The 144179-nt window shown below is 49.7% G+C and overlaps 1 protein-coding gene and 1 pseudogene across 4 annotated transcripts; both read left to right on the top strand.

Moving 5' to 3' along the window:
- The first annotated feature begins 31106 nt into the window (after nucleotides 1–31106).
- LOC141260643 (U7 small nuclear RNA) lies at nucleotides 31107–31168 on the top strand (annotated as a pseudogene).
- A 7810-nt stretch (nucleotides 31169–38978) lies between these two features.
- On the top strand, nucleotides 38979–139407 carry LOC141258263 (ferroportin-like). Of its 4 annotated transcripts, none has more exons than XM_073673283.1 (8): nucleotides 39014–39579; nucleotides 60754–60821; nucleotides 81584–81743; nucleotides 84078–84193; nucleotides 132655–132781; nucleotides 136321–136563; nucleotides 138072–138719; nucleotides 139031–139407. In XM_073673283.1, exons 1-8 carry the CDS (start codon nucleotides 39495–39497, stop codon nucleotides 139345–139347), a joined length of 1764 nt encoding a protein of 587 aa, XP_073529384.1. In that variant the 5' UTR covers nucleotides 39014–39494; the 3' UTR covers nucleotides 139348–139407. The 4 variants fall into 4 exon arrangements, with proteins under 4 accessions (XP_073529387.1, XP_073529384.1, XP_073529385.1 ...); XM_073673284.1 differs by lacking the exon at nucleotides 39014–39579 and adding an exon at nucleotides 57751–58142; XM_073673286.1 differs by lacking the exon at nucleotides 136321–136563 and having other exon boundaries at nucleotides 38979–39579.
- Nucleotides 139408–144179: the final 4772 nt, after the last annotated feature.

The following is a 144179-nucleotide window of genomic DNA, read 5'->3' as shown; positions in this document are numbered from 1 at the left end:
TTTGGCAATTGCTGAAAAACCCAAATATTTGTGAAAAATAGAAATGAAAATAAAACTGTTGTTTAAACAGATAATAGAAGAATTGTCTCTGAGATCTGCAGTTATTGAGGAATCTTTAAAATTTAATTTAAGATCTGCTATTAGAAGACCTTAGATGAGGAAGACAAAGGTTGAAGAGCTTTCTTGATGATCAAAGGTCCACAACCAACATCCACTGCAGGTTATACCAAAAAAATCTGAATTTGCAAAGCTCCACCCCCTTTTCATACCTAGGATGTAGGTGAGCAGCTCACTGCTGTATAGAAACCATTAAACTGGAGAGAACTGACTGGTATGTTAAGAGTTAACCTCTCTCCTGTGGTGTAATTACTGTACACTCCAGGGTCTGGAGGCCGAGCTCCATGGAAACGAGCTGAACACTATAACAGATAAAAGCTCTCATTGCTGGAGAATGACAGCAGATAGAAAAAGCAAGTCAATTGCTAACTTGCTTATTTTCTTCCTGTCTAACTAGTTAAAGCAATTTAAGAACTTGATAACAGGCCTTAAAATGTAAAATGTTTAGTCCGCCCCTCACTGTTTATGTAAATACATGCATCACTGTCGTCTCTATGATATTGATGGTGATCGGGGAGGGGAGGTCGGATGAAACGCTCCATGTGATTGGTGTTTATAGCTTTTTTTTTTTTTTTTTTTTTTTATATATATACTAATTGTTCTACAGCTTTTTGGCAAATGCTGAAAAGCCCCAATATTGGCAAAAATTCAAAAGTAAAATATAAATTTAATTTAAGGTTATGTTCTCAGATCTTGAGAGAAAAAAAACCAAGAGCAATAAAAACGTGACTGGATACTTTGGGGAATTTGCCAAGAAACCCCTATAGAGAAAAGTTTGCATAGCTCCACCCCCTTCTGGAAAAACAGATGCAAGAGTCTTCTCACTATACGTAAAAGGAAAATGTCAGAAGGGACCATGGTCCTGGCCTTAAAATCCACCCACTAGACCCTGCAGGAGGATACAGTGCGGTGGAGCTGGGTCATTCAGATCGCTTCTCGGTCTTTTGGCTAAGATCAAGAGTAGTATGTTTCAAAAAAGTTGATTTTGGCCGTCGGCCCCCCTGGTAGATTGATATATTACGCACACTGTGGTTTGGGCGCTTGTTAGTCGGCCAGGTGGTTAATATAGTCATCTGGTGGAAAGCATGGCCCCCCCCCAGGATCGACGCCATTGGGCTGGGTAAGATCGAAAGCCTGAAGTGTGAAGTGACCCTGGGGTGCCTTTACTCACTGGGATTGGGAACCTCACTTGAGTTTCTGGCACATTTACACTAGCACTTCAATATTTCTTTCTTCGCACACACCCTTATTCCCGGCCTTCTGGCCTTAGGATGGGGAATTTTTCAATTCTCGGTCGAAGGTCCGGGCAGTATTATACTGTGAAACCTTCACTATTTATTAATTCTTTTTGTCACTGTGTCTCCACGTCCTACTAGGATTTTGTCGGGATGCGGTTCCTCTCTTGGCAGGTCTAGGGGGGAGTGTGTGGCCATCAGATTCCGCTCCCCCTGGAACCCCTCTGGCTCTCCTCTTTCGGGAGGAGAGCGTTGTTGGCTTCCCTCTTCCGGGAGGGGAGCACAGTCTTTGGCTCTCAGTGCCTTGCTCGGGTGAGAACTCGGGCAGGTGCTGGGGTAAGATTGGGTCGCCTCTGGCTTCGGCTGGAGGTGATTATTTGTCCCTTTTCCTCGCTGTGGCCTTCTGGCTCGGAGGGACGGGGAATGGTTTGGGGGACCCTTCTCCTGTTGGAGAGGGTTTCATGTTGACCAGCATCCTAGTGCACTTTTTTTGTGGCACTTGTCACTTTTTTGAGTGCACTCGGGTTTAGTACACGAATTCGGGATTTCGAAAAAAAAAAAAAGGGCCACTCAGATTCATTCTGATTATTCTTTAATATGAGAATATTTAGCCCCGCCCCTTCCTGTACATGTATCCATGTTGTATCTTCCTGTGTAAATCTGATCACTGTGTCGTCTCCATGATATTGATGGTGATCGGGGAGGGGAGGTCGGATGAAACGCTCCATGTGGTCGTTGTTTGTAGCTTTAGGGTGATTGGAGAGGGGTGCTGGTAAGTAAGTACACCCTCTGGACCTACAGCAGATAAGAGAACTATGAATATTGTATTATTTGCAGTGGTCTTAGTGGGGCTCAGGTGACGGCTGATTAATTGGAGGAAATTGCGTATTTCAACCAATTACCCTTTATTAAAATAGATAGAAAACAAAACCATAAAGCATAGACTCTTGGAGTCAGGGTGACCTTAAATCCTCTACTTTTGGGTGGTGATGCTGTTTTTGCTTGAGTTGATGTAAGGGTCAGTCCAGAGGTGGAAGGTTCCTGGGGAGAGAAGGACAGTGATTAGGGCTACCAGTTTAAGTATATGGGTGACTACTTCCCCCAGTACCGGGTAGGTGACAGGTCCCTGAGGTAGTCCGTAGTCGCCGTGGGTAGATGACACATCCAGAGGTTGTGACAGGTTGAGATCTCGGCTGAGCGTGTAGGCCTAAGATCCTGTGGACTAGAAACAGAGGATTATGCAATTATAAGGGACATAGTATATACACATAAGGTGTGTAGGAGGTGGAGTTACCTAGGGTTGTAGCGCCTGGTCCTGACTGGTATATGTACCTCATGTGGTTGGTTGTTGCAGCAAGCTGCCCTCTGTAGTGCAGTTTAGGATGTAGGGCTTAGATGGACCTACGGGATACCCTCCTAGGGGTGAGCCTATAAGGGGTAAGCCGTCTTAGAGACTGTCCTTGTTGGTATGCCCATAGAGAGATCAATGAGAGTTTGGAATACCAGCTCCTTGCGGTAGAGAGTAACTCAGAGGCTCGTTGCCCGGAAGTTAATGCAGTTTGTGGCTGGAAGCGTACCTGGTAGCAGGTGGCGGCAGTTGCCATTTGTGTCTGCGGGGTAGTTGAAGGTGGGTGTAACTCACCGGAGGGTACTGGAGAAGCTGTCTGCTGGTTCCGGTGTCGTGGAGGTTTGGCGTCTTGCAGAGTCCCGGCCGGATGCTCCGACAGTGGCAGGCACTGTAACCGTTGGCGCACTTAAGGTAGAAGCAGGAGAGGACCTGCGAGGCGTCAGGACACGTGGTCTCCTGAGGTTGAAGGTTGGACGGAGAGCACACAGGACCTTTTTCTTACGCGTTTCGGATATCAACGGATTCCTTCATCAGGGATGGTCCTGCAGTGTTAGGTGTTTCCTTATTTATGTAAGCTCAAGTCCAGTCCTCATTTAACTAATTGATTAAATTAATTAAAGGCAAAGAGTTCTATCTCACTGTTACGACCTCTGGGAATCATTGAGTCCATTTTGAAAATCCAGCCGCTTTCTGCCCGTGACATCTGTTTGATGAAATCCCCCTGCGGCCAATGTTTATGGATTATCTGGATGCCGCCCCTTCCTGTTTATGTAAATACATGTATAAGTCTTGTATCCTCCTGTTCTGTGTCGTCTCCATGATATTGATGGTGATCGGGGAGGGGAGGTCGGATGAAACGCTCCATGTGATTTGTGTGTAGCTCTTTTGCTAATTCTTCAACAGCTTTTTGGCAAATGCTGAAAAGCCCAAATTTTTGTGAAAAATAGATAGAAAAACATAACTATAATTTAAATTTATGATTTCAGGTCTTACGATTCTGTTTTACATGTGAGTCTTGGCTGCTTCTTGATCTTTTAATTAAATTCAGCTCTTCTGATTGATCTTTAATTTTCTCTTACTTTTTGCTCAACAGCTTTTTGGTAAATGTTGAAAACCCCAAACATTTATGCAAAATAGAAAGAAGAAGAAGAACTTTAGCATCAACTAATATTACAGAAAGATGTTGTGAAATCTATCATCAATGTCTAAGAAGATTTCAATGAATATCTGATATCAAAAGATCTTCATTGAGGAAGACAAAGGATGAAGATCTTCACTGATGGATAAAGGTCCACAGAACCCTCCACAGAGATAGTTGCCAAGAAGGTAATGATTTGCATCGCTCCATCCCCCTTTTGGAAAACATCTGCCGAAGAAAGGAAATGTAATAAGAGGCCACAACCCCAACCTTACACCCAACCAAGACCCATAAGAAGACTGAACCAGCAGTTGAAGGTCAATAGAAGGTTGAGCCAGGCAGCCCCAGCCATGAAAAATTAAAGACAAACTATGTTTTTGAAACCTAAAGAGGTGGACGGAAGGGCGCTGTACCAGGATGTTATAAAAAATTTGTGCCATAGAAATTATTAGCAGCTGAAGCCCCACCACAGTGGACATTCTCTCTCATTCCCTCTTTTAGTTGCAGTGCAAGAAAAAAGCTGACACTGTTCGGATTGTACAACAAACAAAGAGATGTAAACCATCTTAGTTAAAATGCATGAAGTCCTTTTGGTGCCCAGATGAATAAAAGAAGATGTCTTTTGTGAGAAAGACAAAGAGATTTAAAATAGACAGGAGAAGTCTTTTCAAAGATTTGGACAACAAAAGGGTACATGTGTTTATACATAAACAGGACAGTGGAAGTTAAGTTTAAGTTTGGAAAGGATTAAAGCAGATACCTCACACCTGTTAGAAAGAGCTATTGTCACCCAGTATACACATTGCTTTCATCAGAACAGATATATGTCTCCAAAATGAAACATGAAATATTGGAATTTGTATAAATATGATATTAATGAGCCATACATTTTCAGCATCGGTGTTAACAGGGAAACAAGACACATAATTTTTCATAATGGTAATCCTTGCCAATGAGCCACAAATCCACAGTGACCAGATAACTTACAACAGTTATGCCATGTTTACTAACTAAGCAAAGATAAAAATCCCACTGGAAAATATGGCTGCAATCTTGAACTTCTGCAATCATCCAGTGAAGTGTTATCTCATAAATTGGGATTTCATAAAATCCTGAAGGGCTGAGAACAGCCCACAACTCTGCCCACGTGAGGTAATCATGGGGTGGGTGTGTGAGTGGGACTCAAGGACTGATAAAAGATCAAGCTGAATTATGATCTGGGTTCCTATAGAGAGATACATTTTGGTGTATGTGACGCGCCCCCTGGGCCGTGGGGTACTCGGTAGCCGGGCCGGTCGATGCTGGGGGATGTCACGATGGCAATGACCCTGTCCGTGACCCAGGGCGGTCAATAAAAAGGGGTAAAGTAAAAGGGTAATAAAGTTTTTATAGTTAATGTTCGTGACGCCACCTGTGGTATGCGGCTATATGGAGCCGCCGCTGCGGTGCAGATCCTCTGGAGCTGATGGTGACGCAGCAGAGTTGGTTCAGCTCTCCACAGGCAGAGCTTAGCTCCAGGGCAGGAACTAGTGATACTATAGGGTAGATGTTGCTGGTGCAGTGTAGTGTGGGGCTGATGATGGCACAGTAATAATTCTAGGACACAGTGGGGTGCAGTCTTCAAGGTTTTACTCACAGTTATCACGCTGCTCCAGGTTACAACTGTCTGATTATAACCGCCCAGGTCGTCCTACATTCACCAAGGAAGGGGTTCAGCAGCTCTCAAGTATTTCAGGAGTACTTAAACGGGACCCCATGCTATGTTCCTTCCTCGGTCGTCTTTCTGCGCTGGCTCTCACCCTCCTGCCCTGTGCCTCACAATCAGTGTTTCAAGCCAGTAGCCTCGGGTCTTGTCGGGCGACCTGCAGTCCCCTGGACCCTATGCAGCCACCTTTTCAGCGATATAATTGTGGTTTTGGGCAGTTGCACCTTGAAAGTACAGTAGCCTGCGGTTTTCTAGCTGAGCCTTGTAGTTCTCCACTAGTAAGGGGCTGGTCCCCTCTGCGGCCTGATCCGCCACGTCCGTGTAGATTCGGGCGCACGGGTGGCTTCCTGCACTTCCCGTGCCCCTGGGATCCCCTCTGTTCCTCTTGGAGCTTTCCCTCTGCTCCCATCCTCTCTCAATCTGTCCTCCTGGTCCTCTCAGACTAGGCCCTGCTCCTTTCTTCACTCCTCTGAGCAGAGATCCTCCAAAGCTCCTGCTCCCAACTCTCTCTCCTCTGATTGATCTGATTCAAGATGGTTCCCTCTTTCTTATACTCCTCCTGAAGGTGCTCCCCTGATCTACTTCCTCCACCCACACCCACTACATGGTTCCCCCTCTCTCGGTTCCCCCCCTTCCAACCAGGGACAGGGCTCAGCACTGTACGCATGCATCTTGCCCCTCCTGCTGGTCTGGAATGGTGTAGTGTTGGATGCAGGTGGGTGGGTCCCGGGCAGTACTCCCTCCTTACCTGAGAGTGGGGCACCACACCTCTGGGTGAGGTGCAGTACCTCTGTGGCGACTGAACCCTCAGAGGCGCCACATACCCCCCTGGTAAAACACAGCACGTCCGCGTGCTGGAACAGAGCAAAAACACAGATGTTTTAGACATACAAAATTTTTAGAATGCATTCACTTAGAAGAACAATCATAACTTTTTCTTTCCGTTATAGGAGGCTCTTTTCTTAAACGTTACATGTTTCTTATTAGCTTACAAAACATTATAAAACCTTCTTCAATAACATTTTCTTCACATACAGTGTATAAAACATTTGTCATATAAAACATTTTTCTTAAAGCTACAGTGAGATCCATAACCAGGTGTCCATCTCACTGATGAAGGTGCAGCAAGAGCAACATGAGTGACCCGTCCGAAAAACCCTCAATGTAGGCCCTGGGCGTGGCTGCAGGGCATAGGTGATCCAGCTGTTGGACCACGTCTTCGGCCTCGCCAAACGGGTTTTTGTTCAATGGTCTTTTTATATAAAACCAATAAGAAGCACTTTAATAAGTGCAAACTATTTACAACGGAAAGTTTTATCTGCTCACCGTCACAGACTGTGTCCTTTTAACTTTTCCGGCTATACTAACACATGAATAAACTTTTAAAACACACACTTGAACTGATTATTTCAATACCCTTCCGGGTAACTATTTACACATTTCTCAGACTAACAGTTCAATAGTGGTGCTCCCTCCTGGGAAGCACCTGTCCACTATAGGCTGGCCAGCTGGGTCGTCAGCCTCCGATGGCAGGGGTGCGGTCTCCTCTACTTCCCCCCTCCTGACATGTAGGGTGTACCATCCCCTGTTCTCCATGGTGACGGGTGTAGGTGACTCTGTCTCTGGGGTACTTAACTGCAGCCGGAGCAGAAGCTGCTGGTGGACGGCCAGGGTCAGCGACACCAAAAGTCAGGGGCATGTCCTCCGCGCTTGCCTTCTGCACATCAAGCGCGTACCACCCCCTCTCTCCTGAGTGTTGTGGTAACCAGGCAGCTCCTGGGATGTATGGCATAGACAGTGGCATTGTGAGGGCTGCGGCAGCCCCTGCTGTTGGAGCTTCACCTAAGTTGGGCATCTTTCTTCCCCCTTAGTTCACCCTTGCCGGGGTAGGACTCACGGCTCTGGATGCTTATGTCGTCGCTCCTTGCACAGCTGGTCACCGAGACTGCTCTGCTGGACACTGTACAGCTGCACTCTTGCTGCACAGGTTCTCACACTTGTGTTGTATTTACAGAGCTGCAGCTGCTGGATGGATGGGATCACACAGCACAGGGCTGCAGCAGATGGATGGATGGGATCACACAGCACAGGGCTGCAGCAGCTGGATAGATGGGATCACACAGCACAGAGCTGCAGCAGCTGGATGGATGGGATCACACAGCACAGAGGTGCAGGAGCTGGATGGATGGGATCACACAGCACAGGGCTGCAGCAGCTGGATGGATGGATGGGATCACACAGCACAGAGCTGCAGCAGCTGGATGAATGGGATTACACAGCACAGGGCTGCAGCAGCTGGGATGGATGAATGGATGGGATCACACAGCACAGAGCTGCAGGAGCTGGGATGGATGGATGGGATCACACAGTCCTCTGCAGGGGGAGGCGACAATCTCCCCCCTCAGTCTGATGCAAAGGGGAAGGCTGGCACCTTTCAGCCTGAGTGATAGACAACTCTGATACAGTCTATGCAAGTGGGAGGAGCCTATTTTGGCGCAGTTTATGAGGCTCCGCCTACGATGAGACACCCCGCATATCATTACCTCCGTATGTGCTACAGTAATGGCTGAGGTTTATACAGTTATACACAGTCTTTGTGGCACACAGGACCCGTTTATACTGGGCTTCGAATCCTGTTCGTGATGCCAAGTTTGATGCGCTCCCTGGGCCGTGGGGTACTCGGTAGCCGGGCTGGTCGATGCTGGGGGATGTCACGGTGGCAGTGACCCAGGGCAGTCTATAAAAGGGGGTAAAGTAAAAGGGGAATAAAGTTTCTATATATAATGTTCGTGACGCCACCTGTGGTATGCGGCTATGTGGAGCCGCCGCTGCGGGCAGATCCTCTGGAGCTGATGGTGATGCAGCAGAGTTGGTACAGCTCTCCACAGGCAGAGCTTAGCTCCAGGGCGGTAGATGGTAATTTTATGAGGTAGATGTTGCTGGTGCTGTGTAGTGCAGGGCTGGTGATGGCGCAGTAATAATTCTAGGACACAGTGGGGTGCAGTCTTCAAGGTTTACTCACACTTATCACGCTGCTCCAGGTTACCAGCGCCAGTGTATAACCTCCCACGTCGTCCTGCGTTCACCAAAGAAGGGGTTTAGCAATCTCTCAAGTATCTCAGGAGTACTTAAATGGGACCCCGTTCTATGTGCCTTCCTCGGTCATCTTCCTGTGCTGGCTCTCACCCTCCTGCCCTGCGCCTCACAATCAGTGTCCCAAGCCAGTAGCCCCGGGTCTTGTCGGGCGACCTGCAGTCCCCTGGACCCTATGCGGCCACCTTTTCGGCGATATAATTGTGGTTTTGGGCAGCTGCACCTTGAAAGTACAGTAGCCTATGGTTTTCTAGCTGAGCCTTGTAGTTCTCCACTAGTTAGAGGCCGGTCCCCTCTGTAGCCTGATCCCTCCACGTCTGTGTAGATTCGGGCGTACGGGTAGCTTCCTGTACTTCCCGTGCCCCTGGGATCCCCTCTGTTCCTCTTGGAGCTTTCCCTCTGTTCCTGTCCTGTCTCAGTCTGTCCTCCTGGGCCTCTCAGACTAGGCCCTGCTCCTTTCTTCACTCCTCTGAGCAGAGCTCCTCCAGAGCTCCTGCTCCCAACTCTCTCTCCTCTGACTGATCTGATTCAAGATGGTTCCCCTCTTTCTTATACTCCTCCTGAAGGTGCTCCCCTGATCTAGTTCCTCCACCCACACCCACTACATGGTTCCCCCTCTCTCGGTTCCCCCCCTTCCAACCAGGGACAGGGCTCAGCACTGTACGCATGCATCTTGCCCCTCCTGCTGGTCTGGAATGGTGTAGTGTTGGATGCAGGTGGGTGGGTCTCGGGCAGTACTCCCTCCTTACCTGAGAGTGGGGTACCACACCTCTGGGTGAGGTGCAGTACCTCTGTGGCGACTGAACCCGCAGGGGCGCCACATATGCATGATTCCCATCCTCGGGACATTCTTCAAACAAAGCGCTCTCCTTCGCTAGGCCAAATAATATCTGTTATCGGTGTAGTAAGTTTCTTTTGTTTTATCCCTTTTATTTTATGTAACTGTAGATGCTGTATTGTTTTTTCCCCTTTGTAAAATCTTTTGTATATTTTTCATAAACACTGACTCCCTTTGTATTAAACATAAAATGTAATAGTTCTGTTCCTTTTGTTCTGTAACCGCTCCTCGGAGCCATACGCTACCTATCAGGCATGCAGTCAGACTGTATTTTGTATAAAAAAAATTACTGGTGATGTCAGCGAATAGTTTGGGATTATCGTGGAGTTATTGGTGATCGTACGGGGGCTATATTCGCATATTCCATGTGTTGGAATCCGGAAGGGTATATACCATACACTCACCGTTAGTTTCCCGATAACTGGCCTATTGGTGCAAACAGCCTGCGGCCTCCTCCGTTAACCGTCAGCAAATTGTGTAATTGTTTGGAAGATAGGGGGCAGCAGAGAGCTGTTTGCTCCAAAGATCATGGTGTGGGTGGTTCAGTGACGACTCCCTTGACTGCGATCTTTGACACAGGATTTCTCTAAGTTTGAAATATGTAAGCATCCGAGCCTTTTGTATGTTCACTTCAATGCTATTGGGAGCCAAATAAGTCACTGAATCCAGATTCTCTTTTCTTCTGCTTTTGTGGGAAACTATAATTTTCAGAGGGAAGAAAGAAGATTCACTCCATGAGGATCCCCCCCAACCTCGACAAAGACCTTGTGGTGTCATGAAAGAGGTTCTGAACAGTGAAGCGGGACCCCAAACACCTACAGCCGCCCCTACCTGCTAATCTACAGTCTGCAGGATAAGACCCTCCACTTTTGGAAAATCCTTGAAGGGTTCTTCTCATGTTGTCTCTTGAGCAGATCAGAGCTCTGCAGTCTCCTTACAGTCTCCTCACTTCCTGGCCTCCAGCAGGGCGGCTCTCCTCCTGAGTGACAGATCTGGTGAGTAGCAGAGCCATAGTATCAGTAGAACTATAAAGCCCAGCACAAGATCTACTATAACACATTCAGCCATCAGTGGATTGTTCTGAGTCTACGCTGTTATCTCTGTATTTACACATAGAGATATGTGTGATGCTCGAAAGCCCTACCCTGGAAGATGGGAGACTCTGAGTCAGGTCCTATGTTGTCGATGGGGGTGCAGCCATGGCCCGGACCCGCTCCGTGCCCAGGGCCGTCACATTAAAAAGGATGGTACGGGCTTATCCGGGTTGAGTGGCTGATCTCGACTACGCCACCTGTGGCACCTGGTGAAGGCCACCAGTGCTGCTGCAGTCCGCCGAGGCCGGGTGTTATGGCAGTCGTCGTTGGTACTACTCCCCACAGGCGGAGCAGGGCCTCAGGGTAGAGAGAGACAGGATGGAGGGGGGTAGTAGTTTAGGAGGTCTGGTGCTGCTTAGTGCAGTGCAATGCAGAATAAAGAGTCTGGAGGCCATAGGGGTTAACTTCCAGGGTTTTTACTCATGGTGGAGATTGCAGTTGAAAGGCGTCTCCCTGCTCCTCGCGGAGTTCTGCGGTCACCAGAGACGGGGGGGGGGGGGGTCTGACAACCTCCGAGTAAGTCCAGTGTTCAATCAGGACCCTGCACCAGAGTGTTCCTAGACTTCAGACCGGGTCCTTTCCTGTCTGTGTGTGTGTAGATAGGCCGGGTCTCCCTCTGAACTTCACTCAGAAAAAGGGTACGAGTGGCAGCTCCGCTCCTTCCGTTACCCGGTGGGATCCTCAGGGCCTACCGGACTTCCCTGACCAGGACATAGAGTAGCAAGGTCAGGTGTCGGGGGCCGGTACCCCTCTTGCAGCCGGAATCCCTCTGAATAGATCAGCTTGGCGAGGACAGGTGGCGTATACCGCTCCGTTTGTATCCCTCTGGGATCCATTTGCGGTGGAGCTACACTCCTAAGCTCCGGGCCTTCTTGGTCATGGTCCTTGACCGGGCTGAGACATACATTATCTGCAACCTGCCCCTCGACCCAAGGCCAGGATACGAGTGACGTGTTTCCATCCTCTGCAGGTCCACACAGGATCCACGCTCCGGGAGGGAGATCACGATCAAAGAACCCAGAACCAAAATGGCTGTGTATTAAATATGAAATTTAAAGTGTCACTAAAATGTGAATCCTCCACCCTCACCCACTAATTGGTTCCCCTATCTCTTGGTTCCCCAGTCTCCCAACTTCCAGTAGGGGCAGCACCTGGTGCCTACTAGCCCCCTCTGGTGGGAGAAATGTGGTGTTGGATGTGGAGGGAGGGTCCTGACCATCACACTGTTCTTACCTCAAAGGAGGAACACTACACCCCATTAAAGAGGTGCAGCATCCCTGTGGTGGTTGAACCCTCAGTGGCGCCACAGATAACAAAGCCGATGAACAAGCAGAAAGGACCAAGAGAGCAGAGGACAACGAGGGGAACTATAACAACTCAGTGTAGAGAAGTTCTTGGTGGAGCAGAACCTGAGGACCATACACTGCTCCCCCAAGACTGAACTTATGACAAGAACACACAATGATCAGATATAATGGGAAGAAGATTATTCAGTATAAAACTGTCAGACTTTCTGGAGAAAAATATAGAAATTCCGCAACATAGTCCTTAAGTCCAGAAAAAAAGAATAAGTTCTCAAAAGCATAAAACTCATACTCATAGTGTCTAGGATCCACAATCATTGAGGAATTTCTGAGAAGATTTCAAAGAAGATCTGCGGATTAGGAACCGTTGTTAAGAAAGACAAAGGATGAAGATCTTTACTGATGATCCAAGGTCCACAAAAACATCCACTGTGGATTTTGCCAAGAAAATGAAGATTTGCCTATGTCCACCCCCTTTTTGAATCTAAGATGGACAGGAGGGAGGTGAGCAGCTGACTGCTGTATAAAAATCAGTGGACTGGAGAGAGCTGACTAGGATGTTAAGAGTTAACCCCTCTCTTGGGGTGTAATTGCTGCACACTCCAGGGTCTGGAGGCCGAGCTCCATGGAAATGAGCTGTACACTATAAAAGATAAAAGCTCTCAGGACAATGACAGCAGATAGAAAAAAGCAAGTCAATTGCTATTTTGCTTAATTTCATGCTGTCAAACTAAATAAAGCAATTTAAGAACACCCTTATAAGTGTTAAATTTTTAGCCCTGCCCTGTTTTTTAATTTACCCACTTATACAGCACCATTAATTCAACATTGCTTTTACATGCATTATCAACACTGTCCCCGTTGGGGCTCACAATCTAGATTCCATATCATTCTTTGGAGTGTGGGAGGAAACCGGAGAATCCGGAGGAAATCCACACAAACACGGGGAGAACATACAAACTTCTTGCAGATGTCCTAACTAGGGTTGAGCGAGTATGTTCTGTCCGAGTATGCTCGGGCCGAGCTCCGAGTATTTACAGCTGCTCGGTGATATGGTTGAATCGCTCCCGTGTGCATGATTTGCGACTGTTTGACAGCTTTATTACATGTGAGGAATGTGTAAGAAATAGACAAGAAATAGACATTCCTCACATGTAATAAAGCTGTCAAACAGTCGCAAATCATGCACACGGGAGCGATTCAACCATATCACCGAGCAGCTGTAAATACTCGGAGCTCGGCCCGAGCATACTCGCCGAAAGGGTTAATAGAACATACTCGCTCAACACTAGTCCTAACCTAACTCAGGACCCCAGCGTTGCAAGGCAACACTGTTAATCACTGAGCCACCGTGCTGCCTGTTGTAAATGCTTGTATCAATATTGTATCCTCCTGGCTATTACTTGCTATACGCCATGTTCCTGAAGAGGTTCTGTACAGCTGTTCCGGAGCCATCCACATCCTGAACAGCTACTGATTCTGGACTGGCAAATGGCTGATCATAATCCCAGGACCAAGTTTCAGAAGATGCAGCACCGGCCCCAGTCAGTCTCTTTGGAGAATTAATATGGACCTGACTGTAGGAGATGTGGTAAGAAATGGAATGAGATGAAGGACTGTAAGGAGGAGGCCTGTAAGGTTTGTCTGATTACAGGTCATGGACCAACAACTGTCCCGAAGAAGACCACCTGCATGTCTCCAAGGTCTGCCCAAAGAAAGAAAACCCGGACAGCAGCTTGCTTTGTCAATGGTTCCAGAGCCGGAGCTGCTTTGTTCATCTTCTTGGAACTTATCATCATTTTGAGGAAAGAAATTGCTGACCCTATTTCCCAGGAAGGAGCCGAACTATGGAAATCTCCTGCTTTAATTTTGCTCATCAAGTTCTTCAGAAGATTCTTCCTCGAACTCCAGTCGTAGTCATCGTATTTCTTCAGAGGTGGAGTTCCCTGAAGATCTTCATTGATTGGAGTTCTTCGTTGACATCTTCAGTTTCATTCACAATCACTGGACTTAACCCTGAAAACCTGTTGCAACAAGAACACAGTGATCAGATATAATATGAAGATTATTCAGCACAAAATTCAGCAGATTTTCTACAAGGAAAAGTAAAAAATTCCAACCTAGTCCTATAGGGAGAATGAAGATTTGTGCTCAAAAGTGTGAAATTCAAATCAGGACTAAGATTAGATATTAGGCTTCATCTTAGTCAAGAGACTGAATATCAGCAAATTATTTCTTTCTATTTCTCATTACTATTTGTAGATTAGCAGGAAGGAGAAGGAGGGACGAGTTTTTGATTATTGGCAAAATTGTATTGTCTAAAGACGTTCTGAGTAAGTGTCCGTGCACTTATTATATTTGCAACAGATTATTTTGAGGTTCTGTACAGTAATGCAGGAGCCCAAACCCTCCACAGCCACCCCTTCCTGCTAGTCTACATACAGTAGTAGGACTATCCCCGCCCCTTCCTGCTAATCTACATACAGTAGTAGGACTATCCCCGCCCCTTCCTGCTAATCTACATACAGTAGTAGGACTATCCCCGCCCCTTCCTGCTAGTCTACATACAGTAGTAGAATCGGCCCTGCCCCTTCCTGCTAATCTACATACAGTAGTAGGACTATCCCCGCCCCTTCCTGCTAGTCTACATACAGTAGTAGAATCGGCCCTGCCCCTTCCTGCTAATCTACATACAGTAGTAGGACTATCCCCGCCCCTTCCTGCTAATCTACATACAGTAGTAGGACTATCCCTGCCCCTTCCTGCTAGTCTACATACAGTAGTAGAATCGACCCTGCCCCTTCCTGCTAATCTACATACAGTAGTAGGACTATCCCCGCCCCTTCCTGTTAATCTACATACAGTAGTAGGACTATCCCTGCCCCTTCCTGCTAGTCTACATACAGTAGTAGGACTATCCCCGCCCCTTCCTGCTAGTCTACATACAGTAGTAGGACTATCACCGCCCCTTCCTGCTAGTCTACATACAGTAGTAGGACTATCACCGCCCCTTCCTGCTAGTCTACATACAGTAGTAGGACTATCCCTGCCCCTTCCTGCTAGTCTACATACAGTAGTAGAATCGACCCTGCCCCTTCCTGCTAATCTACATACAGTAGTAGGACTATCCCCGCCCCTTCCTGTTAATCTACATACAGTAGTAGAATCGACCCTGCCCCTTCCTGCTAATCTACATACAGTAGTAGGACTATCCCTGCCCCTTCCTGCTAGTCTACATACAGTAGTAGGACTATCCCCGCCCCTTCCTGCTAGTCTACATACAGTAGTAGGACTATCACCGCCCCTTCCTGCTAGTCTACATACAGTAGTAGGACTATCCCTGCCCCTTCCTGCTAGTCTACATACAGTAGTAGGACTATCCCCGCCCCTTCCTGCTAGTCTACATACAGTAGTAGGACTATCCCTGCCCCTTCCTGCTAGTCTACATACAGTAGTAGGACTATCCCCGCCCCTTACTGCTAGTCTACATACAGTAGTAGGACTATCCCCGCCCCTTCCTGCTAGTCTACATACAGTAGTAGGACTATCACCGCCCCTTCCTGCTAGTCTACATACAGTAGTAGGACTATCCCTGCCCCTTCCTGCTAGTCTACATACAGTAGTAGAATCGACCCTGCCCCTTCCTGCTAATCTACATACAGTAGTAGGACTATCCCTGCCCCTTCCTGTTAATCTACATACAGTAGTAGAATCGACCCTGCCCCTTCCTGCTAATCTACATACAGTAGTAGGACTATCCCCGCCCCTTCCTGCTAGTCTACATACAGTAGTAGAATCGACCCTGCCCCTTCCTGCTAATCTACATACAGTAGTAGGACTATCCCCGCCCCTTCCTGTTAATCTACATACAGTAGTAGAATCGACCCTGCCCCTTCCTGCTAATCTACATACAGTAGTGGGACTATCCCTGCCCCTTCCTGCTAGTCTACATACAGTAGTAGAATCGACCCTGCCCCTTCCTGCTAATCTACATACAGTAGTAGGACTATCCCCGCCCCTTCCTGCTAATCTACATACAGTAGTAGGACTATCCCCGCCCCTTCCTGTTAATCTACATACAGTAGTAGGATAAGCCCCACCCCTTCCTGCTAATCTACATACAGTAGTAGGATAAGCCCCACCCCTTCCTGCTAATCTACACACAGTAGTAGGATAAGCCCCGCCCCTTCCTGCTAATCTACATACAGTAGTAGAATCGACATGTTTTGGGTGAGTTTAGGTATTCTGATGATCAGGAAACGCTTTGGGTTTGACTCTGGGTATTTATTCTGCGTCAAGATGTTATAACACAGTGAATGGTATTTCTAGAAATCCCAAGTCCACTATGCGTGCATCTGAGGTTGCAGATAATCCTCAGATACTGACATGCGGCGTGTCTTTCAGGACCGCAGCATGTCAAATCCACTTGCGGAGTCGCTAGTCTCTGCAACAGAAATTTGACCACTAGTATGTATTTAAAGCGGTAAATCCACATAGTTTAGTGAACACATGCAAATTTACCTGCATATGGTAGAACGCAGCGTTTGGACGCAGCAAAAATATGCTGCATTCTAAGCGCTGCTACATCTGGCTCCTGGGTACATAGCATAGATTAGAAAAAAATTACGTGGGCTCCCATGTCATTTTCATAACCAGCAGAGGGAAAGCCAATGCCAACCACTGGGGGCTGATATTACGCCAGGGAAGGGGCCATGAACCAAAAATGTTCTCTGGCTATTAATGACAGCCCACCGCTGTTTGCTTAGCCTTTACTGGCTAGATTACAGGGGGACAGCAGAAATAAATTGAGATAGGGTCCCCCTATAAAATCTAACCATCAAAGGCTAGGCAGACAGCTGCGGGCTGATAGTAATAGCCAGAGAAGGTGCCATGGATCCTGTCCCCCTCCGAGGCTAATAATATCAGCTCTCAGCCGCCCCAGAACTGGCGCATCCATAAGAAGCGCCAAATCTGGCGATTAGCTTCCGCTCTTTTCACTTGCCCTGGTGCGGTGGCAAGTTCAGTAAAAGGGTTGGGGTTCATGCCAGCCTTGTATTGGCAGCTGACATAAAGCTCAGGTTAGTAATGGAGAGGCGTCTATAAGACGCCATCATTAGTAACCACATAGTAAATGTTTTGCAATAAAGACACAGCCAGAATAAAGTATTTTATTTTAAATAAAATTCCACACAGTTTTAATCATTTATTTAGGTATAAAAAACACTGTATACTCACCTAAAGCCTAATCCGTTAAGCCCTCGTCTCCTGTAAAAAAAAAACGAAAAAACAACAATATCCCTCACCTGTCCGCCGTGCCATATCATAATCCATAGTGTCCCATGTAGATCTGGGTCACTTCTACAGCTATCACTGATATGACTGCTCTACAGGACAGCACTGTATACACTGACAAGAGTATAATCACTCCTGTCAGTCTATAGCTGTGCTGCAGGACTGAGGTCACTTGAGTTCATCAGTTGAAAATCAGCTGAGAGCTCCGGTGACCTCACTTACTGCATCAGTGTTCCGTGGGAAAATTGATCTTCAGCTGATGAACTCCAGTGACTTTAGTCCCAGCAGCGCAGCGCTATACACTGCCAGGAGCAATTGCACTCCTGTCAGTTTATCACCAATTGCCGGGTGATTGTATCACTGTGGGACACTTGGGGAATATAAAGTGTTTTTTTATTTTAATATCAATTTATTGTAACTTTTTTTTTTTTACACTGAGCACAGACGCCGTCTGAGGAGACTACTTCTTCCGTCAGCCGCACCTGCACCCGCTATTGTCAGTGGGAGCGGCCGTCGGATGATGGGAGGAGTAGTCTCCCGTGGTCAACTCTTTGTGCATTTTGATGCGTTTTTGACTCATTAACTTGAATTGAGTCAATCAAATACGCTGCGTTTTTGCTGCGGATTTGACTCAATTCAAGTCAATGGGTGAAAAACGCTGCATACACGCACAAGTAATTGACATGTACAGATTTAAATGCAATGACAATCCTGACAGGAAAATTCATGATCATGTGCACAGCAAAAAACACAGCAAAAATGCACCGTGTGCACATAGCCTAAAAAGTTCTTCTCATGTTGCCTCTTGAGCAGATCAGAGCTCTGCAGTCTCCTTACAGTCTCCTCACTTCCTGGCCTCCAGCAGGGCGGCTCTCCTCCTGAGTGACAGATCTGGTGAGTAGCAGATCTATAGTATCAGTAGAACCATAAAGCCCAGCACAAGATCCGCTATAAGACATTCAGCCATCAGTGGATTGTTCTGAGTCTACCCTGTTATCTCTGTATGTACACAAAGAGGTAACTAACACATGAACAAGCACAAAGGTCCAAGAGGACGGTGTGAAGACCCGGGGTCTTCCGTGGGCGTAACACTACTCAGACAACACAGGGTGAGGGTAAAACAGTGTGGCAATGCTTTATTAAACCACAAAGCGGACACTAAACACACGGAACAGTCCCAGCAAATACCCAGGAGGTGCAACATTACACCGTCTCACCCTTCCGCTCCGCCGCCTGGGATAGAGCAGCTGTGACTTTGGAAACTTCCAGGGCCGACTACCTCAACCAGTGGCCCCTCACTTCTGGCGGGCCCCTACAGAGAGAAGGTTGCGGCAAGAATAGGAAGCTAGCAGTCCATTGAGATACAAGGTCAGGAGACCCGAGCGTCCCATCCTGGCCTCTCCGAGAGTTTCTATGGGGCCAGACGACCGGTGGGTCCCAATCTGGCTTCTCCAACTGTCTCCATGGGTTTCAGGCAACTGGTGGGTCCCTCCTGGCAACTCCAAACAACATATCCATGGGGCCAGGTGACTTCATCGTCCCAACCTGATCTCCCCAAATGTTTCCATGGGCTCGCTGATGGTTAATGGAGTATATCTGAATCTTTCCAGTCAAGAGAATGCCAAGAGTGTGCAAAGCAGTCATCAAAGCAAAAGGTGGCTACTGTGAAGAACCAAGAATATAAGACATATTTTCAGTTGTTTCACACTTTTTTGTTAAGTATATAATTCCACATGTGGTAATTCATAGTTTTGATGCCTTCAGTGTGAATGTACAATTTTCATAGTCATGAAAATACAGGAAAATCTTTAAATGAGAAGGTGTGTCCAAACTTTTGGTCTGTACTGTATATATATATATATATATATATATATATATATATATATATATAGCCACACACATTATATATATATATATATATATATATATATATATATATATACACAGTACAGACCAAAAGTTTGGACACACCTTCTCATTTAAAGATTTTTCTGTATTTTCTTGACTATGAAAATTGTACATTCACACTGAAGGCATCAAAACTATGAATTACCACATGTGGAATTATATACTTAACAAAAAAGTGTGAAACAACTGAAAATATGTCTTATATTCTAGGTTCTTCAGGGTATGTGCACACGATGCAGAAATGAAGCAGAAAATTTCTGCATCATTTCTGTATCTCTCTGGCAGAAAAAACGCATGCGGATTGACAAGCGCTTTCCAGGCCATTTTAACATCACTTGGAAAGTGCTTGACAACTAGGTCACACTATATAAATCAGCAAACAGCATGGATTTATATACTGTGACCGTATAAGAATGTTTAAAATTAAAAAAATAAAGCTATACTCACCCTCCGATGGCCCGGCGTGAGCTGCCGCATTCGTTCCTGGCTTGTTCCTGGCTGCCGGGATATCGCGAGACACAGCGCTGAAGGGCCTGCGGTCACATGACTGTGACGCCACCGAAGGTCCTTCAGTCTTGCATGCGAGCAGAGGGAAGGAGACCGGGAGCCGTCAGAAGGTGAATATATCTTTATTTTTTATTTTATTCTTGTTTTACAGCTTTTTAAATGGTACCTGGGTGTGGAGGAGACTCTCCTCTCCTCCACACCCGGGTACCATCCGCACATTTGAACGCGCCAATAACGCAAGTACAAATGCAGTCTTGCGGAATTGGCGCGTTCTAATGCAAGTCAATGGCGGCGAAAACGCAGCGTTTACGCAAAATTAATTGACATGTTGCGGATTTTTGAGCGCAGCGTTTACGCTGCTGAAAAATCCGCATCATGGGCACAGCACATGCGGATTTCAATTAGGGAACATTGCTGCCCTTCTACCATGTGTTTTTAATGCTTTTCCGCGGTGTTTACGCAGCTGCAAAAACGCCACGGAAATGCATTAAAAACGCATCGTGTGAACTCAGCCTCAAAGTAGCCACCTTTTGCTCTGATGACTGCTTTGCACACTCTTGGCATTCTCTTGATGAGCTTCAAGAGGCAGTTACGGGAAATGGTCTTCACTTCACAGGTGTGCCCTGTCAGGTTTATTAAGTGGGATTTCTTGCCTTATAAATGGGGTTGGGACCAGGTGGATACACAGCTGATAGTCCTACTAAATAGACTGTTAGAATTTGTATTATGGCAAGAAAAAAGCAGCTAAGTAAAGAAAAACGAGTGGCCATCATTACTTTAAGAAATGAAGGTCAGTCAGTCTGAAAAATTGGGAAAACGTTGAAAGTGTCCCCAAGTGCAGTTGCAAAAACCATCAAGCGCTACAAATAAACTGTCTCACATGAGGACCGCCCCAGGAAAGGAAGACCAAGAGTCACCTCTGCTTCTGAGGATAAGTTTATCCGAGTCACCAGCCTCAGAAATCGCAGGTTAACAGCAGCTCAGATTAGAGACCAGGTCAATGCCACACAGAGTTCTAGCAGCAGACACATCTCTACAACAACTGTTAAGAGGAGACTTTGTGCAGCAGGCCTTCATGGTAAAATAGCTGCTAGGAAACCACTGCTAAGGACAGGCAACAAGCAGAAGAGACTTGTTTGGGCTAAAGAACACAAGGAATGGACATTAGACCAGTGGAAATCTGTGCTTTGGTCTGATGAGTCCAAATTTGAGATCTTTGGTTCCAACCACCGTGTCTTTGTGCGACGCAGAAAAGGTGAACGGATGGACTCTACATGCCTGGTTCCCACCGTGAAGCATGGAGGAGGAGGTGTGATGGTGTGGGGGGCTTTGCTGGTGACACTGTTGGGGATTTATTCAAAATTGAAGGCATACTGAACCAGCATGGCTACCACAGCATCTTGCAGCGGCATGCTATTCCATCCGGTTTGCGTTTAGTTGGACCATCATTTATTTTTCAACAGGACAATGACCCCAAACACACCTCCAGGCTGTGTAAGGGCTATTTGACCAAGAGGGAGAGTGATGGGGGGCTACGCCAGATGACCTGACCTCCACAGTCACCAGACCTGAACCCAATCGAGATGGTTTGGGGTGAGCTGGACCGCAGAGTGAAGGCAAAAGGGCCAACAAGTGCTAAGCATCTCTGGGAACTCCTTCAAGATTGTTGGAAGACCATTTCCGGTGACTACCTCTGGAAGCTCATCAAGAGAATGCCAAGAGTGTGCAAAGCAGTCATCAAAGCAAAAGGTGGCTACTGTGAAGACCCTAGAATATAAGACATATTTTCAGGTGTTTCACACTTTTTTGTTAAGTATATAATTCCACATGTGGTAATTCATAGTTTTGATGCCTTCAGTGTGAATGTACAATTTTTAGTCATGAAAATACAGAAAAATCTTTAAAAAGAGAAGGTGTGTCCAAACTTTTGGTCTGTACTGTATGTATATATCTTACATAGCCTCCTTTATTATGTATATTTCCGTCTCTTACTACACAGTGCCCTCTCTTGTTATGTACAGCACCGTCCCTTATATATCGGATTATATAGCCCCCTGTCTTTATTACATACCGTCCTCTCTTGTTAGATATATAATGCAATGACGGCTTATAGAGCATGGGAAAGCTTCTTTTCTGATGGAGGAGCTGACGGACTGGTCTTCTGGTCACCGGCTGCTCCATCAGCCGTAATTTTATATCTAACAAGAGAGGACTATGTAATAAAAGAGGGCGCTGTGACTGACAAAAATAACAAGAATACGCTATGTAAGGGACAGCACTGTACATAACAGCAGAGGAAGCTATATAATAAGAGACGGCACCATATATAACTAGAGAGTTACGTAATAAGGGAGGGTGTTATACATAATAAAAGAGGAAACTATATAACTAAGGATGGTGCTATATATAATAAGTGAGTACACTATATACTAAGGGACTGTGCTATACATAATAAGTGAGCACACTATATACTAAGGGACTGTGCTATACATAATAAGTGAGTACACTATATACTAAGGGACTGTGCTATACATAATAAGTGAGCACACTATATACTAAGGGACTGTGCTGTACATAATACGGCTACATTCTTGCATGTGTGTGCAGTGTCGGTGTGCTGCCCTGTTTTACTGATGCATTGAGCATGTCCTATTCTAATCCTCAAAATCGGATCAGAACAGGACAGTCTCTGACCCTCTTAGATCTCATTCTCAGATCCGTGATTTTCATGGATGTGTGAATGGATCTATAAAACTCTACGAGTCCGTGGACCATCTGATAAAAAGATCTGGCAGCACACGGACATTTCACACAAATGTGAGAATGTGGCCTAAGGGATTTTACAGATAACATTATCGCTGCAAGTCACACAGTGCAGATACAGAATAATATCTACATCCAGGCACTTACCGCTGACGTCTCATCTGATCAGAGCCGGTGTCTGCTGCTTCTTCTCCATCTGGTCAGACCTTCATGACGACATCTCCCAGCCACGACTCGTCTTGTCACGATGATCGCCAGCCTAGAAAATAACAAGGTCACATATTGTATATATACATGTGTCTCCCCCACACTGCGCCCCTGAATACAGATATGTAACCCCCCCCATTAATATACTATTAGCCACTTAGTAATCAAAATATAAAGTGATCAGCAGCACTGTGTCCCCCATTAACTATAATCTCCACCGGCCAATAATATAAATTATTCAGTCTCTGTGACTCTCCCCAATTAACTGTAAGGCTATGTGCACACGGAAAACATACAAGGCTTCACAGTACAAGCAAAGTGAAACCCCCATCATTGCTCTCCTCCCATCTTTGTACTCCCACACCATCCCCTTCATTGCTGTCGCACACCACCCCCATCATTGTTGTCCCCATCACTCCCATATCTTTGTCCTCCCCCCATCATCGCTCTCCCCACTGATCTCCCCCCATCACCTTCATAATTGCTGTTGCCCCATCATCCTCATCATTGCTCTATTAGGTGTTAGGAGGTTGCTGGATTTGAAATGGGTTCAGAGACATCAGGGGATTCTGTGGTCTTCCATTCTGGTCCAGCCAGGGATGATGCTGCTCAGCATTTTCATCAGTCCCAACACCTAGCTGGTGCACAAGATGGAAGAGTTATTTCCCGTGGCTTTATCCCTAGCAACATGAAACGTAGGTTGCGGAGGGAAACAGGGCTGCTGCAGCCTAAGTCCAGGATTCTCTGCACTGAGCATGCCCGTGACATGGCGGACCGTGATTGGTGGTTTGGGAGTCAGCTGATCCGGTGACCTGGCACCGCCTGATTGATCGCGGGTGACGTCACCAATGATGCAACTGTGGGCAGGGCTTAGTCTTTAAAAAGCCCGCCCACAAACATGGCGGCGCGCTCTGATCTTTGAGCAGTGATGCTGTTGTGTGGACGCTTGGTCGTTTGAGCTCCACGTGTGCTATAGTTGAAATAGGCAGGTAGCTTGGCCGTACAGCCTGGCTCTTAGAAGGGGGTCAACATACACCCCGAGCAGTCTGCAGACAACGTATTCCCGGTACCACCTGTGAGCCACGTGGAGCGGTTCTCCTCAGTCCGGTAGCACGCCGGCTGAGAGCACGTATACCCGGCGTGTATCACACACGCATCCTAGCGCCTACAGCGTAGTCCCTGTGTAGTTAACAAGGCTACAGCTACTTCCCCGGTCGCACATCTCCCGTGCAGTTAACGGAGATTGAGCGAACCGCTATACCCATTCCGGTGTGCAGTAACATGGAAGGGTTTATCATTTAAGTTGGTTGTTTTCCTTCTCACCCGGAAGGTGTTCGGCAGCAGTCCACCAGGCTGCATTGCGCAGACCCCGCGGTCAGTTGCGTTCCATTATAATAAAGTTGTTTGCAACCGTCCCCCTAACAGTATCAGGGTCTTGCCGAACATGGCCGACAACCAGCAACTGCAGCGCTATATACAGCAACTTGAGGCCAGACTTAGAACTTTAGAACAAGCTGCCCCGGTCGCTGATATCACTGCAGTAGCTGCCCAGGAGGCTTCTCTAGCAGCCAATCTGGTTAACTCGGCTGCGGTGAATACTGCAACCACTGCAACTGCCCCATTACCCCGGTTTGCTCTCCCGGAGAAATTTTCTGGGGACAGTAAATCCTGCAGGGGTTTTATTAATTTACTAGATGGTGGCCCGATTCTAACGCATCGGGTATTCTAGAATATGTATGCGGCCGACCGGGCGCAATTAGCAGAGCGGTGTTTAAATTTGGCGGCAAAATCGCTGATTGGTCGCGTTCGGCAACCGCGACCAATCAGCAAAGCGGTGTTTAAATTTGGTGGGAATATCGGAGATTGGTCGCGGGCGGCGGCCGCGACCAATCAGCTAACCGTGCTAGTGAGAACTGGAGAGCGTGTTTAAATTTGGCACCAAAATCGCTGATTAGTCGCAACCAATCAGCAGAGCGGTGTTTAAAATTGGGGCCAATACTGCTGATTGGTCGCGACCGCCGACCGCGACCAATCAGCAGAGCGATGCAGAGCGGGGTTTAAATTTGGCGCCAAAAACGCTGATTGGTCGCCGGCCGCGACCAATCAGCAGAGCGATGCAGAGCGTTATTTACATTTGGCGCCAAAATCGCTATTGGTCACGGATGGCGGCCGCGACCAATCAGCAGAGCGGTGTTTAAATTTGGCACCAATCTCGCTGATTGGTCGCGGCTGCCGGCCGCAACCAATCAGAAAAGCGGTGTTTAAATTTTGCGCCAAAATCGCTGATTGGTCGCGGGCGGCGGCAGCGACCGCGACCAATCAGCAGAGTGTTGTTTAAATTTGGCACAAAAAACGAAGATTGGTCGTGGCCGGTGGTTGCGACCAATCAGCAGAGTGAGGTTTAAATTTGGCGCCAATACTGCAGACTGGTCACGGCCGACAACCGCGACCAATCAGCAGAGCGGTGTTTAAATTTTGCGCCAATACTGCTGATTGATCTCGGCCAGCGACTGCGATCAATCAGCAGAGCGTTGCTTAAATTTGGCGCCAATCTCATTGATTGGTCGCGGCTGGAGTCCGCAACCAATCAGCAGAGCGTTGTTTAAATTTGGCGCCAATCTCGCTGATTGGACGCGTCCGGCATCCGCGACCAATCAGCAGAGCGTTGTTTAAATTTGGCGCCAAGCTCGCTGATTGGTTGGGGCTGGCATCCGCGACCAATTAGCACAGCAGTGTTTAAATGTGGCGCCCAAATCGGTGATTGGTCGCGGGCAGCGGCCACGACCAATCAGCAGAGCGGTGTTTAACTTTAGCGCCAAGATCACTGATTGGTCGCGCTCTCCGCACGCGACCAATCAGCGAATCGTATTGGTGAGGAGCGGGGAGTGGAATCGTATTAGTGAGGACCGGGGAGCGCCGCTGCCTGTGCGGGTACTTCCGCTGCGAGAACCCGGGACATGAGCCGGCGCTCGGAGCAAAAGTATCCCGACCCGCAGCCCGCTCCCCGGTCCTCCTTTCACGCCCTAGCCGCTGATGTCCCCACAGTATCCGCATGGTGTTACAAAGGTCCGGACATTTGTGTTAAAAATCGCTGATTGGTCGCTGGCGCTGCCCGTGACCAATCACCGATTTGGGCGCCAAATTTAAATATCGTCCGCGGCCAATCACCAATCTTGGCTCCACATTTAAACACCGCTGTGCTGATTGGTCGCGGCCGATATTTAAATTTGGCGCCCAAATTGGTGATTGGTCGCGGGCAGCGCCAGCGACCAATCAGCGATTTTTAACAAAAATGTCTGGACCTTAGTAACACCATGCGGATACTGTGGGGACATCAGCGGCTAGGGTGTGAAGGGAGGACCGGGGAGCGGCGCTGACATCCAATTGGTCGCGGCCGCTATTTAAATCTGCTGCACAAATCGGTGATTGGTCGCAGTCTTGGCCCGCAACCAATCACTGATTTTGGCGCCAAAGTTAAGCATTATTGTGCTGATTGGTCACGGACGCTGCCCGCGACCAATCTCCGATTTGGGCGCCAAATTTAAATATCGGCCGCGACCAATCACCGATCTTGACTCCACATTTAAACACCGCTGTGCTGATTGGTCGCGGCCGATATTTAAATGTGGCGCCCAAATCGGTGATTGGTCGCGGGCGGCGTCGCTGACCAATCAGCACAGCTGTGTTTAAGTTTTGCGCTAAGATCAGTGATTGGTCGGGTCTGAAGACCGCGACCAATCATCGAATCGTCTTGGTGAGGACCGGGGAGAGGCGCTGCCTGTGCGGGTACTTACGCTGCGAGAACCCGGGACATAGCGGGCGCTCGCAGCAGAAGTATCCCGACCCGCCGAGCCGCTCCCCGGTCCTCCCTTCCGCATGGAGGTCAGCGGCGCCGGCGGTCCTTCCGCTGCTACCGGCCGGGAGATGAGCGCCTTGCGGCGCTCATCTCCCGGCTGCTTCTCCGTCCCACAGATGGGTCCGGCGGTCGGGTTCCTTCTGCTGTTGCCGGCCAGGAGATGAGCGCCTCGCGGCGCTCATCTTCCGGCTGCATCGCCGCTGAGCTCCGTCCCGCAGTTGAGCCGCTAACGGCCGCCATCTTTTTTCAGAAATCCAGCGGCGCTGATTGGCCTCTGCCGGACCAATGAGCGACGCGGGATTTCCTGGACAGACAGACACACAGACAGACAGACAGACGGGATAAGACGATTATATATATAGATGCTCCATTCAGTTGGAGATGATGGAGGTACGGTTCCCCTCCGAAAGAGCCAAAGTGGGTTATGTCATCTCGTTACTCTCCCACAGGGCTCTGGAGTGGGCTACTCATCTGTGGGAGCGGAATGATCCGGTTGTGGCTAATGCGGGTCTTTTCCTTAAGGCCCTAAAGAGTGTATTCCTAGGTCCTCAGGTCACGCATGATACGGCTCTTAAGCTTCTTGCGTTGGTCCAGGGTTCGGTCACCGCCAGCCACTATGCCATCCAGTTCAGAATCTTAGCGGCTGAATTGGATTGGTCTGAGCGGTCTTTAATCCCGGTGTTCTGGAAGGGTCTGGCTGGGCATATTAAAAATGCTCTATCTACCAGAGAGATTCCAACCTCCCTGGAGGAGTTAATATCTCTCGCTAACCGAATAGATTTGCGTCATGCAGAACACAAGTTAGAGCTGGAGGTCGCCAGACCTCAGTATCAGATGGCACCATCCTTCTCTAGACCCATTTCCAAACCCGTGACTCCCGACCCGGAGCCTGAGGCTATGGATATATCCCGAACTGAGCCTAGCTCTTCTCGTTCCCGACCTGCACATCTCTTGGAGTCCCCGTTAATAAGGGTTCCAAGCAGTCGGGAAAACGAGTGTGTCTAACCACCGTTGGAGGAGGTGTGTTAGATTCTGGGGCTTCTTCCTCCAAATTATTGTATAAGGTGACATTGTCCGTCGGAACATCCGCGGTTACTGCCAAGGCGTGGGTGGATTCTGGCGCCGATGGCAATTTTTTGTCATCTACGTTTGCCCAGAGGCATTCCATCCCTATAGAGTTACTGCCAAGACCAATGAACATTAGGGTAGTCAACGGTTCACTCCTGGACACGCCAATCACCCACCAGTCGATTCCCCTCACCATGTCATTTCCTCAGGGTCACCGGGAGGTTACCTCCTTTCTTATTATTCCCGGTGGTTTAGATGAGGTGTTATTGGGTCTTCCATGGTTACGTTGTCACACTCCACACATTGACTGGAATACGGGGAGAATTTCTTCCTGGAGTGAGAATTGTGTGTCTCAGTGTATGGTGACAGTCACCCGGAGGGTAGTCTCTGACCCTTCTACCGATGTGGCTCCTGGCACAGACCCTCTGTCTGACCCCAAGACCCAGGTCTTGTCAGAGTATGTCAAAAGAAACCCTCGGGTAGACCTCTTGTCCCGGCCCATGGATACGGCTGGGGGCAATGAGGAGCCCAGGCTCATTGCTCCTCCTGGGAGGATGTTCGTTCCTCCTAGTCTACAAAATGAGGTGCTCTTCTGGGCACATGCCCCTAAGTCCGGAGGTCATTTTGGGGTCAAATGTACCGCTAAGCTCCCTCAACGATCGTATTGGTGGCCCCGGTGGCGAAAGGATGTTAAGGAATATGTTCTAGCATGTGTCTCCTGTGCGAGAGATAAATCAACCCGTCAAAGTCCGGCTGGTCTTCTCCATCCGTTACCCGTGGCGGATTCCAAGAATCGAATGAGTGAGTCGGCTGACACTCTTCGTCGTCCTGCTCCCGTATTCTATCCAGGCGACAGAGTGTGGCTCACGGCAACACTAAAGTACTCTGGGAATCTGCTAAGTTTGCCCCCCAATTTATTGGTCCTTTCAAAATTTTGGCCCAAGTAAACCCAGTAATGTACCGTTTACAATTACCACGACACCTGAGGAGTCACGACACTTTTCATGTGTCGCTCATCAAGCCCGTTCGCCTGACAAAACTCGCTGAACCCCAACCTGCTACACTCATCAGGGGTGATAATCTCGAGGTGCAGGCTATTATGGGGTCTAAAATGGTTCGTGGAAAAAAAGGTTACTTGGTACACTGGAGGGGCCATGGTCCTGAGGATCATTCCTGGGAACCGGTGGACCACATCCATGCTCCCCTGCGGAATATGAGCATCAAGTGGAGGGGGATGTTAGAAGGGGGGATAATGTTAGGCGTCGGGCGGTTGCTGGATTTGAAATGGGTTCAGAGCCATCAGGGGATTCTGTGGTCTTCCATTCTGGTCCAGCCAGGGCTGATGCTGCTCAGCATTTTCATCAGTCCCAACACCTAGCTGGTGCACAAGATGGAAGAGTTATTTCCCAGGGTTTTATCCCTAGCAACATGAAGCGTAGGTTGCGGAGGGAAACAGGGCTGCTATAGCCTAAGTCCAGGATTCTCTGCACTGAGCATGCCCGTGACATGGCGGACCGTGATTGGTGGTTTGGGAGTCAGCTGATCCGGTGACCTGACACCGCCTGATTGGTCGTGGGTGACGTCACCAATGGTGCGACGGTGGGCAGGGCTTAGTGTTTAAAAAGCCCGCAAACAAACATGGCGGTGCGCTCTGATCATTGAGCAGTGATGCTGTTGTGTGGACGCTTGGTCGTTTGAGCTCCACGTGTGCTATAGTTGAAATAGGCAGGTAGTTTGGTCTGGCAGACTGGCTCTTACAAGGGGGTCAACATACACCCCAAGCAGTCTGCAGACGCCGTATTCATGGTACCACCTGTGAGCCATGTGGAGCGGTTCTCCTCAGTCCGGTAGCACGCCGGCTGAGAGCACGTATACCCGGCGTGTATCACACACGCATCCTAGCGCCTACAGCGTAGTCCCTGTGTAGTTAACAAGGCTACAGCTACTTCCCCGGTCGCACATCTCCCGTGCAGTTAACGGAGATTGAGCGAACCGCTATACCCATTCCCGTGTGCAGTAACATGGAAGGGTTTATCATTTAAGTTGGTTGTCTTCCTTCTCACCCGGAAGGTGTTCAGCAGCAGTCCACCAGGCTGCATTGCGGACCCCGAGGTCGGTTGCGTTCCATTATAATAAAGTTGTTTGCAACCGTCCCCCTAACAGCTCTCCTCCATCATGTCTCTCCCCCATCATCCTCATCATGGCTCTCCCACATCACCCTCATCATTGCTCTCCCCCATCACCCTCATCATTGCTCTCCTCCCCATCATCCTCATCATTGCTGTCCCCCATCACCCTCATCATTGCTCTCCCCCATCATTGCTCTTCCCCATCATCCTCATCATTGCTCTCCCCCAATCACCCTCATCATTGCTCTCCCCCAATCACCCTCATCATTGCTCTCCCCCAATCACCCTCATCATTGCTCTCCCCCATCATCCTCATCATTGCTCTCCCCCCACCATCCTCATCATTGTTCTCCCCTCATCATTGCTCTCACCCCATTATCCTCATCATTGCTCTCCCCCACAACACCTCAGTGTCCTCAGTCTCCCCAGTTTGCTGGATAAAAAAAAATAAAAAAACCCACTTACCTCTCAGCCCGCTCTCCTCCAGCATCGTCCTCACCGGCAACTTTCTCTCTGATACAGGAGCGCGCTGTATGATGACGTCATCAAGCTGCACGCGTCTGTGTTAGACAGAAAGCGCAGGGCGGGCAGGAAGCAGAGGACAGATCACTGAAACTCCGCTGCCATTTTCTCATATAGGCAGCGGAGCAGCAGAGATCACTCCCTGCCCGCCATGTATAATGAGGGCAATCTGGCCATGGGCCCCCCGGAGCCTGGGGGTCTGAGAAACTATCCAGATTTCCCTCCATATTAGCCACCGTGCAAGAGCCCCCCTGCACCGCTGGGCCCCGGTGGAGTTGCACCGGCAGTATGTCCGCCCCTGAGTATGTGGTCTGGCACCATCGGCTGGCATACATGTGTAAGTCATCAGGTTTATATTTATCTTGGATAGGTTTGGCTTTGGATGTTTTCAACATGTAGTAGATTTATGTTAGCACTGTGCACTTTAGTATTTATCGATGCTTTATCTATATGAGCCTTTGTAGCTCTTGAGAGTGTGTTTAGCAATCACTCCCTCCAACTGACCAATGTCCCACTATATATGCTTTCTTGATGAGGTGTGTGCCACTCTGTGGTGCCTGTTATGGTTTCACTAACTGATCAATTTGTTGCCATTTGAGATTCTATGTGTGAACTGTTTTTAACTTATTAATATCAATAAAGTGTATTTTTATTCATCATTGTTCTTTATACGTCTTTTTTTCAATTTTTTAATTATCTTCTATATGACGTTGAACTGTCTGCATTGTCCTGATCCACAGATGTATGTGTAGATGCGACCTCGGGATCTTTCCAGTGGTCAACCTCTGTTTGATACAGTAGTAGGACAAGCCACGCCCCTTCCTGCTAATCTACATACAGTAGTAGGTCAAGCCCCACCCCTTCCTGTTTATGTAAATACGTGTATTAGTCTTGTTTCCTCCTGGCTAAACCTGTTCTGTGTCGTCTTCGTGATATTGATGGTGATCGGGGAGGGGAGGTTGGATGAAACGCTCCATGTGATCAATGTTTATAGCTCTTTTACTATTTGTTTAACAGCTCTTTGGCAAATGCTGAAAAGCCCAAATATTTGTGAAAAATAGGAAGGATAACATAGCAATAATTTAAGTTTATGATTTGAGACCATAGTTCCAACCTTAAAATCTGCCAACCAGACCCTGCAGGAGGATTGATGTCTTCAGAGGGGAACACAGCAGCTGGTCCATCTCCTCACATTCCTCTCTTCTTTAATGATGGTCATCCAAAAAACCTGCAAGACACCAATGGAAAAAAACCAAACAACAAAAAAACAATTATTTGCTTCTCCAGAAGGCAGATGTTTTCGTTCCTGTTTCTTCGGGTCAGCAGGACCCTGGTCTCACTAGATTGGGACCCTGAAACCAAGTGTCCATATTCATATTTAACAGAAGCCCACAGGCCAACACAGCCGGGCCCCTACCTGTCTAAGGGCACAGTTCTCAAGGTTCCTGACCTGGCTGGAACATCAGGTCATCCTTCCTAAACATTGGTCTTCACGACCAGGAAAAAGTCCATGAAGGGTACAGTCCCTTTTTCCCCATCAGTCCATAGGATAGGGACACAGTCCTTTTCTTCAACCTGGCACAGCTCATCGGGAAATCCTTCCCCCCTAACCCCAACAACAGTCCATAGGACTTGGGCATAGTCCCGTTTGGGCAGAGTCCTTGTAGTAGAGTCCTTTAAAGGAGGTAAAGTACTTACTTTAACACAGTTCCTACTAACAGGCCTCTTCCGGCCACAAGGGTGTCTCCAACAGTCCCACTTTTCCTTTAAGAGAGTAAACAAAGACAGGCATTACAGCTAAAAGGGAACCAGACTGAATTAATGAACAACAGAGGTGGGACGCATCAAACTTGAATCCTTAAGACCGGACTGGTCGGTATCCCCCAAAACTTGCAGTACTCACAAACAATAAGTGCGGTCTGCGTGGCCTCTCCATGGCTTTGTCTCACCACCTTTCGGGCCTTCATCGCCACCGCGATGCCAGGTGTTTCGGTCCAGATCAAGTCCTCCTGCTCCGTCTCTTTGCATAGGACCGCTGACCCCTTCACATCACCACTGGCCTCGACTTGGTTAACATCCTCTTAAGCCGTATCAGCCATCTTTGCCAGAGCTCCTCTCATGAGCTCCTTTCTCCACATGTGCTTCTGAGAAAATGGTGCCGGTCTCTCACTTACTACATGCTTTGTGTGGGTTTGTCTCCGCCTTTAACTGGGCCGGAGTTCTGACCCAACTGCTGCATCATGCTTCACTGACGGTGACTCCGCCTTCGGCCACGCATCCTGCATCTTCCACCCAATGGACCGCGCCTTGCACTGTGCCACGCCCTTCTTAGGTACGCACCTCCCACACAGAGATGGATCCTACCTGCAGGGCACGGGGGCGGAGCCAATCCTACTACCGTATGTAGAGTAACAGGAATGAGCGGGGCTTATCCTACTACTGTATGTAGAGTAACAGGAAGGGGCGGGGCTTATCCTACCACTGTATGTAGAGTAACAGGAAGGGGCGGGGCTTATCCTACCACTGTATGTAGAGTAACAGGAAGGGGCGGGGATTATCCTACTACTGTATGTAGAGTAACAGGAATGAAAGCGGCTTATCCTACTACTGTATGTAGAGTAACAGGAATGAGCGGGGCTTATCCTACTACTGTATGTAAAGTAACAGGAAGGGGCGGGGCTTATCCTACTACTGTATGTAGAGTAACAGGAAGGGGCGGGGCTTATCCTACCACTGTATGCAGATTAGCAGGAAGGGGACGGAAGGATGAATTTTTGAATATTGGCCAAATTGTATTGTCTAAAGACATTCCCACTTACTATATTTGCAAGAATTTTTTCTGAGTAGCCTCCACAACCTCAGCAAAGACATCGCCATGTTCTTGAGGTGGTTCTGTACAGTAAGGAAGGAGCCCAAACACCCACAGCCGCCCCTTCCTGCTAATCTACATACAGTAGTAGGACTATCCCCGCCCCTTCATGCTAGTCTACATACAGTAGAAGGATCGGCCCCTCTCCTTCCAGCTAATCTACATACAGGAATAGGATAAGCCCCGCCCCTTCCTGTTTATGTAAATCCATGTATCAGTCTTGCTCCTCTTGGATAAACCTGTTCTGTGTCGTCTCCATGATATTGATGGTGATCGGGGAGGGGAGGTCGGATGAAACGCTCCAGGTGATTGGTTGGTGGTTTTAGCTTTTTTTTTTTTTAAAAGTTTGTGCGCAGATTTTTTTTTAAATATTTGTCATTAAAGGAAAGAAAAGTTATTTTGTAGTTTTTGTTGATGTTCTGAATCCTTGGCTGATTATCTGATATTGAATCTTATCTGTGATATATCAAAGCAGATTTTTGATGAAAAGAAGCAAATTGCAGAAGATCTTCAGGAAGGTCCGCGGCCTCTGGAGAACGTTGGTGACTGTGACTGCAGCTTGAGAAAGGCTTCAACCTAAATAATAATTGAAGCAAGACCAGCGCAGGAAATTTGCATAGCCCCGCCTCCTTCTGGGATAAGTGCCAGTAACCACTACCCCAAAAACTTTAGAGGTACAGGAAGAAGCAATGGCATCAACTAAGCCCAGCAAGAATGACCCACATAGGGCCACACAGGAGTCCGCAGATAGCAACTGCTCCGTCCTCCCAGGTTCTTCTACCTCTCACCTCACCCTCCTCCTTCCAGCTTCATCGGCATCAGGACACTGTCACTTTATAGCCAGTGGGAGCCGTTCAGAGACTACAAGCAGCTTTCACCGGGGTCCGGCTTACATTGCTTATGGAATGGAGTCAACTCTTTGTGCCAGATCGGTCACAAAGGACAAATCACCAATGAAAGCAGCGAGACCCTAATCCTTCATCACCATTGTAGGAAGCTGCACTATCGAGAGAGAGAAAAGAAGAGTGACCGTCTCCATGTGAATCCTCACACTCCCGGCAAATACATCGCCATGTTCTGAAGAGGTTCTGTACAGCTGTGCCAGAGCCATCCACATCCTGAACATCTATTGACTCTGGACTGGCAAGTAGTCGATCACAATCCCAGGACCAAGTTTCAGAAGATGCAGCACCGGCCCCAGTCAATCTCTTTGGAGAATTAATATGGACCTGACTGTAGGAGATGCGGTAAGAAATGGCACGAGAAGAAGGACTGTAAGGAGGAGGCCTGTAAGGTTTGTCTGGTTACAGGTCATGGAGCCCATAGACCACCTGCATGTCTACAAGGTCTGCCCAAAGAAAGAAAACCCGGACAGCAGCTTGCTTTGTCAATGGTTCCAGAGCCGGAGCTGCTTTGTTCATCTTCTTGGAACTTATCACCATTTTGAGGAAAGAATTTGCTGACCCTATTTCCCAGGAAGGAGCCGAACTATGGAAATCTCCTGCTCCGGTTGTAGTCATCGTATTTCTTCAGAGGTGAAGCTCCCTGAAGATCTTCGTTGGTTGGAGTTCTTTGTCAACATCTTCAGTTTCATTCATATCACGGGGGTCTACAAAAAAAAAATTTTTCCAGTGCCAAAGTTTTTAGAATAGATTTAGGGTATTTTGCTCAATTTAAATATCCTATTACTTTTGCTGAATTGGTTCTAGTTTTTGAGATAATGGACATCAATGAAAATAATGCATTCCCCCAATGTGACTTGTGTGTAATAGCTTTTGGTCTTTTGATTCTTTAAAGCGTCTTAGGTAATAAAATATCCCATAAAATTATTTTGTTTTTCACTTTGTAGGCTTACAATGCTATAAAAGCGAGACTTTTCGTAGCCAAATTACTGAGCACCCATACAAGTTATCAAAAAAAAACACACCCACTGTTAACCAGATTATAAACGCTCTACAGACACCAATCACATGGAGCGTCTCATCCGACCTCCCCTCTCCGATCACCATCAATATCATGGAGACGACACAGAACAGGTTTATCATCACAGAGTAGATGTTTCCCCCCAGATAGCAGATCAGACGTATAATAATCAGCAGATCTCTCCATATATAATGATCCAGAAGAGAGGACAAGTCAGGAGGATGCGGCCGGGAGACATGTATTTATATAAACCGGAAGGGGCGGGGATAGTCCTGCTACTGTATGTAGACTAGCAGGAAGGGGCGGGGATAGTCCTACTACTGTATGTAGACTAGCAGGAAGGGGCGGGGATAATCCTACTACTGTATGTAGACTAGCAGGAAGGGGCATGGATGGTCCTACTGCTGTGTGTAGACTAGCAGGAAGGGGCGGTGATAGTCCTACTACTGTATGTAGACTAGCAGGAAGGGGCAGGGATGGTCCTACTGCTGTGTGTAGACTAGCAGGAAGGGGCGGTGATAGTCCTACTACTGTGTGTAGACTAGCAGGAAGGGGCGGTGATAGTCCTACTACTGTGTGTAGACTAGCAGGAAGGGGCGGTGATAGTCCTACTACTGTATGTAGATTAGGAGGAAGGGGCGGGGATAGTCCTTCTACTGTATGTAGACTAGCAGGAAGGGGCGGGGATAGTCCTACTACTGCATGTAGACTAGCAGGAAGGGGCGGGGATAGTCCTACTACTGTATGTAGACTAGCAGGAAGGGGCGGGGATAGTCCTACTACTGCATGTAGACTAGCAGGAAGGGGCGGGGATAGTCCTACTACTGTATGTAGACTAGCAGGAAGGGGCGGGGATAGTCCTGCTGTATGTAGACTAGCAGGAAGGGGCGGGGATAGTCCTGCTACTGTATGTAGACTAGCAGGAAGGGGCGGGGATAGTCCTACTACTGTATGTAGACTAGCAGGAAGGGGCGGGGATAGTCCTGCTACTGTATGTAGACTAGCAGGAAGGGGCAGGGATATTCCTACTACTGTATGTAGACTAGCAGGAAGGGGCGGGGATAGTCCTGCTACTGTATGTAGACTAGCAGGAAGGGGCAGGGATAGTCCTGCTACTGTATGTAGACTAGCAGGAAGGGGCGGGGATAGTCCTGCTACTGTATGTAGACTAGCAGGAAGGGGCGGGGATAGTCCTACTACTGTATGTAGACTAGCAGGAAGGGGCGGGGATAGTCCTGCTACTGTATGTAGACTAGCAGGAAGGGGCAGGGATATTCCTACTACTGTATGTAGACTAGCAGGAAGGGGCGGGTATAGTCCTACTGCTGTGTGTAGACTAGCAGGAAGGGGCGGGGATAATCCTACTACTGTATGTAGACCAGCAGGAAGGGGCAGGGATGGTCCTACTGCTGTGTGTAGACTAGCAGGAAGGGGCGGTGATAGTCCTACTACTGTGTGTAGACTAGCAGGAAGGGGCGGTGATAGTCCTACTACTGTGTGTAGACTAGCAGGAAGGGGCGGTGATAGTCCTACTACTGTGTGTAGACTAGCAGGAAGGGGCGGTGATAGTCCTACTACTGTATGTAGATTAGGAGGAAGGGGCGGGGATAGTCCTTCTACTGTATGTAGACTAGCAGGAAGGGGCGGGGATAGTCCTACTACTGCATGTAGACTAGCAGGAAGGGGCGGGGATAGTCCTACTACTGTATGTAGACTAGCAGGAAGGGGCGGGGATAGTCCTACTACTGCATGTAGACTAGCAGGAAGGGGCGGGGATAGTCCTACTACTGTATGTAGACTAGCAGGAAGGGGCGGGGATAGTCCTACTGCTGTATGTAGACTAGCAGGAAGGGGCAGGGATAGTCCTACTACTGTATGTAGACTAGCAGGAAGGGGCGGGGATAGTCCTACTACTGTATGTAGACTAGCAGGAAGGGGCGGGGATAGTCATACTACTGTATGTAGACTAACAGGAAGGGAAGGGGATAGTCCTACTACTGTATGCAGATTATCAAGAAGGGGCGAGGATAGTCCTACTACTGTATGTAGACTAACAGGAAGGGGCGGGGATCGTCCTACTACTGTAAGTAGATTAGCAGGAAGAGGAGGGGATAGTCCTACTACTGTATGTAGATTAGCAGGAAGAGGAGGGGATAGTCCTACTACTGTATGTAGATTAGCAGGAAGAGGAGGGGATAATCCTACTACTGTATGTAGACTAACAGGAAGGGGCGGGGATAGTCCTACTACTGTATGTAGATTAGCAGGAAGAGGAGGAGATAGTCCTACTACTGTATGTAGATTAGCAGGAAGAGGAGGGGATAGTCCTACTACTGTATGTAGACTAACAGGAAGGGGCAGGGATAGTCCTACTACTGTATGTAGATTAGCAGGAAGAGGCGGGGATAGTCCTACTACTGTATGTAGATTAGCAGGAAGAGGAGGGGATAGTCCTACTACTGTATGTAGATTAGCAGGAAGAGGAGGGGATAGTCCTACTACTGTATGTAGACTAACAGGAAGGGGCGGGGATAGTCCTACTACTGTATGTAGATTAGCAGGAAGAGGAGGAGATAGTCCTACTACTGTATGTAGATTAGCAGGAAGAGGAGGGGATAGTCCTACTACTGTATGTAGACTAACAGGAAGGGGCGGGGATAGTCCTACTACTGTATGTAGATTAGCAGGAAGAGGAGGGGATAGTCCTACTACTGTATGTAGATTAGCAGGAAGAGGAGGGGATAGTCCTACTACTGTATGTAGACTAACAGGAAGGGGCGGGGATAGTCCTACTACTGTATGTAGATTAGCAGGAAGGGGCGGGGATAGTCCTACTACTGTATGTAGACTAGCAGGAAGGGGCGGGGATAGTCCTACTACTGTATGTAGACTAGCAGGAAGGGGCGGGGATAGTCCTACTACTGTATGTAGACTAGCAGGAAGGGGCGGGGATAGTCCTACTACTGTATGTAGACTAGCAGGAAGGGGCGGGGATAGTCCTACTACTGTATGTAGACTAGCAGGAAGGGGCAGGGATAGTCCTACTACTGTATGTAGACTTGCAGGAAGGGACGGGGACAGTCCTACTACTGTATGTAGATTAGCAGGAAGGGGCGGGGATAGTCCTACTACTGTATGTAGACTAGCAGGAAGGGGCGGGAATAGTCCTACTACTGTATTTAGAGTAGCAGGAAGGGGTGGGGCTAGTCCTACTACTGTATGTAGACTATCAGGAAGGGGCGGGAATAGTCCTACTACTGTATTTAGATTAGCAGGAAGAGGAGGGGATAGTCCTACTACTGTATGTAGACTAGCAGGAAGGGGTGGGGCTAATCCTACTACTGTATGTAGACTAGCAGGAAGGGGCGGGGATAGTCCTACTACTGTATGTAGACTAGCAGGAAGGGGCGGGGATAGTCCTACTACTGTATGTAGCATAGCAGGAAGGGGCGGGGATAGTCCTACTACTGTATGTAGATTAGCAGGAAGGGGCGGGGATAGTCCTACTACTGTGTGTAGATTAGGAGAAAGGGGCGGGGATAGTCCTACTACTGTATGTAGAGTAGCAGGAAGGGGTGGGGCTAATCCTACTACTGTATGTAGACTAGCAGGAATGGGTGGGGCTAATCCTACTACTGTATGTAGACTAACAGGAAGGGGTGGGGCTAATCCTACTACTGTATGTAGACTAGCAGGAAGGGGTGGGGCTAATCCTACTACTGTATGTAGACTAGCAGGAAGGGGCGGGGCTAATCCTACTACTATATGTATATTAGCAGGAAGGGGCGGGGATAGTCCTACTACTATATGTATATTAGTAGAAAGGGGCCGGGATCTCTCATTGTATACTAGTAATAGGTTGTGGGTTTATTATTTTTACGTTCCATGGATTAGCAGCGAGATGACTGGACTGCCTTTCTACTTGCAGGACTGAGAGTAGTTTTTCATAAGTAGCTGATGAGTTGTGTTTTTTCCCTAGAATAAAAAAAGTGCAGCGTTCATCATTTCTCTGCCTTTTCCCCGAGATCAGCAGTTTCTGACGTCGCTGCAGAGGAAGTGAACACAAAGTCAAGAGTTGGAAGAAGTTTTACTTTGTGTTTTGTTTGTTCATTTTTGTGTTTTTTTTTGTTAGTTTTATTAACGATGAATCTGTTTCTGAAATGATGAGAGTCATCCTGTGATTGAGGGTTATTCCTGCAGGAGTTATTGCTTTTCTGACTATTCTGATGAAACCCTGTCTGTTCTTCTCTGGATCCGCTGTTCTCTGTCTTTGGATATCGCTGATTCAGTTCGGTTTCAGTCCATGGGAACAGCTCAGAGGTCGTGTGCAGACAAAGGTTCACTTCTACATTTTGATTCTCAAAAGCTCAATATCATCTTCAGGAAGAACTTCCTTAACCAGTGATCATCGAGAAAGACTTTGAGCTGAAGCCTGTGAAGATGTCCTCCTCTACTGAGGAGCTTCTCGGAGGACTGACAGTCGATGAAGACCTCCTCTGAGGACCTTCACCAAGAATGGCTGGGGGAGAGTTACATAGAGTCTCTCCATCAGGAAGATAGGATGTGACTGTAGAGGCCATGGTCCCGATCAGCAAGATCATCGGATGTGACTGTAGAGGCCATGGTCCCGATCAGCAAGATAATCAGGAACCTCAGCGGAAAGGTCAGTGGTTCCGTTCGGTGAGGACTTCTCTATTGTGCTCAGCTAATGGCATGAGGGCTGGATGTACAATCTAATAGTAGTCCTATCTTTGGAGCAAGCAATTTGGTGAGAGCCGGACATGTTTTGCACAATAATGTTTGTTGGTCAAGGTTTCTCCAAAGCTGAGGTCCTGATTGTCAAAGCATTCATGGCTGAATCTTCTATGTGACTTTTCTACCAAGTACAGTGTGCAGAATATGGTGGGAGGCTGTGAAAGTGGCGAGTCCTGAGATCTTTCTCTCACTTACTGGGCAGTTGACCAATTCAGTGTGAGGAGAGTTATTATTATTTATTGTTATAGCGCCATTTATTCCATGGCGCTTTACATGTGAAAAAGGGGTATAATACAAGAACAATTACAATAATCTTGAACACAATGTGACAGTGACTGGTACAGGAGGAGCGAGGACCCTGCCCGCGAGGGCTCACAATCTACAAGGGATGGGTGAGGATACAGTAGGTGAGGGTAGAGCTGGTCGTGCAGCGGTATGGTGGAGCGAGGACCCTGCCTGCGAGGGCTCACAGTCTACAGGGGATGGGTGAGGATACAGTAGGTGAGGGTAGAGCTGGTCGTGCAGCGGTATGGTGGAGCGAGGACCCTGCCTGCGAGGGCTCACAGTCTACGAGGGATGGGTGAGGATGCAGTAGGTGAGGGTAGAGCTGTTCGTGCAGCGGTATGGTGGAACGAGGACCCTGCCCGCGAGGGCTCACAGTCTACAGGGGATGAGTGAGGATACAGTAGGTGAGTGTAGAGCTGGTCGTGCAGCGGTATGGTGGAGCGAGGACCCTGCCCGCGAGGGCTCACAGTCTACAAGGGATGGGTGAGGATACAGGAGGTGAGGGTAGAGCTGGTCGTGCAGCGGTATGGTGGAGCTGTGGTTACTGCAGGTTGTAGGCTTGTCGGAAGAGGTGGGTGTTCAGGTTCCTTCTTTTTCCATGGTCGATGAGAGTCTGATGTGTTGGGGTAGAGAGTTTCAGAGTAGGGGGGAAGCACGGGAGAAATCTTGTATGCGATTGTGGGAAGAGGAGATAAAAGGGGAGTAGAGAAGGAGATCTTGTGAGGATCGGAGGTTGCGTGCAGGTAAGTACCGGGAGACTAGGTCACAGATGTATGGAGGAGACAGGTTGTGGATGGCTTTGTATGCCATGGTTGGGGTTTTGAACTGGATTCTCTGGGCAATGGGGAGCCAGTGAAGGGATTGACAGAGAGGAGAGGCCGGGGAATAGTGGGGGGACAGGTGGATTAGTCGGGAAGCAGAGTTTAGGATGGATTGGAGGGGTGCGAGAGTGTTGGAAGGGAGGCCACAGAGCAGGAGGTTGCAGTAGTCGAGGCGGGAGGTGATGAGGGCATGCACTAGGGTTTTTGCAGATTCATGGTTGAGGAATGTGCGGATCCGGGAGATATTTTTAAGTTGGAGTTGGCAGGAAGTGGAAAGGGCTTGGATATGTGGTGTGACGGAGAGATCAGAGTCCAGGGTTACCCGAAGGCAGCAAGCTTGAGGAACTGGGGAGAATGAACAGCCATTGACGTTGATGGATAGGTCAGATGGGGGAATTGAGTGAGAGGGTGGAAAGATGATGAATTCTGTTTTATCCACGTTAAGTTTTAGAAATCTATCAGAGAAGTAGGATGAGATGGCGGACAGACATTGTGGGATTCTGGTTAGTAAGGAGGTGATATCGGGTCCAGAGAGGTAGATCTGTGTGTCATCAGCATAGAGGTGATACTGAAAGCCGTGAGACTCTATGAGCTGTCCCAGGCCAAAGGTGTAGATGGAGAAGAGCAGGGGTCCTAGAACTGAACCTTGGGGGACACCGACAGATAGGGGGTGAGATGAGGATGTGGTGTGTGAGTGGGAGACGCTGAATGTCCGGTCTGTTAGGTATGAGGAGATCCAGGATAGGGCCAAGTCCGTGATGCCGAGAGATGAGAGAGTCTGGAGTAAGAGGGAATGGTCCACTGTGTCGAAGGCAGATGACAGGTCCAGGAGGAGGAGGATGGAGTAGTGTCGCTTAGATTTGGCGGTTAGTAGGTCGTTGGTGACTTTGGTCAGTGCAGTTTCAGTATTGTGGTGCAGTCGGAAACCAGATTGCAGGCGGTCAAAGAGGAGGAGGAGGTGGGAGGACAGTTCAAGAGGCGTAGGGGAGGAGTGATATGGGGCGATAGCTATTCAGAGAGGATGGGTCAAGGGAGGGCTTTTTGAGGATGGGTGTGATTGAGGCATGTTTGAAACATGAGGGGAAGACACCAGTTGTTAGTGACAGGTTGAAGAGGTGGGTTAGGTTTGGGATGAAGAATGCAGTAAGGTTAGGGATGAGATGAGACGGGATTGGGTCAAGTTCAAAGGTGGTGAGGTGTGATTTGGAGAGTAAAGAGGAAGAAAGCCTTTGCAGGTGTTTTTTGTTAATTATTCTAATTTACTGAGATAATGACTTTTGTGTTCTCGTTGGCTATAAGCCATAATCATCAACATTAACAGAAATAAACACGTGAAATAGATCCCTCTGTGTGTAATGACTCTATATAATAGATCCCTCTATGTGTAATGACTCTATATAATAGATCCCTTTGTGTGTAATGACTCTATATAATAGATCCCTCTGCGTGTAATGACTCTATATAATAGATCCCTCTGTGTGTAATGACTCTATATAATAGATCCCTCTGCGTGTAATGACTCTATATAATAGATCCCTCTGCGTGTAATGACTCTATATAATAGATCCCTCTGTGTGTAATGACTATATAATAGATCCCTCTGTGTGTAATGACTCTATATAATAGATCCCTCTGTGTGTAATGACTCTATATAATAGATCCCTCTGTGTGTAATGACTATATAATAGATCCCTCTGCGTATAATGACTCTATATAATAGATCCCTCTGTGTGTAATGACTCTATATAATAGATCCCTCTGTGTGTAATGACTCTATATAATAGATCCCTCTGTGTGTAATGACTCTATATAATAGATCCCTCTGTGTGTAATGACTATATAATAGATCCCTCTGCGTATAATGACTCTATATAATAGATTCCTGTGTGTAATGACTCTATATAATAGATCCCTCTGTGTGTAATGACTCTATATAATAGATCCCTCTGTGTGTAATGACTCTATGATTACTACGCGTTTCGTGGACGTCCACGAAACGCGTAGTAATCGTAGCTTTTAACAATAAACTACAAGATTGTTTAATTATACAATCTCTCGTCATATTTCTTCACTACGGAGGAGCGCGGATTTTTTACCAGCACCTACTTCATCCTACTACAGACTACCTACAAGATCCCTAGGGATTCTGTGCTGTCTGCAGCCCTTCGTCACTAATTCTTACATGAGTTGTGCATTTCACAACTCATAAAGGTGAGCACATTTTCTTTTTACCCACTTGGTTGTTGTTGGATAACAGCGCTATTGCGCCCCTATCTTTCTACTTATTTTGTAATGACTCTATATAATAGATCCCTCTGTGTGTAATGACTCTATATAATAGATCCCTCTGTGTGTAATGACTTTATATAGTAGATCCCTCTGTGTGTAATGACTCTATATAATAGATCCCTCTGTGTGTAATGACTCTATATAATAGATCCCTCTGTGTGTAATGACTCTATATAGTAGATCCCTCTGTGTGTAATGACTCTATATAATAGATCCCTCTGTGTGTAATGACTCTATATAATAGATCCCTCTGTGTGTAATGACTCTATATAGTAGATCCCTCTGTGTGTAATGACTCTATATAATAGATCCCTCTGTGTGTAATGACTCTATATAATAGATCCCTCTGTGTGTAATGACTCTATATAATAGATCCCTCTGTGTGTAATTGTAGCACCCTGAGGATTCGGCTGCTACAGGGGTATTGCACCTCACGCCAGAGGTGTGGTATTCCACTCCCGGGTAAGGATGGAGTGTGGAACTGAGCTAGTAGGCTGCATGCACTACATACATCCCATTTCCGGGGGACAGATCAACGGTACTCCCACCAGTATATGTGCAGGTACGACAGCGTCTGTCCCTGGCTGGAGTGGGAGGGGGGTGGAACATCCCAGTAGTGTAGGGGCAGATAGGGGGAGTAGTCTGGGTAAAGATAGGAGCTCATTGGGTGCTAGTCACCTGAGCTCACACATAGAGGGAGTATATAAGGTGGGCACCATCTTAGAACAGGGTCAGTGAGTCAGAGTCTTTTTAGCCTGAGGAGCAGAGCAGAGGAGCTCAGCCAGGAGGGCTGACAGGGAGCTGTGGCTCCGGCTGGGCCCAGCTCCAGAGCAGAGCCTACAGAGGGAGAGAGGAGAAAAGAAGGACCCAGAGAGGAGACAAGAAGAGAACCCCAAGATCCCAGAATAAAGACAAAAGGGTGAAGGGTTGGCGGACAAGGGTACCGGATCCCAAGCTGGCAGAGGCCAAAACCAACCTTAGCCAGGAACCGGAGGTCGTGGTCAGGATCTGCCACGACCCTCACCAAATCCACTAGAAAGGCACACCGAGCATAGGGTCAGGGAGCCCAGAGGAGGCTTGACCACCAAGAGACCTGAGGGAGCCGGCCAAAAGTGGATCCCTGGTGGGAACGGCCAGAGGAAGGGAGAGTCAGAAAGGAGCTCAGGACCACGCTCCGGAATTGCCTGGGGGTTGGCCGAGTCCAGGACCTGGTGGACGCAGCACGGCTCGGGTGGTCACTCAAGGCCAGAGTGACCAAGAGAACACCAGTAAGTAAAAACCCTGAACTGCATCTCCTGACTCTGAATCTTCTTTCTGCATCATCACAACCCCCATCATCTACACCTGCTGCCCTGAGGCCATACCCCTCCCGTTGGGGGTTATACCATCACTGCTGCACATATACCACCGGCCTCAGTGGACTGCTCTGCAGCGGCGGCTTCAAAGCCGCACTCAACGGGTGGCGTAGTCGACAATCAAGTTAACATCTACTGCCATAGACTGCCACTTAGTTTGACACCCTGGGCACGGACCGGGTCACCGCCACAAGGACTACTACCCCTATCCAGATCCGGCTCCGGGTATCCCTACAGCACTGGCCCAGGGGGCGCGTCAACTTTGGCGTAGTCGGCAGGATAACGTGCCCGCAACCACCGGGTACTGCGTGCCTGAAGAAAAGTTCGCATTTACCTCAAAAAGAAGTCTCCCGCCGGTTCCGGAGGGTCCCCGCCATCGGACGCCATCTCGGATCGGTTCCCGCCATTTGCCCGTCATCTGCAATCTTTTCCCGCCATCTGCAGTGTTTCCCGCCACTGGGAGGCGATTCCCGCCATTTCAGAAGATTTCCCGCCCTGGCAGAGCGGACGCCATTATGGGCGTGCCGGAGGGTGGCAAGAGGCCACCTCCCATCGTGGGCCAGGTCAAGGAATGGCGCCAAAAGCGGAAACCGCCCCCACCAGCAGAGACTGTGATGTTAGAGATGTCCATCAGCGTGAGGGGTCTACCCCTGGAACTGACAATCACCAAGTTACCCCAGGACCGCCCTCAGTATGGGCGTAGACAGAACAAAAGAGAGAAGATGGGAGCAGCTTGGAGGAGTCTGGAGGAGCCGTACCCGGAGATGGAGGGAGAGGCAGGCAGCACCGACCCAGTGGTCAGGAGCCTGTTGCAAGCGACAACCCCAGAAGGCCTGGTGGAGATCCTGGCGCAGCTCCCCAGAGATCGGGAGCATGCACGGACCGCACTGGAGGGCTTGGCTCAGAGGATGGCCCGAGTGCAGCGGGACGTACTGGCCGCATGGAGCAGAGAGATGGCCCAGCAGGCTGGAACCCGCCAGCGAAGCACGCCACCCACAACAAGGAGCATGTCCGCCTCTGAGGACGGTGCAGGAGGGACGACGGCCGGAGACGACGCCGCGGAGGGAGTTGAAGAAAAGGGAGCAGGTAATGGGGACGACAATATCCCGTGCCCGATGGTCGCAAGCCTGCCCCAACTCCCCGTCGCAGAGCCCGAGACCCCATTCACCACTCACGTTGCTGCATCGTCACCGCTCCAAGCTAGGCCTCAAGCGGCAGGAGCCGCGACCACGCCGCCTGTGACGTCACGCGCCTCAACCCTGAGCGCGGCCAAGCAGGAGACGCCACCGGCGTGGTCGCAAGGCCGAGTACCCCCGGGCGCCGCAGTACCAACATCGCCCTCTACCTCCACTGAGCCACCGGCCTGGTCGCTGGGCCAAGTAACCCCGGGCGCCGCCGTCTTCACGGTGCCCTTTACATTCAGGGTGCCCCAAGCCTGGTCGCAAGGCCTGGTGAACCCGGGCGCCGCCACCAAAACAGCGCCCGCAACGTCCACAGCGCCACACCTGGGTGAAGACCTATTTGACCAGCACACATGCCCGGATGGGCAGCCCTTTGTGTGGCCACCGGAGTTCCACCATCCCCGACTCCGGAAAGAAAGACCTCTGGATGAGCCCCTGATCCCGGCTCCGGCGCCCGTCAAGATGACCCCGCTCTCGTTAGAGGAGGCGCAGTTTGAGTGGGACCCCGCAGGAGGAGACCTCATCGGGTTCACTCAAGAAACCCGGGCGGCTGCAGCGGAGCGTGCAGAGTGCTGCCGCCAGCAGTTGGAAGCCTTTGACCGAGAAAGAAGAGAGAGGCGGGTCCGCGAGCAGCGGCTGCAAATAAAAAGTGCAGAACAGAAGAGCCGGACCAGGAGGAACCCCCGTGCAGCCCACGGTCCCCGTGCCACCGGGACTGTAATTAAATTCCAGTTGCAGCACGGTTGGGGCTTCATTCGAGATCATCACACCCCCGGCGACGTCTTTGTGACCAGAAGAGATGTCGAGTCCCACCTACCGGAGGGACACAGAGGTCGTGACCTTTACCTGGGTGATGAGGTCACCTTTACCCGGCACCAGTGTGCCAAAGGACCCTATGCACTTAATGTACATCGCCTGACGGAAGAGGAGTTGCGGTGTGAGGAAGGTCAAGAGGACCCGGACGGGTCTGAAGCCTACCCTCAGGAAGGAGCAGGAGGGCATCGTCACCATTAAGAGGTGAACTGAAACTGTAAAATAGTTACCCGTAAGGGTATCTGCCATGCTGCTAATTTAAATATGTTCCCCGTTGGGACAAGTGTGAACTGTTCCAGTGTGTCCCATCTCCCCACAGGCTGAGGACTGTGAGCAGCCATCCCTTTTCCCCACTGGCCGAGGACTGAGAGCGGCCATACCTCCCCTTGTATATAGTTGCGCTTTCTAAGGCGCCCCTACTGGTTTTATAGGAAAGCTGTGTTTTTCTACCAGAGACTGTGGCACTTACCTGGTCACAATTTGCACAAGTGGCCAGAGGTCAAAAATGTTTTATAGGAAAAGTTTTATTATGCTGAAAGAGTTAATATTATTATATGATGTGTCCGTAACATTTGATGCTGGTAACATTATAAGTAAGAAGTACCTCCCATAAAGGGATGATTGAAGGATAATGTTTATAATGTTTTATATGTTTATGATGTTTTTTTAAAAAAAAAAAATTGTATGTTTTGGATGTTTAATCTTTTACAGCCCGAGGACGTGCTGTGATTTACCAGGGGGGAATGTAGCACCCTGAGGATTCGGCTGCTACAGGGGTATTGCACCTCACGCCAGAGGTGTGGTATTCCACTCCCGGGTAAGGATGGAGTGTGGAACTGAGCTAGTAGGCTGCATGCACTACATACATCCCATTTCCGGGGGACAGATCAACGGTACTCCCACCAGTATATGTGCAGGTACGACAGCGTCTGTCCCTGGCTGGAGTGGGAGGGGGGTGGAACATCCCAGTAGTGTAGGGGCAGATAGGGGGAGTAGTCTGGGTAAAGATAGGAGCTCATTGGGTGCTAGTCACCTGAGCTCACACATAGAGGGAGTATATAAGGTGGGCACCATCTTAGAACAGGGTCAGTGAGTCAGAGTCTTTTTAGCCTGAGGAGCAGAGCAGAGGAGCTCAGCCAGGAGGGCTGACAGGGAGCTGTGGCTCAGGCTGGGCCCAGCTCCAGAGCAGAGCCTACAGAGGGAGAGAGGAGAAAAGAAGGACCCAGAGAGGAGACAAGAAGGGAACCCCAAGATCCCAGAATAAAGACAAAAGGGTGAAGGGTTGGTGGACAAGGGTACCGGATCCCAAGCTGGCAGAGGCCAAAACCAACCTTAGCCAGGAACCGGAGGTCGTGGTCAGGATCTGCCACGACCCTCACCAAATCCACTAGAAAGGCACACCGAGCATAGGGTCAGGGAGCCCAGAGGAGGCTTGACCACCAAGAGACCCGAGGGAGCCGGCCAAAAGTGGATCCCTGGTGGGAACGGCCAGAGGAAGGGAGAGTCAGAAAGGAGCTCAGGACCACGCTCCGGAATTGCCTGGGGATTGGCCGAGTCCAGGACCTGGTGGACGCAGCACGGCTCGGGTGGTCACTCAAGGCCAGAGTGACCAAGAGAACACCAGTAAGTAAAAACCCTGAACTGCATCTCCTGACTCTGAATCTTCTTTCTGCATCATCACAACCCCCATCATCTACACCTGCTGCCCTGAGGCCATACCCCTCCCGTTGGGGGTTATACCATCACTGCTGCACATATACCACCGGCCTCAGTGGACTGCTCTGCAGCGGCGGCTTCAAAGCCGCACTCAACGGGTGGCGTAGTTGACAATCAAGTTAACATCTACTGCCATAGACTGCCACTTAGTTTGACACCCTGGGCACGGACCGGGTCACCGCCACAAGGACTACTACCCCTATCCAGATCCGGCTCCGGGTATCCCTACAGCACTGGCCCAGGGGGCGCGTCATAATGACTCTATATAATAGATCCCTCTGTTTGTAATGACTCTATATAATAGATCGCTCTGCGTGTAATGACTCTATATAATAGATCCCTCTGTGTGTAATGACTCTATATAATAGATTCCTCTGTGTGTAATGACTCTATATAATAGATCCCTCTGTGTGTAATGACTCTATATAATAGATCCCTCTGTGTGTAATGACTCTATATAATAGATCCCTCTGTGTGTAATGACTCTATATAATAGATCCCTCTGTGTGTAATGACTCTATATAATAGATCCCTCTGTGTATAATGACTCTTTATAATAGATCCCTCTGTGTGTAATGACTCTATAATAGATTCCTGTGTGTAATCACTCTATATAATAGATCCCTCTGCGTGTAATGACTCTATATAATAGATCCCTCTGTGTGTAATGACTATATATAATAGATCCCTCTGTGTATAATGACTCTATATAATACATTCCTCTGTGTGTAATGACTCTATATAATAGATCCCTCTGCGTGTAATGACTCTATATGATAGATCCCTCTGTGTGTAATGACTCTATATAATAGATCCCTCTGTGTGTAATGACTCTATATAATAGATCCCTCTGTGTGTAATGACTATATAATAGATCCCTCTGCGTGTAATGACTATATAATAGATCCCTCTGTGTGTAGTGACTCTATATAATAGATCTCTCTGTGTGTAATGACTCTATATAATAGATCACTCTGTGTGTAATGACTCTATATAATAGATCCCTCTGTGTGTAATGACTCTATATAATATATCCCTCTGTGTGTAATGACTCTATATAATAGATCCCTCTGTGTGTAATGACTCTATATAATAGATCCCTCTGCTTGTAATGACTCTATATAATAGATCCTTCTGTGTGTAATGACTCTATATAATAGATCCCTCTGTGTGTAATGACTCTATATAATAGATCCCTCTGTGTGCAATGACTCTATATAATAGATCCCTCTGTGTGTAACGACTCTATATAATAGATCCCTCTGTGTGTAATGACTCTATATAATAGATCAATCTGTGTGTAATGACTCTATATAATAGATCCCTCTGTATGTAATGACTCTATATAATAGATCCCTCTGTGTGTAATGACTCTATATAATAGATCCCTCTGTGTATAATGACTCTATATAATAGATCCCTCTGTGTGTAATGACTCTATAATAGATTCCTCTGTGTGTAATGACTCTATATAATAGATCCCTCTGCATGTAATGACTCTATATAATAGATCCCTCTGTGTGTAATGACTCTATATAATAGATCCCTCTGTGTATAATGACTCTATATAATAGATTCCTCTGTGTGTAATGACTCTATATAATATAATAGATCCCTCTGCGTGTAATGACTCTATATAATAGATCCCTCTGTGTGTAATGACTCTATATAATAGATCCCTCTGTGTGTAATGACTCTATATAATAGATCACTCTGTGTGTAATGACTATATAATAGATCCCTCTGCGTGTAATGACTATATAATAGATCCCTCTGTGGTAGTGACTCTATATAATAGATCTCTCTGTGTGTAATGACTCTATATAATAGATCACTCTGTGTGTAATGACTCTATATAATAGATCCCTCTGTGTATAATGACTATATAATAGATCCCTCTGTGTGTAATGACTCTATATAATAGATCCCTCTGTGTGTAATGACTCTATATAATAGATCCCTCTGTGTGTAATGACTCCATATAATAGATCCCTGTGTGTAATGACTCTAGATAATAGATCCCTCTGCGTGTAATGACTCTATATGATAGATCGCTCTGCGTGTAATGACTCTATATAATAGATCCCTCTGCGTGTAATGACTCTATATAATAGATCCCTCTGTGTGTGATGACTCTATAATAGATTCCTCTGTGTGTAATGACTCTATATAATAGATCCCTCTGCGTGTAATGACTCTATATAATAGATCCCTCTGTGTAATGACTCTATATAATAGATCCCTCTGTGTATAATGACTCTATATAATAGATCCCTCTGTGTGTAATGACTCTATATAATAGATCCCTGTGTGTAATGACTCTATATAATAGATCCCTCTGTGTGTAATGACTCTATATAATAGATCCCTCTGTGTGTAATGACTATATATAATAGATCCCTCTGTGTATAATGACTCTATATAATAGATCCCTCTGTGTGTAATGACTCTATATAATAGATCCCTCTGTGTGTAATGACTCTATATAATAGATCCCTCTGTGTGTAATGACTATATAATAGATCCCTCTGTGTGTAATGACTCTATATAATAGATCCCTCTGTGTGTAATGACTCTATATAATAGATCCCTCTGTGTGTAATGACTCTATATAATAGATCCCTCTGTGTGTAATGACTCTATATAATAGATCCCTCTGTGTGTAATGACTCTATATAATAGAGCCCTCTGTGTATAATAACTCTATATAATAGATCCCTCTGTGTGTAATGACTCTATAATAGATTCCTCGGTGTGTAATGACTCTGTATAATAGATCCCTCTGCGTGTAATGACTCTATATAATAGATCCCTCTGTGTGTAATGACTCTATATAATAGATCCCTCTGTGTGTAATGACTCTATAATAGATTCCTCGGTGTGTAATGACTCTATATAATAGATCCCTCTGTGTGTAATGACTCTATATAATAGATCCCTCTGTGTATAATGACTCTATATAATAGATCCCTCTGTGTGTAATGACTCTATATAATAGATCCCTCTGTGTATAATGACTCTATATAACAGATCCCTCTGTGTGTAATGACTCTATATAATAGATCCCTCTGTGTGTAATGACTCTATATAATAGATCCCTCTGTGTGTAATGACTCTATGTAATAGATCCCTCTGTGTGTAATGACTCTATATAATAGATCCCTCTGCGTGTACTGACTCTATATAATAGATCCCTGTACGTGTAATGACTCTATATAATAGATCCCTCTGCGTGTAATGACTCTATATAATAGACCCCTCTGCGTGTAATGACTCTATATAATAGATCCCTCTGCGTGTAATGACTCTATATAATAGATCCCTCTGCGTGTAATGACTCTATATAATAGATCCTTCTGCGTGTAATGACTCTATATAATAGATCCCACTGCGTGTAATGACTCTATATAATAGATCACTCTGTGTGTAATGACTCTATATAATAGATCCCTCTGTGTGTAATGACTCTATATAATAGATCCCTCTGTTTGTAATGACTCTATATAATAGATCTCTCTGTGTGTAATGGCTCTATATAATAGACCCCTCTGCGTGTATTGACTCTATATAATAGATCCCTCTGCGTGTAATGACTCTATATAATAGATCCCTCTGCGTGTAATGACTCTATGTAGTAGATCCCTCTGTGTGTAATGACTCTATATAATAGATCCCTCTGTGTGTAATGACTCTATATAATAGATCCCTCTGCTTGTAATGACTCTATATAATAGATCCCTCTGTGTGTAATGAGTTTATATAATAGATCCCTCTGTGTGTAATGACTCTATATAATAGATCCCTCTGTGTGTAATGACTCTATATAATAGATCCCTCTGTGTGTAATGACTCTATATAATAGATCACTCTGTGTGTAATGACTATATAATAGATCCCTCTGCGTGTAATGACTATATAATAGATCCCTCTGTGGTAGTGACTCTATATAATAGATCTCTCTGTGTGTAATGACTCTATATAATAGATCACTCTGTGTGTAATGACTCTATATAATAGATCCCTCTGTGTATAATGACTATATAATAGATCCCTCTGTGTGTAATGACTCTATATAATAGATCCCTCTGTGTGTAATGACTCTATATAATAGATCCCTCTGTGTGTAATGACTCCATATAATAGATCCCTCTGTGTGTAATGACTCTAGATAATAGATCCCTCTGCGTGTAATGACTCTATATGATAGATCGCTCTGCGTGTAATGACTCTATATAATAGATCCCTCTGCGTGTAATGACTCTATATAATAGATCCCTCTGTGTGTGATGACTCTATAATAGATTCCTCTGTGTGTAATGACTCTATATAATAGATCCCTCTGCGTGTAATGACTCTATATAATAGATCCCTCTGTGTAATGACTCTATATAATAGATCCCTCTGTGTATAATGACTCTATATAATAGATCCCTCTGTGTGTAATGACTCTATATAATAGATCCCTGTGTGTAATGACTCTATATAATAGATCCCTCTGTGTGTAATGACTCTATATAATAGATCCCTCTGTGTGTAATGACTATATATAATAGATCCCTCTGTGTATAATGACTCTATATAATAGATCCCTCTGTGTGTAATGACTCTATATAATAGATCCCTCTGTGTGTAATGACTCTATATAATAGATCCCTCTGTGTGTAATGACTATATAATAGATCCCTCTGTGTGTAATGACTCTATATAATAGATCCCTCTGTGTGTAATGACTCTATATAATAGATCCCTCTGTGTGTAATGACTCTATATAATAGATCCCTCTGTGTGTAATGACTCTATATAATAGATCCCTCTGTGTGTAATGACTCTATATAATAGAGCCCTCTGTGTATAATAACTCTATATAATAGATCCCTCTGTGTGTAATGACTCTATAATAGATTCCTCGGTGTGTAATGACTCTGTATAATAGATCCCTCTGCGTGTAATGACTCTATATAATAGATCCCTCTGTGTGTAATGACTCTATATAATAGATCCCTCTGTGTGTAATGACTCTATAATAGATTCCTCGGTGTGTAATGACTCTATATAATAGATCCCTCTGTGTGTAATGACTCTATATAATAGATCCCTCTGTGTATAATGACTCTATATAATAGATCCCTCTGTGTGTAATGACTCTATATAATAGATCCCTCTGTGTATAATGACTCTATATAATAGATCCCTCTGTGTGTAATGACTCTATATAATAGATCCCTCTGTGTGTAATGACTCTATATAATAGATCCCTCTGTGTGTAATGACTCTATGTAATAGATCCCTCTGTGTGTAATGACTCTATATAATAGATCCCTCTGCGTGTACTGACTCTATATAATAGATCCCTGTACGTGTAATGACTCTATATAATAGATCCCTCTGCGTGTAATGACTCTATATAATAGACCCCTCTGCGTGTAATGACTCTATATAATAGATCCCTCTGCGTGTAATGACTCTATATAATAGATCCCTCTGCGTGTAATGACTCTATATAATAGATCCTTCTGCGTGTAATGACTCTATATAATAGATCCCACTGCGTGTAATGACTCTATATAATAGATCACTCTGTGTGTAATGACTCTATATAATAGATCCCTCTGTGTGTAATGACTCTATATAATAGATCCCTCTGTTTGTAATGACTCTATATAATAGATCTCTCTGTGTGTAATGGCTCTATATAATAGACCCCTCTGCGTGTATTGACTCTATATAATAGATCCCTCTGCGTGTAATGACTCTATATAATAGATCCCTCTGCGTGTAATGACTCTATGTAGTAGATCCCTCTGTGTGTAATGACTCTATATAATAGATCCCTCTGTGTGTAATGACTCTATATAATAGATCCCTCTGCTTGTAATGACTCTATATAATAGATCCCTCTGTGTGTAATGAGTTTATATAATAGATCCCTCTGTGTGTAATGACTCTATATAATAGATCCCTCTGTGTGTAATGACTCTATATAATAGATCCCTCTGTGTGTAATGACTATATAATAGATCCCTCTGCTTGTAATGACTCTATATAATAGATCCCTCTGTGTGTAATGACTCTATATAATAGATCCCTCTGTGTGTAATGACTCTATATAATAGATCCCTCTGCGTGTAATGACTCTATATAATAGATCCCTCTGCGTGTAATGACTCTATGTAGTAGATCCCTCTGTGTGTAATGACTCTATATAATAGATCCCTCTGTGTGTAATGACTCTATATAATAGATCCCTCTGCTTGTAATGACTCTATATAATAGATCCCTCTGTGTGTAATGAGTTTATATAATAGATCCCTCTGTGTGTAATGACTCTATATAATAGATCCCTCTGTGTGTAATGACTCTATATAATAGATCCCTCTGTGTGTAATGACTATATAATAGATCCCTCTGCTTGTAATGACTCTATATAATAGATCCCTCTGTGTGTAATGACTATATAATAGATCGCTCTGTGTGTAATGACTCTATATAATAGATCCCTCTGCGTGTAATGACTCTATATAATAGATCCCTCTGCATGTAATGACTCTATATAGTAGATCCCTCTGTGTGTAATGACTCTATATAATAGACCCCTCTGTGTGTAATGACTCTATATAATAGATCACTCTGTGTGTAATGACTATATAATAGATCCCTCTGTGTGTAATGAGTCTATATAATAGATCCCTCTGTGTGTAATGACTCTATATAATAGATCCCTCTGTGTGTAATGACTCTATATAATAGATCCCTCTGTGTGTAATGACTCTATATAATAGATCACTCTGCTTGTATTTACTCTATATAATAGATCCCTCTGTGTGTAATGACTCTATATAATAGATCCCTCTGTGTGTAATGACTCTATATAATAGATCCCTCTGTGTGTAATGACTCTATATAATAGATCCCTCTGTGTGTAATGACTCTATATAATAGATCCCTCTGTGTGTAATGACTCTATATAATAGATCACTCTGTGTGTAATGTCTCTATATAGTAGATCCCTCTGTGTGTAATGAGCACTTGTATATCATGGGCTCACCTGCGGAGTTGCTCTATGCCTGGCAGGTGCCGGCTGTTTTACACAGTAGACCCCCGCCGGTCACTGCTGGGATGGTAGGTAGCTTTGATCACAGCACTGTAACCCCTTAAATGCCACGGTAAACATTGACCATGCCATCTAATGGGTGTGGGCTTGGGGTAGGGCGGAGGCAGAGTGCCAGATTTGGAGCTTTGCTTTGAAGCCCCGGGATTTCTATGTTCACTCCTTCCTCGTGATCTGTGGAGTCCTCCTCCTCTGCTGTGTTCTCTCATCCCTCCATCTCCACGTCAGTCTGCTGTCCTGGCTGTGGGTTGGGCGCCATTGTAGAAGTCATCCCCAGTCCACCATCAGAGAGTTTAGTGTGCGCTCTCCTCCGTGTCGTCAGCGAAGTTTCAGGCCGGTGGAGCAGTGATGTTATTAGTACAAGACAAACGCTGCAGACGGTCATTGTCTACCGGAGTGTCAGATGATGGCCTACCGGAAGGACTGCCATTCGCCACCCGCCATGACTTTTCTTTATGCTTTATTGCTGGGTGATGGCAGCTTCAGTAGGTGACTAAACAGCGGCCGGTGGCCAGAAGCTTCAGCACTCGGTATCTAAAGGAAGATAACAGAACCGGACACAGCAGAGATCCATCTTTGTACCATCTCAGCCAGAAGAGAGAAAAATATTAAGATGTGCGACATCGCGAGTCCTCAGTGGTCGATACCTTGTAATGGATTCATGAGAAGATGTTGCAAGTGACCGCTGCGGAGACTCCTCTGGCCGCTGCGGAGACTCCTCCGGCCGCTGCGGAGACTCCTCTGGCCGCTGCGGAGACTCCTCTGGCCGCTGCGGAGACTCCTCTGGCCGCTGCGGAGACTCCTCTGGCCGCTGCGGAGATTCCTCTGGCCGCTGCGGAGACTCCTCTGGCCGCTGCGGAGACTTCTCTGGCCGCTGCGGAGACTTCTCTGGCCGCTGCGGAGACTCCTCTGGCCGCTGCGGAGACTCCTCTGGTCGCTGTGGAGATTCCTCTGGCCGCTGCGGAGACTCCTCTGGCCGCTGCGGAGATTCCTCTGGCCGCTGCGGAGACTCCTCTGGCCGCTGCGGAGACTCCTCCGGCCGCTGCGGAGACTCCTCTGGCCGCTGCGGAGACTCCTCTGGCCGCTGCGGAGACTCCTCTGGCCGCTGCGGAGATTCCTCTGGCCGCTGCGGAGACTCCTCTGGCCGCTGCGGAGACTCCTCCGGCCGCTGCGGAGACTCCTCCGGTCGCTGCGGAGACTCCTCCGGCCGCTGCGGAGACTCCTCTGGCCGCTGCGGAGACTCCTCTGGCTGCTGCGGAGACTCCTCTGGCCGCTGCGGAGACTCCTCCGGCCGCTGCGGAGACTCCTCTGGCCTCTGCGGAGACTCCTCCGGCCGCTGCGGAGACTCCTCCGGTCGCTGCGGAGACTCCTCTGGCCGCTGCGGAGACTCCTCTGGCCGCTGCGAAGACTCCTCTGGCCGCTGCGGAGATTCCTCTGGCCGCTGGGGAGACTCCTCTGGCCTCTGGGGAGACTCCTCCGGTCGCTGCGGAGACTCCTCTGGCCGCTGGGGAGACTTCTCCGGCCGCTGCGAAGACTCCTCCGGTCGCTGCGGAGACTCCTCTGGCCGCTGCGGAGACTCCTCCGGCCGCTGCGGAGACTCCTCCGGTCGCTGCGGAGACTCCTCTGGCCGCTGCGAAGACTCCTCTGGCCGCTGGGGAGACTCCTCCGGCCGCTGCGAAGACTCCTCCGGTCGCTGCGGAGACTCCTCTGGCTGTTGCAGAGACTCCTCCGGTCGCTGCTATTTGTCACCATCTTTTCAGTTCACCATTAAAAAGCATCAACCACTGAGGACTGTACACGGGATTCTAGAGGATCCCATGCAGTGGATCCCATGCAGTGGATCCCAGGGGTGCGGCCGTCCAGGTGCTCAGACAACAGCTGGTCTCATGGCTGCTGCAGTGTCAGCGTGACTCAGCGTCCGACACCCAGAGCGGGAAACCAGAACATGAACCCGGGCACCGAGCTGCAGGCGGACACATCGCCCGGCCGGCCGGGTAAGAGGCTTACCAGAGCCGCCATTGTCCACCCTCTTACAGGATCTGCCAGTGACATTGGGGGTCGCACATGAAGAAACCGAAAATAGACAGCACGGCCATGACACGTCAGAGAAGTTTCCTGGGTTAATAACGACATCATCCGATATACGGAACACGATGGTGCTGCCCTTGTCCTCACTCGGTCCATGTGAAGAGAGCGTCACCTGCCCTTGAGTCTCATGGGTCAGTGCGCGGCCGGACCTTTATAGTCGGACAGGACACGTCCATATAATACACTCGTCTGAACGAGCCGTAAGTGGGTGAAAAAGTCCAGACGGACGACCTGCTTCACTGACAAAGGAAGCAACAAGGATGGAACGAGGATGACACCTGAGAAAATAATAGCTGCGTGCCTCTGGGATGGAAACAGGCAGATGTGTGAATGAAGCCTAAGTCAGTGGTAACAGATCCCCACTGTGTGATGACATCGCAGGTGACGGCGCGTCCTTCACACCTGTGCAGTAACCTGGCGGATCAGTGCTTTGCACACCGCCCAGTCGTGCTCAGCAGTGGTGTGAACACGGCCGCCCTATGCTGATCTGTAGGAGCCCCGGGCTACAGCTCTCACCGTGTGCACGCGGCTCTACGCCCCACCGATCCTATAGGAGACAGGTGGACTGGAAAGAGTGACGGAGCAGGGCTGCAGAGGGAGAGGCCGGGACGGGATGGGGGGCCAGGACGGGATGGGGGGGCCACGTTATCTGCTCCCCTTCTTCTCAGTCTTTCTATGAGGCCGGGAACTTTTCATTTTTAGCAGCAATGAGCTGAGGAAAAAAAAGAACATTTGATTCATTTCGTAGCTCGAAACCAGAATGAAAGAAATCAGCATGAGAAAACCAGAAGATACAAAGTGTCCGGGAGGTTGCGGTGAGTGCAGGAGGTTGCGGCGAGTGCGGGAGGTTGTGGCGAGTGCGGTTGGTTGCGGTGAGTGCGGGAGGTTGCGGTGAGTGCGGGAGGTTGTGGTGAGTGCGGGAGGTTGCGGTGAGTGCGGGAGGTTGTGGCGAGTGCGGTTGGTTGCGGTGAGTGCGGGAGGTTGCGGTGAGTGCGGGAGGTTGTGGCGAGTGCGGTTGGTTGCGGTGAGTGCGGGAGGTTGCGGTGAGTGCGGGAGGTTGTGGTGAGTGCGGGAGGTTGCGGTGAGTGCGGGAGGTTGCGGTGAGTGCGGGAGGTTGTGGCGAGTGCGGTTGGTTGCGGTGAGTGCGGGAGGTTGCGGTGAGTGCGGGAGGTTGTGGCGAGTGCGGTTGGTTGCGGTGAGTGCGGGAGGTTGCGGTGAGTGCGGGAGGTTGTGGTGAGTGCGGGAGGTTGCGGTGAGTGCGGGAGGTTGCGGTGAGTGCGGGAGGTTGCGGTGAGTGCGGGAGGTTGCGGTGAGTGCGGGAGGTTGTGGCGAGTGCGGGAGGTTGCGGTGAGTGCGGGAGGTTGCGGTGAGTGCGGGAGGTTGTGGTGAGTGCGGGAGGTTGCGGTGAGTGCGGGAGGTTGCGGTGAGTGCGGGAGGTTGTGGCGAGTGCGGTTGGTTGCGGTGAGTGCGGGAGGTTGCGGTGAGTGCGGGAGGTTGTGGCGAGTGCGGTTGGTTGCGGTGAGTGCGGGAGGTTGCGGTGAGTGCGGGAGGTTGTGGTGAGTGCGGGAGGTTGCGGTGAGTGCGGGAGGTTGCGGTGAGTGCGGGAGGTTGTGGCGAGTGCGGTTGGTTGCGGTGAGTGCGGGAGGTTGCGGTGAGTGCGGGAGGTTGTGGCGAGTGCGGTTGGTTGCGGTGAGTGCGGGAGGTTGCGGTGAGTGCGGGAGGTTGTGGTGAGTGCGGGAGGTTGTGGTGAGTGCGGGAGGTTGCGGTGAGTGCGGGAGGTTGTGGCGAGTGCGGGAGGTTGCGGTGAGTGCGGGAGGTTGTGGTGAGTGCGGGAGGTTGCGGTGAGTGCGGGAGGTTGTGGCGAGTGCGGGAGGTTGTGGTGAGTGCGGGAGGTTGTGGCGAGTGCGGGAGGTTGCGGTGAGTGCAGGAGGTTGCGGCGAGTGCGGGAGGTTGCGGTGAGTGCGGGAGGTTGCGGTGAGTGCGGGAGGTTGTGGTGAGTGCGGGAGGTTGCGGTGAGTGCGGGAGGTTGTGGCGAGTGCGGGAGGTTGCGGTGAGTGCGGGAGGTTGTGGCGAGTGCGGGAGGTTGCGGTGAGTGCGGGAGGTTGTGGTGAGTGCGGGAGGTTGTGGCGAGTGCGGGAGGTTGCGGTGAGTGCGGGAGGTTGTGGCGAGTGCGGGAGGTTGCGGTGAGTGCGGGAGGTTGCGGTGAGTGCGGGAGGTTGTGGCGAGTGCGGGAGGTTGTGGTGAGTGCGGGAGGTTGCGGTGAGTGAGGGAGGTTGTGGTGAGTGCGGGAGGTTGCGGTGAGTGCGGGAGGTTGTGGCGAGTGCGGGAGGTTGCGGTGAGTGCGGGAGGTTGTGGTGAGTGCGGGAGGTTGCGGTGAGTGCGGGAGGTTGTGGCGAGTGCGGGAGGTTGCGGTGAGTGCGGGAGGTTGCGGTGAGTGCGGGAGGTTGTGGCGAGTGCGGGAGGTTGCGGTGAGTGCGGGAGGTTGTGGTGAGTGCGGGAGGTTGTGGTGTGTCCGGGAGGTTGTGGTGAGTGCGGGAGGTTGCGGTGAGTGTGGGAGGTTGTGGTGAGTGCGGGAGGTTGTGGCGAGTGCGAGAGGCTGTGGCGAGTGCGGGAGGTTGCGGTGAGTGCGGGAGGTTGTGGTGAGTGCGGGAGGTTGTGGTGAGTGCGGGAGGTTGTGGCGAGTGCGGGAGGTTGCGGTGAGTGCGGGAGGTTGTGGTGAGTGCGGGAGGTTGTGGTGAGTGCGGGAGGGTGTGGTGAGTGCGGGAGGTTGCGGTGAGTGCGGGAGGTTGCGGTGAGTGCGGCCGCTCAGAGCAGCAGTGACGTGAGTGATACGTCTGTCATTGTTATCTATGGTCAGGACAGGCTTATTATTATCAATATTATGACTTCATTTACTATTGTTATACTTTTCAGTTCTAGTGTATTCACTATTATTTTATCATTTTTTTTACTATTATATATTCAGTTTAGGATCATCATCATCATGATTATGTTTTCATATATTTTCAATTATAGTTTATTCATTATTATTCTTATTTTATTGATTATTTGACTATTATTATCTGGTTGAGTTTTGTTTTTTATTATTTTATACTTTATGTTACTATTATGTATTTTTTGTTGAGGTTTGTTTACTGTTACTGTTATTATTTTAATTATTATATTATTTATATATATTTACTATTATATATTTTTTATATTTAGGTTTATTTATTATTATTATTATTATTTATATTGAGTTGAGGTTTATCCATTATTATTGTTTTATAGATTTTTTGCTATTCTCTGTTTTTAGTCCAGGTTTTTTCATGGTTATTTTTATGGATTTTTTCCCATTGTTCTGTGTTTTCGGTTGGGGTTTATTCGGGGATGGGGTACTTGTTTGTTGCTGCGGTTGATCTTTAGCGGCGGATCCGTCTCTTGTAGGGTCGTGTCTCAGCCATTGCACCTCTGCAGAGTTCCTCTTGTACCTGTGTCACTCGCTCTCCAGTTGGGTGAGTACATTCTGCTCAGTCCGGGGTGTCGGTGACGCATTGACTCTCTCGCTGCATCTGCTGCTCCTGCAATACTTCAATCCTTCTCCTATTTAAGAAAAGCACCTGAAGGGTTAATGCCGAGCAGTTATAAGGTATCAAGTCTCCTGCAGTCACTTCTGCCTCATGACTCTGAGATCTGCAGTGTCACCGGCCTCAGGTGACAATGGTTCCTCCAGTAACTAGAAACCAAAGTCCTCCAACAACAGAAGAGGCCTGTGCTGGAGGGAGCTCACTGACTGCTGCCTATTAGCCTCGCTGCACAGCAGTACTATGTGTACTGTACTGTGCTCTACCTGTACTATGTGTACTGTACTGTGCTCTACCTGTACTATATGTACTGTACTGTGCTCTACCTATACTATATGTACTGTACTGTGCTCTACCTGTACTATATGTACAGTACTGTGCTCTGCCTGTACTATGTGTACTGTACTGTGCTCTACCTGTACTATATGTACAGTACTGTGCTCTACCTGTACTATATGAACTGTACTGTGCTCTACCTGTACTATATGTACAGTACTGTGCTCTGCCTGTACTATGTGTACTGTACTGTGCTCTACCTGTACTATATGTACTGCACTGTGCTCTACCTGTACTATATGTACAGTACTGTGCTCTGCCTGTACTATGTGTACTGTACTGTGCTCTACCTGTACTATGTGTACGGTACTGTGCTCTACCTGTACTATGTGTACTGTACTGTGCTCTACCTGTATTATGTGTACTGTACTGTGCTCTACCTGTACTATGTGTAATGTACTGGGATCTACCTGTACTAGGTGTACTCTACTGGGCTCTACCTGTACTATTTGTACTGTACTGTGCTCTACCTGTACTATGTGTACTGTACTGTGCTCTACCTGTGCTATGTGTACTCTACTGTGCTCTACCTGTACTATGTGTACTGTACTGTGCTCTGCCTGTACTATGTGTACTGTACTGTGCTCTACCTGTACTATATGTACAGTACTGTGCTCTGCCTGTACTATGTGTACTGTACTGTGCTCTACCTGTACTATGTGTACGGTACTGTGCTCTACCTGTACTATGTGTACTGTACTGTGCTCTACCTGTACTATGTGTACGGTAATGTGCTCTACCTGTACTATGTGTACTGTACTGTGCTCTACCTGTACTATATGTACGGTACTGTGCTCTACCTGTACTATGTGTACTGTACTGTGCTCTACCTGTACTATGCGTATTGTACTGTGCTCTACCTGTACTATGTGCACTGTACTGTGCTCTACCTGTACTATATGTACTGTTCTCTACCTGTACTATGTGTACTGTACTCTACCTGTACTGTGTGTACTGTACTGTGCTCTACCTGTATCATGTGTACTGTACTGTGCTCTACCTGTACTATATGTACTGTACTCTACCTGTACTATATGTACTGTACTGTGCTCTACCTGTACTATGTGTACGGTACTGTGCTCTACCTGTACTATGTGTACTGTACTGTGCTCTGCCTGTACTATGTGTACTGTTCTCTACCTGTACTATGTGTACTGTACTCTACCTGTACTGTGTGTACTGTACTGTGCTCTACCTGTACTATATGTACTGTTCTCTACCTGTACTATGTGTACTGTACTCTACCTGTACTGTGTGTACTGTACTGTGCTCTACCTGTATCATGTGTACTGTACTGTGCTCTACCTGTACTATATGTACTGTACTCTACCTGTACTATATGTACTGTACTGTGCTCTACCTGTACTATGTGTACGGTACTGTGCTCTACCTGTACTATGTGTACTGTACTGTGCTCTACCTGTACTATGTGTTCTGTACTCTACCTGTACTATATGTACTGTACTGTGCTCTACCTGTACTATGTGTACGGTACTGTGCTCTACCTGTACTATGTGTACTGTACTGTGCTCTACCTGTACTATATGTACTGTGCTTTACCTGTACTATGTGTACTGTACTGGGCTCTACCTGTACTATGTGTACTGTAATGTGCTCTACCTGTACTATATGTACTGTACTGTGCTCTACCTGTACTATGTGTACTGCACTGTGCTCTACCTGTACTAGGTGTACTCTACTGGGCTCTACCTGTACTATATGTACTGTACTGTGCTCTACCTGTACTATATGTACTGTAATGTGCTCTACCTGTACTATATGTACTGTACTGTGCTCTACCTGTACTATGTGTACTGCACTGTGCTCTACCTGTACTATATGTACTCTACTGTGCTCTACCTGTACTATGTGTACTGTACTGGGCTCTACCTGTACTAGGTGTACTCTACTGGGCTCTACCTGTACTATATGTACTGTACTGTGCTCTACCTGTACTATGTGTACTGTACTGTGCTCTACCTGTGCTATGTGTACTCTACTGGGCTCTACCTGTACTATGTGTACTGTACTGTGTTCTACCTGTACTATATGTACTGTACTGTGCTCTACCTGTACTATGTGTACTGTACTGTGCTCTACCTGTACTATGTGTACGGTACTGTGCTCTACCTATACTATGTGTACTGTACTGTGCTCTACCTGTACTATGTGTACTGTACTGTGCTCCACCTGTACTATGTGTACTGTACTGTGCTCTACCTGTACTATATGTACGGTACTGTGCTCTACCTGTACTATGTGTACTGTACTGTGCTCTACCTGTACTATGTGTACTGTACTGTGCTCTACCCGTACTATGTGTACTGTACTGTGCTCTACCTGTACTATATGTACTGTGCTTTACCTGTACTACGTGTACTGTACTGGGCTCTACCTGTACTATGTGTACTGTAATGTGCTCTACCTGTACTATATGTACTGTACTGTGCTCTACCTGTACTATGTGTACTGCACTGTGCTCTACCTGTACTAGGTGTACTCTACTGGGCTCTACCTGTACTATATGTACTGTACTGTGCTCTACCTGTACTATATGTACTGTACTAGGTGTACTCTACTGGGCTCTACCTGTACTATATGTACTGTACTGTGCTCTACCTGTACTATGTGTACTCTACTGGGCTCTACCTGTACTATGTGTACTGTACTGTGTTCTACCTGTACTATATGTACTGTACTGTGCTCTACCTGTACTATGTGTACTGTACTGTGCTCTACCTGTACTATGTGTACTGTACTGTGCTCTACCTGTACTATGTGTTCTGTACTCTACCTGTACTATATGTACTGTACTGTGCTCTACCTGTACTATGTGTACGGTACTGTGCTCTACCTGTACTATGTGTACTGTACTGTGCTCTACCTGTACTATATGTACTGTGCTTTACCTGTACTATGTGTACTGTACTGGGCTCTACCTGTACTATGTGTACTGTAATGTGCTCTACCTGTACTATATGTACTGTACTGTGCTCTACCTGTACTATGTGTACTGCACTGTGCTCTACCTGTACTAGGTGTACTCTACTGGGCTCTACCTGTACTATATGTACTGTACTGTGCTCTACCTGTACTATATGTACTCTACTGTGCTCTACCTGTACTATGTGTACTGTACTGGGCTCTACCTGTACTAGGTGTACTCTACTGGGCTCTACCTGTACTATATGTACTGTACTGTGCTCTACCTGTACTATGTGTACTGTACTGTGCTCTACCTGTGCTATGTGTACTCTACTGGGCTCTACCTGTACTATGTGTACTGTACTGTGTTCTACCTGTACTATATGTACTGTACTGTGCTCTACCTGTACTATGTGTACTGTACTGTGCTCTACCTGTACTATGTGTACGGTACTGTGCTCTACCTATACTATGTGTACTGTACTGTGCTCTACCTGTACTATGTGTACTGTACTGTGCTCCACCTGTACTATGTGTACTGTACTGTGCTCTACCTGTACTATATGTACGGTACTGTGCTCTACCTGTACTATGTGTACTGTACTGTACTCTACCTGTACTATGTGTACTGTACTGTGCTCTACCTGTACTATATGTACGGTACTGTGCTCTACCTGTATTATATGTACGGTACTGTTCTCTACCTGTACTATGTGTACTGTACTGTGCTCTACCTGTACTATATGTACTGTTCTCTACCTGTACTATGTGTACTGTACTCTACCTGTACTGTGTGTACTGTACTGTGCTCTACCTGTACTATGTGTACTGTACTGTGCTCTACCCGTACTATGTGTACTGTACTGTGCTCTACCTGTACTATATGTACTGTGCTTTACCTGTACTACGTGTACTGTACTGGGCTCTACCTGTACTATGTGTACTGTAATGTGCTCTACCTGTACTATATGTACTGTACTGTGCTCTACCTGTACTATGTGTACTGCACTGTGCTCTAACTGTACTAGGTGTACTCTACTGGGATCTACCTGTACTATATGTACTGTACTGTGCTCTACCTGTACTATATGTACTGTACTAGGTGTACTCTACTGGGCTCTACCTGTACTATATGTACTGTACTGTGCTCTACCTGTACTATGTGTACTGTACTGTGCTCTACCTGTGCTATGTGTACTCTACTGGGCTCTACCTGTACTATGTGTACTGTACTGTGTTCTACCTGTACTATATGTACTGTACTGTGCTCTACCTGTACTATGTGTACTGTACTGTGCTCTACCTGTACTATGTGTACTCTACTGGGCTCTACCTGTACTATATGTACTGTACTGCCCTCTACCTGTACTATGTGTACTGTACTGTGCTCTATGTGCACTGTACTGTGCTCTGCCTGTACTATGTGTACTGTACTGTGCTCTACCTGTACTATATGTACTGTGCTTTACCTGTACTATGTGTACTGTACTGGGCTCTACCTGTACTATGTGTACTGTAATGTGCTCTACCTGTACTATATGTACTGTACTGTGCTCTACCTGTACTATGTGTACTGCACTGTGCTCTACCTGTACTAGGTGTACTCTACTGGGCTCTACCTGTACTATATGTACTGTACTGTGCTCTACCTGTACTATATGTACTGTACTGGGCTCTACCTGTACTAGGTGTACTCTACTGGGCTCTACCTGTACTATATGTACTGTACTGTGCTCTACCTGTACTATGTGTACTTTACTGTGCTCTACCTGTGCTATGTGTACTCTACTGGGCTCTACCTGTACTATGTGTACTGTACTGTGTTCTACCTGTACTATATGTACTGTACTGTGCTCTACCTGTACTATGTGTACTGTACTGTGCTCTACCTGTACTATGTGTACTCTACTGGGCTCTACCTGTACTATATGTACTGTACTGCCCTCTACCTGTACTATGTGTACTGTACTGTGCTCTATGTGCACTGTACTGTGCTCTGCCTGTACTATGTGTACTGTACTGTGCTCTACCTGTACTATATGTACTGTGCTTTACCTGTACTATGTGTACTGTACTGGGCTCTACCTGTACTATGTGTACTGTAATGTGCTCTACCTGTACTATATGTACTGTACTGTGCTCTACCTGTACTATGTGTACTGCACTGTGCTCTACCTGTACTAGGTGTACTCTACTGGGCTCTACCTGTACTATATGTACTGTACTGTGCTCTACCTGTACTATATGTACTGTACTGGGCTCTACCTGTACTAGGTGTACTCTACTGGGCTCTACCTGTACTATATGTACTGTACTGTGCTCTACCTGTACTATGTGTACTTTACTGTGCTCTACCTGTGCTATGTGTACTCTACTGGGCTCTACCTGTACTATGTGTACTGTACTGTGTTCTACCTGTACTATATGTACTGTACTGTGCTCTACCTGTACTATGTGTACTGTACTGTGCTCTACCTGTACTATGTGTACTCTACTGGGCTCTACCTGTACTATATGTACTGTACTGCCTTCTACCTGTACTATGTGTACTGTACTGTGCTCTATGTGCACTGTACTGTGCTCTGCCTGTACTATATGTACTGTACTGTGCTCGGCCTGTACTATGTGTCCTGTACTGTGCTCTACCTGTACTATATGTACTGTACTAGGCTCTACCTGTCCTATATGCACTGTACTGCCCTCTACCTGTACTATGTGTATTGTACTGTGCTCTGCCTGTACTATATGAACTGTACTGGGCTCTGCCTGTACTATGTGTACTGTACTGTGCTCTACCTGTACTATATGTACTGTACTGGGCTCTACCTGTACTAGGTGTACTCTACTGGGCTCTACCTGTACTATATGTACTGTACTGTGCTCTACCTGTACTATGTGTACTGTACTGTGCTCTACCTGTGCTATGTGTACTCTACTGGGCTCTGCCTGTACTATGTGTACTGTACTGTGCTCTACCTGTACTCTATGTACTGTACTAGGCTCTACGTGTACTGTACTGTGCTCTGCCTGTACTATATGTACTGTACTGTGCTCTGCCTGTACTATGTGTACTCTACTGTGCTCTGCCTGTACTAAGTGTACTGTACTCTACCTGTACTATATGTACTGTACTGTGCTCTACCTGTACTATATGTACTGTACTGGGCTCTACCTGTACTATATGTACTGTACTGTGTTCCGCCTGTACTATGTGTTCTGTACTCTACCTGTACTATGTGTACAGTACTGTGCTCTACCTGTACTATGTGTACTGTACTGTGCTCTACCTGTACTATGTGTACTGTACTGTGCTCTACCTATACTATATGTACTGTACTGGGCTCTACCTGTACTATATGCACTGTACTGTGCTCTACCTGTACTTTATATACTGTACTCTATCTGTACTATGTGTACTGTACTGTGCTCTACCTGTACTACGTGTACTGTACTGGGCTCTACCTGTACTAGGTGTACTCTACTGGGCTCTACCTGTACTATATGTACTGTACTGTGCTCTACCTATACTATATGTACTGTACTGGGCTCTACCTGTACTATATGCACTGTTCTATGCTCTACCTGTACTTTATATACTGTACTCTACCTGTACTATGTGTACTGTACTGTGCTCTACCTGTACTGTACTGCCCTCTACCTGTAATATATGCACTGTACTCTACCTGTACTATGTGTACTGTTCTCTACCTGTACTATGTGTACTGTACTGTGCTCTACTTGTACTATGTGTACTGTACTGTGCTCTACCTGTACTATATGTACTGTGCTCTACCTGTACTATGTGTACTGTACTGTGCTCTACCTGTACTATGTGAACTGTACTGCCCTCTACCTGTACTATGTGTACTGTACTGCGCTCTATCTGTACTATGTGTACGGTACTGTGCTCTACCTGTACTATGTGTACTGTACTGTGCTCTACCTGTACTATGTGTACGGTACTGTGCTCTACCTGTACTATGTGTACTGTACTGGGCTCTACCTGTACTATGTGTACTGTACTGGGCTCTGCCTGTACTATGTGTACTGTACTGTGCTCTACCTGTACTACAGTCATGGCCAAAAGTATTGAGAATGAGACAAATAGTAATTTTTCCAAAGTTTACTGCTTCATTTTTTGTAATGGCAATTTGCATATACTCCTGAATGTCAAAGAGTGATCAGCTTAACAGCAATTACTGTACTTGCAAAGTCAATATTTGCCCAGAAAATAAACTTTAACCCCCAAAACACATTTCAACATCATTGCAGTCCTGCCTTAAAAGGAGCAGCTAACATCGTTTTAGTGATTGACCCATTAACACAGGTGTGGGTGTTGATGAGGACAGGGCTGGCGATCAATCAGTCATGATTAAGTAAGAATGACATCACTGGACACTTTAAAAGGAGGCTGGTTCTTGGTATCATTGTTTCTCTTCAGTTAACCATGGTTATCTCTAAAGAAGCACGTGCAGTCATCATTGCACTGCACAAAAATGGCCTAACAGGGAAGAGTATCGCAGCTACAAAGATTGCACCTCAGTCAACAATCTATTGCATCATCAAGAACTTCAAGGAGAGAGCTTCCATTGTTGTCAAAAAGGCTCCAGGGCGCCCAAGAAAGACCAGCAAGCACCAGGACCGTATCTTAAAACTGTTTCAGCTGCGGGATCGGACTACCAGCAGTGCCGAGCTTGCTCAGGAATGGCAGCAGGCTGGTGTGAGTGCTTCTGCACGCACTGTGAGGCGGAGACTCTTTGAGCAAGGGCTGGTTTCAAGGAGGGCAGCAAAGAAGCCACTTCTCTCCAGAAAAAACATCAAGGACCGACTGATATTCTGCAAAAGCTACAAGGGAGTGGACTGCTGAGGACTGGGGCAAAGTCATTTTCTCTGACGAATCCCCTTTTCGATTGTTTGGGACATCTGGAAAACAGCTTATTCGGAGAAGAAGAGGTGAGCGCTACCACCAGTCTTGTCTCATGCCAACTGTAAAGCATCCTGAAACCATTCATGTGTGGGGTTGCTTCTCAGCCAAGGGAATCGGCTCACTCACAGTCTTGCCTAAAAACACAGCCATGAATAAAGAATGGTACCAGAATGTCCTCCAAGAGCAACTTCTCCCAACCGTCCAAGAGCAGTTTGGCGCCCAACAATGCCTTTTCCAGCATGATGGAGCGCCTTGCCATAAAGCAAAGGTGATAACTAAATGGCTCATGGAACAAAACATAGAGATTTTGGGTCCATGGCCTGGAAACTCCCCAGATCTTAATCCCATTGAGAACTTGTGGTCAATCATCAAGAGATGGGTGGACAAACAAAAACCAACAAATTCTGGCAAAATGCAAGCATTGATTATGCAAGAATGGACTGCTATCAGTCAGGATTTGGTCCAAAAATTGATTGAGAGCATGCCAGGGAGAATTACAGAGGTCTTGAAGAAGAAGGGGCAACACTGCAAATATTGACTTGCTGCATTAACTCATTCTAACTGTCAATATAACCTATTGGTCCTCATAATATGATTGCAATTATATTTCTGTATGTGATATAAACATCAGACAAACACTAATAAAAACCAGAGGCCAGCAGATCATGTGAAAATATAATTTTGGTGTCATTCTCAAAACTTTTGGCCATGACTGTATATGTACGGTACTGTGCTCTACCTGTACTATATGTACGGTACTGTGCTCTACCTGTACTATGTGTACTGTACTGTGCTCTACCTGTACTATGTGTACTGTACTGTGCTCTACCTGTACTATATGTGCTGTGCTCTACCTGTACTATGTGTACTGTACTGTTCTCTACCTGTACTATGTGTACTGTGCTGTACTTGGCTCTACCTGTACTATGTGTACTGTACTGGGCTCTACCTGTACTATGTGTACTGTAATGTGCTCTACCTGTACTATATGTTCTGTACTGTGCTGTACGTGTACTATGTGTACTGTACTGTGCTCTACCTGTACTATGTGTACTGTACTGGGCTCTACCTGTACTAGGTGTACTCTACTGGGCTCTACCTGTACTATATGTACTGTACTGTGCTCTACCTGTACTATGTGTACTGTACTGTGCTCTACCTGTGCTATGTGTACTCTACTGTGCTCTACCTGTACTATGTGTACTGTACTGTGCTCTGCCTGTACTATGTGTACGGTACTGTGCTCTATGTGTACTGTACTGTGCTCGGCCTGTACTATATGTACTGTACTGTGCTCTGCCTGTACGATGTGTACTGTATTGTGCTCTACCTGTACTATGTGTACTGTACTGTATTCTACCTGTACTGTGTGTACTGTACCGGGCTCTACCTGTACTATATGTACTGTACTGTGCTCTACCTGTACTATGTGTCCTGTACTGTGCTCTACCTGTACTATATGTACTGTACTAGGCTCTACCTGTACTATATGTACTGTACTGCACTCTACCTGTACTATGTGTACTGTACTGTGCCCTGCCTGTACTATATGTACTGTACTGTGCTCTACCTGTACTATGTGTACTGTACTGTGCTCTACCTGTACTCTATGTACTGTAGTAGGCTCTACGTGTACTGTACTGTGCTCTGCCTGTACTATATGTTCTGTACTGGGCTCTACCTGTACTATGTTTATTGTACTGTGCTCTGCCTGTACTATGTGTACTCTACTGTGCTCTGCCTGTACTAAGTGTACTGTACTCTACCTGTACTATATGTACTGTACTGTGCTCTACCTGTACTATGTGTATTGTACTGTGCTCTAGCTGTACTATATGTACTGTACTGGGCTCTACCTGTACTATGTGTACTGTACTGTGCTCTACCTGTACTATATGTACTGTACTGGGCTCTACCTGTACTACATGTACTGTACTGTGCTCCGCCTGTACTATGTGTTCTGTACTCTACCTGTACTATGTGTACTGTACTGTGCTCTACCTGTACTATGTGTACTATACTGTGCTCTACCTATACTATATGTACTGTACTGGGCTCTACCTGTACTATATGCACTGTACTGTGCTCTACCTGTACTTTATATACTGTACTGTGCTCTACCTGTACTATATGCACTGTACTGTGCTCTACCTGTACTATGTGTACTGTACTGTGCTCTACCTATACTATATGTACTGTACTGGGCTCTACCTGTACTATATGCACTGTTCTGTGCTCTACCTGTACTTTATATACTGTACTCTACCTGTACTATGTGTACTGTAGTGTGCTCTACCTGTACTATGTGTACTGTACTGCCCTCTACCTGTAATATATGCACTGTACTCTACCTGTACTATGTGTACTATACTGTGCTCTGCCTGTACTATGTGTACTGTACTCTACCTGTACTATGTGTACTGTACTGTGCTCTACTTGTAGTATGCGTACTGTACTGTGCTCTACCTGTACTATATGTACTGTACTCTACCTGTACTATGTGTAATGTATTCTGCTCTACCTGTACTATATGTACTGTACTGTGCTCTACCTGTACTATATGTACTGTACTGTGTTCTACCTGTTTGATATGTACTATGCTGCCTTCTACCTGTTCTACATGTACTGTACTGTGCTCTACCTGTACTATATGTACTGTACTGTGTTCTACCTGTTTGATATGTACTATGCTGCCTTCTACCTGTTCTACATGCACTGTACTGTGCTCTACCTGTACTTTATATACTGTACTGTGCTCTACCTGTACTATATGCACTGTACTGTGCTCTACCTGTACTATGTGTACTGTACTGTGCTCTACCTGTACTATATGTACTGTACTGTGCTCTACCTGTACTATATGCACTGTACTGTGCTCTACCTGTACTATATGTACTGTACTGTGCTCTACCTGTACTATATGTACTGTACTGTGTTCTACCTGTTTGATATGTACTATGCTGCCTTCTACCTGTTCTACATGTACTGTACTGTGCTCTACCTGTACTATATGTACTGTACTGTGTTCTACCTGTTTGATATGTACTATGCTGCCTTCTACCTGTTCTACATGCACTGTACTGTGCTCTACCTGTACTTTATATACTGTACTGTGCTCTACCTGCACTATATGCACTGTACTGTGCTCTACCTGTACTATGTGTACTGTACTGTGCTCTACCTGTACTATATGTACTGTACTGTGCTCTACCTGTACTATATGTACTGTACTGTGTTCTACCTGTTTGATATGTACTATGCTGCCTTCTACCTGTACTATGTGTACTGTACTGTGCTCTAGCTGTACTATATGTACTGTACTGGGCTCTACCTGTACTATGTGTACTGTACTGTGCTCTACCTGTACTATATGTACTGTACTGGGCTCTACCTGTACTATGTGTTCTGTACTCTACCTGTACTATGTGTACTGTACTGTGCTCTACCTGTACTATGTGTACTATACTGTGCTCTACCTATACTATATGTACTGTACTGGGCTCTACCTGTACTAAATGCACTGTACTGTGCTCTACCTGTACTTTATATACTGTACTGTGCTCTACCTGTACTATATGCACTGTACTGTGCTCTACCTGTACTATGTGTACTGTACTGTGCTCTACCTATACTATATGTACTGTACTGGGCTCTACCTGTACTATATGCACTGTTCTGTGCTCTACCTGTACTTTATATACTGTACTCTACCTGTACTATGTGTACTGTAGTGTGCTCTACCTGTACTATGTGTACTGTACTGCCCTCTACCTGTAATATATGCACTGTACTCTACCTGTACTATGTGTACTATACTGTGCTCTGCCTGTACTATGTGTACTGTACTCTACCTGTACTATGTGTACTGTACTGTGCTCTACTTGTAGTATGCGTACTGTACTGTGCTCTACCTGTACTATATGTACTGTACTCTACCTGTACTATGTGTAATGTATTCTGCTCTACCTGTACTATATGTACTGTACTGTGCTCTACCTGTACTATATGTACTGTACTGTGTTCTACCTGTTTGATATGTACTATGCTGCCTTCTACCTGTTCTACATGTACTGTACTGTGCTCTACCTGTACTATATGTACTGTACTGTGTTCTACCTGTTTGATATGTACTATGCTGCCTTCTACCTGTTCTACATGCACTGTACTGTGCTCTACCTGTACTTTATATACTGTACTGTGCTCTACCTGTACTATATGCACTGTACTGTGCTCTACCTGTACTATGTGTACTGTACTGTGCTCTACCTGTACTATATGTACTGTACTGTGCTCTACCTGTACTATATGCACTGTACTGTGCTCTACCTGTACTATATGTACTGTACTGTGCTCTACCTGTACTATATGTACTGTACTGTGTTCTACCTGTTTGATATGTACTATGCTGCCTTCTACCTGTTCTACATGTACTGTACTGTGCTCTACCTGTACTATATGTACTGTACTGTGTTCTACCTGTTTGATATGTACTATGCTGCCTTCTACCTGTTCTACATGCACTGTACTGTGCTCTACCTGTACTTTATATACTGTACTGTGCTCTACCTGTACTATATGCACTGTACTGTGCTCTACCTGTACTATGTGTACTGTACTGTGCTCTACCTGTACTATATGTACTGTACTGTGCTCTACCTGTACTATATGTACTGTACTGTGTTCTACCTGTTTGATATGTACTATGCTGCCTTCTACCTGTTCTACATGCACTGTACTGTGCTCTACCTGTACTTTATATACTGTACTGTGCTCTACCTGTACTATATGCACTGTACTGTGCTCTACCTGTACTATGTGTACTGTACTGTGCTCTACCTATACTATATGTACTGTACTGGGCTCTACCTGTACTATATGCACTGTTCTGTGCTCTACCTGTACTTTATATACTGTACTCTACCTGTACTATGTGTACTGTACTGTGCTCTACCTGTACTTTATATACTGTACTCTACCTGTACTATGTGTACTGTAGTGTGCTCTACCTGTACTATGTGTACTGTACTGCCCTCTACCTGTAATATATGCACTGTACTCTACCTGTACTATGTGTACTATACTGTGCTCTGCCTGTACTATGTGTACTGTACTCTACCTGTACTATGTGTACTGTACTGTGCTCTACTTGTAGTATGCGTACTGTACTGTGCTCTACCTGTACTATATGTACTGTACTCTACCTGTACTATGTGTAATGTATTCTGCTCTACCTGTACTATATGTACTGTACTGTGCTCTACCTGTACTATATGTACTGTACTGTGTTCTACCTGTTTGATATGTACTATGCTGCCTTCTACCTGTTCTACATGTACTGTACTGTGCTCTACCTGTACTATATGTACTGTACTGTGTTCTACCTGTTTGATATGTACTATGCTGCCTTCTACCTGTTCTACATGCACTGTACTGTGCTCTACCTGTACTTTATATACTGTACTGTGCTCTACCTGTACTATATGCACTGTACTGTGCTCTACCTGTACTATGTGTACTGTACTGTGCTTTACCTGTACTATATGTACTGTACTGTGCTCTACCTGTACTATATGCACTGTACTGTGCTCTACCTGTACTATATGTACTGTACTGTGCTCTACCTGTACTATATGTACTGTACTGTGTTCTACCTGTTTGATATGTACTATGCTGCCTTCTACCTGTTCTACATGTACTGTACTGTGCTCTACCTGTACTATATGTACTGTACTGTGTTCTACCTGTTTGATATGTACTATGCTGCCTTCTACCTGTTCTACATGCACTGTACTGTGCTCTACCTGTACTTTATATACTGTACTGTGCTCTACCTGTACTATATGCACTGTACTGTGCTCTACCTGTACTATGTGTACTGTACTGTGCTCTACCTGTACTATATGTACTGTACTGTGCTCTACCTGTACTATATGTACTGTACTGTGTTCTACCTGTTTGATATGTACTATGCTGCCTTCTACCTGTTCTACATGCACTGTACTGTGCTCTACCTGTACTTTATATACTGTACTGTGCTCTACCTGTACTATATGCACTGTACTGTGCTCTACCTGTACTATGTGTACTGTACTGTGCTCTACCTATACTATATGTACTGTACTGGGCTCTACCTGTACTATATGCACTGTTCTGTGCTCTACCTGTACTTTATATACTGTACTCTACCTGTACTATGTGTACTGTACTGTGCTCTACCTGTACTTTATATACTGTACTCTACCTGTACTATGTGTACTGTAGTGTGCTCTACCTGTACTATGTGTACTGTACTGCCCTCTACCTGTAATATATGCACTGTACTCTACCTGTACTATGTGTACTATACTGTGCTCTGCCTGTACTATGTGTACTGTACTCTACCTGTACTATGTGTACTGTACTGTGCTCTACTTGTAGTATGCGTACTGTACTGTGCTCTACCTGTACTATATGTACTGTACTCTACCTGTACTATGTGTAATGTATTCTGCTCTACCTGTACTATATGTACTGTACTGTGCTCTACCTGTACTATATGTACTGTACTGTGTTCTACCTGTTTGATATGTACTATGCTGCCTTCTACCTGTTCTACATGTACTGTACTGTGCTCTGCCTGTACTGCATATATTGTACTGCCTTCTACCTGTACTATATGTCCTGTACTGCTCTCTAGCTGCACTATATGTAATGTACTGCCCTCTACCTGTACTCTGTACTACATGTACTGTACTGTCCTCTGCCTGTACTATATGTACTGTCCTCTACGTGTACTATATGTACTGCCCTCTATCTGCACTGCATGTCCTGTACTGCCTTGTACCTGTACTATTTGTACTGTACTGTCTTCTAACAATACTATTTGTACTGTACTGTTCTCTACCTGTACTATATGTACTGTATTGTTCTCTACCTGTACTTTATATACTGTACTGTTCTTTACCTGTACTATATGTACTATACTGTCCTCGACATCTACATGTACTGGACTGCCCTCTACTTGTACTATATGTACTGCATGTACCTGTAGTATATGTTCAGTATTGCCCTCTACCTGTACTATATATACTGTATTGTCCTCTATCTGTACATGTCCTGTACTGCCCTCTGCCTGTAATATATGTCCTGTATTGCCCTCTACTTGTACTACATGTAATTTACTGCCCTCTACCTGTGCTACATGTATTATACTGCCCTTTGCCTGTAATATATGCCTTGTACTGCCCTCCACCTGTACTATATGTACTGTACTGCTCTCTACCTGTACTATATGTACTGTACTCCACTCTATCTGTACTATATGTACTGAACTCTGCCTGTAGAGTATGTACTATATTAACATGCACCTGTACTACATGTACTGTATTGCCCTCTACCTGTACTACATGTCCTGTACGGCCTTCTACCTGTACTACATGTACTGTATTGCCCTCTACCTGTACTACATGTACTGTACTGCCCTCGGCCTGTAATATATGTACTATACTGCCCTCTATCTAGACTACATGTCTTGTACTGCCCTCTACCTGTACTACATGTACTGTACTGGCCTCTACCAGTACTAGATGTACTGTAGTGCCCTCTATCTGGACTACATGCACTGTACTGCCCTCTACCAGTACTATATGTACTGTGCTGCCCTCTATCTGGACTACATGTACTGTCCTCTACCTGTACTATATGTACTGTATTTTCCTCTACCTGTACTACATGTCCTATACTGCCCTCTACCAGTACTATATGTGTACTGTGCTGCCCTCTATCTGTACTACATGTCCTGTACTGCCCTCTACCTGTACTATATGTACTGTGCTGCCCTCTACCAGTACTATATGTGTACTGTGCTGCCCTCTACCTGTACATGTCCTGTACTGCCCTCTACCTGTACTATATGTACTGTGCTGCCCTCTACCAGTACTATATGTGTACTGTGCTGCCCTCTACCTGTACTACATGTCCTCGACTGCCCTCTACCTGTAATATATGTACTGTACTGCCCTCTACCAGTACTATATGAACTGTACTGCCCTCTACCTGTGCTACATGTTCTGTACTGCCCTCTACCTGTAGTATATGTACTGTACTGCCCTCTACCAGTACTATATGTACTGTACTGCCATCTCTTTGTACTACATGCCCTGTACTGCACTCTACCTGTACTATACTGCCCTCTATCTGGACTACATGTACTGTACTGCCCTCTATTTGGTCTACATGTACTGTACTGCTCTCTACCTGTACTACATGTACTGTATTGCCCTTTACCAGTACTATATGTACTGTATTACCCTCTACCTGTGCTGTACTGCTCTGAACCTGTAATATATTCACTATAGTACTCCTTCATTGTTCTGCATGTTCTCTATTGATCTTTACCTGTACTTTATGTTCTTGCCTTCACTTTTACCTTGCGAGTATGAGCGGCTCCGGTGAGGGCGGCGGCTGAGTTTCTGGTACATTGTGTACTGCACAGAACTGTCATCCACAGAAAGTGATTTATATCCTCCGGCTCCTCCTGACTGTAATGTGGAGCTCTTGTATCTGCATTACTTACTTTTCATTACGGCCACTTATCCTTAGGAGAGGCGCTCAGTCTTAGACTAGTGGAGTTCTGGCTCCTTGGACCCCGGCTGTTGGGCTGTGTGCGGTGGGCCATGGTCACAGGGGGCTGTGCGGCCTCCTCCCTGTCTGCGCAGGGGGCTGTGCGGCCTCCTCCCTGTCTGCGCAGGGGGCTGTGCGGCCTCCTCCCTGTCTGCGCAGGGGGCTGTGCGGCCTCCACCCTGTCTGCGCAGGGGGCTGTGCGGTCTCCTCCCTGTCTGCGCAGGGGGCTGTGTGGCCTCCTCCCTGTCTTTGCAGGGGGCTGTGCGGCCTCCACCCTGTCTGCACAGGGGGCTGTGCGGCCTCCTCCCTGTCTGCGCAGGGGGCTGTGCAGCCTCCTCCCTGTCTGCGCAGGGGGCTGTGCGGCCTCCTCCTTGTCTGCGCAGGGGGCTGTGCGGCCTCCTCCCTGTCTGCGCAGGGGGCTGTGCGGCCTCTTCCCTGTCCGCGCAGGGGGCTGTGCGGCCTCCTCCGTGTCCGCGCAGGGGGCTGTGCGGCCTCCTCCCTGTCTGCGCAGGGGGCTGTGCGGCCTCCTCCCTGTCTGCGCAGGGGGCTGTGCGGCCTCTTCCCTGTCTGCACAGGGGGCTGTGCGGCCTCCTCCCTGTCTGCGCAGGGGGCTGTGCGGCCTCCTCCCTGTCTGCGCAGGGGGCTGTGCGGCCTCCTCCCTGTCTGCGCAGGGGGCTGTGCGGCCTCCTCCCTGTCTGCGCAGGGGGCTGTGCGGCCTCCTCCCTGCCTGCGCAGGGGGCTGTGCGGCCTCCTCCCTGTCTGCGCAGGGGGCTGTGCGGCCTCCTCCCTGTCTGCGCAGGGGGCTGTGCGGCCTCCTCCCTGTCTGCGCAGGGGGCTGTGCGGCCTCTTCCCTGTCTGCACAGGGGGCTGTGCGGCCTCCACCCTGTCTGCGCAGGGGGCTGTGCGGCCTCCTCCCTGTCTGCGCAGGGGGCTGTGCGGCCTCCTCCCTGTCTGCGCAGGGGGCTGTGTGGCCTCCTCCCTGTCTGCGCAGGGGGCCTGTGCGGCCTCCTCGCTGTCTGCGCAGGGGGCTGTGCGGCCTCTTCCCTGTCTGCGCAGGGGGCTGTGCGGCCTCCACCCTGTCTGCACAGGGGGCTGTGCGGCCTCCTCCCTGTCTGCGCAGGGGGCTGTGCGGCCTCCTCCCTGTCTGCGCAGGGGGCTGTGCGGCCTCCTCCATGTCTGCGCAGGGGGCTGTGCGGCCTCCTCCCTGTCTGCGCAGGGGGCTGTGCGGCCTCCTCCCTGTCTGCGCAGGGGGCTGTGCGGCCTCCTCCCTGTCTGCGCAGGGGGGCTGTGCGGCCTCCTCCCTGTCTGCGCAGGGGGCTGTGCGGCCTCCACCCTGTCTGCGCAAGGGGCTGTGCGGCCTCCACCCTGTCTGCGCAGGGGGCTGTGTGGCCTCCTCCCTGTCTGCGCAGGGGGCTGTGCGGCCTCCTCCTTGTCTGCGCAGGGGGCTGTGCGGCCTCCTCCCTGTCTGCGCAGGGGGCTGTGCGGCCTCCTCCCTGTCTGCGCAGGGGGCTGTGCGGCCTCCTCCCTGTCTGCGAAGGGGGCTGTGCGGCCTCCTCCCTGTCTGCGCAGAGGGCTGTGTGGCCTCCTCCCTGTCTGCGCAGGGGGCTGTGCGGCCTCCTCCTTGTCTGCGCAGGGGGCTGTGCGGCCTCTTCCCTGTCTGCGCAGGGGGCTGTGTGGCCTCCTCCCTGTCTGCGCAGAGGGCTGTGCGGCCTCCTCCCTGTCTGCGCAGGGGGCTGTGCGGCCTCCTCCCTGTCTGCGCAGGGGGCTGTGCGGCCTCCTCCCTGTCTGCGCAGGGGGCTGTGCGGCCTCTTCCCTGTCTGCGCAGGGGGCTGTGCGGCCTCTTCCTTGTCTGCGCAGGGGGCTGTGCGGCCTTTTCCCTGTCTGCGCAGGGGGCTGTGCGGCCTCCTCCTTGTCTGCGCAGGTGGCTGTGCGGCCTTTTCCCTGTCTGCGCAGGGGGCTGTGCGGCCTCTTCCCTGTCTGCGCAGGGGGCTGTTCGGCCTCCTCCCTGTCTGCGCAGGGGGCTGTGCGGCCTCCTCCCTGTCTTCACAGGGGGCTGTGCGGCCTCCTCGCTGTCTGCGCAGGGGGCTGTGCGGCCTCCTCCCTGTCTGCGCAGGGGGCTGTGCGGCCTCCTCCCTGTCTGCGAAGGGGGCTGTGCGGCCTCCTCCCTGTCTGCGCAGAGGGCTGTGTGGCCTCCTCCCTGTCTGCGCAGGGGGCTGTGCGGCCTCCTCCCTGTCTGCGAAGGGGGCTGTGCGGCCTCCTCCCTGTCTTCACAGGGGGCTGTGCGGCCTCCTCGCTGTCTGCGCAGGGGGCTGTGCGGCCTCCTCCCTGTCTGCGCAGGGGGCTGTGCGGCCTCCTCCCTGTCTGCGAAGGGGGCTGTGCGGCCTCCTCCCTGTCTGCGCAGGGGGCTGTGCGGCCTCCTCCTTGTCTGCGCAGGGGGCTGTGCGGCCTCTTCCCTGTCTGCGCAGGGGGCTGTGCGGCCTCCTCCCTGTCTGCGCAGAGGGCTGTGCGGCCTCCTCCCTGTCTGCGCAGGGGGCTGTGCGGCCTCCTCCCTGTCTGCGCAGGGGGCTGTGCGGCCTCCTCCCTGTCTGCGCAGGGGGCTGTGCGGCCTCCTCCCTGTCTGCGCAGGGGGCTGTGCGGCCTCCTCCCTGTCTGCACAGGGGGCTGTGCGGCCTCCTCCTTGTCTGCGCAGGGGGCTGTGTGGCCTCCTCCCTGTCTGCGCAGGGGGCTGTGCGGCCTCCTCCCTGTCTGCACAGGGGGCTGTGCGGCCTCCTCCCTGTCTGCACAGGGGGCTGTGCGGCCTCCTCCCTGTCTGCGCAGGGGGCTGTGCGGCCTCTTCCCTGTCTGCGCAGGGGGCTGTTCGGCCTCCTACCTGTCTGCGCAGGGGGCTGTGCGGCCTCTTCCCTGTCTGCGCAGGGGGCTGTTCGGCCTCCTCCCTGTCTTCCCAGGGGGCTGTGCGGCCTCCTCCCTGTCTGCGCAGGGGGCTGTGCGGCCTCCTCCCTGTCTGCGCAGGGGGCTGTGCGGCCTCCTCCCTGTCTGCGCAGGGGGCTGTGCGGCCTCCTCCCTGTCTGCGCAGGGGGCTGTGCGGCCTCCTCCCTGTCTGCGCAGGGGGCTGTGCGGCCTCCTCCCTGTCTGCGCAGGGGGCTGTGCGGCCTCCTCCCTGTCTGCGCAGGGGGCTGTGCGGCCTCCTCCCTGTCTGCGCAGGGGGCTGTGCGGCCTCCTCCCTGTCTGCGCAGGGGGCTGTGCGGCCTCCTCCCTGTCTGCACAGGGGGCTGTGCGGCCTCCTCCTTGTCTGCGCAGGGGGCTGTGTGGCCTCCTCCCTGTCTGCGCAGGGGGCTGTGCGGCCTCCTCCCTGTCTGCACAGGGGGCTGTGCGGCCTCCTCCCTGTCTGCACAGGGGGCTGTGCGGCCTCCTCCCTGTCTGCGCAGGGGGCTGTGCGGCCTCTTCCCTGTCTGCGCAGGGGGCTGTTCGGCCTCCTCCCTGTCTTCACAGGGGGCTGTGCGGCCTCCTCCCTGTCTGCACAGTGCGCAGGGGGCTGTGCGGCCTCTTCCCTGTCTGCGCAGGGGGCTGTTCGGCCTCCTCCCTGTCTTCACAGGGGGCTGTGCGGCCTCCTCCCTGTCTGCACAGTGCGGTATGTTTTGTGGTTCAGTCCCTGACCAGGTAACGAGCCCTTCAGGTTACAATGGTCGTTCTGGAATTAAGTCACATTGTTATTTGCTTTATTCGGCTAAAATGATGTGGAAACGCCTTGGCGGTGCCCAGGAGGCCATTATAAGTCCTGGGGTCTGTCCGGTGCCGCTGGCGACTGTCGAGCGTTGACTCCCCCCGGTCAGACACTTATTCCCTGTGGCCACCACTGGACACCCCTCTAATATTAAGCATTAATAACCTTTCTTCCGCGGGTCAGGGGGATCGCATGTGGCACTTCGCGGTGGCTCTGTTCCTGGTGGAGCTGTATGGAGACAGCCTGCTGCTCACCGCCGTCTATGGCCTCGTGGTCGCCGGCTCCGTCCTGCTCCTTGGGGCTGTGATCGGAAACTGGGTGGATAAGAACCCACGACTAAAAGGTAATGCGATTTCATTAAAGGAATTTTTTTTTAATTGAGGTTTTTTTTAAACATGTTTTTTAGAAATTCTAAAAAAAATTTTTCATTTCATGACACCACCTTTATGTAGAACAAAATCTTGCAGTTTTCACTGTGACCACTGAGCCCCATAACAGCCTGATACTTTCTATTCTGTAGAGATGCCTTCCCATTATCATCACAGACAGGATTGCAATAAAAGGTAACACACATAGCACAGTGTCCACCATTCCCAGTAGATGGTATCACAGCTCATCTCCTACTCCTCTCTACACTATGACCTCTGCACAGATCACAGAGCATGACCACAACACTCTCCAATAGAAGACAATAGATGGTATCACAGCTCACCTCCTCCCCCTCTCTGCACTATAACCTCTGCACAGATCAGAGAGCGTGCTCACTACACTCTCCAATTAAAGACAATAGATGGTATCACAGCTCACCTCCTCCCCCTCTCTGCACTATGACCTCTGCACAGATCACAGAGCGTGCTCACTACACTCTCCAATAGAAGACAATAGATGGTATCACAGCTCACCTCCTCCCCCTCTCTGCACTATGACCTCTGCACAGCTTACAGAGCATGACCACAACACTTTCCAATAGAAATCAATCAGTGATGGTCACAGCTCACCTCCTCCACCTCTCAACACCATGACATATGGACAGATCACAGAGCATGCTCACTACACTATCATCCAACAGAAGACAATAGGTGATGGTCACAGCTCACCTCCTCCCCCTCCTCTCTGCACCATGCCATATGGACAGATCACAGAGCATGCTCACTACACTATCATCCAACAGAAGGCAATAGGCGATGGTCACAGCTCACCTCGTCCTCCTCTCTGCACCATGACATGGACAGATCACAGAGCATGCTCACTACACTATCATCCAACAGAAGGCAATAGGCGATGGTCACAGCTCACCTCGTCCTCCTCTCTGCACCATGACATGGACAGATCACAGAGCATGCTCACTACACTATCATCCAACAGAAGGCAATAGGCGATGGTCACAGCTCACCTCGTCCTCTTCTCTGCACCATGACATGGACAGATCACAGAGCATGCTCACTACACTATCATCCAACAAAAGACAGTAGGCGATGCTCAGAGCTCACCTCCTCCTCCTCTCCGCACCATGACATGGACAGATCACAGAGCATGCTCACTACACTACCATCCAACAGAAGACAGTAGGCGATGGTCACAGCTCACCTCCTCCTTACTTTGCTTGCACAAGTCTCAGATCCCACAACCATTTTCTACAGAATTCAGCAGGGGATACATGCAACTCCTTTAGTTTGTTTCCTTTAGTTTGTTTCCTTTAGTTTCCTTTAGTTTGTTTCCTTTAGTTTGTTTCCTTTTGTTTCCTTTAGTTTGTTTCCTTTAGTTTCCTTTAGTTTGTTTCCTTTAGTTTGTTTCCTTTTGTTTCCTTTAGTTTGTTTCCTTTAGTTTGTTTCCTTTAGTTTGTTTCCTTTTGTTTCCTTTAGTTTGTTTCCTTTAGTTTGTTTCCTTTTGTTTGTTTCCTTTAGTTTGTTTCCTTTTGTTTCCTTTAGTTTGTTTCCTTTTGTTTGTTTCCTTTAGTTTGTTTCCTTTTGTTTCCTTTTGTCCCTTCTCTATAAATCATGCTCATGCCCACAACATTTTTTCATAGTTCCTAATAGGTGATAGACTCAGGTGATGACTCCCCTCCCCCCACATAATGACCTCGGCACCATCCACAGAGCAGGCCCACAACACTCTCCCATAGAAATCAATGACACCTCTTTGTATATAAGTTTCCTACCACTTTGTGGCCCCTGTAAAGCAAATCTCCCATAAGGGAACACTGAGCACAAAAATAAAATCTATCCTGCACTCCCTCCATTATTTCCCTTCTTATTCTCCCTTCTTCCGTATTACTGTTACATACATAAAGGGTTAATACCAACATCCCAAGTGATTTGGGCAGTGAAGGAGTTAATATCCGCTTCCCCGCTTGTCCATAGATGTGAACAGAGTCCGATCATCGCACTTTGCGTTCATTAAATAAATGTCCGTTACTTAAAAAGAACAAGAAAAACAGTAATTTATTATCAAAAGAGGCAAAAAGAACAGAAGAGGCGACCGGGGCTGTAACTCCTGAGTGCGGATCCGCAAGGTGCTGATCTGCCTGATGTGCGTGTAGTCAGAGGGGAGGGGGAGGAAAAATCTCCGCTAAATCCCGGAATATTCTAGACTCTTCTCGCCGGTAGTCATGTAGAGGGAATGATCCTATGCATTCAGACCTTGTCTAACTTTACTTTCTCCTTTCTTTTTCCTCCAGTCGCTCGGACCTCCTTAGTTGTGCAGAACGTCTCCGTTGTCGTTTGCGGACTGGTCCTGATGGTGATTTTCTTGTACAAGACTGAACTTTTGTCACTATACCGCGGACGGCTCCTGGTTAGTTTCTGACGATCTCCTGATACCTATAAATATGATGTTTCTTGTGTGTTAAAGTATATATAATTCCCTTTACAGCCAGGCTGAGTGTATACAGGTGAAGCTCCCCCTCCCCTCTCACAGCAGCAGTCTCACACTCACAGCATGAAGTTTGTAACAGGTGGCAGAATACTGGAAGGGAGATAAGTTTCCCTGAGACTATTGGTTTCAGAGATGTAAAACATGGAGGTTTCTCCTGCACATTAGGTGCAGAGAGGGTTAATAGCCAGAGTTACAAGGGCATGCTTTACTGGTGGATAGCTAAGTGCTGGGAGGGAAGCCATCCACCCTATCTCCACTCCAGGGCGTGGTTTGGGGCTATAAAGAGCCAGCATGTTGACTCAGAGGTGGTCAGTGTCTGGAGAAAACCTGCTCCAGAGAAAGGAGCTTGCAGGTGCTGTGCTGAACCGCGAGCGACAAACGCTGAGATGCCGGCCTCGCTCCATATTTGTATTTTTGTTTTGCCTTTATAGAGAATGGGCTGTGTTTTCTTCATGGACTCCAGGTGAGTTTATGATTTTTAATAAACTAAGCCGAAATGTAAAGAGACAGTGTTACTTGTCTACCTCCGCATACAGCCGAGCAAGCCGCTTTACCACAAAGGGTTACACAGAGACAAGGCCGTCCTTCTGGACCCCCTAACATCAGTATCATGCAGAGATAAGGCCGTCCTTCTGGACCCTCTAACATCAGTATCATGCAGAGACAAGGCCGTCCTTCTGGACCCTCTAACATCAGTATCATGCAGAGACAAGGCCGTCCTTCTGGGCCCCTCTAACATCAGTATCATGCAGAGACAAGGCCGTCCTTCTGGGCCCCCTAACATCAGTATCATGCAGAGACAAGGCCGTCCTTCTGGACCCTCTAACATCAGTATCATGCAGAGACAAGGCCGTCCTTCTGGGCCCTCTAACATCAGTATCATGCAGAGACAAGGCCGTCCTTCTGGGCCCCCTAACATCAGTATCATGCAGAGACAAGGCCGTCCTTCTGGACCCTCTAACATCAGTATCATGCAGAGACAAGGCCGTCCTTCTGGACCCCCTAACATCAGTATCATGCAGAGATAAGGCCGTCCTTCTGGCCCCTCTAACATCAGTATCATGCAGAGACAAGGCCGTCCTTCTGGGCCCCCTAACATCAGTATCATGCAGAGACAAGGCCGTCCTTCTGGCCCCTCTAACATCAGTATCATGCAGAGACAAGGCCGTCCTTCTGGGCCCCCTAACATCAGTATCATGCAGAGACAAGGCCGTCCTTCTGGACCCTCTAACATCAGTATCATGCAGAGACAAGGCCGTCCTTCTGGACCCCCTAACATCAGTATCATGCAGAGATAAGGCCGTCCTTCTGGCCCCTCTAACATCAGTATCATGCAGAGACAAGGCCGTCCTTCTGGGCCCCCTAACATCAGTATCATGCAGAGACAAGGCCGTCCTTCTGGACCCCCTAACATCAGTATCATGCAGAGACAAGGCCGTCCTTCTGGCCCCTCTAACATCAGTATCATGCAGAGACAAGGCCGTCCTTCTGGCCCCTCTAACATCAGTATCATGCAGAGACAAGACCGTCCTTCTGGACCCCCTAACATCAGTATCATGCAGAGACAAGGCCGTCCTTCTGGGCCCCCTAACATCAGTATCATGCAGAGACAAGGCCGTCCTTCTGGACCCCCTAACATCAGTATCATGCAGAGACAAGGCCGTCCTTCTGGGCCCCCTAACATCAGTATCATGCAGAGACAAGGCCGTCCTTCTGGGCCCCCTAACATCAGTATCATGCAGAGACAAGGCCGTCCTTCTGGCCCCTCTAACATCAGTATCATGCAGAGACAAGACCGTCCTTCTGGACCCCCTAACATCAGTATCATGCAGAGACAAGGCCGTCCTTCTGGGCCCCCTAACATCAGTATCATGCAGAGACAAGGCCGTCCTTCTGGGCCCCCTAACATCAGTATCATGCAGAGACAAGGCCGTCCTTCTGGCCCCTCTAACATCAGTATCATGCAGAGACAAGGCCGTCCTTCTGGACCCCCTAACATCAGTATCATGCAGAGATAAGGCCGTCCTTCTGGCCCCTCTAACATCAGTATCATGCAGAGATAAGGCCGTCCTTCTGGCCCCTCTAACATCAGTATCATGCAGAGACAAGGCCGTCCTTCTGGACCCTCTAACATCAGTATCATGCAGAGACAAGGCCGTCCTTCTGGACCCCTCTAACATCAGTATCATGCAGAGACAAGGCCATCCTTCTGGGCCCTCTAACATCAGTATCATGCAGAGACAAGGCCGTCCTTCTGGACCCTCTAACATCAGTATCATGCAGAGACAAGGCCGTCCTTCTGGGCCCTCTAACATCAGTATCATGCAGAGACAAGGCCGTCCTTCTGGACCCCCTAACATCAGTATCATGCAGAGACAAGGTCGTCCTTCTGGACCCTCTAACATCAGTATCATGCAGAGACAAGGCCGTCCTTCTGGACCCCCTAACATCAGTATCATGCAGAGACAAGGCCGTCCTTCTGGACCCTCTAACATCAGTATCATGCTGAGACAAGGCCGTCCTTCTGGACCCTCTAACATCAGTATCATGCAGAGACAAGGTCGTCCTTCTGGACCCTCTAACATCAGTATCATGCAGAGACAAGGCCGTCCTTCTGGACCCCTCTAACATCAGTATCATGCAGAGACAAGGTCGTCCTTCTGGACCCTCTAACATCAGTATCATGCAGAGACAAGGCCATCCTTCTGGGCCCTCTAACATCAGTATCATGCTGAGACAAGGCCGTCCTTCTGGGCCCTCTAACATCAGTATCATACTGAGACAAGGCCGTCCTTCTGGACCCCCTAACATCAGTATCATGCAGAGACAAGGCCGTCCTTCTGGACCCCCTAACATCAGTATCATGCAGAGACAAGGCCGTCCTTCTGGCCCCTCTAACATCAGTATCATGCAGAGATAAGGCCGTCCTTCTGGACCCGCTAACATCAGTATCATGCAGAGACAAGGCCGTCCTTCTGGCCCCTCTAACATCAGTATCATGCAGAGACAAGGCCGTCCTTCTGGACCCTCTAACATCAGTATCATGCAGAGACAAGACCGTCCTTCTGGGCCCTCTAACATCAGTATCATGCAGAGACAAGGCCGTCCTTCTGGCCCCTCTAACATCAGTATCATGCAGAGACAAGGCCGTCCTTCTGGCCCCTCTAACATCAGTATCATGCAGAGACAAGGCCGTCCTTCTGGCCCCTCTAACATCAGTATCATGCAGAGACAAGGCCGTCCTTATGGACCCTCTAACATCAGTATCATGAGGAGACAAGGCCGTCCTTCTGGCCTCTCTAACATCAGTATCATGCAGAGACAAGGCCGTCCTTCTGGACCGCCTAACATCAGTATCATGCAGAGACAAGGCCGTCCTTCTGGGCCCTCTAACATCAGTATCATGCAGAGACAAGGCCGTCCTTCTGGCCCCTCTAACATCAGTATCATGCAGAGACAAGGCCGTCCTTCTGGGCCCCTCTAACATCAGTATCATGCAGAGACAAGACCGTCCTTCTGGCCCCTCTAACATCAGTATCATACAGAGACAAGGCCGTCCTTCTGGCCCCTATAACATCAGTCTCATGCAGAGACAAGGCCGTCCTTCTGGCCCCTCTAACATCAGTATCATGCAGAGACAAGGCCGTCCTTCTGGCCCCTCTAACATCAGTCTCATGCAGAGACAAGGCCGTCCTTCTGGACCCCCTAACATCAGTATCATGCAGAGACAAGGCCGTCCTTCTGGGCCCTCTAACATCAGTATCATGCAGAGACAAGGCCGTCCTTCTGGCCCCTCTAACATCAGTCTCATGCAGAGACAAGGCCGTCCTTCTGGACCCTCTAACATCAGTATCATGCAGAGACAAGGCCGTCCTTCTGGGCCCTCTAACATCAGTATCATGCAGAGACAAGGCCGTCCTTCTGGGCCCTCTAACATCAGTATCATGCAGAGACAAGGCCGTCCTTCTGGGCCCCTCTAACATCAGTATCATGCAGAGACAAGGCCGTCCTTCTGGGCCCCTCTAACATCAGTATCATGCAGAGACAAGGCCGTCCTTCTGGGCCCTCTAACATCAGTATCATGCAGAGACAAGGCCGTCCTTCTGGACCCCCTAACATCAGTATCATGCAGAGACAAGGCCGTCCTTCTGGGCATGCAGAGACAAGGCCGTCCTTCTGGACCCTCTAACATCAGTATCATGCAGAGACAAGGCCGTCCTTCTGGACCCTCAAACATCAGTATCATTCAGAGACAAGGACGTCCTTCTGGGCCCTCTAACATCAGTATCATGCAGAGACAAGGCCGTCCTTCTGGGCCCTCTAACATCAGTATCATGCAGAGACAAGGCCGTCCTTCTGGGCCCCTCTAACATCAGTATCATGCAGAGACAAGGCCGTCCTTCTGGGCCCTCTAACATCAGTATCATGCAGAGACAAGGCCGTCCTTCTGGACCCCCTAACATCAGTATCATGCAGAGACAAGGCCGTCCTTCTGGACCCTCAAACATCAGTATCATTCAGAGACAAGGACGTCCTTCTGACCACTCTAACATCAGTATCATGCAGAGACAAGGCCGTCCTTCTGGGCCCCCTAACATCAGTATCATGCAGAGACAAGGCCGTCCTTCTGGGCCCCTCTAACATCAGTATCATGCAGAGACAAGGCCGTCCTTCTGGGCTCCCTAACATCAGTATTATGCAGAGACAAGGCCGTCCTTCTGGGCCCCCTAACATCAGTATCATGCAGAGACAAGGCCGTCCTTCTGGGCCCCTCTAACATCAGTATCATGCAGAGACAAGGCCGTCCTTCTGGGCTCCCTAACATCAGTATCATGCAGAGACAAGGCCGTCCTTCTGGGCCCCTCTAACATCAGTATCATGCAGAGACAAGGCCGTCCTTCTGGACCCTCTAACATCAGTATCATGCAGAGACAAGGCCGTCCTTCTGGGCCCTCTAACATCAGTATCATGCAGAGACAAGGCCATCCTTCTGGGCCCCTCTAACATCAGTATCATGCAGAGACAAGGCCGTCCTTCTGGACCCCCTAACATCAGTATCATGCAGAGACAAGGCCGTCCTTCTGGACCCCCTAACATCAGTATCATGCAGAGACAAGGCCGTCCTTCTGGGCCCCCTAACATCAGTATCATGCAGAGACAAGGCCGTCCTTCTGGACCCCCTAACATCAGTATCATGCAGAGACAAGGCCGTCCTTCTGGACCCCCTAACATCAGTATCATGCAGAGACAAGGCCGTCCTTCTGGGCCCCTCTAACATCAGTATCATGCAGAGACAAGGCCGTCCTTCTGGACCCCCTAACATCAGTATCATGCAGAGACAAGGCCGTCCTTCTGGGCCCCTCTAACATCAGTATCATGCAGAGACAAGGCCGTCCTTCTGGACCCCCTAACATCAGTATCATGCAGAGACAAGGCCGTCCTTCTGGGCCCCTCTAACATCAGTATCATGCAGAGACAAGGCCGTCCTTCTGGACCCCCTAACATCAGTATCATGCAGAGACAAGGCCGTCCTTCTGGACCCCCTAACATCAGTATCATGCAGAGACACGGCCGTCCTTCTGGCCCCTCTAACATCAGTATCATGCAGAGACAAGGCCGTCCTTCTGGCCCCTCTAACATCAGTATCATGCAGAGACAAGGCCGTCCTTCTGGGCCCCTCTAACATCAGTATCATGCAGAGACAAGGCCGTCCTTCTGGACCCCCTAACATCAGTATCATGCAGAGACAAGGCCGTCCTTCTGGACCCTCTAACATCAGTATCATGCAGAGACAAGGCCGTCCTTCTGGGCCCTCTAACATCAGTATCATGCAGAGACAAGGCCGTCCTTCTGGACCCCCTAACATCAGTATCATGCAGAGACAAGGCCGTCCTTCTGGCCCCTCTAACATTAGTATCATGCAGAGACAAGGCCGTCCTTCTGGGCCCCTCTAACATCAGTATCATGCAGAGACAAGGCCGTCCCTCTGGTCCCTCTAACATCAGTATCATGCAGAGACAAGGCCGTCCTTCTGGGCCCCTCTAACATCAGTATCATGCAGAGACAAGGCCGTCCTTCTGGGCCCCTCTAACATCAGTATCATGCAGAGACAAGGCCGTCCTTCTGGGCCCTCTAACATCAGTATCATGCAGAGACAAGGCCGTCCTTCTTGGCCCCCTAACATCAGTATCATGCAGAGACAAGGCCGTGCTTCTGGCCGCTCTAACATCAGTATCATGCAGAGACAAGGCCGTCCTTCTGGGCCCCCTAACATCAGTATCATGCAGAGACAAGGCCGTCCTTCTGGGCCCCCTAACATCAGTATCATGCAGAGACAAGGCCGTCCTTCTGGCCCCTCTAACATCAGTTTCCTGCAGAGACAAGGCCGTCCTTCTGGGCCCTCTAACATCAGTATCATGCAGAGACAAGGCCGTCCTTCTGGGCCCCCTAACATCAGTATCATGCAGAGACAAGGCCGTCCTTCTGGGCCCCCTAACATCAGTATCATGCAGAGACAAGGCCGTCCTTCTGGCCCCTCTAACATCAGTATCCTGCAGAGACAAGGCCGTCCTTCTGGCCCCTCTAACATCAGTATCATGCAGAGACAAGGCCGTCCTTCTGGCCTCTCTAACATCAGTATCATACAGAGACAAGGCCGTCCTTCTGGGCCCCCTAACATCAGTATCATGCAGAGACAAGGCCGTCCTTCTGGACCCTCTAACATCAGTATCATGCAGAGACAAGGCCGTCCTTCTGGACCCCCTAACATCAGTATCATGCAGAGACAAGGCCGTCCTTCTGGCCCCTCTAACATCAGTATCATGCAGAGACAAGGCCGTCTTTCTGGGCCCCCTAACATCAGTATCATGCAGAGACAAGGCCGTCCTTCTGGCCCCTCTAACATCAGTATCCTGCAGAGACAAGGCCGTCCTTCTGGACCCCCTAACATCAGTATCATGCAGAGACAAGGCCGTCCTTCTGGGCCCTCTAACATCAGTATCATGCAGAGACAAGGCCGTCCTTCTGGGCCCCTCTAACATCAGTATCATGCAGAGACAAGGCCGTCCTTCTGGGCCCTCTAACATCAGTATCATGCAGAGACAAGGCCGTCCTTCTGGACCCCCTAACATCAGTATCATGCAGAGACAAGGCCGTCCTTCTGGGCCCCTCTAACATCAGTATCATGCAGAGACAAGGCCGTCCTTCTGGGCCCCTCTAACATCAGTATCATGCAGAGACAAGGCCGTCCTTCTGGACCCCCTAACATCAGTATCATGCAGAGACAAGGCCGTCCTTCTGGCCTCTCTAACATCAGTATCATGCTGAGACAAGGCCGTCCTTCTGGGCCCCTCTAACATCAGTATCATGCAGAGACAAGGCCGTCCTTCTGGACCCCCTAACATCAGTATCATGCTGAGACAAGGCCGTCCTTCTGGACCCCCTAACATCAGTATCATGCAGAGACAAGGCCGTCCTTCTGGCCTCTCTAACATCAGTATCATGCTGAGACAAGGCCGTCCTTCTGGCCCCTCTAACATCAGTATCATGCAGAGACAAGGCCGTCCTTCTGGGCCCCTCTAACATCAGTATCATGCAGAGACAAGGCCGTCCTTCTGGACCCCCTAACATCAGTATCATGCAGAGACAAGGCCGTCCTTCTGGGCCCCTCTAACATCAGTATCATGCAGAGACAAGGCCGTCCTTCTGGGCCCCCTAACATCAGTATCATGCAGAGACAAGGCCGTCCTTCTGGCCCCTCTAACATCAGTATCATGCAGAGACAAGGCCGTCCTTCTGGGCCCCTCTAACATCAGTATCATGCAGAGACAAGGCCGTCCTTCTGGACCCCCTAACATCAGTATCATGCAGAGACAAGGCCGTCCTTCTGGGCCCTCTAACATCAGTATCATGCAGAGACAAGGCCGTCCTTCTGGGCCCCTCTAACATCAGTATCATGCAGAGACAAGGCCGTCCTTCTGGACCCCCTAACATCAGTATCATGCAGAGACAAGGCCGTCCTTCTGGCCTCTCTAACATCAGTATCATGCAGAGACAAGGCCGTCCTTCTGGGCCCCTCTAACATCAGTATCATGCAGAGACAAGGCCGTCCTTCTGGGCCCCTCTAACATCAGTATCATGCTGAGACAAGGCCGTCCTTCTGGGCCCCTCTAACATCAGTATCATGCAGAGACAAGGCCGTCCTTCTGGGCCCCTCTAACATCAGTATCATGCAGAGACAAGGCCGTCCTTCTGGACCCCCTAACATCAGTATCATGCAGAGACAAGGCCGTCCTTCTGGCCCCTCTAACATCAGTATCATGCAGAGACAAGGCCGTCCTTCTGGGCCCCTCTAACATCAGTATCATGCAGAGACAAGGCCGTCCTTCTGGGCCCCCTAACATCAGTATCATGCAGAGACAAGGCCGTCCTTCTGGCCCCTCTAACATCAGTATCATGCAGAGACAAGGCCGTCCTTCTGAGCCCCTCTAACATCAGTATCATGCAGAGACAAGGCCGTCCTTCTGAGCCCCTCTAACATCAGTATCATGAAGAGACAAGGCCGTCCTTCTGAGCCCCTCTAACATCAGTATCATGCAGAGACAAGGCCGTCCTTCTGGGCCCTCTAACATCAGTATCATGCAGAGACAAGGCCGTCCTTCTGGACCCCCTAACATCAGTATCATGCAGAGACAAGGCCGTCCTTCTGGGCCCTCTAACATCAGTATCATGCAGAGACAAGGCCGTCCTTCTGGGCCCTCTAACATCAGTATCATGCAGAGACAAGGCCGTCCTTCTGGACCCCCTAACATCAGTATCATGCAGAGACAAGGCCGTCCTTCTGGCCTCTCTAACATCAGTATCATGCTGAGACAAGGCCGTCCTTCTGGACCCCCTAACATCAGTATCATGCAGAGACAAGGCCGTCCTTCTGGGCCCTCTAACATCAGTATCATGCAGAGACAAGGCCGTCCTTCTGGGCCCCTCTAACATCAGTATCATGCAGAGACAAGGCCGTCCTTCTGGACCCCCTAACATCAGTATCATGCAGAGACAAGGCCGTCCTTCTGGGCCCTCTAACATCAGTATCATGCAGAGACAAGGCCGTCCTTCTGGACCCCCTAACATCAGTATCATGCAGAGACAAGGCCGTCCTTCTGGGCCCCTCTAACATCAGTATCATGCAGAGACAAGGCCGTCCTTCTGGACCCCCTAACATCAGTATCATGCAGAGACAAGGCCGTCCTTCTGGACCCCCTAACATCAGTATCATGCAGAGACAAGGCCGTCCTTCTGGGCCCCTCTAACATCAGTATCATGCAGAGACAAGGCCGTCCTTCTGGACCCCCTAACATCAGTATCATGCAGAGACAAGGCCGTCCTTCTGGGCCCTCTAACATCAGTATCATGCAGAGACAAGGCCGTCCTTCTGGGCCCTCTAACATCAGTATCATGCAGAGACAAGGCCGTCCTTCTGGACCCCCTAACATCAGTATCATGCAGAGACAAGGCCGTCCTTCTGGCCTCTCTAACATCAGTATCATGCTGAGACAAGGCCGTCCTTCTGGACCCCCTAACATCAGTATCATGCAGAGACAAGGCCGTCCTTCTGGGCCCCTCTAACATCAGTATCATGCAGAGACAAGGCCGTCCTTCTGGCCTCTCTAACATCAGTATCATGCAGAGACAAGGCCGTCCTTCTGGGCCCCTCTAACATCAGTATCATGCAGAGACAAGGCCGTCCTTCTGGGCCCCTCTAACATCAGTATCATGCTGAGACAAGGCCGTCCTTCTGGGCCCCTCTAACATCAGTATCATGCAGAGACAAGGCCGTCCTTCTGGGCCCCTCTAACATCAGTATCATGCAGAGACAAGGCCGTCCTTCTGGACCCCCTAACATCAGTATCATGCAGAGACAAGGCCGTCCTTCTGGCCCCTCTAACATCAGTATCATGCAGAGACAAGGCCGTCCTTCTGGGCCCCCTAACATCAGTATCATGCAGAGACAAGGCCGTCCTTCTGGGCCCCTCTAACATCAGTATCATGCAGAGACAAGGCCTTCCTTCTGGGCCCCCTAACATCAGTATCATGCAGAGACAAGGCCGTCCTTCTGGCCCCTCTAACATCAGTATCATGCAGAGACAAGGCCGTCCTTCTGGCCCCTCTAACATCAGTATCATGCAGAGACAAGGCCGTCCTTCTGGCCCCTCTAACATCAGTATCATGCAGAGACAAGGCCGTCCTTCTGGGCCCCCTAACATCAGTATCATGCAGAGACAAGGCCGTCCTTCTGGCCCCTCTAACATCAGTATCATGCAGAGACAAGGCCGTCCTTCTGGCCCCTCTAACATCAGTATCATGCAGAGACAAGGCCGTCCTTCTGGCCCCTCTAACATCAGTATCATGCAGAGACAAGGCCGTCCTTCTGGACCCCCTAACATCAGTATCATGCAGAGACAAGGCCGTCCTTCTGGCCCCTCTAACATCAGTATCATGCAGAGACAAGGCCGTCCTTCTGGGCCCCCTAACATCAGTATCATGCAGAGACAAGGCCGTCCTTCTGGGCCCCTCTAACATCAGTATCATGCAGAGACAAGGCCTTCCTTCTGGACCCTCTAACATCAGTATCATGCAGAGACAAGGCCGTCCTTCTGGCCTCTCTAACATCAGTATCATGCAGAGACAAGGCCGTCCTTCTGGGCACCTCTAACATCAGTATCATGCAGAGACAAGGCCGTCCTTCTGGGCCCCTCTAACATCAGTATCATGCTGAGACAAGGCCGTCCTTCTGGGCCCCTCTAACATCAGTATCATGCAGAGACAAGGCCGTCCTTCTGGGCCCCTCTAACATCAGTATCATGCAGAGACAAGGCCGTCCTTCTGGACCCCCTAACATCAGTATCATGCAGAGACAAGGTCGTCCTTCTGGACCCTCTAACATCAGTATCATGCAGAGACAAGGCCGTCCTTCTGGACCCCTCTAACATCAGTATCATGCAGAGACAAGGTCGTCCTTCTGGACCCTCTAACATCAGTATCATGCAGAGACAAGGTCGTCCTTCTGGACCCTCTAACATCAGTATCATGCAGAGACAAGGCCGTCCTTCTGGACCCTCTAACATCAGTATCATGCAGAGACAAGGCCGTCCTTCTGGCCTCTCTAACATCAGTATCATGCAGACACAAGGCCGTCCTTCTGGACCCTCTAACATCAGTATCATGCAGACACAAGGCCGTCCTTCTGGACCCCCTAACATCAGTATCATGCAGAGACAAGGCCGTCCTTCTGGCCCCTCTAACATCAGTATCATGCAGAGACAAGGCCGTCCTTCTGGCCCCTCTAACATCAGTATCATGCAGAGACAAGGCCGTCCTTCTGGACCCCCTAACATCAGTATTATGCAGAGACAAGGCTGTCCTTCTGGCCCCTCTAACATCAGTATCATGCAGAGACAAGGCCGTCCTTCTGGCCCCTCTAACATCAGTATCATGCAGAGACAAGGCCGTCCTTCTGGACCCCCTAACATCAGTATCATGCAGAGACAAGGCTGTCCTTCTGGCCCCTCTAACATCAGTATCATGCAGAGACAAGGCCGTCCTTCTGGACCCCCTAACATCAGTATTATGCAGAGACAAGGCCGTCCTTCTGGCCCCTCTAACATCAGTATCATACAGAGACAAGGCCGTCCTTCTGGACCCCCTAACATCAGTATCATGCAGAGACAAGGCCGTCCTTCTGGACCCCCTAATATCAGTATCATGCAGAGACAAGGCCGTCCTTCTGGCCCCTCTAACATCAGTATCATGCAGAGACAAGGCCGTCCTTCTGGCCCCTCTAACATCAGTATCATGCAGAGACAAGGCCGTCCTTCTGGGCCCCTCTAACATCAGTATCATGCAGAGACAAGGCCGTCCTTCTGGGCCCTCTAACATCAGTATCATGCAGAGACAAGGCCGTCCTTCTGGACCCCCTAATATCAGTATCATGCAGAGACAAGGCCGTCCTTCTGGGCCCTCTAACATCAGTATCATGCAGAGACAAGACCGTCCTTCTGGGCCCTCTAACATCAGTATCATGCAGAGACAAGGCCGTCCTTCTGGGCCCCTCTAACATCAGTATCATGCAGAGACAAGGCCGTCCTTCTGGGCCCTCTAACATCAGTATCATGAGGAGACAAGGCCGTCCTTCTGGGCCCTCTAACATCAGTATCATGCAGAGACAAGGCCGTCCTTCTGGACCCCCTAACATCAGTATCATGCAGAGACAAGGCCGTCCTTCTGGGCCCTCTAACATCAGTGTCATGCAGAGACAAGGCCGTCCTTCTGGGCCCCTCTAACATCAGTATCATGCAGAGACAAGGCCGTCCTTCTGGACCCCCTAACATCAGTATCATGCAGAGACAAGGCCGTCCTTCTGGGCCCTCTAACATCAGTGTCATGCAGAGACAAGGCCGTCCTTCTGGGCCCCTCTAACATCAGTATCATGCAGAGACAAGGCCGTCCTTCTGGGCCCTCTAACATCAGTATCATGCAGAGACAAGGCCGTCCTTCTGGACCCCCTAACATCAGTATCATGCAGAGACAAGGCCGTCCTTCTGGGCCCTCTAACATCAGTGTCATGCAGAGACAAGGCCGTCCTTCTGGGCCCCTCTAACATCAGTATCATGCAGAGACAAGGCCGTCCTTCTGGACCCCCTAACATCAGTATCATGCAGAGACAAGGCCGTCCTTCTGGGCCCTCTAACATCAGTATCATGCAGAGACAAGGCCGTCCTTCTGGGCCCTCTAACATCAGTATCATGCAGAGACAAGGCCGACCTTCTGGACCCCCTAACATCAGTATCATGCAGAGACAAGGCCGTCCTTCTGGGCCCTCTAACATCAGTGTCATGCAGAGACAAGGCCGTCCTTCTGGACCCCCTAACATCAGTATCATGCAGAGACAAGGCCGTCCTTCTGGGCCCTCTAACATCAGTGTCATGCAGAGACAAGGCCGTCCTTCTGGGCCCCTCTAACATCAGTATCATGCAGAGACAAGGCCGTCCTTCTGGGCCCTCTAACATCAGTATCATGCAGAGACAAGGCCGTCCTTCTGGACCCCCTAACATCAGTATCATGCAGAGACAAGGCCGTCCTTCTGGGCCCTCTAACATCAGTGTCATGCAGAGACAAGGCCGTCCTTCTGGGCCCTCTAACATCAGTATCATGCAGAGACAAGGCCGTCCTTCTGGGCCCTCTAACATCAGTATCATGCAGAGACAAGGCCGTCCTTCTGGGCCCTCTAACATCAGTGTCATGCAGAGACAAGGCCGTCCTTCTGGGCCCTCTAACATCAGTGTCATGCAGAGACAAGGCCGTCCTTCTGGACCCCCTAACATCAGTATCATGCAGAGACAAGGCCGTCCTTCTGGGCCCTCTAACATCAGTATCATGCAGAGACAAGGCCGTCCTTCTGGGCCCCTCTAACCTCAGTATCATGCAGAGACAAGGCCGTCCTTCTGGACCCCCTAACATCAGTATCATGCAGAGACAAGGCCGTCCTTCTGGACCCCCTAACATCAGTATCATGCAGAGACAAGGCCGTCCTTCTGGGCCCTCTAACATCAGTATCATGCAGAGACAAGGCCGTCCTTCTGGCCCCTCTAACATCAGTATCATGCAGAGACAAGGCCGTCCTTCTGGGCCCTCTAACATCAGTATCATGCAGAGACAAGGCCGACCTTCTGGGCCCTCTAACATCAGTATCATGCAGAGACAAGGCCGTCCTTCTGGACCCCCTAACATCAGTATCATGCAGAGACAAGGCCGTCCTTCTGGACCCCCTAACATCAGTATCATGCAGAGACAAGGCCGTCCTTCTGGGCCCTCTAACATCAGTATCATGCAGAGACAAGGCCGTCCTTCTGGCCCCTCTAACATCAGTATCATGCAGAGACAAGGCCGTCCTTCTGGGCCCTCTAACATCAGTATCATGCAGAGACAGGGCCTGGGATAGATTTGGGCCACATCCGACCACTGAAAAAGAAGAAATATCAAAGAAAAAACAACTTTAAACTGCCCCTCGCTCGTGACTTTTGCTTCAGATCTACTCTCACCGACGCAGCCCCCAACACCCAGCGATCTGCTTGATGGCAGGGGGGTATTTTGGCCTCTGTACCCTGGGTGTCGTGGAGTCTCTCCACCACTGATATGAAGGTCTAGAGGGAGAGTAACATTGAAGGACGCCTTAAAGCTGAAAATGCTACAATAATACAATGCTTCACTACACCTGCCTTCACCGTTCCAGCTCTACGCTCTCTATGGTACTCCTGTACTCTGATCACTGTGCTCCGGCACTGATCCTACTCTCCGGCACTACGTTCTCTATGGTACTCCTGTACTCTGATCACTGTGCTCCAGCACTGATCCTACTCTCCGGCACTACGTTCTCTATGGTACTCCTGTACTCTGATCACTGTGCTCCAGCACTGATCCTACTCTCCAGCACTATGTTCTCCATGGTACTCCTGTACTCCGATCACTGTGCTCCAGCACTGATCCTACTCTCCAGCACTACGTTCTCTATGGTGCTCCTGTACTCTGATCACTGTGCTCCAGCACTGATCCTACTCTCCAGCACTATGTTCTCTATGGTACTCCTGTACTCCGATCACTGTGCTCCAGCACTGATCCTACTCTCCGGCACTATGTTCTCTATGGTACTCCTGTACTCTGATCACTGTGCTCCGGCACTGATCCTACACTCCGGCACTACGTTCTCTATGGTGCTCCTGTACTCTGATCACTGTGCTCCAGCACTGATCCTACTCTCCGGCACTACGTTCTCTATGGTACTCCTGTACTCTGATCACTGTGCTCCAGCACTGATCCTACTCTCCGGCACTACGCTCTCTATGGTACTCCTGTACTCTGATCACTGTGCTCCAGCACTGATCCTACACTCCGGCACTACGTTCTCTATGGTGCTCCTGTACTCTGATCACTGTGCTCCAGCACTGATCCTACTCTCCAGCACTATGTTCTCTATGGTACTCCTGTACTCTGATCACTGTGCTCCGGCACTGATCCTACACTCCGGCACTACGTTCTCTATGGTGCTCCTGTACTCTGATCACTGTGCTCCAGCACTGATCCTACTCTCCAGCACTATGTTCTCTATGGTACTCCTGTACTCTGATCACTGTGCTCCGGCACTGATCCTACACTCCGGCACTACGTTCTCTATGGTACTCCTGTACTCTGATCACTGTGCTCCAGCGCTGATCCTACTCTCCGGCACTACGTTCTCTATGGTACTCCTGTACTCTGATCACTGTGCTCCAGCACTGATTCTACTCTCCGGCACTACGTTCTCTATGGTACTCCTGTACTCTGATCACTGTGCTCCAGCACTGATCCTACACTCCGGCACTACGTTCTCTATGGTACTCCTGTACTCTGATCACTGTGCTCCAGCACTGATCCTACTCTCCAGCACTATGTTCTCTATGGTACTCCTGTACTCTGATCACTGTGCTCCAGCACTGATCCTACTCTCCGGCACTACGTTCTCTATGGTACTCCTGTACTCTGATCACTGTGCTCCGGCACTGATCCTACACTCCGGCACTACGCTCTCTATGGTGCTCCTGTACTCCGATCACTGTGCTCCAGCACTGATCCTACTCTCCAGCACTATGTTCTCTATGGTACTCCTGTACTCTGATCACTGTGCTCCGGCACTGATCCTACTCTCCAGCTCTACGCTCTCTATGGTACTCCTGTACTCTGATCACTGTGCTCCAGCACTGATCCTACTCTCCAGCACTATGTTCTCTATGGTACTCCTGTACTCTGATCACTGTGCTCCAGCACTTATCCTACTCTCCGGCACTACGTTCTCTATGGTACTCCTGTACTCTGATCACTGTGCTCCGGCACTGATCCTACACTCCGGCACTACGTTCTCTATGGTACTCCTGTACTCTGATCACTGTGCTCCGGCACTGATCCTACTGTCCAGCACTACGTTCTCTATGGTACTCCTGTACTCTGATCACTGTGCTCCAGCACTTATCCTACTCTCCGGCACTACGTTCTCTATGGTACTCCTGTACTCTGATCACTGTGCTCCGGCACTGATCCTACACTCCGGCACTACGTTCTCTATGGTACTCCTGTACTCTGATCACTGTGCTCCAGCACTGATCCTACTCTCCAGCACTATGTTCTCTATGGTACTCCTGTACTCTGATCACTGTGCTCCAGCACTGATCCTACTCTCCGGCACTACGTTCTCTATGGTACTCCTGTACTCTGATCACTGTGCTCCGGCACTGATCCTACACTCCGGCACTACGCTCTCTATGGTGCTCCTGTACTCCGATCACTGTGCTCCAGCACTGATCCTACTCTCCAGCACTATGTTCTCTATGGTACTCCTGTACTCTGATCACTGTGCTCCGGCACTGATCCTACTCTCCAGCTCTACGCTCTCTATGGTACTCCTGTACTCTGATCACTGTGCTCCAGCACTGATCCTACTCTCCAGCACTATGTTCTCTATGGTACTCCTGTACTCTGATCACTGTGCTCCAGCACTTATCCTACTCTCCGGCACTACGTTCTCTATGGTACTCCTGTACTCTGATCACTGTGCTCCGGCACTGATCCTACACTCCGGCACTACGTTCTCTATGGTACTCCTGTACTCTGATCACTGTGCTCCGGCACTGATCCTACACTCCGGCACTATGTTCTCTATGGTACTCCTGTACTCTGATCACTGTGCTCCAGCACTGATCCTACTGTCCAGCACTACGTTCTCTATGGTACTCCTGTACTCCGATCACTGTGCTCCAGCGCTGATCCTACTCTCCAGCACTACGTTCTCTATGGTACTCCTGTACTCTGATCACTGTGCTCCAGCACTGATCCTACTCTCCAGCACTATGTTCTCTATGGTACTCCTGTACTCTGATCACTGTGCTCCGGCACTGATCCTACACTCCGGCACTACGTTCTCTATGGTGCTCCTGTACTCTGATCACTGTGCTCCAGCACTGATCCTACTCTCCGGCACTACGTTCTCTATGATACTCCTGTACTCCGATCACTGTGCTCCGGCACTGATCCTACACTCCGGCACTACGCTCTCTATGGTGCTCCTGTACTCTGATCACTGTGCTCCGGCACTGATCCTACTCTCCAGCACTACGTTCTCTATGATACTCCTGTACTCTGATCACTGTGCTCCAGCACTGATCCTACTCTCCAGCACTACGTTCTCTATGGTACTCCTGTACTCCGATCACTGTGCTCCGGCACTGATCCTACTCTCCAGCACTACGTTCTCTATGGTACTCCTGTACTCTGATCACTGTGCTCCAGCACTGATCCTACTCTACGGCACTACGTTCTCTATGGTACTCCTGTACTCTGATCACTGTGCTCCGGCACTGATCCTACACTCCGGCACTACGTTCTCTATGGTACTCCTGTGCTCCGATCACTGTGCTCCTGCACTGATCCTACTCTCCGGCACTACGTTCTCTATGGTACTCCTGTACTCTGATCACTGTGCTCCGGCACTGATCCTACACTCCGGCACTATGTTCTCTATGGTACTCCTGTACTCTGATCACTGTGCTCCAGCACTGATCCTACTGTCCAGCACTACGTTCTCTATGGTACTCCTGTACTCCGATCACTGTGCTCCAGCGCTGATCCTACTCTCCAGCACTACGTTCTCTATGGTACTCCTGTACTCTGATCACTGTGCTCCAGCACTGATCCTACTCTCCAGCACTATGTTCTCTATGGTACTCCTGTACTCTGATCACTGTGCTCCGGCACTGATCCTACACTCCGGCACTACGTTCTCTATGGTGCTCCTGTACTCTGATCACTGTGCTCCAGCACTGATCCTACTCTCCGGCACTACGTTCTCTATGATACTCCTGTACTCCGATCACTGTGCTCCGGCACTGATCCTACACTCCGGCACTACGCTCTCTATGGTGCTCCTGTACTCTGATCACTGTGCTCCGGCACTGATCCTACTCTCCAGCACTACGTTCTCTATGATACTCCTGTACTCTGATCACTGTGCTCCAGCACTGATCCTACTCTCCAGCACTACGTTCTCTATGGTACTCCTGTACTCCGATCACTGTGCTCCGGCACTGATCCTACTCTCCAGCACTACGTTCTCTATGGTACTCCTGTACTCTGATCACTGTGCTCCAGCACTGATCCTACTCTACGGCACTACGTTCTCTATGGTACTCCTGTACTCTGATCACTGTGCTCCGGCACTGATCCTACACTCCGGCACTACGTTCTCTATGGTACTCCTGTGCTCCGATCACTGTGCTCCTGCACTGATCCTACTCTCCGGCACTACGTTCTCTATGGTACTCCTGTACTCCGATCACTGTGCTCCAGCACTGATCCTACTCTCCGGCACTACGTTCTCTATGGTACTCCTGTACTCCGATCACTGTGCTCCGGCATTGATCCTACTCTCCAGCACTACGCTCTCTATGGTACTCCTGTACTCTGATCACTGTGCTCCGGCACTGATCCTACTCTCCAGCACTACGTTCTCTATGGTACTCCTGTACTCCGATCACTGTGCTCCTGCACTGATCCTACTCTCTGGCACTACGTTCTCTATGGTACTCCTGTTCTCTGATCACTGTGCTCCAGCACTGATCCTACTCTCCAGCACTACGTTCTCTATGGTACTCCTGTACTCTGATCACTGTGCTCCAGCACTGATCCTACTCTCCGGCACTACGTTCTCTATGGTACTCCTGTACTCCGATCACTGTCCTCCAGCACTGATCCTACTCTCCGGCACTACGTTCTCTATGGTAATCCTGTACTCCGATCACTGTGCTCCAGCACTGATCCTACTCTCCGGCACTACGTTCTCTATGGTACTCCTGTGCTCTGATCACTGTGCTCCAGCACTGATCCTACTCTCCAGCACTACGTTCTCTATGGTACTCCTGTACTCCGATCACTGTGCTCCAGCACTGATTCTACTCTCCGGCACTACGTTCTCTATGGTACTCCTGTACTCTGATCACTGTGCTCCAGCACTGATCCTACTCTCCGGCACTACGTTCTCTATGGTACTCCTGTACTCTGATCACTGTGCTCCGGCACTGATCCTACTCTCCAGCACTACGTTCTCTATGGTACTCCTGTACTCCGATCACTGTGCTCCAGCACTGATCCTACTCTCCAGCACTACGTTCTCTATGGTACTCCTGTACTCTGATCACTGTGCTCCAGCACTGATCCTACTCTCCAGCACTACGTTCTCTATGGTACTCCTGTACTCTGATCACTGTGCTCCGGCAGTGATCCTACTCTCCGGCACTACGCTCTCTATGGTACTCCTGTACTCCGATCACTGTGCTCCAGCACTGATCCTACTCTCCGGCACTATGTTCTCTATGGTACTCCTGTACTCTGATCTCTGTGCTCCGGCACTGATCCTACTCTCCGGCACTACGTTCTCTATGGTACTCCTGTACTCTGATCACTGTGCTCCGGCAGTGATTCTACTCTCCGGCACTACGCTCTCTATGGTACTCCTGTACTCCGATCACTGTGCTCCAGCACTGATCCTACTCTCCAGCACTACGTTCTCTATGGTACTCCTGTACTCTGATCACTGTGCTCCAACACTGATCCTACTCTCCAGCACTACATTCTCTATGGTACTCCTGTACTCTGATCACTGTGCTCCAGCACTGATCCTACTCTCCAGCACTACATTCTCTATGGTACTCCTGTACTCTGATCACTGTGCTCCAGCACTGATCCTACTCTCCAGCACTACATTCTCTATGGTACTCCTGTACTCTGATCACTGTGCTCCGGCACTGATCCTACTCTCCGGCACTACGTTCTCTATGGTACTCCTGTACTCCGATCACTGTGCTCTAGCACTGATCCTACTCTCCGGCACTACGTTCTCTATGGTACTGCTGTACTCCGATCACTGTGCTCCAGCACTGATCCTACTCTCTGGCACTACGTTCTCTATGGTACTCCTGTACTCCGATCACTGTGCTCCGGCACTGATCCTACTCTCCAGCACTACGTTCTCTATGGTACTCCTGTACTCCGATCACTGTGCTCCAGCACTGATCCTACTCTCCAGCACTACATTCTCTATGGTACTCCTGTACTCTGATCACTGTGCTCCAGCACTGTTCCTACTCTCCGGCACTACGTTCTCTATGGTACTGCTGTACTCCGATCACTGTGCTCCAGCACTGATCCTACTCTCCGGCACTACGCTCTCTATGGTACTCCTGTACTCTGATCACTGTGCTCCAGCACTGATCCTACTCTCCGGCACTATGTTCTCTATGGTACTCCTGTACTCTGATCACTGTGCTCCAGCACTGATCCTACTCTCCAGCACTCCATTCTCTATGGTACTCCTGTACTCTGATCACTGTGCTCCAGCACTGATCCTACTCTCCAGCACTACATTCTCTATGGTACTCCTGTACTCTGATCACTGTGTTCCTGCACTGATCCTACTCTCCGGCACTACGTTCTCTATGGTACTCCTGTACTCCGATCACTGTGCTCCAGCTCTGATCCTACTCTCCGGCACTACGTTCTCTATGGTACTGCTGTACTGCGATCACTGTGCTCCAGCACTGATCCTACTCTCCGGCACTACGTTCTCTATGGTACTCCTGTACTCCGATCACTATGCTCCAGCACTGATCCTACTCTCCAGCACTATGTTCTCTATGGTACTCCTGTACTCCGATCACTGTGCTCCAGCACTGATCCTACTCTCCGGCACTACGTTCTCTATGGTACTGCTGTACTCCGATCACTGTGCTCCAGCACTGATCCTACTCTCCGGCACTACGTTCTCTATGGTACTCCTGTGCTCCGATCACTGTGCTCCAGCACTGATCCTACTCTCCGGCACTACGTTCTCTATGGTACTCCTGTACTCCGATCACTATGCTCCAGCACTGATCCTACTCTCCAGCACTACGTTCTCTATGGTACTCCTGTACTCCGATCACTGTGCTCCAGCACTGATCCTACTCTCCGGCACTACGTTCTCTATGGTACTGCTGTACTCCGATCACTGTGCTCCGGCACTGATCCTACTCTCCGGCACTACGTTCTCTATGGTACTCCTGTATTCTGATCACTGTGCTCCGGCAGTGATCCTACTCTCCGGCACTACGTTCTCTATGGTACTCCTGTACTCTGATCACTGTGCTCCGGCACTGATCCTACTCTCCAGCACTACGTTCTCTATAGTACTTCTGTACTCTGATCACTGTGCTCCAGCGCTGATCCTACTCTCCAGCACTACGTTCTCTGTGGTACTGCTGTACTCCGATCACTGTGCTCCAGCACTGATCCTACTCTCCAGCACTACGTTCTCTATGGTACTCCTGTACACTGATCACTGTGCTCCGGCACTGATCCTACTCTCCAGCACTACGTTCTCTATGGTACTGCTGTACTCCGATCACTGTGCTCCAGCACTGATCCTACTCTCCAGCACTACGTTCTCTATGGTACTCCTGTACACTGATCACTGTAATCCGGCACTGATCCTACTCTCCAGCACTACGTTCTCTATGGTACTCCTGTAGTCCGATCACTGTGCTCCGGCACTGATCCTACTCTCCGGCACTACGTTCTCTATGGTATTCCTGTACTCCGATCACTGTGCTCCAGCACTGATCCTACTCTCCGGCACTTACGTTCTCTATGGTACTCCTGTACTCTGATCACTGTGCTCCAGCACTGATCCTACTCTCCGGCACTACGTTCTCTATGGTATTCCTGTACTCCGATCACTGTGCTCCAGCACTGATCCTACTCTCCGGCACTATGTTCTCTATGGTGCTCCTGTACTCTGATCACTGTGCTCCAGCACTGATCCTACTCTCCGGCACTACGTTCTCTATGGTACTCCTGTACTCCGATCACTGTGCTCCGGCACTGATCCTACTCTCCGGCACTACGTTCTCTATGGTACTCCTGTACTCCGATCACTGTGCTCCAGCACTGATCCTACTCTCCGGCACTACGTTCTCTATGGTATTCCTGTACTCCGATCACTGTGCTCCAGCACTGATCCTACTCTCCGGCACTTACGTTCTCTATGGTACTCCTGTACTCCGATCACTGTGCTCCAGCACTGATCCTACTCTCCAGCTCTACGTTCTCTATGGTACTCCTGTACTCCGATCACTGTACTCTGGCACTGATCCTACTCTCCGGCACTACGCTCTCTATGGTACTCCTGTACTCCGATCACTGTGCTCCAGCACTGATCCTACTCACCAGCACTACGTTCTCTATGGTACTCCTGTACTCCGATCACTGTACTCTGGCACTGATCCTACTCTCCGGCACTACGCTCTCTATGGTACTCCTGTACTCTGATCACTGTGCTCCTGCACTGATCCTACTCTCCGGCACTACGTTCTCTATGGTACTCCTGTACTCTGATCACTGTGCTCCAGCACTGATCCTACTCTCCAGCACTACGTTCTCTATGGTACTCCTGTACTCTGATCACTGTGCTCCGGCACTGATCCTACTCTCCAGCACTACGTTCTCTATGGTACTCCTGTACTCTGATCACTGTGCTCCGGCACTGATCCTACTCTCCGGCACTACGTTCTCTATGGTACTCCTGTACACTGATCACTGTGCTCCAGCACTGATCCTACTCTCCAGCACTACGTTCTCTATGGTACTCCTGTACTCTGATCACTGTGCTCCTGCACTGATCCTACTCTCCAGCACTACGTTCTCTATGGTACTCCTGTACTCTGATCACTGTGCTCCAGCACTGATCCTACTCTCCAGCACTACGTTCTCTATGGTACTTCTGTACTCTGATCACTGTGCTCCAGCGCTGATCCTACTCTCCAGCACTACGTTCTCTGTGGTACTGCTGTACTCCGATCACTGTGCTCCAGCACTGATCCTACTCTCCAGCACTACGTTCTCTATGGTACTCCTGTACACTGATCACTGTGCTCCGGCACTGATCCTACTCTCCAGCACTACGTTCTCTATGGTACTGCTGTACTCCGATCACTGTGCTCCAGCACTGATCCTACTCTCCAGCACTACGTTCTCTATGGTACTCCTGTACACTGATCACTGTAATCCGGCACTGATCCTACTCTCCAGCACTACGTTCTCTATGGTACTCCTGTAGTCCGATCACTGTGCTCCGGCACTGATCCTACTCTCCGGCACTACGTTCTCTATGGTATTCCTGTACTCCGATCACTGTGCTCCAGCACTGATCCTACTCTCCGGCACTTACGTTCTCTATGGTACTCCTGTACTCTGATCACTGTGCTCCAGCACTGATCCTACTCTCCGGCACTACGTTCTCTATGGTATTCCTGTACTCCGATCACTGTGCTCCAGCACTGATCCTACTCTCCGGCACTACGTTCTATATGGTACTCCTGTACTCTGATCACTGTGCTCCGGCACTGATCCTACTCTCCAGCACTACGCTCTCTATGGTACTCCTGTACTCTGATCACTATGCTCCAGCACTGATCCTACTCTCCAGCACTACGTTCTCTATGGTACTCCTGTACTCTGATCACTGTGCTCCGGCACTGATCCTACTCTCCAGCACTACGTTCTCTATGGTACTCCTGTACTCTGATCACTGTGCTCCAGCACTGATCCTACTCTCCAGCACTACGTTCTCTATTGTACTCCTGTACTCCGATCACTGTGCTCCAGCACTGATCCTACTCTCCAGCACTACGTTCTCTATGGTACTCCTGTACTCTGATCACTGTGCTCCAGCACTGATCCTACTCTCCAGCACTACGTTCTCTATGGTACTCCTGTACTCTGATCACTGTGCTCCAGCACTGATCCTACTCTCCAGCACTACGTTCTCTATGGTACTCCTGTACTCTGATCACTGTGCTCCGGCACTGATCCTACTCTCCAGCACTACGTTCTCTATAGTACTTCTGTACTCTGATCACTGTGCTCCAGCGCTGATCCTACTCTCCAGCACTACGTTCTCTGTGGTACTGCTGTACTCCGATCACTGTGCTCCAGCACTGATCCTACTCTCCAGCACTACGTTCTCTATGGTACTCCTGTACTCCGATCACTGTGCTCCAGCACTGATCCTACTCTCCGGCACTTACGTTCTCTATGGTACTCCTGTACTCCGATCACTGTGCTCCAGCACTGATCCTACTCTCCGGCACTATGTTCTCTATGGTACTCCTGTACACTGATCACTGTGCTCCGGCACTGATCCTACTCTCCAGCACTACGTTCTCTATGGTACTGCTGTACTCCGATCACTGTGCTCCAGCACTGATCCTACTCTCCAGCACTACGTTCTCTATGGTACTCCTGTACACTGATCACTGTAATCCGTCACTGATCCTACTCTCCAGCACTACGTTCTCTATGGTACTCCTGTAGTCCGATCACTGTGCTCCGGCACTGATCCTACTCTCCGGCACTACGTTCTCTATGGTATTCCTGTACTCCGATCACTGTGCTCCAGCACTGATCCTACTCTCCGGCACTTACGTTCTCTATGGTACTCCTGTACTCTGATCACTGTGCTCCAGCACTGATCCTACTCTCCGGCACTACGTTCTCTATGGTATTCCTGTACTCCGATCACTGTGCTCCAGCACTGATCCTACTCTCCGGCACTATGTTCTCTATGGTGCTCCTGTACTCTGATCACTGTGCTCCAGCACTGATCCTACTCTCCGGCACTACGTTCTCTATGGTACTCCTGTACTCCGATCACTGTGCTCCGGCACTGATCCTACTCTCCGGCACTACGTTCTCTATGGTACTCCTGTACTCCGATCACTGTGCTCCAGCACTGATCCTACTCTCCGGCACTACGTTCTCTATGGTATTCCTGTACTCCGATCACTGTGCTCCAGCACTGATCCTACTCTCCGGCACTTACGTTCTCTATGGTACTCCTGTACTCCGATCACTGTGCTCCAGCACTGATCCTACTCTCCAGCTCTACGTTCTCTATGGTACTCCTGTACTCCGATCACTGTACTCTGGCACTGATCCTACTCTCCGGCACTACGCTCTCTATGGTACTCCTGTACTCCGATCACTGTGCTCCAGCACTGATCCTACTCACCAGCACTACGTTCTCTATGGTACTCCTGTACTCCGATCACTGTACTCTGGCACTGATCCTACTCTCCGGCACTACGCTCTCTATGGTACTCCTGTACTCTGATCACTGTGCTCCTGCACTGATCCTACTCTCCGGCACTACGTTCTCTATGGTACTCCTGTACTCTGATCACTGTGCTCCAGCACTGATCCTACTCTCCAGCACTACGTTCTCTATGGTACTCCTGTACTCTGATCACTGTGCTCCGGCACTGATCCTACTCTCCAGCACTACGTTCTCTATGGTACTCCTGTACTCTGATCACTGTGCTCCGGCACTGATCCTACTCTCCAGCACTACGTTCTCTATGGTACTCCTGTACACTGATCACTGTGCTCCAGCACTGATCCTACTCTCCAGCACTACATTCTCTATGGTACTCCTGTACTCTGATCACTGTGCTCCAGCACTGATCCTACTCTCAAGCACTACGTTCTCTATGGTACTCCTGTACTCTGATCACTGTGCTCCAGCACTGATCCTACTCTCCAGCACTACGCTCTCTATGGTACTCCTGTACTCTGATCACTATGCTCCAGCACTGATCCTACTCTCCAGCACTACGTTCTCTATGGTACTCCTGTACTTCGATCACTGTGCTCCAGCACTGATCCTACTCTCCGGCATTACGTTCTCTATGGTACTCCTGTACTCTGATCACTGTGCTCCAGCACTGATCCTACTCTCCGGCACTACGTTCTCTATGGTACTCCTGTACTCTGATCACTGTGCTCCAGCACTGATCCTACTCTCCAGCACTACGCTCTCTATGGTACTCCTGTACTCTGATCACTATGCTCCAGCACTGATCCTACTCTCCAGCACTACGTTCTCTATGGTACTCCTGTACTCTGATCACTGTGCTTCAGCACTGATCCTACTCTCCGGCATTACGTTCTCTATGGTACTCCTGTACTTCGATCACTGTGCTCCAGCACTGATCCTACTCTCCGGCACTACGTTCTCTATGGTACTCCTGTACTCTGATCACTGTGCTCCAGCACTGATCCTACTCTCCGGCACTACGTTCTCTATGGTACTCCTGTACTCTGATCACTGTGCTCCAGCACTGATCCTACTCTCTGGCACTACGTTCTCTATGGTACTCCTGTACTTCGATCACTGTGCTCCAGCACTGATCCTACTCTCCGGCATTACGTTCTCTATGGTACTCCTGTACTTCGATCACTGTGCTCCAGCACTGATCCTACTCTCCGGCACTACGTTCTCTATGGTACTCCTGTACTCTGATCACTGTGCTCCAGCACTGATCCTACTCTCCGGCACTACGTTCTCTATGGTACTCCTGTACTCTGATCACTGTGCTCCAGCACTGATCCTACTCTCCAGCACTACGCTCTATATGGTACTCCTGTACTCTGATCACTGTGCTCCGGCACTGATCCTACTCTCCAGCACTACGTTCTCTATGGTACTCCTGTACTCTGATCACTGTGCTCCAGCACTGATCCTACTCTCCAGCACTACGTCCTCTATTGTACTCCTGTACTCCGATCACTGTGCTCCAGCACTGATCCTACTCTCCAGCACTACGTTCTCTATGGTACTCCTGTACTCTGATCACTGTGCTCCAGCACTGATCCTACTCTCCAGCACTACGTTCTCTATGGTACTCCTGTACTCTGATCACTGTGCTCCAGCACTGATCCTACTCTCCAGCACTACGTTCTCTATGGTACTCCTGTACTCTGATCACTGTGCTCCGGCACTGATCCTACTCTCCAGCACTACGTTCTCTATAGTACTTCTGTACTCTGATCACTGTGCTCCAGCGCTGATCCTACTCTCCAGCACTACGTTCTCTGTGGTACTGCTGTACTCCGATCACTGTGCTCCAGCACTGATCCTACTCTCCAGCACTACGTTCTCTATGGTACTCCTGTACACTGATCACTGTGCTCCGGCACTGATCCTACTCTCCAGCACTACGTTCTCTATGGTACTGCTGTACTCCGATCACTGTGCTCCAGCACTGATCCTACTCTCCAGCACTACGTTCTCTATGGTACTCCTGTACACTGATCACTGTGCTCCGGCACTGATCCTACTCTCCGGCACTACGTTCTCTATGGTACTGCTGTACTCCGATCACTGTGCTCCAGCACTGATCCTACTCTCCAGCACTACGTTCTCTATGGTACTCCTGTACACTGATCACTGTAATCCGGCACTGATCCTACTCTCCAGCACTACGTTCTCTATGGTACTCCTGTACTCCGATCACTGTGCTCCGGCACTGATCCTACTCTCCGGCACTACGTTCTCTATGGTACTCCTGTACTCCGATCACTGTGCTCCAGCACTGATCCTACTCTCCGGCACTACGTTCTCTATGGTATTCCTGTACTCCGATCACTGTGCTCCAGCACTGATCCTACTCTCCGGCACTTACGTTCTCTATGGTACTCCTGTACTCTGATCACTGTGCTCCAGCACTGATCCTACTCTCCGGCACTACGTTCTCTATGGTATTCCTGTACTCCGATCACTGTGCTCCAGCACTGATCCTACTCTCCGGCACTATGTTCTCTATGGTGCTCCTGTACTCTGATCACTGTGCTCCAGCACTGATCCTACTCTCCGGCACTACGTTCTCTATGGTACTCCTGTACTCCGATCACTGTGCTCCGGCACTGATCCTACTCTCCGGCACTACGTTCTCTATGGTACTCCTGTACTCCGATCACTGTGCTCCAGCACTGATCCTACTCTCCGGCACTACGTTCTCTATGGTATTCCTGTACTCCGATCACTGTGCTCCAGCACTGATCCTACTCTCCGGCACTTACGTTCTCTATGGTACTCCTGTACTCCGATCACTGTGCTCCAGCACTGATCCTACTCTCCAGCTCTACGTTCTCTATGGTACTCCTGTACTCCGATCACTGTACTGTGGCACTGATCCTACTCTCCGGCACTACGCTCTCTATGGTACTCCTGTACTCCGATCACTGTGCTCCAGCACTGATCCTACTCACCAGCACTACGTTCTCTATGGTACTCCTGTACTCCGATCACTGTACTCTGGCACTGATCCTACTCTCCGGCACTACGCTCTCTATGGTACTCCTGTACTCTGATCACTGTGCTCCTGCACTGATCCTACTCTCCGGCACTACGTTCTCTATGGTACTCCTGTACTCCGATCACTGTGCTCCAGCACTGATCCTACTCTCCGGCACTACGTTCTCTATGGTACTCCTGTACTCTGATCACTGTGCTCCAGCACTGATCCTACTCTCCGCCACTACGTTCTCTATGGTACTCCTGTACTCCGATCACTGTGCTCCGGCACTGATCCTACTCTCCGGCACTACGTTCTCTATGGTACTCCTGTACTCCGATCACTGTGCTCCGGCACTGATCCTACTCTCCGGCACTACGTTCTCTATGGTATTCCTATCACTGTGCTCCGGCACTGATCCTACTCTCCGGCACTAAGTTCTCTTTGGTACTCCTGTACTCCGATCACTGTGCTCCGGCACTGATCCTACTCTCCGGCACTACGTTCTCTATGGTATTCCTATCACTGTGCTCCGGCACTGATCCTACTCTCCGGCACTACGTTCTCTATGGTACTCCTGTACTCCGATCACTGTGCTCCAGCACTGATCCTACTCTCCAGCACTACGTTCTCTATGGTACTCCTGTACTCTGATCACTGTGCTCCAGCACTGATCCTACTCTCCAGCACTACGTTCTCTATGGTACTCCTGTACTCTGATCACTGTGCGCCAGCACTGATCCTACTCTCCAGCACTACGTTCTCTATGGTACTCCTGTACTCTGATCACTGTGCTCCAGCGCTGATCCTACTCTCCAGCACTACGTTCTCTATCGTACTCCTGTACTCCGATCACTGTACTCCGGCACTGATCCTACTCTCCGGCACTACGTTCTCTATGGTACTCCTGTACTCCGATCACTGTGCTCCAGCACTGATCCTACTCTCCGGCACTACGTTCTCTATGGTACTCCTGTACACTGATCACTGTGCTCCGGCACTGATCCTACTCTCCGGCACTACGTTCTCTATGGTACTCCTGTACTCCGATCACTGTGCTCCAGCACTGATCCTACTCTCCGGCACTACGTTCTCTATGGTATTCCTGTACTCCGATCACTGTGCTCCAGCACTGATCCTACTCTCCGGCACTTACGTTCTCTATGGTACTCCTGTACTCTGATCACTGTGCTCCAGCACTGATCCTACTCTCCGGCACTTAGGTTCTCTATGGTACTCCTGTACTCCGATCACTGTGCTCCGGCCCTGATCCTACTCTCTGGCACTACGTTCTCTATGGTACTCCTGTACTCCGATCACTGTGCTCCGGCACTGATCTTACTCTCCGGCACTACGTTCTCTATGGTATTCCTATCACTGTGCTCCGGCACTGATCCTACTCTCCGGCACTAAGTTCTCTATGGTACTCCTGTACTCCGATCACTGTGCTCCGGCACTGATCCTACTCTCCAGCACTACGTTCTCTATGGTACTCCTGTACTCCGATCACTGTGCTCCAGCACTGATCCTACTCTCCGGCACTAAGTTCTCTATGGTACTCCTGTACTCCGATCACTGTGCTCCGGCACTGATCCTAATCTCCGGCACTACGTTCTCTATGGTACTCCTGTGCTCCGATCACTGTGCTCCTGCACTGATCCTAATCTCCGGCACTACGTTCTCTATGGTACTCCTGTACTCTGATCACTGTGTTCCGGCACTGATCCTACTCTCCAGCACTACGTTCTCTATGGTACTCCTGTACTCTGATCACTGTGCTCCGGCACTGATCCTACTCTCCGGCACTACGTTCTCTATGGTACTCCTGTACTCCGATCACTGTGCTCCAGCACTGATCCTACTCTCCGGCACTACGTTCTCTATGGTATTCCTGTACTCCGATCACTGTGCTCCAGCACTGATCCTACTCTCCGGCACTACGTTCTCTATGGTACTCCTGTACTCCGATCACTGTGCTCCAGCACTGATCCTACTCTCCGGCACTTACGTTCTCTATGGTACTCCTGTACTCTGATCACTGTGCTCCGGCACTGATCCTACTCTCCGGCACTAAGTTCTCTATGGTACTCCTGTACTCTGATCACTGTGCTCCGGCACTGATCCTACTCTCCGGCACTACGTTCTCTATGGTACTCCTGTACACTGATCACTGTGCTCCAGCGCTGATCCTACTCTCCAGCACTATGTTCTCTATGGTACTCCTGTACTCTGATCACTGTGCTCCAGCACTGATCCTACTCTCCAGCACTATGTTCTCTATGGTACTCCTGTACTCTGATCACTGTGCTCCGGCACTGATCCTACTCTCCGGCACTACGTTCTCTATGGTACTCCTGTACACTGATCACTGTGCTCCAGCGCTGATCCTACTCTCCAGCACTATGTTCTCTATGGTACTCCTGTACTCCGATCACTGTGCTCCGGCACTGATCCTACTCTCCAGCACTACGTTCTCTATGGTACTCCTGTACACTGATCACTGTGCTCCAGCGCTGATCCTACTCTCCAGCACTATGTTCTCTATGGTACTCCTGTACTCCGATCACTGTGCTCCAGCGCTGATCCTACTCTCCAGCACTATGTTCTCTATGGTACTCCTGTGCTCTGATCACTGTGCTCCGGCACTGATCCTACTCTCCAGCACTACGTTCTCTATGGTACTCCTGTACTCTGATCACTGTGCTCCAGCACTGATCCTACTCTCCAGCACTATGTTCTCTATGGTACTCCTGTACTCCGATCACTGTGCTCCAGCGCTGATCCTACTCTCCAGCACTATGTTCTCTATGGTACTCCTGTACTCCGATCACTGTGCTCCGGCACTGATCCTACTCTCCAGCACTACGTTCTCTATGGTACTCCTGTGCTCCGATCACTGTGCTCCGGCACTGATCCTACTCTCCGGCACTAAGTTCTCTATGGTACTCCTGTACTCCGATCACTGTGCTCCGGCACTGATCCTACTCTCCGGCACTACGTTCTCTATGGTACTCCTGTACTCCGATTACTGTGCTCCAGCACTGATCCTACTCTCCGGCACTACGTTCTCTATGGTACTCCTGTACTCCGATCACTGTGCTCCGGCACTGATCCTACTCTCCGGCACTACGTTCTCTATGGTACTCCTGTACTCTGATCACTGTGCTCCAGCACTGATCCTACTCTCCAGCACTACGTTCTCTATGGTACTCCTGTACTCTGATCACTGTGCTCCAGCACTGATCCTACTCTCCAGCACTACGTTCTCTATGGTACTCCTGTATTCTGATCACTGTGCTCCAGCACTGATCCTACTCTCCGGCACTACGTTCTCTATGGTACTCCTGTACTCCGATCACTGTGCTCCGGCACTGATCCTACTCTCCAGCACTACGTTCTCTATGGTACTCCTGTACTCCGATCACTGTGCTCCGGCACTGATCCTACTCTCCGGCACTACGTTCTCTATGGTACTCCTGTACTCTGATCACTGTGCTCCAGCACTGATCCTACTCTCCGGCACTACGTTCTCTATGGTACTCCTGTACTCCGATCACTGTGCTCCAGCACTGATCCTACTCTCCGGCACTACGTTCTCTATGGTACTCCTGTACTCTGATCACTGTGCTCCGGCACTGATCCTACTCTCCAGCACTACGTTCTCTATGGTACTCCTGTACTCCGATCACTGTGCTCCAGCACTGATCCTACTCTCCGGCACTACGTTCTCTATGGTACTCCTGTACTCCGATCACTATGCTCCAGCACTGATCCTACCCTCCGGCACTACGTTCTCTATGGTACTCCTGTACTCCGATCACTATGCTCCAGCACTGATCCTACTCTCCAGCACTACGTTCTCTATGGTACTCCTGTACTCTGATCACTGTGCTCCAGCGCTGATCCTACTCTCCAGCACTACGTTCTCTATGGTACTCCTGTACTCCGATCACTGTGCTCCAGCGCTTATCCTACTCTCCAGCACTACGTTCTCTATTGTACTCCTGTATTCTGATCACTGTGCTCCGCCACTGATCCTACTCTCCAGCACTACATTCTCTATGGTACTCCTGTACTCCGATCACTGTGCTCCAGCACTGATCCTACTCTCCAGCACTACGTTCTCTATGGTACTCCTGTACTCTGATCACTGTGCTCCGGCACTGATCCTACTCTCCGGCACTATGTTCTCTATGGTACTCCTGTACTCCGATCACTGTGCTCCAGCACTGATCCTACTCTCCGGCACTACATTCTCTATGGTACTCCTGTACTCCGATCACTGTGCTCCAGCACTGATCCTACTCTCCAGCACTACGTTCTCTATGGTACTCCTGTACTCTGATCACTGTGCTCCTGCACTGATCCTACTCTCCGGCACTACCTTCTCTATGGTGCTCCTGTACTCTGATCACTGTGCTCCAGCACTGATCCTACTCTCCGGCACTACGTTCTCTATGGTACTCCTGTGCTCCGATCACTGTGCTCCGGCACTGATCCTACTCTCCGGCATTACGTTCTCTATGGTACTCCTGTTCTCCGATCACTGTGCTCCAGCACTGATCCTACTCTCCAGCACTACGTTCTCTATGGTACTCCTGTACTCTGATCACTGTGCTCCTGCACTGATCCTACTCTCCGGCACTACGTTCTCTATGGTACTCCTGTGCTCCGATCACTGTGCTCCGGCACTGATCCTACTCTCCAGCACTACATTCTCTATGGTACTCCTGTACTCCAATCACTGTGCTCCAGCACTGATCCTACTCTCCAGCACTATGTTCTCTATGGTACTCCTGTGCTCTGATCACTGTGCTCCAGCACTGATCCTACTCTCCAGCACTACGTTCTCTATGGTACTCCTGTACTCCGATCACTGTGCTCCGGCACTGATCCTACTCTCCGGCACTATGTTCTCTATGGTACTCCTGTGCTCTGATCACTGTGCTCCAGCACTGATCCTACTCTCCAGCACTATGTTCTCTATGGTACTCCTGTGCTCTGATCACTGTGCTCCAGCACTGATCCTACTCTCCAGCACTACGTTCTCTATGGTACTCCTGTACTCCGATCATTGTGCTCCAGCACTGATCCTACTCTCCAGCACTACGTTCTCTATGGTACTCCTGTACTCTGATCACTGTGCTCCAGCACTGATCCTACTCTCCAGCACTACGTTCTCTATGGTACTCCTGTACTCTGATCACTGTGCTCCTGCACTGATCCTACTCTCCGGCACTACGTTCTCTATGGTGCTCCTGTACTCTGATCACTGTGCTCCAGCACTGATCCTACTCTCCGGCACTACGTTCTCTATGGTACTCCTGTGCTCCGATCACTGTGCTCCGGCACTGATCCTACTCTCCAGCACTACATTCTCTATGGTACTCCTGTACTCCAATCACTGTGCTCCAGCACTGATCCTACTCTCCGGCACTATGTTCTCTATGGTGCTCCTGTACTCCGATCACTGTGCTCCAGCACTGATCCTACTCTCCGGCACTATGTTCTCTATGGTACTCCTGTGCTCTGATCACTGTGCTCCAGCACTGATCCTACTCTCCAGCACTACGTTCTCTATGGTACTCCTGTACTCCGATCACTGTGCTCCAGCACTGATCCTACTCTCCAGCACTACGTTCTCTATGGTACTCCTGTACTCTGATCACTGTGCTCCAGCACTGATCCTACTCTCCGGCACTACGTTCTCTATGGTACTCCTGTACTCCGATCACTGTGCTCCAGCACTGATCCTACTCTCCAGCACTACGTTCTCTATGGTACTCCTGTACTCTGATCACTGTGCTCCAGCACTGATCCTACTCTCCGGCACTACGTTCTCTATGGTACTCCTGTACTCCGATCACTGTGCTCCAGCACTGATCCTACTCTCCAGCGCTACATTCTCTATGGTACTCCTGTACTCCGATCACTGTGCTCCAGCACTGATCCTACTCTCCGGCACTACGTTCTCTATGGTACTCCTGTACTCTGATCACTGTGCTCCAGCACTGATCCTACTCTCCAGCACTACGTTCTCTATGGTACTCCTGTACTCTGATCTCTGTGCTCCAGCACTGATCCTACTGTCCAGCACTACGTTCTCTATGGTACTCCTGTACTCTGATCACTGTGCTCCAGCACTGATCCTACTCTCCGGCACTACGTTCTCTATGGTACTCCTGTACTCTGATCACTGTGCTCCAGCACTGATCCTACTCTCCGGCACTACGTTCTCTATGGTACTCCTGTACTCTGATCACTGTGCTCCAGCGCTGATCCTACTCTCCGGCACTACGTTCTCTATGGTACTCCTGTACTCTGATCACTGTGCTCCAGCACTGATCCTACTCTCCAGCACTACGTTCTCTATGGTACTCCTGTACTCTTATCACTGTGCTCCAGCACTGATCCTACTGTCCAGCACTACGTTCTCTATGGTACTCCTGTACTCTGATCACTGTGCTCCAGCGCTGATCCTACTCTCCGGCACTACGTTCTCTATGGTACTCCTGTACTCTGATCACTGTGCTCCAGCACTGATCCTACTCTCCAGCACTACGTTCTCTATGGTACTCCTGTACTCTGATCACTGTGCTCCAGCACTGATCCTCCTCTCCAGCACTACGTTCTCTATGGTACTCCTGTACTCTGATCACTGTGCTCCAGCACTGATCCTACTGTCCAGCACTACGTTCTCTATGGTAATCCTGTACTCTGATCACTGTGCTCCAGCACTGATCCTACTCTCCGGCACTACGTTCTCTATGGTACTCCTGTACTCCGATCACTGTGCTCCAGCACTGATCCTACTCTCCAGCACTACGTTCTCTATGGTACTCCTGTACTCTGATCACTGTGCTCCAGCACTGATCCTACTGTCCAGCACTACGTTCTCTATGGTACTCCTGTACTCCGATCACTGTGCTCCAGCGCTGATCCTACTCTCCAGCACTACGTTCTCTATGGTACTCCTGTACTCTGATCACTGTGCTCCAGCACTGATCCTACTCTCCAGCACTACGTTCTCTATGGTACTCCTGTACACTGATCACTGTGCTCCAGCACTGATCCTACTCTCCGGCACTACGTTCTCTATGGTGCTCCTGTACTCTGATCACTGTGCTCCAGCACTGATCCTACTCTCCAGCACTACGTTCTCTATGGTACTCCTGTACTCTGATCACTGTGCTCCGGCACTGATCCTACTCTCCAGCACTATGTTCTCTATGGTACTCCTGTACTCCGATCACTGTGCTCCGGCACTGATCCTACTCTCCGGCACTACGTTCTCTATGGTACTCCTGTACTCTGATCACTGTGCTCCAGCACTGATCCTACTCTCCAGCACTACGTTCTCTATGGTACTCCTGTACTCTGATCACTGTGCTCCAGCACTGATCCTACTCTCCAGCGCTACGTTCTCTATGGTACTCCTGTACTCCCATCACTGTGCTCCGGCGCTGATCCTACTCTCCAGCACTACGTTCTCTATGGTACTCCTGTACTCTGATCACTGTGCTCCAGCACTGATCCTACTCTCCAGCACTACGTTCTCTAATGTACTCCTGTACACTGATCACTGTGCTCCAGCACTGATCCTACTCTCCAGCACTACGTTCTCTATGGTACTCCTGTACTCTGATCACTGTGCTCCAGCACTGATCCTACTCTCCAGCACTACGTTCTCTATGGTACTCCTGTACTCCGATCACTGTGCTCCAGCGCTAATCCTACTCTCCAGCACTACGTTCTCTATGGTACTCCTGTACTCTGATCACTGTGCTCCAGCACTGATCCTACTCTCCGGCACTACGTTGTCTATGGTACTCCTGTACTCCGATCACTATGCTCCAGCACTGATCCTACTCTCCGGCAGTACGTTCTCTATGGTACTCCTGTACTCCGATCACTGTGCTCCGGTACTGATCCTACTCTCCAGCACTACGTTCTCTATGGTACTCCTGTACTCCGATCACTGTGCTCCGGCACTGATCCTACTCTCCGGCACTACGTTCTCTATGGTACTCCTGTACTCTGATCACTGTGCTCCAGCACTGATCCTACTCTCCGGCACTACGTTCTCTATGGTACTCCTGTGCTCCGATCACTGTGCTCCGGCACTGATCCTACTCTCCGGCACTACGTTCTCTATGGTACTCCTGTACTCCGATCACTGTGCTCCGGCACTGATCCTACTCTCCGGCACTACGTTCTCTATGGTACTCCTGTACTCCGATTACTGTGCTCCAGCACTGATCCTACTCTCCGGCACTACGTTCTCTATGGTACTCCTGTACTCCGATCACTGTGCTCCGGCACTGATCCTACTCTCCGGCACTACGTTCTCTATGGTACTCCTGTACTCTGATCACTGTGCTCCAGCACTGATCCTACTCTCCAGCACTACGTTCTCTATGGTACTCCTGTACTCTGATCACTGTGCTCCAGCACTGATCCTACTCTCCGGCACTACGTTCTCTATGGTACTCCTGTACTCCGATCACTGTGCTCCGGCACTGATCCTACTCTCCGGCACTACGTTCTCTATGGTACTCCTGTACTCTGATCACTGTGCTCCAGCACTGATCCTACTCTCCAGCACTACGTTCTCTATGGTACTCCTGTATTCTGATCACTGTGCTCCAGCACTGATCCTACTCTCAGGCACTACGTTCTCTATGGTACTCCTGTACTCCGATCACTGTGCTCCGGCACTGATCCTACTCTCCAGCACTACGTTCTCTATGGTACTCCTGTACTCCGATCACTGTGCTCCGGCACTGATCCTACTCTCCGGCACTATGTTCTCTATGGTACTCCTGTACTCCGATCACTGTGCTCCAGCACTGATCCTACTCTCCGGCACTACATTCTCTATGGTACTCCTGTACTCCGATCACTGTGCTCCAGCACTGATCCTACTCTCCAGCACTACGTTCTCTATGGTACTCCTGTACTCTGATCACTGTGCTCCTGCACTGATCCTACTCTCCGGCACTACCTTCTCTATGGTGCTCCTGTACTCTGATCACTGTGCTCCAGCACTGATCCTACTCTCCGGCACTACGTTCTCTATGGTACTCCTGTGCTCCGATCACTGTGCTCCGGCACTGATCGTACTCTCCGGCATTACGTTCTCTATGGTACTCCTGTTCTCCGATCACTGTGCTCCAGCACTGATCCTACTCTCCAGCACTACGTTCTCTATGGTACTCCTGTACTCTGATCACTGTGCTCCTGCACTGATCCTACTCTCCGGCACTACGTTCTCTATGGTACTCCTGTGCTCCGATCACTGTGCTCCGGCACTGATCCTACTCTCCAGCACTACATTCTCTATGGTACTCCTGTACTCCAATCACTGTGCTCCAGCACTGATCCTACTCTCCGGCACTACATTCTCTATGGTACTCCTGTACTCCGATCACTGTGCTCCGGCACTGATCCTACTCTCCGGCACTATGTTCTCTATGGTACTCCTGTGCTCTGATCACTGTGCTCCAGCACTGATCCTACTCTCCAGCACTATGTTCTCTATGGTACTCCTGTGCTCTGATCACTGTGCTCCAGCACTGATCCTACTCTCCAGCACTACGTTCTCTATGGTACTCCTGTACTCCGATCACTGTGCTCCAGCACTGATCCTACTCTCCAGCACTACGTTCTCTATGGTACTCCTGTACTCTGATCACTGTGCTCCAGCACTGATCCTACTCTCCAGCACTACGTTCTCTATGGTACTCCTGTACTCTGATCACTGTGCTCCTGCACTGATCCTACTCTCCGGCACTACGTTCTCTATGGTGCTCCTGTACTCTGATCACTGTGCTCCAGCACTGATCCTACTCTCCGGCACTACGTTCTCTATGGTACTCCTGTGCTCCGATCACTGTGCTCCGGCACTGATCCTACTCTCCAGCACTACATTCTCTATGGTACTCCTGTACTCCAATCACTGTGCTCCAGCACTGATCCTACTCTCCGGCACTATGTTCTCTATGGTGCTCCTGTACTCCGATCACTGTGCTCCAGCACTGATCCTACTCTCCGGCACTATGTTCTCTATGGTACTCCTGTGCTCTGATCACTGTGCTCCAGCACTGATCCTACTCTCCAGCACTACGTTCTCTATGGTACTCCTGTACTCCGATCACTGTGCTCCAGCACTGATCCTACTCTCCAGCACTACGTTCTCTATGGTACTCCTGTACTCTGATCACTGTGCTCCAGCACTGATCCTACTCTCCGGCACTACGTTCTCTATGGTACTCCTGTACTCCGATCACTGTGCTCCAGCACTGATCCTACTCTCCAGCACTACGTTCTCTATGGTACTCCTGTACTCTGATCACTGTGCTCCAGCACTGATCCTACTCTCCGGCACTACGTTCTCTATGGTACTCCTGTACTCCGATCACTGTGCTCCAGCACTGATCCTACTCTCCAGCGCTACATTCTCTATGGTACTCCTGTACTCCGATCACTGTGCTCCAGCACTGATCCTACTCTCCGGCACTACGTTCTCTATGGTACTCCTGTACTCTGATCACTGTGCTCCAGCACTGATCCTACTCTCCAGCACTACGTTCTCTATGGTACTCCTGTACTCTGATCTCTGTGCTCCAGCACTGATCCTACTGTCCAGCACTACGTTCTCTATGGTACTCCTGTACTCTGATCACTGTGCTCCAGCACTGATCCTACTCTCCGGCACTACGTTCTCTATGGTACTCCTGTACTCTGATCACTGTGCTCCAGCACTGATCCTACTCTCCGGCACTACGTTCTCTATGGTACTCCTGTACTCTGATCACTGTGCTCCAGCACTGATCCTACTGTCCAGCACTACGTTCTCTATGGTACTCCTGTACTCTGATCACTGTGCTCCAGCGCTGATCCTACTCTCCGGCACTACGTTCTCTATGGTACTCCTGTACTCTGATCACTGTGCTCCAGCACTGATCCTACTCTCCAGCACTACGTTCTCTATGGTACTCCTGTACTCTGATCACTGTGCTCCAGCACTGATCCTCCTCTCCAGCACTACGTTCTCTATGGTACTCCTGTACTCTGATCACTGTGCTCCAGCACTGATCCTACTGTCCAGCACTACGTTCTCTATGGTAATCCTGTACTCTGATCACTGTGCTCCAGCACTGATCCTACTCTCCGGCACTACGTTCTCTATGGTACTCCTGTACTCCGATCACTGTGCTCCAGCACTGATCCTACTCTCCAGCACTACGTTCTCTATGGTACTCCTGTACTCTGATCACTGTGCTCCAGCACTGATCCTACTCTCCGGCACTACGTTCTCTATGGTACTCCTGTACTCCGATCACTGTGCTCCAGCACTGATCCTACTCTCCAGCACTACGTTCTCTATGGTACTCCTGTACTCTGATCACTGTGCTCCAGCACTGATCCTACTCTCCAGCACTACGTTCTCTATGGTACTCCTGTACTCTGATCACTGTGCTCCAGCACTGATCCTCCTCTCCAGCACTACGTTCTCTATGGTACTCCTGTACTCTGATCACTGTGCTCCAGCACTGATCCTACTGTCCAGCACTACGTTCTCTATGGTAATCCTGTACTCTGATCACTGTGCTCCAGCACTGATCCTACTCTCCGGCACTACGTTCTCTATGGTACTCCTGTACTCCGATCACTGTGCTCCAGCACTGATCCTACTCTCCAGCACTACGTTCTCTATGGTACTCCTGTACTCTGATCACTGTGCTCCGGCACTGATCCTACTCTCCAGCACTATGTTCTCTATGGTACTCCTGTACTCTGATCACTGTGCTCCAGCACTGATCCTACTGTCCAGCACTACGTTCTCTATGGTACTCCTGTACTCCGATCACTGTGCTCCAGCGCTGATCCTACTCTCCAGCACTACGTTCTCTATGGTACTCCTGTACTCTGATCACTGTGCTCCAGCACTGATCCTACTCTCCAGCACTACGTTCTCTATGGTACTCCTGTACACTGATCACTGTGCTCCAGCACTGATCCTACTCTCCGGCACTACGTTCTCTATGGTGCTCCTGTACTCTGATCACTGTGCTCCAGCACTGATCCTACTCTCCAGCACTACGTTCTCTATGGTACTCCTGTACTCTGATCACTGTGCTCCGGCACTGATCCTACTCTCCAGCACTATGTTCTCTATGGTACTCCTGTACTCCGATCACTGTGCTCCGGCACTGATCCTACTCTCCGGCACTACGTTCTCTATGGTACTCCTGTACTCTGATCACTGTGCTCCAGCACTGATCCTACTCTCCAGCACTACGTTCTCTATGGTACTCCTGTACTCTGATCACTGTGCTCCAGCACTGATCCTACTCTCCAGCGCTACGTTCTCTATGGTACTCCTGTACTCCCATCACTGTGCTCCGGCGCTGATCCTACTCTCCAGCACTACGTTCTCTATGGTACTCCTGTACTCTGATCACTGTGCTCCAGCACTGATCCTACTCTCCAGCACTACGTTCTCTAATGTACTCCTGTACACTGATCACTGTGCTCCAGCACTGATCCTACTCTCCAGCACTACGTTCTCTATGGTACTCCTGTACTCTGATCACTGTGCTCCAGCACTGATCCTACTCTCCAGCACTACGTTCTCTATGGTACTCCTGTACTCCGATCACTGTGCTCCAGCGCTGATCCTACTCTCCAGCACTACGTTCTCTATGGTACTCCTGTACTCTGATCACTGTGCTCCAGCACTGATCCTACTCTCCGGCACTACGTTGTCTATGGTACTCCTGTACTCCGATCACTATGCTCCAGCACTGATCCTACTCTCCGGCAGTACGTTCTCTATGGTACTCCTGTACTCTGATCACTGTGCTCCAGCACTGATCCTACTCTCCGGCACTACGTTCTCTATGGTACTCCTGTACTCTGATCACTGTGCTCCAGCACTGATCCTACTCTCCGGCACTACGTTCTCTATGGTACTCCTGTGCTCCGATCACTGTGCTCCGGCACTGATCCTACTCTCCGGCACTACGTTCTCTATGGTACTCCTGTACTCCGATCACTGTGCTCCGGCACTGATCCTACTCTCCGGCACTACGTTCTCTATGGTACTCCTGTACTCCGATTACTGTGCTCCAGCACTGATCCTACTCTCCGGCACTACGTTCTCTATGGTACTCCTGTACTCCGATCACTGTGCTCCGGCACTGATCCTACTCTCCGGCACTACGTTCTCTATGGTACTCCTGTACTCTGATCACTGTGCTCCAGCACTGATCCTACTCTCCAGCACTACGTTCTCTATGGTACTCCTGTACTCTGATCACTGTGCTCCAGCACTGATCCTACTCTCCGGCACTACGTTCTCTATGGTACTCCTGTACTCCGATCACTGTGCTCCGGCACTGATCCTACTCTCCGGCACTACGTTCTCTATGGTACTCCTGTACTCTGATCACTGTGCTCCAGCACTGATCCTACTCTCCAGCACTACGTTCTCTATGGTACTCCTGTATTCTGATCACTGTGCTCCAGCACTGATCCTACTCTCCGGCACTACGTTCTCTATGGTACTCCTGTACTCCGATCACTGTGCTCCGGCACTGATCCTACTCTCCAGCACTACGTTCTCTATGGTACTCCTGTACTCCGATCACTGTGCTCCGGCACTGATCCTACTCTCCGGCACTACGTTCTCTATGGTGCTCCTGTACTCCGATCACTGTGCTCCAGCACTGATCCTACTCTCCAGCACTACATTCTCTATGGTACTCCTGTACTCCAATCACTGTGCTCCAGCACTGATCCTACTCTCCGGCACTACATTCTCTATGGTACTCCTGTACTCCGATCACTGTGCTCCGGCACTGATCCTACTCTCCGGCACTATGTTCTCTATGGTACTCCTGTGCTCTGATCACTGTGCTCCAGCACTGATCCTACTCTCCAGCACTACGTTCTCTATGGTACTCCTGTACTCCGATCACTGTGCTCCAGCACTGATCCTACTCTCCAGCACTACGTTCTCTATGGTACTCCTGTACTCTGATCACTGTGCTTCAGCACTGATCCTACTCTCCAGCACTACGTTCTCTATGGTACTCCTGTACTCTGATCACTGTGCTCCTGCACTGATCCTACTCTCCGGCACTACGTTCTCTATGGTGCTCCTGTACTCTGATCACTGTGCTCCAGCACTGATCCTACTCTCCAGCACTACATTCTCTATGGTACTCCTGTACTCCAATCACTGTGCTCCAGCACTGATCCTACTCTCCGGCACTATGTTCTCTATGGTGCTCCTGTACTCCGATCACTGTGCTCCAGCACTGATCCTACTCTCCGGCACTATGTTCTCTATGGTACTCCTGTGCTCTGATCACTGTGCTCCAGCACTGATCCTACTCTCCAGCACTACGTTCTCTATGGTACTCCTGTACTCCGATCACTGTGCTCCAGCACTGATCCTACTCTCCAGCACTACGTTCTCTATGGTACTCCTGTACTCTGATCACTGTGCTCCAGCACTGATCCTACTCTCCGGCACTACGTTCTCTATGGTACTCCTGTACTCCGATCACTGTGCTCCAGCACTGATCCTACTCTCCAGCACTACGTTCTCTATGGTACTCCTGTACTCCGATCACTGTGCTCCAGCACTGATCCTACTCTCCGGCACTACGTTCTCTATGGTACTCCTGTACTCCGATCACTGTGCTCCAGCACTGATCCTACTCTCCAGCGCTACATTCTCTATGGTACTCCTGTACTCCGATCACTGTGCTCCAGCACTGATCCTACTCTCCGGCACTACGTTCTCTATGGTACTCCTGTACTCTGATCACTGTGCTCCAGCACTGATCCTACTCTCCAGCACTACGTTCTCTATGGTACTCCTGTACTCTGATCTCTGTGCTCCAGCACTGATCCTACTGTCCAGCACTACGTTCTCTATGGTACTCCTGTACTCTGATCACTGTGCTCCAGCACTGATCCTACTCTCCGGCACTACGTTCTCTATGGTACTCCTGTACTCTGATCACTGTGCTCCAGCACTGATCCTACTCTCCAGCACTACGTTCTCTATGGTACTCCTGTACTCTGATCACTGTGCTCCAGCACTGATCCTACTGTCCAGCACTACGTTCTCTATGGTACTCCTGTACTCCGATCACTGTGCTCCAGCACTGATCCTACTCTCCAGCACTACGTTCTCTATGGTACTCCTGTACTCTGATCACTGTGCTCCAGCACTGATCCTCCTCTCCAGCACTACGTTCTCTATGGTACTCCTGTACTCTGATCACTGTGCTCCAGCACTGATCCTACTGTCCAGCACTACGTTCTCTATGGTAATCCTGTACTCTGATCACTGTGCTCCAGCACTGATCCTACTCTCCGGCACTACGTTCTCTATGGTACTCCTGTACTCCGATCACTGTGCTCCAGCACTGATCCTACTCTCCAGCACTACGTTCTCTATGGTACTCCTGTACTCTGATCACTGTGCTCCAGCACTGATCCTACTGTCCAGCACTACGTTCTCTATGGTACTCCTGTACTCCGATCACTGTGCTCCAGCGCTGATCCTACTCTCCAGCACTACGTTCTCTATGGTACTCCTGTACTCTGATCACTGTGCTCCAGCACTGATCCTACTCTCCAGCACTACGTTCTCTATGGTACTCCTGTACACTGATCACTGTGCTCCAGCACTGATCCTACTCTCCGGCACTACGTTCTCTATGGTGCTCCTGTACTCTGATCACTGTGCTCCAGCACTGATCCTACTCTCCAGCACTACGTTCTCTATGGTACTCCTGTACTCTGATCACTGTGCTCCGGCACTGATCCTACTCTCCAGCACTACGTTCTCTATGGTACTCCTGTACTCTGATCACTGTGCTCCGGCACTGATCCTACTCTCCAGCACTATGTTCTCTATGGTGCTCCTGTACTCTGATCACTGTGCTCCAGCACTGATCCTACTCTCCAGCACTACGTTCTCTATGGTGCTCCTGTACTCTGATCACTGTGCTCCAGCACTGATCCTACTCTCCAGCACTACGTTCTCTATGGTACTCCTGTACTCTGATCACTGTGCTCCAGCACTGATCCTACTCTCCAGCACTATGTTCTCTATGGTGCTCCTGTACACTGATCACTGTGCTCCAGCACTGATCCTACTCTCCGGCACTACGTTCTCTATGGTGCTCCTGTACTCTGATCACTGTGCTCCAGCACTGATCCTACTCTCCAGCACTACGTTCTCTATGGTACTCCTGTACTCTGATCACTGTGCTCCAGCACTGATCCTACTGTCCAGCACTACGTTCTCTATGGTACTCCTGTACTCCGATCACTGTGCTCCAGCACTGATCCTACTCTCCAGCACTACGTTCTCTATGGTACTCCTGTACTCTGATCACTGTGCTCCAGCACTGATCCTCCTCTCCAGCACTACGTTCTCTATGGTACTCCTGTACTCTGATCACTGTGCTCCAGCACTGATCCTACTGTCCAGCACTACGTTCTCTATGGTAATCCTGTACTCTGATCACTGTGCTCCAGCACTGATCCTACTCTCCGGCACTACGTTCTCTATGGTACTCCTGTACTCCGATCACTGTGCTCCAGCACTGATCCTACTCTCCAGCACTACGTTCTCTATGGTACTCCTGTACTCTGATCACTGTGCTCCAGCACTGATCCTACTGTCCAGCACTACGTTCTCTATGGTACTCCTGTACTCCGATCACTGTGCTCCAGCGCTGATCCTACTCTCCAGCACTACGTTCTCTATGGTACTCCTGTACTCTGATCACTGTGCTCCAGCACTGATCCTACTCTCCAGCACTACGTTCTCTATGGTACTCCTGTACACTGATCACTGTGCTCCAGCACTGATCCTACTCTCCGGCACTACGTTCTCTATGGTGCTCCTGTACTCTGATCACTGTGCTCCAGCACTGATCCTACTCTCCAGCACTACGTTCTCTATGGTACTCCTGTACTCTGATCACTGTGCTCCGGCACTGATCCTACTCTCCAGCACTATGTTCTCTATGGTACTCCTGTACTCCGATCACTGTGCTCCGGCACTGATCCTACTCTCCGGCACTACGTTCTCTATGGTACTCCTGTACTCTGATCACTGTGCTCCAGCACTGATCCTACTCTCCAGCACTACGTTCTCTATGGTACTCCTGTACTCCCATCACTGTGCTCCGGCGCTGATCCTACTCTCCAGCACTACGTTCTCTATGGTACTCCTGTACTCTGATCACTGTGCTCCAGCACTGATCCTACTCTCCAGCACTACGTTCTCTAATGTACTCCTGTACACTGATCACTGTGCTCCAGCACTGATCCTACTCTCCAGCACTACGTTCTCTATGGTACTCCTGTACTCTGATCACTGTGCTCCAGCACTGATCCTACTCTCCAGCACTACGTTCTCTATGGTACTCCTGTACTCCGATCACTGTGCTCCAGCGCTGATCCTACTCTCCAGCACTACGTTCTCTATGGTACTCCTGTACTCTGATCACTGTGCTCCAGCACTGATCCTACTCTCCGGCACTACGTTGTCTATGGTACTCCTGTACTCCGATCACTATGCTCCAGCACTGATCCTACTCTCCGGCAGTACGTTCTCTATGGTACTCCTGTACTCCGATCACTGTGCTCCGGTACTGATCCTACTCTCCAGCACTACGTTCTCTATGGTACTCCTGTACTCCGATCACTGTGCTCCGGCACTGATCCTACTCTCCGGCACTACGTTCTCTATGGTACTCCTGTACTCCGATCACTGTGCTCCGGCACTGATCCTACTCTCCGGCACTACGTTCTCTATGGTACTCCTGTGCTCCGATCACTGTGCTCCGGCAGTGATCCTACTCTCCGGCACTACGTTCTCTATGGTACTCCTGTACTCCGATCACTGTGCTCCAGCACTGATCCTACTCTCCGGCACTATGTTCTCTATGGTACTCCTGTACTCCGATCACTGTGCTCCGGTACTGATCCTACTCTCCAGCACTACGTTCTCTATGGTACTCCTGTACTCCGATCACTGTGCTCCAGCACTGATCCTACTCTCCAGCACTATGTTCTCTATGGTACTCCTGTACTCTGATCACTGTGCTCCAGCACTGATCCTACTCTCCAGCACTATGTTCTCTATGGTACTCCTGTTCTCTGATCACTGTGCTCCAGCACTGATCCTACTCTCCAGCACTACGTTCTCTATGGTACTCCTGTACTCTGATCACTGTGCTCCAGCACTGATCCTACTCTCCAGCACTACGTTCTCTATGGTACTCCTGTACTCTGATCACTGTGCTCCAGCACTGATCCTACTCTCCAGCACTACGTTCTCTATGATACTCCTGTACTCTGATCACTGTGCTCCAGCACTGATCCTACTCTCCAGCACTACGTTCTCTATGGTACTCCTGTACTCTGATCACTGTGCTCCAGCACTGATCCTACTCTCCAGCACTACGTTCTCTATGGTACTCCTGTACTCTGATCACTGTGCTCCGGCACTGATCCTACTCTCCAGCACTACGCTCTCTATGGTACTCCTGTACTCTGATCACTGTGCTCCGGCACTGATCCTACTCTCCAGCACTACGCTCTCTATGGTACTCCTGTACTCTGATCACTGTGCTCCGGCACTGATCCTACTCTCCGGCATTACGTTCTCTATGGTACTCCTGTACTCTGATCACTGTGCTCCGGCACTGATCCTACTCTCCGGCACTACGTTCTCTATGGTACTCCTGTACTCCGATCACTGTGCTCCTGCACTGATCCTACTCTCCGGCACTACGTTCTCTATGGTACTCCTGTACTCCGATCACTGTGCTCCTGCACTGATCCTACTCTCCGGCACTACGTTCTCTATGGTACTCCTGTACTCTGATCACTGTGCTCCGGCACTGATCCTACTCTCCGGCACTACGCTCTCTATGGTACTCCTGTACTCCGATCACTGTGCTCCTGCACTGATCCTACTCTCCGGCACTACGTTCTCTATGGTACTCCTGTACTCCGATCACTGTGCTCCTGCACTGATCCTACTCTCCGGCACTACGTTCTCTATGGTACTCCTGTACTCCGATCACTGTCCTCCGGCACTGATCCTACTCTCCGGCACTACGTTCTCTATGGTACTCCTGTACTCCGATCACTGTGCTCCGGCACTGATCCTACTCTCCAGCACTATGTTCTCTATGGTACTCCTGTACTCCGATCACTGTGCTCCGGCACTATGTTCTCTATGGTACTCCTGTACTCCGATCACTGTGCTCCGGCACTGATCCTACTCTCCAGCACTATGTTCTCTATGGTACTCCTGTACTCCGATCACTGTGCTCCAGCACTGATCCTACTCTCCGGCACTACGTTCTCTATGGTACTCCTGTACTCCGATCACTGTGCTCCGGCACTGATCCTACTCTCCAGCACTATGTTCTCTATGGTACTCCTGTACTCTGATCACTGTGCTCCAGCACTGATCCTACTCTCCAGCACTACGTTCTCTATGGTACTCCTGTACTCCGATCACTGTGCTCCGGCGCTGATCCGTTACCCCGTCCATTACTTCTTCCTCACTTATGCCGTCACAATGGATTACATGTCATTTTATTTATAAAAAAAAAAAACAACAACACACAGTGCTTTACTTACCATCCCTGGGTCCAGTGCACAGTCTCTGCTGCTGCACCAGGAGTGTGTTATTGTCTGCAGTGCAGAGATAATGATGGCAGCGCTGCAGCCAATCACTGCTCTCATCGACTCCGCTCTACTTGACGGCTCGATCCGCTTAGACCCGCTGATCTCAGTTATTGGCACCATGATGTGAGAGCTGCAGACAATCACAGACACGAGGAGTGGCGGTGAAGACTCAGAGCTGGACCTGGGGAGGGTGAGTAAAGCACACATTTTTGTATTTAAACAAACTGTGCTGGGGGATAGAGGACGTCCAAAACTGGAAAAACCCTTTAAGTTGAGCTCATTAGGAGATAGCTCAGGCTTTTACACGAACTTCGTCCTGAATATTCTCACAAAAATAGTGTCTGCCGTATAAGACTGAGGACATGACGACGGCTTCTCTGTGTTCTGGTGCAGACGCTCTGCTACATCCTGGTGATCACCATAGCCAACGTGGCCAATCTGGCCAGCACCGCCACGGCCATCACCATTCAGAGGGACTGGATTGTGGTTGTGGCCGGAGACGACAGGAGCAAATTAGCAGGTAAAGGACGACTCATGCACAATGAAATAAAAAGAGCACAAAGCATCAAAATATCGGTGTCCTGGGAAAATCCAGGGCAAGAACCTTCACGTCACAGGCTGAAGAAACCAGAGCGCACTGAGCACATGGAAGGGTTAAATAACGCAAGAGGTGGCGCACACCAACCATAGAGGTACACACAAGAGGTGGCGCACACCAACCATAGCGGTACACACAAAAGGTGGTGCGCACCAACCATAGCGGTACACAAAAGAGGTGGCGCGCACCAACCATAGCGGTACACACGAGAGGTGGCGCGCACCAACCATAGCGGTACACACAAGAGGTGGCGCGCACCAACCATAGCGTTATACACAAGAGGTGGCGTGCACCAACCATAGAGGTACACACAGGAGGTGGCGCACACCAACCATAGCGGTACACACAAGAGGTGGCGCGCACCAACCATAGAGGTACACACAGGAGGTGGCGCACACCAACCATAGCGGTACACACAAGAGGTGGCGCGCACCAACCATAGCGGTACACACGAGAGGTGGCACGCACCAACCATAGCGGTATACACAAGAGGTGGCGTGCACCAACCATAGGGGTACACACAAGAGGTGGCGCACACCAACCATAGAGGTACACACAAGAGGTGGCGCGCACCAACCATGGCGGTACACACAAGAGGTGGCGCGCACCAACCATAGCGGTACACACAAGAGGTGGTGCGCACCAACCATAGCGGTACACACAAGAGGTGGCGCGCACCAAACATAAAGGTACACACAAGAGGTGGCGCACACCAACCATAGTGGTACACACAAGAGGTGGCGCACACCAACCATAGAGGTACACACAAGAGGTGGCGCACACCAACCATAGTGGTACACACAAGAGGTGGCGCACACCAACCATGGAGGTACACACAAGAGGTGGCGCACCCCAACCATAGCGGTACACACAAGAGGTGGCGCACACCAACCATAGCGGTACACACAGAAGTGGCACACACCAACCATAGAGGTACACACAAGAGATGGCGCACACCAACCATAACGATACACACAAGAGGTGGCGCACACCAACCATAGCGGTACACACAAGAGGTGGCGCACACCAACCATAGAGGTACACACAAGAGGTGGTGCACACCAACCATAGCGGTACACACAAGAGGTGGCGCACACCAACCATAGCGGTATACACAAGTGGTGGCGCACACCAACCATAGAGGTACACACAAGAGGTGGCGCACACCAACCATAGCGGTACACACAAGATGGTGCACACCAACCTTAGCGGTACACACAAGAGGTGGCGCACACCAACCTTAGCGTTACACACAAAAGGTGGCGCACACCAACCATAGCGGTACACACAAGATGGTGCACACCAACCATGGAGGTACGCACAAGAGGTGGCGCACACCAACCATGGAGGTATACACAAGAGGTGGCGCACCCCAACCATAGCGGTACACACAAGAGGTGGCGCACACCAACCATAGCGGTACACACAGAAGTGGCACACACCAGCCATAGAGGTACACACAAGAGATGGCGCACACCAACCATAACGATACACACAAGAGGTGGCGCACACCAACCATAGCGGTACACACAAGAGGTGGCGCACACCAACCATAGAGGTACACACAAGAGGTGGTGCACACCAACCATAGCGGTACACACAAGAGGTGGCGCACACCAACCATAGCGGTATACACAAGTGGTGGCGCACACCAACCATAGAGGTACACACAAGAGGTGGCGCACACCAACCATAGCGGAACACACAAGATGGTGCACACCAACCATAGCGGTACACACAAAAGGTGGCGCACACTAACCATAGCGGTACACACAAGAAATGGCGCACACCAACCTTAGTGGTACACACAAGATTGCGCACACCAACTATAGCGGTACACACAAGAGGTGGCGCACACCAACCATAGCGGTACACACAAGATGGTGCACACCAACCATAGCGGTACACACAAAAGGTGGTGCACACTAACCATAGCGGTACACACAAGAAATGGCGCACACCAACCTTAGTGGTACACACAAGGTTGCGCACACCAACCATAGAGGTACACACAAGAGGTGGCGCACACCAACCTTAGCGGTACACACAAAAGGTGGCGCACACCAACCTTAGCGGTACACACAAAAGGTGGCGCACACCAGCCATAGCGGTCCAGAGACTAAATCACAAGATACAGGTGTGTCCTAATGGGCCTTAAATAAGTCCAGGAAGATAATGTTATCGATCCACATCAGCAACCTGCAAAACCTGACGTGGAGCACAACAGAAGGCAGCGGACCAGGGGAAGGGAGCGGAGCCTGGGAAACCCGAAACGGTTGTAGGGGACGTCATCTAAGATTATGTGCTGCAGCCAATATCTGAGATAACTCCTATCCAGACATTTGTCAATAAGGACCATTGGAAGGGCCCAGGGGCCACACAGACAGAAGGGGCCCCGTGCATGAACAGTGTATGGGCCCTTTGGGGTCCAGTAATGTGTGTGACAGACACTGCAGGAGCTGGTTGTGGCCCTCTTGTCTCTTGGGCTCCTGATCGGCTGCAGAGGTTGCACCGATGAGATGTCGGCTCCTGTCAGCGATCACTAGACGATCACTGACCAAAAATTGTGAAGGATATTGAGATTGGGACGATAATGAGGATTAACTCACAGACAAAAAACCCTCAATCATAACTGATATATAAAATATATATAAACCCCAAGAGGAAAGAGATGAGTGTGTGATCAATAATACAGAGAACAAGGGGGGAGGGGCAAACAATCTATAGGGGTCTTATCAGTACGACTGTCAGTACAGGGCTCTTCATGTGCGCCCCACAGTATCCCATAATGTCCTTATGTGCTGCACAACGAGGACCATGACAGCCGAAAATGTATCGATTTATTGAATTGTCCATCAAAAAGAATGATTGCAGAAGTTACATAAAATAGTTAAATAGTTAGAGTGATTGTCCATTTGTCCATAATTAGCTTAATAGTTGAGATTCACCCATCTTTTCCTGGGATCCTGGATGGTAGGTTGCGTCTGTCTGTGTCCAGCACGTGTGTCAGGATGACACCATGTGTCCGGGTAAAGGTCGTGTCTCCTTGGGCCTATATCAGCAGCTGTTTTACACACAGATCCTCGTCCTGTGTCCTGTGAAGTGGCAAGAGCCCTCTGTCTCTAACATGAGATGATATAGCTGGTCATACCAGCTGTTCTTCTATTTATGGTACTAACTAAAAATACACAAATAGTGCATGTCATCTAGAAACCCTAGCACGATAAAATGAATATCCGTAATTGATATTTAACAGTGATATAACTGGTCCCGAGAGATAGAGTCTCTGTGTCATCAACATCTTTTCAGGGTGATGAGAGCATTTTTGGTTCCCCCAGGTTACATTTGGTGAATCTGAACAGATGGCCTCCTCTCGTATATCCAGTATATATTAGGTCCGATACAGTGACTGATCCGTTGACGTCACTTTCTTCTTCTTCTCGGTTCTCACGTAATCTCAGACATGAACGCCACGATGAGACGGATCGACCAGCTGACGAACATCCTTGCCCCTCTGGCAGTCGGGCAGATGGTGACCTTCGGTTCTCCGGTCCTCGGCTGCGGATTCATCGCTGGATGGAACTTGGTGTCGATGTGCGCGGAATATTTGCTGCTGTGGACGGTTTATCAGAAGACGCCGGCGCTGGCCGCAAAATCCTCCGGAAAAGAGGAGGATCAAGAACTGAAGCTACTGAACGGAAAAGGTATCGGAAGACGGGGAGGTCTACTGAGAAGCTCCAGGAACCCTCAGGCTTTGTTGTTTTTCCTCCCTTTCCTCCACGAGCCATGACTCTTATGTTTCCATCACCCCTGCAGGATGAGACCCAGTTTTGTGGGTCATAGGAGTCAGTGGCATCTTAATGGCTAAACAGCAGCGATCGGAACTCGGTCTGGTCACTGCTGTCATAGGCAGGTGCTCACTGTATAACACAGCCGGCACCCGCCCTGTATGGAGGGGGCTCAGCTCTGAAACCGCACCCAACCTGGGACGTATATATACAAATCACAGGTTTTTAAGGGGTTAAATTATCTGGGTAAAATTTTGTGAACCCCTGATAATGATTCACTTCAGGTGTTTCAGCCACTCGCTTGCGAACAGATGCATAGAATCCAGCACACAGACGTGTAATCTCCATAGACAGACATTGGTAGTAGTACGGGTCATACCAAACACCACGTGGTACTGTCATAGGACGTCACCTCGACCGCGAGTCACGAGCTCCAGGAAATTGGTCTCTATAGATGAGGATCTGCATAGAAGTGTGAGGTCAGCATGCACAATGCCACGCGTCAGCTGGAGAAATGTAAAGCACGTGGTGTCAGGAGTGACTGGCCATATATATTTCTATGCACAATCAGTGACCAGAGACAGTTGTCTGTGCAAATGTAAGTTGTGCCATTAAGAGACCCCCGTCCATAGTGAGGGTCCCCCCTGGACTCCATGAGACGGAGCCCTGGTCGCTATGAGCCGGAGCCCTGGTCACCATGAGCCGGAGCCCTGGTCACTATGAGCCGGAGCCCTGGTCACTATGAGCCGGAGCCCTGGTCACCATGAGCCGGAGCCCTGGTCACCATGAGCCGAAGCCCTGGTCACCATGAGTCGGAGCCCTGGTCACCATGAGCGGGAGCCCTGGTTACGATGAGCCGGAGCCCTGGTCGCTATGAGCCGGAGCCCTGGTCACCATGAGCCAGAGCCCTGGTCGCTATGAGCCGGAGCCCTGGTCACCATGAGCCGGAGCCCTGGTCACCATGAGCCACAGCCCTGGTCGCTATGAGCCGGAGCCCTGGTCACCAAGAGTTGGAGCCCTGGTTACCATGAGCCGGAGCCCTGGTCGTTATGAGCCGGAGCCCTGGTCGTTATGAGCCGGAGCCCTGGTCACCATGAGTCGGAGCCCTGGTCACCATGAGCCGGAGCCCTGGTCACCATGAGCCGGAGCCCTGGTCACCATGAGCCGGAGCCCTGTTCGCTATGAGCCGGAGCCCTGAGCCGGAGCCCTAGTCGCTATGAGCCGGAGCCCTGGTCACCATGAGTCGGAGCCCTGGTTACCATGAGCCGGAGCCCTGGTCACTATGAGCCGGAGCCCTAGGGTCGGGTGATCACCAGAGGTGACAAAAGCCTCGATCACTGTGCCGGCTCATATTCTAAATTTCCACATTTCTCATTCCGAATTTTTTTAATTTACATTTTTCTTTTATTTTATTTTACTTCCAGTTGAAAACACAAATATGGATGAAAATCCTGGAGACGTCCGGACCTTGGGAGAGAAGACTACGGAAATGGAGGGGACTTCTAAGAAGTTCATGTGCAGCAGCAGAGTCGCAGAGCCCTTCCGCACCTTCCGCGATGGGTGGGTGGCGTACTCCAGGCAGTCAGTGTTCTGGGTCGGCGTGGGTCTGGCGTTCCTCTACATGACTGTCCTTGGCTTTGACGGGATCACCATTGGGTACGCTTACACACAAGGTCTGAGTGGCTCCGTCCTCAGTATCCTCATGGGATCCTCCGCCATTTCTGGGATTATAGGAACCGTTGCGTTCACCGGTCTCAGGAGGAGATGTGGCCTGGTCCGTACAGGATTGGTGTCAGGACTGGCTCAGCTCAGCAGTCTCGTTCTGTGCGCCCTCTCAGTCTTCATGCCGGGAAGTCCATTGGATCTTACAGTTTCACCATTTGGAGATGCTGGAACTCTCGATCTTGAAGGAGAGCCCCTACCTACAGTATCTCCTGGTGGGCTTCCTCAGGGGTTCCTCACAACCAGCATACAAGATCTGAGGAATAGCTCCAACTCTACGACCAGTGGACCCGACGCTCCATTCACCTCCATCAGTTTACTCTTCGCTGGAATTATAGCAGCTAAGATGGGTGAGTGCCATCTCTGGGGAGGAATTGGGGGAACGCGCGACCACAGTTTATAAGCAGATATTCTGGGTTTGGATACTATTACATCCTATTCGGAATGCCCACAAATGGATGAACCAATATGTCCTGGTGATCACGCTCAATGCCAGTCCTTATCCTGGCAGTTTAACCCTATGGATGCTGCGGACAATAAAAAAACATGGTTTTTAGATGGAAGGGGCATAAAATGGAGTCACTTCTCTGGGGTTTCTGCTGTTTTGGCACCTCAGGGTACCGTTTGCCCCTTTTCTATATCTTTTATGTTTTTCCTTTAGGTCTTTGGTCCTTCGATCTGACGGCCACTCAGCTCCTCCAAGAAAACGTTGTGGAGTCGGAGAGAGGGGTCATCAATGGCGTCCAGAGCTCCATGAACTGCCTCCTGGATCTCCTGCATTACGTCATGGTGATGGCGGCCCCGGCCCCGGAGACGTTCGGGTTGCTCGTCCTCATCTCTGTGGGGTTTGTTGCGATGGGACACATCATGTATTTTCGGTTCGCTTACACAAATCTAGGAATGAAATTGTTTTCTTGTTCTTCATCTGATCCGAGAGGAGCGGAGGGCGATCGGGAGCGCGGAGATTCTTCTGTTTAACCCTTTCTTAGCACTTTAATAAATTGGAATGTGATAAAACCGTCCAGGTTTGGACCCGCAGATGTAGTCTGATCACTCCTACAGCTTCACACTGAGGTTTTCCCAATGTCCAGGAGGTAAATGAGCCTGTAAGTGTCCAGGAGGTGGGACCAGAAGGCAATGCAAGGAGGCGATGCCATGAGGCCAAGTCAGGAGGAGGTTCCAGGAGGAGATGCTGGGAGGCAGTGCAAGGAGGTGGTACCAGGAGGCAGTGCTAGGAGGTGGTACCAGGAGGCGATGCCAGGAGCCGATACCAGGAGGTGATGCTGGGAGGCAGTGCAAGGAGGTGGTACCAGGAGGCAGTGCTAGGAGGCGGTACCAGGAGGTGGTACCAGGAGGCAGTGCTAGGAGCCGATACCAGGAGGTGATGCTGGGAGGCAGTGCAAGGAGGTGGTACCAGGAAGCAGTGCTAGGAGGCGGTACCAGGAGGTGGTACCAGGAGGCGGTACCAGGAGGCAGTGCTAGGAGGCGGTACCAGGGGGTGGTACCAGGAGGCAGTGCTAGGAGCCGATACCAGGAGGTGATGCTGGGAGGCAGTGCAAGGAGGTGGTACCAGGAGGCAGTGCTAGGAAGCGGTACCAGGAGGCAGTGCTAGGAGGTGGTACCAGGAGGCAGTGCTAGGAGGTGGTACCAGGAGGTAGTGCTAGGAGGCGGTACCAGGAGGTGGTACCAGGAGGCAGTGCTAGGAGCCGATACCAGGAGGAGATGCTGGGAGGCAGTGCAAGGAGGTGGTACCAGGAGGCAGTGCTAGGAGGCAGTACCAGGAGGCAGTGCTAGGAGCCGATACCAGGAGGTGATGCTGGGAGGCAGTGCAAGGAGGTGGTACCAGGAGGCAGTGCTAGGAGGCGGTACCAGGAGGCAGTGCTAGGAGGCGGTACCAGGAGGTGGTACCAGGAGGCAGTGCTAGGAGGCGGTACCAGGAGGTGGTACCAGGAGACAGTGCTAGGAGCCGATACCAGGAGGTGATGCTGGGAGGCAGTGCAAGGAGGTGGTACCAGGAGGCAGTGCTAGGAGGCGGTACCAGGAGGCAATGCTAGGAGCCGATACCAGGAGGTGATGCTGGGAGGCAGTGCAAGGAGGTAGTACCACGAAGCAGTACTAGGAGGCGGCACCAGGAAGTGATGCAATGAGGCGGTACCAGGAGGTGATGCAATGAGGCGGTGCAAGGAGGTGGTACCAGGAGGAAGGGCTAGGAGGCGGTGCAAGGAGGTGGTACCAGGAGGTGATGAAAGGAGGCGGTGCAAGGAGGTACCAGGAGGCAGGGCTAGGAGGTGGTACTAGGAGGTGATGCTGAGAGGCAGTGCAAGGAGGTGGTAGCAGGAGGTAGTGCTAGGAGGCGGTACCAGGAAGTGATGCAATGAGACGGTACCAGGAGGCGATGCCAGGAGGTCGTGTCAGGAGGAGATGCTGGGAGGCAGTGTAAGGAGGTGGTACCAGGAGGCAGTGTAAGGAGGTGGTACCAGGAGGCAGTGCTAGGAGGCGGTACCAGGAAGTGATGCAATGAGGCGGTGCAAGGAGGTGGTACCAGGAGGAAGGACTAGGAGGCGGTGCAAGGAGGTGGTACCAGGAGGCAGTGCTAGGAGGAGGTACCAGGAGATGATGAAAGGAGGTGGTGCAAGGAGGTACCAGGAGGCTGGACTAGGAGGTGATGCTGGAAGGCAGTGCAAGGAGGTGGTAGCAGGAGGCAGTGCTAGGAGGCGGTACTAGGAGGTGATGCTGGGAGGCAGTGCTAGGAGCCGATACCAGGAGGTGATGCTGGGAGGCAGTGCAAGGAGGTGGTACCAGGAGGCAGTGCTAGGAGGCGGTACCAGGAGGCAATGCTAGGAGCCGATACCAGGAGGTGATGCTGGGAGGCAGTGCAAGGAGGTAGTACCACGAAGCAGTACTAGGAGGCGGCACCAGGAAGTGATGCAATGAGGCGGTACCAGGAGGCGATGCAATGAGGCGGTGCAAGGAGGTGGTACCAGGAGGAAGGGCTAGGAGGCGGTGCAAGGAGGTGGTACCAGGAGGTGATGAAAGGAGGCGGTGCAAGGAGGTACCAGGAGGCAGGGCTAGGAGGTGGTACTAGGAGGTGATGCTGAGAGGCAGTGCAAGGAGGTGGTAGCAGGAGGTAGTGCTAGGAGGCGGTACCAGGAAGTGATACAATGAGGCGGTACCAGGAGGCGATGCCAGGAGGCCGTGTCAGGAGGAGATGCTGGGAGGCAGTGTAAGGAGGTGGTACCAGGAGGCAGTGTAAGGAGGTGGTACCAGGAGGCAGTGCTAGGAGGCGGTACCAGGAAGTGATGCAATGAGGCGGTGCAAGGAGGTGGTACCAGGAGGAAGGACTAGGAGGCGGTGCAAGGAGGTGGTACCAGGAGGCAGTGCTAGGAGGAGGTACCAGGAGATGATGAAAGGAGGCGGTGCAAGGAGGTACCAGGAGGCAGGGCTAGGAGGTGATGCTGGAAGGCAGTGCAAGGAGGTGGTAGCAGGAGGCAGTGCTAGGAGGCGGTACTAGGAGGTGATGCTGGGAGGCAGTGCTAGGAGGCGGTACCAGGAGGTGATGCAAGGAGGCGGTGCAAGGAGGTGGTACCAGAAGGCAGTGCTAGGAGGCGGTACCAGGAGATGATGCAAGGAAGCGGTGCAAGGAGGTGGTACTAGGAAGCAGTGCTAGGAGGTGGTACCAGGAGGTGATGAAAAGAGGCGGTGCAAGGAGGTACCAGGAGGCAGGGCTAGGAGGTGGTACTAGGAGGTGATGCTGAGAGGCAGTGCAATGAGGTGGTACCAGGAGGCGATGCAAGGAGGCGGGTCAGGAGGCGGTGTAAGGAGATGGTGCAAGGAGGCGGTGCAAGGAGGATGCAGGCTCCAGATCTCCTCATTGGACCCCACCTAGTACATCCCCCTTGACCCTTACTTGTTGGCTCTACTGTCAGACAGGCACAGAAGTGTCGCATGTGCGCGGTGCTTTGTTGTGCATGTCGTTATGTTCATTACTATGGCCACTCATCTCACTAAGGGGAACAGTACGTTACTGAGACCACCATTCACCACGTGGAGACCACCGCGCACAGACTGATATAGGAAGGCTGAAACTGTAGATAAAATGTAATGAAAAGGAAAAGGACAGCACGTCCCTACACAACTGTGTGCAAAAATATTATGTGGTGCAATTAAGGGGCATGAAGGCTGGAAAACAAAACCGCCATCTGGTGTGTATCAAGCGCGCCCTACACCACACGTCAATGTGATCTGAGCTGCTGTACCGAGAACGGCGCACAGTGCTCCTGTGTATGTTATATGTGGGGTGCCCACCCATCGGAGACATACCTGGAGGACATCCCCTTTAAGGTTTGCTCAGGCTCAGATATCTTCTTTACTATTCAGAAAACCATGTTAAAAAATTCCATTGTCCCCGTAGACAAAAATAAACTAACACAAATCTGTAGAAAATACTGGTAAAATGTCAGCAGAACCAACATGGAAACAAAAAAAGAAAAATACTAGTTACAGAGGTAAGAAACGTACCAACAATTTTATCTATCACAAATATTTGAGCTTTTCGGCATTTGCCAATTATTATTTTTTTTTACGCTAATGGTGCCATAGAAAAGTGCAGCAGGATGCGTCTACCGCAGCCCTCTCCAACAAGAAAAAGACCGCCAATAACCATTCCCCGTCCATCCGAGCCAGAAGGCCACGGAGAGGGTCAAGGACCGGAGACCTCCCATAGCCGAAGACAAAGGAGACCTAAGCCTGCTCCCAGCATCTGCCTGAACTGCCACCCATGCAAGAACTAGGAGCCATCGATGGTCGCCTTCCGTCCCGAGAGAGGAGAGACGGGGTTCAGGGGGGACCTGATGGCCACACACTCCCCCACTAAACCGATCAGAAGGAACCACATCTGAAAAGTCCTAGTGACAAGGACACAGTGAAAAGCAATGGTGAAGGATTTTCCGGAGTAATATTGGCCGGACCTTCGACCAAGTGGGGTTTCCAATCGCAGTGAATTAAGGCACCCCGGGGTCACCACTGTTGGGCACTTCACACCCGGCCTAATGACATTGATCCTTGGGAGTTGGGAGTCTCCACCGAGAGCCTATATAAAGTCACCCAGAGGACTAACGAGCGCACCGTACCCAGTGTGTAAGGCGTCTCAATCTACTGGGGTAGATCCCTCCATGCATAATGATCCGGAGGAGAGATCAAGTCAGGAGGATGCGGCCGGGAGACGTACAGTTACACGTAAATGCTGAAAAGCCCAAATATTTGTGAAAGATACAAAAATAAAAAATGGATTTTTATAAAAGGTTTGCATCCGGACGTTTTTGGAGACACCGGTGCTTCATAAAAGTTTATAACATTGGGGCTTGAAAAAATTACACTTTTTTTCCATGGAAATGTTGTTGAGCCCCAAATTTTTCTTTTTCGCGAGGAATAATAGGAGGGAATGGACGACACAATTTGTGACGTAACGTCCCACAAGTACGCTGATCCCCATATATCGTCGGCATCTACCGTTTCGGAAGAGGCACAGAGACAGAGGGGAAGGATTTTGGCTGGAGACAGATTGCGGATGCCATATCAGATTTTCAGAGTCCCTAAGACGCCAAAACAGCAGACGCCCCCACAAGTGACCCCATTTTGGAAGCTACACCCCTGAAGGAATTTAGGGGTATGTGACCTTTTTAAAAGTTGATAACATTGGGAAATGTATTACATTGTCCACTACTATGATGCTTTAGACCCAAAGTTTTCTTTTTCACACGGGATAATGGGAGAAAACGGAGCCCACAATAAGTAAAACAAAATCTGTAAAA

The sequence above is a fragment of the Phyllobates terribilis genome, unplaced genomic scaffold (assembly GCF_046119375.1).
Source record: "Phyllobates terribilis strain yellow unplaced genomic scaffold, ASM4611937v1 Scaffold_3__8_contigs__length_932513732, whole genome shotgun sequence".
Lineage (NCBI taxonomy): Eukaryota > Metazoa > Chordata > Amphibia > Anura > Dendrobatidae > Phyllobates > Phyllobates terribilis.
This window is presented reverse-complemented; position numbering and strand designations above follow the sequence as displayed.

Excerpts from the sequence above, each read along its gene's own strand:
- LOC141258263 (XM_073673283.1), top strand. The coding sequence starts at position 39,495 with ATGGTCCCGATCAGCAAGATCATCGGATGTGACTGTAGAGGCCATGGT. Across the intron at positions 84,194-132,654 it reads TATACCGCGGACGGCTCCTG|ACGCTCTGCTACATCCTGGT; the intron begins GTTAGTTTCTGA and ends GTTCTGGTGCAG. Across the intron at positions 136,564-138,071 it reads GAAGCTACTGAACGGAAAAG|TTGAAAACACAAATATGGAT; the intron begins GTATCGGAAGAC and ends TTTTACTTCCAG.